The sequence below is a fragment of the Mustela lutreola genome, chromosome 18 (genome assembly GCF_030435805.1).
Source record: "Mustela lutreola isolate mMusLut2 chromosome 18, mMusLut2.pri, whole genome shotgun sequence".
NCBI lineage: Eukaryota > Metazoa > Chordata > Mammalia > Carnivora > Mustelidae > Mustela > Mustela lutreola.
This window is the reverse complement of record NC_081307.1, coordinates 27,481,777-27,606,162: the sequence shown is the minus strand read 5'-3', so window position 1 is coordinate 27,606,162 and position 124,386 is coordinate 27,481,777. Positions and strand designations below refer to the sequence as shown.

At 45.9% G+C, this 124,386-nt stretch overlaps 1 protein-coding gene and 1 pseudogene across 6 annotated transcripts; both read right to left on the bottom strand.

Annotated features, from left to right (window-relative positions):
- Positions 1-7,448: 7,448 nt before the first annotated feature.
- On the bottom strand, positions 7,449-77,049 carry ACSL1 (acyl-CoA synthetase long chain family member 1). 6 transcript variants are annotated; one of them, XM_059156408.1, is made up of 22 exons: positions 76,675-77,049; positions 50,919-51,145; positions 37,258-37,372; positions 32,681-32,745; positions 29,992-30,093; positions 27,273-27,372; positions 26,651-26,829; positions 23,643-23,675; positions 23,411-23,462; positions 22,825-22,898; positions 20,208-20,285; positions 20,057-20,134; positions 18,376-18,510; positions 16,908-17,042; positions 15,866-15,961; positions 15,129-15,201; positions 13,394-13,482; positions 12,339-12,455; positions 11,062-11,205; positions 9,657-9,758; positions 9,478-9,549; positions 7,449-9,116 (listed from the first exon to the last, which is right to left on the bottom strand). In XM_059156408.1, the coding sequence occupies exons 2-22, from the start codon at positions 51,111-51,113 to the stop codon at positions 8,976-8,978; spliced, it is 2,175 nt and encodes a 724-aa protein (XP_059012391.1). In that variant the 5' UTR covers positions 51,114-51,145; positions 76,675-77,049; the 3' UTR covers positions 7,449-8,975. The 6 variants fall into 6 exon arrangements, with proteins under 6 accessions (XP_059012391.1, XP_059012390.1, XP_059012393.1 ...); XM_059156407.1 differs by lacking the exon at positions 76,675-77,049 and adding an exon at positions 72,480-72,631; XM_059156410.1 differs by lacking the exon at positions 76,675-77,049 and adding an exon at positions 56,303-56,452.
- Positions 77,050-80,232: 3,183 nt separating this feature from the next.
- LOC131820688 (voltage-dependent anion-selective channel protein 3-like) lies at positions 80,233-123,918 on the bottom strand (annotated as a pseudogene).
- Positions 123,919-124,386: the final 468 nt, after the last annotated feature.

The following is a 124,386-nucleotide window of genomic DNA, read 5'->3' as shown; positions in this document are numbered from 1 at the left end:
CTGAGATCACATGGCTAGTAGTTCTGACCCCTGCATCAGGACCTGCCATGTCACATGTTTTGGATTCCATTCCCGGCTCCCTGCAGGCTTGGGTCTGGGGCAGGAGCATTCTGGCAAAATCCAGGGTTTCTCCAGCCCAGCGATCACTGATTCCGACCTGCAGAGGAATTCATTTTATAACTCAGACTTGTAAGAGGGACCCATGAGCACCTAAGCAGAGAAAGAGAAAAAAAGCACTCCCGCCAGGAAGAGATTTTTGTAAGAAAATAAGAGACATAAAATTTCTACAGTAGAGATTTGTCTCCATGATTCGCTCTCAAGCTGTGGTCCAAAAAAAAGTTTCTAAAAACAGTTTTCATCTTTGTAATGACCTTGCTCACTGCCATGACTTTTGGGCAGCCTGACAGCACTCAGAGTGGTGTGGCTGACTTTGTCCCCGGAGGTCAAGGAGGCAGCTGGTGCCCTTACCTCAGGGGTCCTTTTCTGCTCAGCTGAGAACAAAATAGCAAAAGAATCAAGGTGCCATCAGCCAGACCACCTCTGGTCAGGTCGACAGGCTTCCCTCTCAAGCCCCCAGGTGACACAAAAACCTTCTTTTTGGAACCTTCTGTAGGAGTAAACAGATCCCCCCCAGCACACTCCCTTTGGCTGCCGCCCTATGTCTCACAAGCCAACTTATTCACCTCTTTATTTAACCTTGTCACTTAGCATAAAGAAAATCATTACCAGCTACCCTACTCCTCCACGTCACACCACTGCCAGGACACAGACATGCCTGACTCTTTATTTCCTGGGCTTGGAGAATAGGAGAAGACTTCCTAGAGGAAGTGGCATTGACACTCTAATTGGAATAAAGGTATAGGAGTCTATGAGGCCAGGGTAAGAGAGTGCACTAGGGAGAGGGCATGTGCAAAGGCCCAGTGGTGAGCAAGAGTGGGATGCATTCTGGGAGTTAGAATACATTCAGTGTGGCTGGCACAGAGTTGGGGAGGTGGCAAAAGATGAAGCTAGAGATCCAAGCAGGGGTCCCCCAGTTCTTTGCTCTTCAAGGTGTCGTGCACAGACCAACAGCAGGGGCATCTCCCGAGAAACCTATTCAAAATGTACAATTTCAGGTCCAATGCCAAATGTATTGAATCCAAATCCAGATCGACATTTTAAGCTCCCCAGGGGACCTGATGCACAACTGAGAAGTGCTCCTCTAAGTGTAGGAAGCTGTGCTCCACTTGGGAGCAAGTGGAGCTTTCTGAAGGTGAACACAGGGGCACCACATGATGGGCTGGGGGTTTAGAAACGTCATCCTGGCTGCGGAGTGGAGGAACAGAGGGTGAGTCAGTAGAGACCCACAGAGACATAGGGAGGTCAGTTCAGAGGCTGGTGCCAGTTGTCCCAGCAGGAGACGGGTGCCACCCTGACCAGGCACGAGGGACAGAAGAAAGGGGGGGGGGGGGTTGGACGCCGCTGAGAGGCTGTGGAAGAACACAACCAAAGACTGCGTGGTGGGCGGAATTCCCGCCGGGTGCAGGGCCCACTGCCCGCCAGCCCGGCTGGGTGTGGCGGGGGAGCTGGCCCGAGCTCAGCGGGGTGGGGCCCGTATCAGTGGGTGTGGGAAAGCACAGGGCTCTTAAGGGAGAGTCCCTCTGCATCTGCCCCTGTTGCTTAATGCAGAATGTGAGCAAACCGGTTTCACGCATGCTTCACACGTGTCCCATTCAGTGCCTGATGCTTAGGCCCTCTGTGGCAGCCCCCCACCCCCGCCCCTTCCCCACTGCCCCGCACCCCTGCCAGCTGTCACTCTCATGACTCACCCTCCCATTTTAACATGCAAAGCAGGAAGTCTGCCTAGAGTTGCTGGTGGGGCTGGGGGCGGGGGGGCGGGAATCCAGTAGCCTCAGTAGTTAGCAAGGACAATTTCTGTAAGGGAAATTTGACAGTCAAAACCATTCTCCGTTCCCTCATTAAAAATCTCAGCAAAAGTGAGTGGCTAAGAACTTACGTTCAGCACGTGTTTGTGGAAAACCCCTGCTTCTGGCTAAGATCGGTCCATCTCTGTGCCTTTGGAAACAAGTAGAATTCATCCAGCAAGACTTCTACCATTTGAGCAAGTCAACAGGGCAAAGGAATTAAAAGTCAAAAAGGTAAAATGTGGCTTTCCTTTTGTGCCAAAAATAGGGCTAACAATTCCGGAGTCCACAGCATTTAGCACCTCCACCTTGTGACATAGCTGCAAACAGGTGCATTTACAGTGGAGAGACTGGGGACGCCTGGGGACTGGCTAAGGAAGGAAGCTTGTCCGACACGGTGATGACATCACACTGTGGAGGCGAAGGGACAACAAAAAAGGTGACCCAGGCCCCAGAAGTCGTGCAGCGGCAAAATTCAGGACTCGTTCGCTCATGCTCCTGACTTTCCAGGAGCCCATGCCCACGCTCGCTCCCGGCAGGCTTCTGTCCTCGCTGCTCTGCTGGAACGCTTCTGTCCAGGGTTGTCACCGTGGCAGAATCCAGTGGATGGTCCTCTGTCCCCACCATACTGTACCTTTCAACAGCATGTGACGTCACCGATCCCCGGAACGTTCCCCGGAACGTTTCTCTCTCGGCTTCCGGGACACCACGTGCTTGGCTTCCCACCTTCCTCCGTGGCAGGTGATTCCCCGTCCCCATGGCCGGCTCCTTAATGCCCTTTCCGACGTGCAAGGCTGGTTCTGGCTTGGGAAGTCTCTATTTCCCATCCAGATTTTCTGGTTCCCCGGGGTTACCTGGCGAAGTCTCTGACACCTTCTTTTTGCTGCTGACTTGCCAGTATGTTATCGCCAGCCCGATGGTCTTCAGAGTCCACGACCCCCATCCATCTTCACCGGCTTGTCTTGTAGGCCCCTCAATAGAAACTGTCCATATTCAACCTCTGGATTCCCTCCCCCAAAGCCCATCGAGTCTTCCCAGTTCAGAGAGTGCAGATGCGCGTCTCCCCAACTGTGCTCACACCCCGACATCCAACCCCTTTCCTATCTCTGCGGCCACCAACCTGGCTCAAGCGCCATCATGCCCCACGCCGTCCTTGGGTGGTCTCTCTGCTTCTTCTCTGATCCCTCTGTGGCAGCCAGGAGCAGCCTTTGAAAAGGGTAATTCGGGGAATGTTACTCCTTGCCTTGAAACCCCTCAGTGGTCTCCTCCTGAACCCAAAGTCACTTCCAGATTCCTTTCTGGTAACCTGAGCCGCCTTCTGTAACTGTTTCCAATGCGACACTTGCCCTCACTTACGATGCTCTGGCCTCCCTTTCTTTCAGATCCTAGGATACACCCCATGCTTTCTCACTTTTGCACTCACGAGTCTGCTTTGGGCACTCTTTCCCCAAACCCTGCAAGGGCAGTTCCCCTTCCTCATTCTTCATGTCATGACCGTAAGTGTCACCTTCTCAAAGGGACCTACTTTGACCCAACACTTAAACCAGGCCCTGTGGTCCCCTCCCCAATACACTCTCAGTTCTTCTCCGAGCGCCCATCACAATCTGAACTCATTCGATTGCTTTTTTGTGGAGGGTCTGTCCCTCTCTCTGTGTTACAAGGTGAGCCTTTCCAGGCAAGGGTCTAGTCTGCTGCTCTCGTTGCTGTGATCCTACTGCACAGAACCATGCCTGGTGCGCAGCTGGTGGCTAATTGTGGACTCACCCCTAACGGGTCCCTAGAGTCCTCTACGGAGACATAAGTTAGGAACGAAACAGCATCGTACAGGAGTGTAGCACACAGTACTTCCTAGTACAACCCGCAGCTGCTATGACCCCATCAGTGAGGATTTCTAGAACTTCTGAGGGATCTCATGAACCAGCGATATGCCTGTGACACAGCCTCACACACATTCTCCTCTAAAACAGAGCGGCTGGCTCTACCAGACTTGGAGTCCTTGACAGATCTGGGGTGACCAACATCGAAAAGAGCAACCAGATTTAATTTGGGATTAGCCATAAAACCAGAACAAAACTCTAGGGAGTGGTATCAGGCCTTGCTACGACAAAGAGCAATAGTAGGATAGGAATCAAAGCCATTCGTACTGACGCTTGGACGCAGAACGGGCAGGGCCGAGAATGACCTACCGACGTGTTTGGTCAGAAGTTCACGGCCGAAGGTGAACAAGAAGAAACATCCACAGCGTGAGGTTGGAAGCTCAGCTCCAGCTTCCATTCTGCTTGGTGTGTGACACTGATCACGTCCCCCGTGTGCCTAGATTTCCCCGTTGTAAAACGGGGACAGCGGCAGCATTTGGCTCCAAGGGTTGTAACGTAAAGTGGGTCATCTGGGTAAAATGCTAAGAATAGCGTCTGGTGTGTGGCAACATCGGATGCATTTTAGTTTTTCCTTTTTCCAAGGAATCAAAGAAATGAGAGGCAAAAATATTTACCAAATGCTAAATATACTTGACAACAAACAGCCTTTCTGAGTTTAGATCTAGAATGGGGGTGTGTCACCGGGGTGGGGGGAGCGCTGCAGGGAGGGGCAGGAGGTGCTCTGAGGGCAGAGAGACCCCTGGGGTTTTAGCGCTACCCTGCTCACCACGCCTCCTCACCCCTTGTCAGTGGGGAGACACCTGCTCCCTGGCTGTCCCTAAGACAAGCTTAACGCACAGGAGTTCTGGACAGAAGAGAAGATTGTCTCATTCCAAGGCAGCCATGGTCTTCTGTTCCAGCTGGGTTTGAGACACAGACCACTGGGCTCTGATTAGTGGGAAGAGTGCCACTGGTTCTCTCTTGCTGTTGAACAGGGCTCGGACCCCTGTGCACCATGGAAGTTAAGAATTGAAAGACAGTGTTTGGGGATTAGTATCCAGAATATATAAAGAACTCCTAGAGCTCCATAAAATGCACAATCCACCCAATTTGTAAAAATAGGCAAAGGGCTTGAAGAGACACTTCTCTAAAGAAGATATACAGATGACCAGTAAGGCCAGGAAAAGATGTTCGCCCTTACTAATCATTACAGAAATGCCGAGCAAAACCACCCTGCAATAGCACTTCACGCCCATTAGGATTTATACTACCACAAACACAGAAACCAACCGGAGAGGACGTTTATAGACAGGATGTGGAGGAATAGGAACCCTGGTACTCTGCTCGTGAGGATATCCAATGGTGCAGCCACTGGGGCCAACAGGATGGCGACTCCTCAACAAATGAAGCATGGAATTACCATATATATGACCCAGCAATTCCATTTCCAGGTACACACCCAAAAGAATTGAAAGCAGGGACTAAAACAGGTATCTGTATGCCCATGCTCAGTTATTCTCAATAGCTATTATTAATCTCGATAGTATTAATAGTAATTAGTATTAATGGTATTATTAATGGTACTAATACTAATTACTATTAATTAGTATTTATTAGTATTAGTAATTAGTATTATTAGTATTAGTAATTAGTAATTAGTCTTTTAGTATTATCAGTAATTAGTGATTTCTAATAGTATTAACAGTATTAATCTCAATAGCATTATTATTTTTTTAAGATTTTATTTATTTATTTGACAGACAGAGATTACAAGTAGACAGAGAGGCAGTCAGAGAGAGGAGGAAGCTGACTCCCTGCTGAGCAGAGAGCCCGATGTGGGGGGCTCGATCCCAGAACCCTGGGATCATCACCTGAGCTGAAGGCGGAGGCTTTAACCCACTGAGCCACCCAGGCACCCCAATAGTATTATTCTCAATAGCTAAAGGGTATGAACCACTTGAGTGCCCATCCCCATAAGAACAGATAAAGAGAATGCGGGCTGTGCCTACCACGGACTACTACTGAGCCTTAAAAAGGAAGGAAATCAGGTGACGGTCATGACAGAGGACAGGTATTGTGATGAGCACTGGGTGTTACATGCAGCTAATGAATCGTTGAACACTACCTCAAACACTAAGGATGTACTGCATAGTGGCTAACTGAACATAATAAAAGATCAAAGGGAATTAGTAAGAGTGTAACAAAGAGTATCTATGGTCCTTCAAAGAGGCCAGAGGTTACTGCTTTCAATTTATCATGAAGGAAATATGCTCTTGGCACAATAAATTGCCCTGGCACTAAATAAAATTTACTATCATAATAAAAAATAAACAAAAATGAAACAAAATAAAAAGGAAGGAAAATTCTGACCCGTGCTAAGCCATGGATGGACACGGTAAGGGAGATAACCAGTCCGAAAGACAGACACACTGTAGGATTTACCTGCAAGGGAATTCACAGAGACAGTGAGGATAACAGTGGTTGCCAGGGGCTGGGGGGGTGGGGGGGTGGGGCAGGGAATGGAAGTTAGTGGTTAATGAGCAGAGTTTTCCATTCACAGGATAAAGTGTTCTGTGGACAGAAGGGGCTGATGGTTGGACATCAACATGCATGCACTTAATGCCTCCAAACTGGGTTCTTAAAAAATAATTAAGATGAGGGGCGCCTGGGTGTCTCCGTCAATTAAGCATCTGCCCTTGGCTTGGGTCATGATATCAAGGTCCTGCGATCGGGTCCCGCGTGGGGCTCCCTGCTCAGCGGGGACTCTGCTTCTTCCCCTCCCTCTGCCCCCCGCCCCTCACTCATGCTCTCTCTCTCTCACATCAACAAATAAAATCTTAAAAAAAAGTAATTAAGATGATACCTGTTATGTGTGTTTTACCACTTTTTTTTAAAAAAAGGATAAAACCCAGCATGAACCTCAACCACATCCCAGGAGAAGCTTTGTTCAAAATTGCAAGCATTTGTTCACAGGAGATTAAATGAACGCCTACTGGGTTGCAGGCTGTGTTGGGCACTAAGGGAGGGAAAAGAAAGGTCGTGCCCAGTGGGAAGACGTCACACTTCCCTCAGCTCAGGGGAAGAGAGAGAGAAGAGGAGACAATTATTAACTCAAATGAAAGGCAGAATGGCTCACCAGAGATATGTGAACAGGCCTTAAGTTTTAGAGGAAAAAAACCGAACATCTCCACACCAAACAGGAGATTTAGGGGAGGGAGGCAGATTTCAACACCGCAGACTACCTAAGAAACCGGGACTGACTGGCGAACACCTACAGGAGAGGAAATCTTGACGATGATAGCGTAGCGTGGAGACCAGAGGAAAAGGAGAGAGAACAGGTTGGCTGCTGCAATTGAGACATCTTCTAGAACAGTGCTTAGTAAGAGAACTACTAAAATACACAGAATTAAATCCCCCACAGAACCACCAACTACAGCCAATGTCTCTGGAAACAGAGCTTCCCGGCAAAGAATTTGCATTTCCAAGAATATTCGTATTATGCACACCATGGTTTTCTTCCGTGCAACGTAGCAGGGCAGTTGCCAGAGAACCCTGAGGTTCCGGGTCACCCTATGGGGGTGTCAGGGAAGCCGCGGGAGGACGGGTCTGTGGCCCAGGGTCCTTCCCGCTCTGTGCCTGCGCGCACCCAAGCCCGCGCCCTGACAGGAAAAGAGAAGCCTTCACTCCCTTGAAATGCAGAAATATTTATTTTGGTTTCCTTCATTGTTTTTTGGAAATTCTGTTTTGGTTTATAAAACATAGAAATAGCCAACACTTAAAAGCAAACATTCAAAACCCCAAGGTGACAAATTATTGACTTTCTGTGCAATGAAGAACACACGGATGAAGTTAGGCTACCCAATAGTGTTACTACGGTGACAACCCTTCAGTGCCAACCCTGTCGTGCTCAGGTAAGACACACTCTCACAAACCCCAAACCAGCTGCTTTCAGTGTGTACAGGACAAACCTCATTCGGTCACACGTGGCAAAGACTTGCAGCAAAGTGAAATGCAGCTAACTTCCAAATTAACTTTTAAAAGAACAAAACAAAAAAAATCCCTTGAGAAGTGAATCCCAGAAAATGAGTTTTCCAGATTTCTACACGCTAGAATTTTGGCTTGTCGAACACATTTCATAAAAATCAGGTAGCACTGTAAGAGCCTTCATTCTCACTGTCCATTTCGGTAAGTGCCCAAGCGTACCTACTCCCTTAATAGGCTTAAAGACATGCCCTGCCTGAGAATTGATCCGGGGGTGGGGAAAACCACTTAATCACAACACAATCTTTTGATATGAAAACCACATTAAAAATCCGTCGGCCATCACAAAGAATGACTGTTTCGGCGGAGATCAAGGGGGACAGTTCACTAGGAGTCACAGTTGAGCATGGTCGATCCAGGTAATTATTTCCTTCTTGAAATGCTTGTCTTCACTGCAGAGTCTGAGGCAGATTTTTTAATAACCCCTGGGAAGCGATCGGTGAGCGGGGAGGGAATCGGGTCTGGAGAAGAGGGTCTGAGAACATTCTGCGCTTGTGGGCACCGGAAGCCGTTCGCTCAGGTGAGCAGCCGTTCATCGGAGACCCGGCGCCTGTGCTGGTCTGAGCGGGATCTGTTCTCTCCTTCGCCGGGAACCTTCTGCTCCTCCGGGATCAGAGGGACAGTGGAGAAGCACGGCCGCTCTGAGACCGGGTCGGGGCGCGTGTGAGGCAGGGGTTAAGAAAGAATCTCTGGTCCACTTGTGACGTCCTCCAGCTGGGACAGTCCTTGCTTTTAAGGGACAGCTTCCCTCCAGTGCACTGTACTTTGCAGAGCAGCAGAACACCTGCAGGATTTACAGCAAGTAGCAGACATCTCGGAAATAGCAAAGTCCTAACCCCTTAGTTAGAAAAACAGGGAGACAAAAGTTTTCACCCGTCTTTTTTTTTTTTTTTTTTTAATACCGAGGAAGTCTCAAATAACTTAGCCCATGGATAGTTTCCCCTTGACAATTTTAAGGCTCATTTAGGAAATTGTGTATCACCATAAACACGGTCTGCAACAGGAGGTGACTGTAAGGCAGTGTTCCGTTTCCTCTAATGTTCCTATGACAAGAACCCCGAATGCACAAGTCAAACATGGGCGCTCCCTTTCCTATGCGCGCTCTAGTCAAGATGACTGCCGTGAAGGCCCGCAGCTCCAGGAGACGGCGGAGGTGGGCGGCTTCGTCCTCGCATTAAACTTTGATGGTGGAATAAAGTTCATCTATCTGTGACCTAAAATAATTCCGAAGTTCGGGCCGTTTTGCCTTCATCGTTGGGGTCAGGAGGCCGTTGTCGATGGAAAACAGTTCAGGGTGAAGACTAATGCCTTTGACCTGCAAATAAATGAGGCCATTAAAGCAAACCTAGGGCCGACGGAACCCAGGCCTTAAAGCACGTTGGTCGGAAAGGATGGACACCCTGTGGCCGTCCAGTCCCTCCTGGGCCTCAGGCCAGCGGCTCGCTCAACACGGGGCAGGAGCTGCTCCCAGGACAGGCCCCAGGCTTGGATCCTGACCTCCGGGGAAAGAGCATGCCTGCCCTTGGTTATAGAAATCCCTCCCTGGGCCAAAGCTTGCCCTTTGTCATTCCTCGTGGGTTTCTTGAGGTCCTCTTGTGCTCCATACTTATTCATACAAAATCCTCAGGTCAGAGATGGGTTTTGTAGGGGTGCAGGCTCCATGACGCCAATCTTACCTGTTCAAATGGCTTCAGGCCAGAATCCTTCCCAAGCCTCACCATGTCCTCCAGGATGGCTTTTTTGACATCCTAGGAAGGTGAGAAAACGACAAGCTTGCTGTGTTGGCATCTCTGAAGGCACGCCCTGTGCCAAGCCAAGGTCCGAGGAAGCCGACCACCCAACTCCCGAGCCTTACCTTGTTCCTGCACAGTTCTTCAAAGGAACCTGCGAATCCTTTCTTTTGGGCCCAGGGACGTAATGTCTCAACATCTGGTACCACAATTGCTATGAGAAATGCCTTTAACACAGACAAGTGAGTTATTAGGTGGCTTGATCCAGATGTTCTGAAATAACAATTCTTTGTCATTCTGCATGAAACCTGGGACGATCTGACGGAAGTTACAGACCCTCCCTTCAGAACATATTATCAGCCCCAGGAGTCTACTGCGCCCAGGTTAAGAGCTCCCAGCTCTAAAATACAGATGGCATCCGAAATTTTTCAATTAAATATCTTAAAAAGGACCCCTGGGAATCAAAATCTAACGAAACCCTAATTTTTTACTTTTGTGCGCAAGCGCGTGCGCGCGTGTGTGTGTGCATGTATACAGTTTAATAAAACAGGGTCAAATAAGCAGTGAGACCATAGACATCAAGTAACTTAAAAAAGAGAGAAAAAAATTTATATAGATTCATTTTTTTAGATCTCCAACACCGCATTTTTTACAATTTAGTAACAATAAAAGCAAATAAAAGTCGACGGTATGTTAAGATTATAGGTCAAAGGGAGATGCCTGGGTGGTTCAGTGGGTTAAGCCTCTGCCTTCAGCTCAGGTCATGGTCCCAGGGTCCTGGGATCGAGTCCCGCATCGGGCTCCCTGCTCAGTGGGGAATCTGCTTCTCTCTCTCCCTCTGCCTGCTGCTCCCCCTTCTTGCACTCTCTCTCTGTCAAATGAATAAAATCTTAAAAAAAAAAAAAAGATTCTAGGGCAAAGAAAAACAGGTATATTCTCAAAGAAAAACAGGTGCATTCCTTACAAGATAATATTCTTCAACAACTATTTAAAAGTCTCAAGATTCATAAAAAGATTAGCTTTCAGGGGACCAGGCCCTTTTCTTTTCCCTGACACCATCTACTTGATGTTTTGGCAATGAGACGTTCCGTTACGATATTGACCTTGGTTTTCAACTATACGTATTTACTGGCTCACAACCCCCACTGCTCACACACACGATTTTGGAGACACAGCACAAATACGATGGGTTTAATATGTTGAAAATTCTAAACTTTCTTATAATCAACCCATCAATATTTCCTTTCATAGTTTAAATTTAGAAGCATATTTTACGCACCCCCTAGTATCCTTATCCAGCTGCCCTTGGTATGCCAGAACACTCTAGGTGAAATAAAAATATGGGATTTAAAGAGAAAAATTTTTTTGGATGAGAAATGCCAAGCAGCAAACCCCGATAATGTTCTAGCACATCACACGAGAAAGGCAATTCAGTCCTCACTACAGACCTTCCACTGCCCTGCAAATGCCCGGAGTTTGAGGTCCCGGCTACGCCCGTGCGACTCGGCTCACAGCCCCGAACGCGCGTACCTGCAAGCTTTCTCCATGGACAAACACCTGAGCGACAGGCTCACTCCGCACGTAGATGTTCTCGATCTTCTCAGGTGCTATGTATTCTCCCTGTGCCAGTTTGAATATGTGCTTTTTCCTGTCGATGATCTTCAAGGTACCGTTCTGTATACGAGAGGGTGGGGAGGGGGGTGCTGTCAGGGGGTGGGTGGGAGGGGCGGGGGGGGCTCACTCCTGGGCCCTGGGGCAGGTCCATCAGGCCCACGCTGGGACTGTGGGAAGGATACAACCCCTGCACCGGACATGCCAAATGCCACCGTGTCCCCTCTGGTTGTCAAAACCCACCCCCGGAGGCCTTCCTGTGGTTCCAAAAGTCGGCTGCAGGGAAGTTTCTCTGGTTCTGGCACATTGGTCCCGCACCACGTCCCCAAGAAGCAGACTGAGGTCAAGGTGATGATGAAATGTGTTCCCAAGAGCCCAAGCCAGAACTGGACTGACGCTTAATCCCTCTTGAACTTGAAAGAAGGGACTTAATGTATTTCGGAGCACCTTGGTATTCTGAAGTCTGAATTAGCTGGGTGGGGAGGGGGAGCATTTTTCAAATCCGTAAAAATTTCCGGGAGTCTCATGCACCTTAAATCTACAAGAATGGGACAATGCAATGATAAAATCATGCAATGATAAAACTGGCCTACGCCACTTCTGTAATAGCAGTTCAACACGGGGACAACTTAGAAGAAGCAATTCCGAACTGGTCCCGGCCAGCCAAACTGGTCAAACCCACGGTTGTGGTTTCTTAAAGCTCTTTTCCTTCCTCTGATGGACCCCGGCATTTGTCTACAGTAATAATTCTGAGACTACATTCAAAGACGTTGGCCTAACCTGTGGGACACTTACCCTCTTTTTAAGGGGAGGGCAAGCCTAAGAAACACACACACTCGCAACTTCTTGCCCACCACACCTCCTTCCTGGCCATTGACCACAATGTACCCTGTACCTTCTGGAACTAAGGCCTTCACGTGGAGGCCCAGCACTGATACAGAAAAAGCCATACACCGTTCTCTCTGGATTTCGAATGGGAAGCAGCCATCAGAATTGATGTCACGCATCAAAACCAAACATACTCGCTACATTTCAAGTGAAAACCCACCCAGGCATGCTAGGAGTATAAAGTTGTTCCCTGCAGGAGATGGAAGAGCCTCCCTGCTACCCGCCTCTGCAGGGAAGGGGAACGTGAGGTTGCACAACAGCCATGGGCAGAAGAAAAGTATCTGCGCACGGGGGAGGGGAGAGCTTACCGGAAGCCACTTTCCAATGTCCCCCGTGTGTAACCAGCCGTCTTTGTCCAGTACTTCCGCTGTTTTTGCTGGGTCCTTCAGGTAGCCTTTAAATACATTTGGCCCTTTCACACACACCTGAAGAGAGAAAGATCGGGAGCGAGGGTGGTTGGGCGGAAGTGGAGGGCGGGGGCCGAAAGTTCCGGTTAGGACTCAGGTAGGCATCGGAGACTGAATGTACAGCCCAGTGCCCTCCGCCCACACAGACTTGTGACTGTATTTAACAGCTAAGAGATGAGATCTTCAGAGTTCTCAACACAAGGGGAAAAAAAAATGATTTTCCTTGTATCTCTGTGAGATGATGGACTATGAAGGAGACTTATTGTGGGGAGTAATCACTCCACCACTGATGGACGTAAATCATTATGACGTTTACTCTCAACGCATACAGCGTGTATGTCAGTGACATCTTGAGAGAACTGTGGGGGACAAAGGTGATCTGTTAAGAGCATTTACGGGGGGGGGGGGTATTCTATGGAGAAAATGTGTGTGTTACGTATCTCAACCTTTAGTGAGAAGCCCCGAATTCCATGATCCAGAGGGAGCTAGCAGGGAACCACACTGGGACCCTGGAGGTTCATCCAATGCCTCTGGTCCCCTTACCCTAACGACATCAGTCACAGTCAAGCTATAGGGCTGATGACTGCCTGAGGTTCCGGCTCAAAGCCCCCAAGAGGAGGAAATCACTCTGAAGTCATCAGGCTTTCCTTCCACTAGCCAGTGGCTCACTAATAGGCCTCCAGGGCCATGAGTTGTCAGAAACTATGCTCCAGGCCTTCGGGCACAGGAGCCTTTGCGCGGTCTCGAGCCCAAGTCCCTGCGGTGTCTGGCGGAAGAGACATGCATGGTACCCTCCCACATAAGGGTACCTTCAAAGAGAAGCCTATTTGATCCAGGATCACCAAGAACATCAAGCTCGGTGGCCTTACGTGACACTGCCGGCAAGCGGCCGAACTATCGGGGGAATGGCAGTGTGGGTGAATGACTTGCGAGGGGTGGGCGGGGGGGCCACTCACCTCGCCCTCGCCCTTGGAAGCCAAGTAGTTCATCTCTTCCACGTCCACGAGTTTTATAAGGTTGCAAGGCATTGGGGCGCCAACATGGCCTGCGTGGTAAATAAAAGAATGATCATTCCCAGGAGGACTCCTACTATCTTTAAGCCAAATGACTTTTCTGGCCAACAGGCCCGCTCAGGAGGAGAACAGCTGGTGTAAATGTCTGTCTGCAGCGACGACAATCCGTCTCCCCGGTAAATGAGCACAGACAGTGTATTTCCAGAATAGAGACAAACATTCATAAGTCTCTTAGGACCTTTCCCCAGTTTGAGGCCCCAAGTTATTTTTTCAGAGTAGAAGTACTCAGGCTGTGGACTGTGAGGGCTTCTACAAATTCCTGGAAGCAAGCGTTCCGAAACCTTTACCAGGTTCCTATGATCTGACGGCCTGTGCTCACTGACTGCCCCGTCTCCCTCCCTCAGACTTCTCTACTCCCTACTTCCTCTGAGAGGAGAAAACACACAGCTTTGGCGACTGGATTACTCTCTCGACGTCACCTGGTTCTGACCAAGATGGTCTTCACTTCCTTAAGTACAGGGGAACACGTTTTAGATTTAAGTTTATTAAGACAGGATGGCGGGGAGGCTGGGGGGCTCAGTCGGTTGGGCATCTGCCCTCGGCTCAGGCCATGATCCTGGGGTCCTGGGATGGAGCCCCGCATCCGGCTCCCTGCTCCTCCCTCGCTCATGCTCTCTCCATCTCTTTCTCTCTCTCAAATAAATAAGTAAAACCTTAAAAAATAAAAATCTCATTCTCACAGTTAACTCAACTCTCCTGCCAGAAGTTGCTAGGACTGGGTTGACTTTTTCCAAACAAACAATAGAAATGAGACGGGCTTTAAGAGCAACACAAATAATTCCTTCTATGTTTTAATAATGTCTGTGTAAAGAGATCGCTGTTCCAGATTCTCTAGTCTGGTAAGGAACCAGTGGTTAAGAATTAAAACCACGAAGAAGGTTCAGAGACCGTCAGTACGAGTCCCAGCAGAATTGTGCTCCTACAGTCTGGACACAAGAGTCCAAGTTCCCAGACGGTGCTCACATTTATGCCACAGCAAACACATCAGCGGCATTGGCCTACCAGAGCGTAGAATGTACCACTGGTCAGCCTTAGGGTGGGATTCTGGCTGGGTAAGTTCCTATACACTGTTTATGTGCTTTTCCACCAACAATCACTTCCTGTCAGAGGGCCCCAAGGACTTGGGCCCCAAGGATGTTCCTGGGATGAAACCACCACCACTGCTCCACTGGGTAATTTCTGTATCTGCCTCTCCTTATGCCTTTCGGGAGAAATGACATCTTTCTTTCTCTCTGTGGGCTCAACCCCCAGCCCAGCACCCAGTGTAAACTTGAGTCAAATTTACCAGCAAATAATTTGACCCAAATCCATTCCCGGAAAGCTCTGTGAGGCCAAATGTTCTGAACCTGGTGCAAAGGGCTTTCATCCCTCAGCTGTTGGCTTCAGATTCTAGGTGAATCTCTACCACCACCTGCCTTCCGGCTGGTCCTCCAAGCACATGCGCTCTGTCACAGCAGCCCTTTTCCATGAGGATCCCTGATTTACAAGGCCATTTGCCCCAAGGCTTGATCACCCGAGACACAGAACTTCGTTGGTCAAGGGACCAAGGACAAACCCAATTCCAAGAATTCCCATCGGAATAACGAGATTCCCATAAGGAGTGTCCCACGGCTCGTACCTGCTGTCCAGTCCCCAGGCACAGTCAGGCAGCAGCCGGCGGTGCACTCGGTCTGTCCATAGCCTTCATAAAACTGGACCAGCAAGAGACAAAACGTTAGTAAAGAGAACAGTCACACTGTTCTGCAAAGGCACAAATCAGGACGTTCTTCTCACTCCTGAGTGATGGCTAACTGTGGCAACATGTCTCTTTTAAAAATCTGTTCAGAACTACTACGACGGCACCCAAAAATCTCCCCCCAAATCCGAAACCCTGGCCGCTGTCCACGGTCATCTTCTACTTGCCCTCCTGCAGAGAGGTGAGGGGGACACTGACATGGCCTGACAGGTCACACTGCACATGACCTGCCCAGGAAGGCACTCGCTCTGTCTGCTCATGGCTGTGCCCCACACCTATCCCGTTAGTCACCCGGTCCCTGCTGCCTCCCGGTGCCCTTCAAGGCAGGTTCTCCCCAGGGTTTGCAGGTTAGGTCCTCACTTGCAACCCATCCCCATCCCCTCAGGCCTGATGAAAGGCTAGTTTCCTGGCTGGTACTTCCCCCAGTCTGTGGTGGCCAAAGATACATTACCTCCTGCCCAGGGGACAAGACAGACACACTCCTGTCTCCAAGCAACCTGGGAATAACGTGCTCTTCCAAACCAAAGTAAGACACCCGCTTATAAGAATGCCTTTGTGGAGAAGAGAGACCTGGGCTGGCAAAAGCCGGAGATAAGGAGCAGAAGGGACGCCCACCTCACCTGACAGCCAAGCGCTGCTCTCAGAAACGTCAGCACAGTGGCGGACACCGGCGCAGCTCCTGTGATCATCAGCCTGACTTTTCCTCCCAGGCTCGACTTGCAAGGTAAAGAGAGGGGAGACAGTGAGGGGCCAATGGCTGCACGCGGGTGGGTTCCTCAAAGACCCCTTCTGGAAACCTAGTCCCCGGATCCACCAGCTCCTCTGCAGGCCGCACAGAGAACTCTCGGGTGTTTGAAAGAGGAAGGCCTGGCCGTAGATGGTTGCCCCCTGAGGCTACCCCCTTCTCTATCAACACAAGCCAACACCTCTACCTGCAGGTATTTTGAAGGAATTAGAACAAGACTGTGGTGGGCTTGGAGGTAACCACCACATCTGGGGCATTTTGGGGGACACGGTATCATTATTCCATATTCTTAATCCCACGTGCCTATAAAATGACGTCAATCATAACATACTTGCTGCAGAAAAGGAAAGCAAAATAAAAAATCAGAAAGGCTGAGTGCATCTGGGTGATTCAGCCAGTTAAGTTCCTGACTCTTGATTTCGGCTCAGGTCATGAGCTCGGGGTTGTGAGATGGAGCCCCACGTCGGGCTCTGTGCTCAGCAGGGAGTCTGCTTGAGATTCTCTCTCTCCCTCTGCCCCTGCACGCCTTCTCTCTTTCTCTCAAATAAATAAATCTTTTTTAAAAAAATTACACTGATAAATCACTGAACACTACACCTGAAACTAACGATGTACTCTATATGTTGACTAATTGACTTACAGTAAAAAAAATATAAAAAATAAAAAATAAAAAAATTAGAAAGGCTCCAATACCCTGAATCCTTTTCTGCCTCTCCATGTTACCATGTTGTTCAGGTTTGCATGGGATACTGAGGTTTAAGTACCAGCTTTGTCCTTAATTTTTAGAAATGTGCCTGGTTTACTAAAAACGTGCTCCTCTCTCTCAGCTTCATACTGCGCTTTAAGAAAGAGCCCTTACAGACACTCCAAAGGCCAAGTGAGTTTCCCCCGGCAGACAAGAGCTGTGAATGTGTCACCTGTATCTTGTGAAAGATCAGTCTGTCCCACAGGCTGTTGTTTCTAATGATGCCACTGCGGAGCTCTGCTTCTTTCCTCTTGGAGGCGAAGTCCAGCAGCCACCGTTTCAGCGTGGTGTTTGCCTGCCCAAAAATCTGACGGGTCAAGGAAAAAGAGAGTTACAAAATGATGGGGATGGCTCGAATCGAAAAGTCAGATAATAACAAGTGTTGGTGAAGATGTGGAGAAACTGGAGCCCTCAGCCTCTGCTGGGGGGCAGGGAGTGTAATATGGCACGGTTGCTCTGGAGAACAGACCAGTAGTTCCTTAAATGGTTAAACCCAGAAGTACCATGGGGCCCAGCAATTCTGCTCCTAGGTAAGTGCCCAAGAGAAATGAAAATGTTCATTGCATCATTATGCATAATGGCCAAAAAATGACAACAACCCACATGCCCACCGATGCGTGAAAGGAGAAATAAAATGTGTTGTAGCCACACGGTGGGATATTACTTGGCCATTAAAAGGGATGAAGTAGGGTCACGTGCCACCACATAGATGAACCTGTGAAAGAAACCAATCACGGAAGAACACGTTACATGATTCCATTCATATGAAAGTCCGGAATAGAGAAATCTACAGATTCAACAATCAGATGCATTTGCCTGGGAGTGGAAGGGGGTAGAGATCAGCTCCAGGACAGATGCAGGGTTTCTTTCTGAGGTGATAAAAATGGGCTGTGGTGATGGTTGCAGAACTCTGTGGATATACCCCAAACCTTGGAATTTTATACTTTAAATGGGTGAATTATATGGAATGTGAATTATATATCTCAGTCAAGCTGTTTTTAAAGAACCATTAAGAAAAAACACCAGAGGTTCTCATAGATCACAGAAGCCTTGCCTTACACTAAAGAACATGAAAACTACCTCATCCAAATTGACCTTGAAGACTGCTCGTGCCACACGCTGGTCTCACCCAGGATGGGTGGTCCGTGCCACAGAGACCTCCCTGCCCCAAAGGGCTGGCCGTCTCTCCATCCCTGGCTTGGCTTGTCACTTCTTTCCGTATGGCTAAGTAAGTAATGTTAAGTGCATATGAACGTTACAATTTCTAGAACCATTTCATAGTTATAGTTCTCATGTGATGCAACTGGCAACTTTATGAGCTAGACAGCAGGGGGAGGAGGCAACAGTCCATCGTGCAGATAAGAAAATGGAGGCTCTAAAGTGTTTATGGTACAAATAATATGATCTCCCACCTTCCACCTGTATTGGGCCTTCCGGTTTACAAAGTACGTTCATGTGTTTTCTCTTCTAATCCTCACCAATGGTTCTGTGATATAAACGCATTCTGGTTTAACTGATGGATAAACCACACTTCTGCGAGACCACGTGTACAGAAGGTATCTGGCTGGCCCAATTCGAACCAAAGTCTCGGACTCCCTGTCCAGTGCTCTGTCCCCACTCTGCTGCTCCTTGGAACTTACTCGGTCAAACATCCGGTTCAGCAGTCTAGGGACCACAGGAAAGATTGTGGGTTGAAGAGTCTTGAGGTCGTCCATAAGCAGCCTGATATCTCCTTGGAAAAATCCTATTTTAGCTCCATGACACAGCATTACACACTAGCGTAGGAAAAAAAAATAACACCCATGTCTTCATCAAAGCAGGGACCACACAACACACACAGACACACAAGGCTTCTGTTTTAGCATTTTGGAGCAGTGTCCAGAAACCACGAAGTTCCTACACGTTGGTCACTTTTCAAAAAACATTCTTGACTTCCCTGGTCATTATACAACATCAAAGTGTGGTTTTTCTCTTGATCACCCTGAAGATAAAGGAGCTGGTAAGAGACCAGACGACGTTGTTTTTAGTGATGATCATGGAGTTTCTGCTATTTCAGCTCTAGGATAAACAGCTGGTGAGTGAATGACAGGGTGTTAAGTAATCCCAGTATTTCACTTGCCTAGAAAATTTAGGCCTAATTTGTTCTCCAAACAACAACAGAGCAACTTGCAAACTTGGCTACTTGCCAAGTGTGTTCCAGTCTCATTTTTAAAAATCTGAATCTCACCAAAAAATGTCTGAAAAGCCACTGACTATGTTGCAGCTGGGACACTGGGGTGTCAAAGAGCAGAGTGGCTTAACATTCAGCTATGATCTACTCCATGGGTTTGTTCCCACACGATGCAAACCGCACCGGCAAGCCGTATGCAGTTGACCCACAGTCTGGCTGTTTTAAATTTTAAAGAGAAAGAGAGATTCAAAAGATGATGCCATGGAAGTACAAATGGTCTCAGGCTTGAAAGCAGAAACCACTAGAAAGGTACGCCCAGCCTGGTTCATGGTTTAAAAATTCAAGCTGGGCGAGGAGGGCTTTTGTCCTCGATGGCCTGCCTCCCAGGCACACATCCCAAACTGCAATTAGGCATACATGGGCCATTATCAGCCCGTCTGAGATCGCTTTGGAAACTCACAAGATCTCCTGAGGTGCACAGGAGGAGAGGTAACAGACCCAAGATGGGATCTCATGACCCTTCGTCCTTTAGGGTAAGTGCACCCTACGGGCCAGCAGCCGATCAAAGGGCCACTCGCTCTCAGTCACCTCTCGATTAGTCTCAGTCACTGACACTCAGCACAGTGCCTGGCATACAGCCGGAGCTCAATAAATATTTGTTAAATGAATGGATGGTGCCCACGGTTTTTCCTAAAGTACAGGATCCAAATTGTTGGAGAAGCGAAAGAGATGGTTGTTGTCACACAGTCGTACAAAGGGAGGCGAGGCTAAGGTCAGCTAAAGATCATCCTACTTTTCCAAGGGCACTTGGAATACTGGTGAAAAAAATGAATCGTAAGCGGACTTGTACAGTATGAACAACCCCAAGGAAAACCAGCAGATTTTTACAGAGGCAGAGGCTTCATGAAGCTTTGCAGGATGGCATTCATAAAAATTCTACCTTGACAGTTAATCTTTCTGGAATCATGCCCAGGTGCATCTCCTGCAGAAGCCTGAGCTTCCAATTTTAAAATGAATGATTAAAGTTCACGTATTCAGACCGCTCCCCCTCCTCGCAACATTTATACTCTTTTAAGTAATTAGCGCCATTTCTAAAAGGGGGCCGTGCAAACAATTCTCTCTGGGGGTGACACTCTGCCCTGAAAACTTACCTGCATCAGTTGCTCATACATGTGTGCAAGTGGTAAAAACGAAATGTGTATGTCACTGGCATTCAAGTCAAGAGATTTCTGGAAAACACAACAACTTAGCAGAACACAAACAAACAAGCAAGCGCGCGCAGAAGAACAAAACAAGGCCTACCTCTACAACTCTTTCAAACATATGGGCGAGAGGCAAGAAAGATATCAAAGTATCATCTGGGGAAGGATTGACTGTATTCTGTAAGCAAAGACACCGGCAAGCAGAGAAGCATTAAGATTCCCAGTAATATCCCATTTTTATTTCAGAGCACATGATACCTTAACGCTAAGGAGAAAGCGGATGGAAATGAAAAGGCAAGGCTTTTTATGAGTGGAGGTCATTCCTCATGACAAAGGAAACCCACTCGGGATTTTAGCCCAAACAGGGAAAATTTTGCCCAAATTGGCATATTAAGGGATCATGTGCTTTAATCATTTAGTATTCCAAAGTTACTGTACCCCACTGCCCAGCAAACTCAATTCCACCATAAGTAAGAAATAAAAGGTCCATTCCAACATAACATAGCATATTATGTTGTGGGAATAGATGATCTATTCCAACATAAAATAGCATTTTATGTTATAAAGGGATAGGAGGAGGGATGATAAGAGAAACTGATTCCCAAGCTCTTTTATAGTATAAATGCATTTTGAGTATTTTAGTTTGATCAAGATCTTTACCTGAGTGGCCTGCTTTATACCCCATGAAAACTACATCGATTTGTTTAGTGCAAGAGCTCTCCTCTGGCTCCAACTCCTCTAAAATGCTGATTTGTGGGCGCCTGGGTGGCTCAGTGGGTTAAGCCGCTGCCTTCGGCTCAGGTCATGATCTCAGGGTCCTGGGATCGAGTCCCGCATCAGGCTCTCTGCTCAGCAGGGAGCCTGTTTCCTCCCCTCTCTCTCTCTGCCTGCCTCTCTACCTACTTGTGATCTCTCTCTGTCAAATAAATAAATAAAATCTTTTTTTAAAAAAAATAAATAAATAATAAAATGCTGATTTGTGATAGAGTTCTGCATCGAGGCTAAGCTGGACATCTGGTTTCCATTGCAAGGCTAAGGCTAAGAATGGTCTTTACTTAGGACCAGGCATAGTGAGGGTTTTACGGGGAATATTCATGTTATTCATGTGTAAGGAATTCTGGCCAAAGTAAGAGATGACCTCCAGCAGCTGCCACCATGCCAGTCAGGTGCCTATGCAACTGCCCCCAGGCCATGCCCAACCCCTACCAGTGCGGAGCAAATCCATTGGCTGATCCTGCCACAATCTTAGATTAATTTTATTCCAGTGTGATCTGCATCCCAACTAGTTCATCTCAGGAGGTAACTGTTTATATAATGAGAAATCAGATTCTATAATTTTTATACTTTTCAATTTTTGATCTGGCACTCAAAAGAAAATGTGCATTAGCAAGATTAGAAGTTTTACAAAGTTGAGAATGCCCTTGATCGTATCATTAATTTTAAACCAAGTTTGTAATCATTTGCCTCAGTGAGCCAGGAGTGTATTTTAAGTTTTCTTCAAAGGCTAGTTAGGAAATAAAAATTCTACTTGGGTGAGGTGCTAAATGTTGAATTGTTTATGAAATATATGCCCCCAAAATAGGTATTTGGGACTAAGAAAATGTGGGTGTAGGCAGGAGGGAGCTAGGCCTTCCGTAGCCACCAAAGACATGTACTCCCCAAAACCATTAAGCATGGGGGCTCCGGTCATGAAAATTAGGGCTCACAGAAGAACCCTCTCAGACACTGTTACGAGGGAAAGGCATATTGTTTGAGAAGGACTTTTAAAACTCAAGTTTGAAATATATCCTTGGTGCTTGGACCAAATCGTATCACCCCTCTGCCCAAATTCATGTTTAAGTCCTAATCCCCCATGTGATTGGATTTGGGGATGGAGCCCTTGGGGAGGTAGTTCAGGTAAAATGAGATCATGGGGTGGGGGACCTGATCCAACAGGCATGTGTCCTTGCAAGCAGAGGAAGAAACCGCAGAAACCTCTCCCTCATTCTCCATGTGCACACAGAGGAAAGAGCAGGCGAGGACACAATTCTGGAGGTGGCTACCTACAGGCCAGGAAGAGAGCCCTCACCAGCAACCGAATTTGCTGATACTTTGATCATGGACTTCCAGCCTCCCGCACTGTGAGAAAATAAATATCTGTCGTTCAAGGCCCTCAGCCTGCGGGACTTGGTTATGGCCACCCAGAGGACCAGGACACACTGGGGCGGGGGGGGGAGCAGAGCAAACTTTAAGATGACAGGAAACGCTAAAGGTCAAGGCTTTAATCTTTCTCATAAAATGGAAGTGAAGTCAACTGCAATAAGGACCCATAATTCAAAAACCTTCTGCGTCCCATTAAGATTTCATTTCTCCACTTGAATTATTTCCCCCGCACTGGAATAGTAGGTGGATAAGGGCACAAGAGAGTCAGTTCTTCTTGGTTCTGTCCCGGAGACAGTTATAGGACAGTATCCAAATAAATTTGTACCCTCAACAAGTTGTAATAACTTCTGTCTGTCAACTTAGCTTTACGGTCACACACGGGACTTGGGGGATGAGGTCCACAATGAAAATGATTTGAGGGCGGTGACCTTAGACTATATTAAAGCTCAGCTCTGAACTCTGCCTCCAATACAGCAGGGGCCTGACACAGTGGGGCTGCCTTTCCCGCTCTCATTCTTGAGGCCTCATGCCAACCAAGGAACATGAAGGAAGATGATGATACCCCCGAAGTTTACCTCTGTGACTTTCACAAAAGCTGAACAATCGCTCACTATATTTCCATGAGTGATCAGTGCTCCTTTGGGGTTGCCTGCAGAACACACAGGAGCAAAACAAAGTTAAAGAAAGTCCACCCAAAAGGGCACGAAATTAAGGACGCCCAGAACCCTATGTAATTGGGTTATGTGCCTCTAGCATTAGGTGCACCCGGGAGAGCCAAATACAAAATGACCTTACATTCTGGAAAAATCTGCCATCCTTTACGTGAAACTTCTTATCATGAACAACCTTTACTAACACGGGTGACTTTTAGAGGGCATGTAAGAAAATGTAGGAATTTTATTTCTGGAAATCAAATGTTAGTTTGTCCCAGGAAAGGGGAATCTACCGTCCGCTCCCATAAACATCTGAGGAAGTGCACAGCACACTCAGATTCCGAGGTCAGACACAGTGACGGGGAAGAGTGCTCGAACCCCTATGTCCTCTGCTTTTGGTCCATCTGTAGCTCAACTAAGTCCCACATCACCTGCCATCCAAGAAAGGGGGTGTGGGGGGGACACACCTCCAGACACTGCTCAGAAGCGACTGCATTTCAAAACTTACCTGTCGTCCCGCTGGTGAAACAAATGACTGCAAGGTCTTCAGGTGCCGGAGGCTACAGGACATTTAAAAACAAAAACAAAAACCAAAAAGAAACCACACACAACCAAGGTGGTGTAAGTCAGAACCGAAAAGAAAACTACAAGCCATAAGCTAACCCCCAGGATCTGTACTAGTCTCAGAGACAAGTAGATATTGGAAGAGCTGAAGCAAGGGGCTGACTGGATGAACTTACCTTGGGCCTCTGTCTGTTGGCTCTTCCCAGGTCCTAAAGGAGAAGAGAAAAAAAAGTCCTAAATGGGAACATTTTCTAAAAGTAAAGAAGGTGACATCCAGTCACTCCAAGCCGACCTCACCGTGGGATTCACTTATCACTGGCCCAAAGGCAGTAGACATTTCAAATGAAAGAAATGGGCAATTTTAACCAACCTAAAGTGATATATTTAGGCATCGTCTTCAGACGCCATTTTCCAGTTGTCTTCGCTCATAAATAAAACCGTATAAATGGTATGAGGACTAGTCTTTCAAATAGGATTTACTCAAAAGAGAGGAATTAGAGTCTTTGACCGTGGATTTCTTGCCCCCACTCCCACTCCCCTTTATGGTCTTTAGCAAAGCCTGGCTCTTAACCAACGTCAAACCATAATCTTAACCCAAGAACTGAAGATGTTCTGTACCCTTCCGCGGTCACCCAATTCTGGGTAACTGGCATCTTCTTCAGTCTAGAGAGAATAATCCATCTCTCGTAGACGAAATGCTAGAGGCTCAAATAGCTGTACTCCCCACATGGACTGGATTAAAAAAAATAAAGATTTTGGAACCTCCAATTACAAAACAGTCCTCTCGAATGGTCATAAAGAGTGGCAGGTTTGTTTCCGAAGGGTGCATTTCCCAGCAGCTAGCACCCGTCACTGCCAGGGGTCATTTGGATGTTGTTCAGTTCAGTGCACACAGGTATCTCGGTGGCCACTTTAATTAGTTATTAATTTCTCTAATGAACCATTTATATTCTTTTCCTATTAAAACTGAATGGCCTGAATGAACATATGGAGTGAGCATGCCTAGAATTAAGTGGAAATCTGATGAGTACGCTTAGGGTTCAGGGAGTTTCTGCCCGGCGTATGGTTTTAAACTGTTTTTAATCTTAATTACATTTTAAATTATATCAGAGACAGACCACTAATTCAAAACAGGAACAGTAAAGTCAACCAAGAGCTGAAGCAATGATAATTTCATTTTTTTCCCCAAAGGAATCTTCATCAGACACAAATCTCCATTCATCTGTTCAAAATTCTTACATAACTTCAACAGTTACATGCGATCTGACTTTTAATTTATCAGGAATAAACGTTATCCAAATGAGTGCCCTATGGGACAAGAAAGCCCAGAGCCTCAAACCTGTCTAAAGACATTATGTAGAAGAGAGTACAGCAACCATAAAAATGAAAGAGTTGTTGCCATCTTTAGGTTCCAAATGCCAAAAACAAAAACCAAAAAAACTTAAACCAGAAGAAAATCCAAATTCCAGTTAATGATTAGCATGCTAAAGTATTTAGGGGTGAAACAAGTGTAACTTAAAGAAAATGCATTAAAAAAATAGATGCAGATATGGGGGCTTAAGTGGGTAGGAGAAGAATAAACGAAACAAGATGGGATCGGGAGGGAGACAAACCATAAGTGACTCTTAATCTCACAAAACAAACTGAGGGTTGCTGGGGGGAGGGGGTTTGGGAGAAGGGGGTGGGATTATGGACATTGGGGAGGGTATGTGCTTTGGTGAGTGCTGTGAAGTGTGTAAACCTGGTGATTCACAGACCTGTACCCCCTGGGGATAAAAATACATGTTTATTAAAAAAATTTTTTTTAAAAAATAGATGCAGGAATAAATGGAGGGAGTGATGTGTAGGGGATGAAGCAAATATATTGAAACACTAGCTGTGGGATGCTTGGGGGCTGCGCAGTAGTCTACTGACCAATTCTCCCAACTTGTTTCCATGTTTGAAAATTTTCATAATAAAGTATCAAAACAAGCAAAAATTCCAAATACCAATATTTCTCTTTTTGATCCTATAAAGCTATCTGTTAATATAAACTTGATCACAGGATCAGCCATAAAGCCAGTTTTACAACCACTTCTTGGAAATTAACCTTTGGCTTACCAAATTTTTAAAGACTGAGTATGAATTACATTACACAGGGAAGTATAGAGCGCCTTTGATAAAATGAAGCCTTTGATATAAACTTCATATTACAATCTTCATTTACCTAAATTTTTTCATCTTAAAATTACTAAATCGTAGAGGCATCGAAAAACACACCAAATTCCTGTGTGTGCACGTTTGTGTGGTGGGGTCACGGAGAAAGAGGAAAGCTGGAAACGATAGCATTATTGTGAGCGGCAATCACAAGGGCAGAAGCAAACGCGTGAGAACGCTCGGTAAAGAGCCAGCTTGCCCCATTGAACAGTACGGCATATGCGTTCTTATAGACTCAGCTTCTCTGCTACTGTGTGTGTACGTTTGTGTGTAAATATGTACACGTATAAGGACTCTGTTCGAACAAAGTACAGTTTCCCTATGAAGACTAAGTTCCTCCAGAAAGGTATGACACAGATCCTTGTTTGTAGCCTCCAAGGAGAACCATAAGTAAAATAAAACCCTACTGATAACAATTCCAGGGAAATATTTATAACATTTTCGGAAGGAGAACAACTTACTACTGCATGTAGCCTCCTCCTGCGATATGTCCCTGACAAGATCCTCCTCTTACCAGCTCCTTGGGATTAAACTATAATTCAAATCCTACTGGAGAATCAGCTTTTTACACAATGTGATGTCAAACAACTGATTTAAATATGGGCCCTGCTCATTTTCCTAGCATGGTTACCTTGAAAGTTTTGATTAACGTGAATCTTAAGAAATTCAATATAAAAATAAACCAAATCCGACATCTATGCTGGGAATTCACCAGGATGCTACAAAAGCAACTTGGGAAAAAAATAATGAGGTCAGTAGTCTAGAATAAATGTGTGGGCACTACAACTTGTTTTACAAGAGCACCTTCTGTGTGATGGATTCACAGTGGGGCACGCACGTAGAATTCTTCTTTCCAGTTAAAGAGACAGGAATTTCCACTCTGGGTCTTTTATAGGTTGTTGAGATGACCAAGCAGAGCTAGGATTTTCACATTTGAACCAAAATGGCCCCAGGGACACCTGTCAGAGGAATGGGCAGGATGACTCACCTCCAACGCCTTCATACTGATGATTTCCACGCCACATCTTTTGCCTCGTTCCAACAGATCGATGCCATAGGAGTCCATGAGGACGATGGTTTTAATGCCTGGTGTTAACTTATTTTCTACACCGTCTAATAAGAGGTTGGCCTTCTCTGGCTTGTCAACAAAAACCAGAGAGAGTTCAGCTAGGAAGGAAGAGATATGTGAAGAATGAGCTCTGAGGTATTAAAAACCTGACTGTATCATATCTGACACCAGGTTATTTTAAGGACTACAGTCTTTGAAGAGAAAGAATTGTGTGCATTTAAACAAAATCCTGGGGATGCCTGGGTGGCTCAGTCGGTGAAGCATCTACCTTCGGCTCAGGTCATGACCCAGGGGTCCTGGGATCAAGCCCGATGGTGGCTCCCCGCTCAGAGAGGAGTCGGCTTCTCCCTCTCCCTCTGGCCCTCCCCCCGTTCTTGTGTTTTCTCTCTCTCTCTTCCCCTCTTTCTCTCAAATGAATAAACAAAATCTTTAAAAAAACAAACAAACATAAAGTCCCTATCAAATCAAATATAACCCAACATAAATCCACCAAAGCGAGCTGATAACCAGGCCAATGTCCACCCAAAAACCACAGACCTACCTTTGTTGACTATGTAGGTGATTGCTTCCGTTCCAAGGGTATCATAGAGGGGAACGACCACCATAGAGTAAGCAAAGCATCCTTGTTCAATCATCACCCACTAGAGGACCAGTAAAGGTTAGGGAGAGAAAAACGAGATGTCACCATGGAACTAATTCAAGAACACCACTCTAGAGAGATTCAAAGTGGAAACACTAAACGTGGCAAAATTCACATTTGTGTGTCTGCTACTATGTGCCAGGCACCCGGAGGGACTCATCGTGCGAACAAAACACCTGCTCCCTTCTAAGAAGGAAAGAGCAATTTGCTGGGAGAACTGATGCACATACACGAAAAGATAATTAACAATACAAGAGAGTGACCGACTCGGACACGAGGGAGCCCATGGTGGGCCACCTTCGTGGGGACGATAACTGAGCTCAACCCTTTGCCAGGGCAGCACAGTTTGGATGGAGAGAAAAGCCAGGAGACTCCAGTAGTGGGGACCGCATGACCGAGAGCAGGGAGGTAGGCAAGCACCCTGGCTGGCATGGGTGGCCCAGCAGGCAAGGCTGCGGTGCGACTAGGGAGGGGCCCAGTTCCATTCCCCAGGGAACACAGCCACGGAGGCTTCTCAGCACAGCAGAGGCCCTGGGGGCTGCAGATAAGCCAGGCAGCTGTATGCAGTAGGATCTGGGAACTGAGGAAGGAGGGACACATGCTTGTGTAACAGGAGAAATGTTCTGGCAACATCTCCCCGGAGAAGTGATACAGGAAAGACATGATAAGGTAACTGGTCACCTTGCCTCTAAACTCATCAGTCATGTGGCAACTACTCTGCCTTCCGGGCTAACACAGTGAGGTCAGCCTTTCACTTAAAATCCTTGGCCGCCGCATCACCTCCAGCTGGATCCTCGCATCCCCGGCAGCCCGCCGAAATCCTCGCATCCCCGGCAGCCCGCCGACACATGGCACCGATACAGACAGAGCTGCTGTGCTTAAGGAGCACGGTGCACTTACGTTTACTTGGCCCCGAACTACTTTTCCCCCTTTTCTTTCCCAGCACCAGTTCCAAGCGACAGATGTGGAGGTCAGGTCCGAGCTTCTCAGCAGGGTCGTGTGGTACGTGGTACAGGAGTCTTTCCTGCCCCTCCAAGCTCTACCATAAGAAAATGTCTCCTTCCCCAACACAGACATGCTGCTTGATGCAAACATGTGGTTGTTCCTGACATTTCCTTGGCTCCCCCACCCTCAGATACTTCAACACTCCACTGGGAGGCCACCTCCAGGAAGTCCTCCTTGACTGAGCTCCCATAATCCTTTTTCTCTGTGTCCACCCTTACCACACTTCAGAGAAAGCAGGAGCTTATGGGCCGGTCTTCCAAGTCACTGTTGTGCTTTGGTGCCTCGCAGTGCCTGGCATATAGTAGGTGCTCAGTAAACATTTATTAAACTAGCTGATACATACAGGAAGGGGCTTACTCTGTGAAGTAAGGAATACCTGTCCTCGTGATCGACTCATTATAAAATTCCACTCATGCAAAAATCTGGGTTGTGTTCCCTTGAATGAGTTTTACTTGAAATGAAAGAAACTAAATTTCATGAGCCTGGTCACCATCCAGCTGTGGAAAACGCTGTTTTCCCTTACCAATACATAAAACTGTAGGAAACCATCCTCATTTATACAACAGTCGGTAGCACAGGGATGGAGTCCACAAGTCTTTTGGACACAGGAACCAATCCAACTTCTTCAAGCTTAGTACCTGAATTTTTCCCAGCCAAGTTATGCCATTAATCTGTTCACAAAGGCCATAAGCAACAGCTCCAAAAGGGCTTCTCATGTAAAATGATCTTTAATGCAAGGGTCTGAAGAAGCACCTGACAGTGCCCTTGACAGCCAGTCAGACAGACAGACCACACACCCACACACAAAGGCTGACTCATGGTCAAGGCATGCCCATGATGTTTTTCCCCCCGCTGCTCATGGTATTTTCAACTTTGTAATCTGATCAGAGGGCAAGCTCCTACCTTTCAGAGAGCAAAGAGGAGAGTCTGCAACTGACAAAGATGTGTCATGCTATTCTTCTAATCACAGACATAAGCCTTAAGGTAAGAAGATTCTTTGTGAGCTACTTGTTCTAGCAACTTCTCTGTTAAGTTTTTGTTTGGAACCTGGTTTTAAAAAAACAAAAACCAATAATCCAAAAAGTGATTTTCTTTTCCTCTGCACTTAAGGTCAAGGACACTCTGGCTCGGGTTTTTGTATGAGGCACTTAAAAAAAAAATTTTATTTATTTAAATTCAATTAACATAAAATGTTTGTTAATATAACATATAATAATTGCTAATAATGTTAATGTTTCAGAGGTAGAGGTCAGTGATGCATCAGTCTTCTACAACATCCACTGCTCAGAGCAGTGGATATTGTATCCGTTACTTCATGCCCTCACTATTCTCCCCTCCAGCAACCCTCAGTGTGTTTCCTATGGTTCAGAGTCTCTTATAGTTTGTCTCCCTCTCTGATTTCATCCCCTATGATCCTCTGTCTTGTTTCTTGAATTCCACATATGAGTGTAATCACAAGATAACTATGTCACTTTCTAAGTAATAACACAGAGACATATTCTCGGTAGAGATCAGAACACAAAATCAGGTCCTGAGCAAAAGCAGGTATGAATTCCCAATGGCTCTTCCATTCCAAAACTCTCAACACCACTCAGAATTGTCTCATGGTCAATACCTCGGGTCTGTTCTGAGCGAAGATGCCAATGAATTGATCCGAGGAAGGCTTGAAGCCCTTCTGGAGGAGCGCTGAGCCCACACACTCGGCTATCTCGGCAACCTAGAATGGGAAGGACAGACATCAGGACGGGTCAGGCCCAGCGCAAGGAACAGAGCTCACCGGGTGATGGCCGCGCCCGACACCGGCCAGCGAGCAGGAGCACACGATGAGGAGACCCTTAGCGCTACGTTTATAAAACGCAAGGCATGATTCGCCAGATCTCACTCTTAAGGGAAATGATCAGACGGCCTCCTCCTGGAAAGCAGACGAATCGGATCCCAACAGCTACAGGCCACAGATCGCTGGATGTTAGGCCTTCTGAGACATTTCTATTTCACACTTTACTTTCATAAAATTATAAAACTATAATTTCATAAAATTATAAATAATACAAGGACACAGAACTATTATTATTATTATTATTATTATTATTGTTGTGACCATCTGAAGTTATAAAGAGCAGCAAAGCAGCCCAAACTTGTCACTTGCTATAAAAACAGAAATAACAAGGTTGGGGGACACCCTCCTTCAAAAAACTTGTAAAAAGTTTACATAAAATAAAGAGATAAGAAAATAAATACTCTTATTGCAAGTAAAAATAGGTAGATTCATAAAAATTAGGTAGGACTATAAACTTGCCCCCATCCTCTCCCTATTCCTGTTCCAAAGTAACTAAAAAAAATTTGTTTTAATCTTCAAATTTGGATTATTTTCCTGATTCTCAGGTGGTGGCTTCTCAAGAGCACTTGGGAATCACACCCACGCCCGTGGGATAAAGCCACACCTATTCTGGCCCAGAACTGTTTGTCCTGGCACATGGCACCACCGCACTCTGCCTATGGGGACGAGAGCTGACACAGGTGAGGTGACAGCAAGAATGATATGAATATGCTTATTGTTTTCGTCCCACGGCCTGTTTCACAACCTCTGCTCGCATGTCAGGGACGGGAGCCCGTGAAACGCTGCCGTGGCTGGCAGAGAGTATCAGGATAAACCGCAGGCATTTCTAGCTCTAGATAGAGGCTCCGTACATTTGTTCGGGAAACCTCAAAGGGACTCCTAGCCCCACAAAGGTCAGAGTCACTAGGCTAATGAAAAGGCTTGAAGGTACAAGTCCAGAGTTGGCTTCTCTGGGTCTAGTTTTAGGTCTTCACCAGCCTCTGGCTGAAATGTACCAAACATAGATGAATGTCTTCAGAAACTGCAGCGATTTTTAATCTGCCTCGAGAAAATCCAATCGGCCAAGGACTTGCCTTCTCTGCCTTCTGGCTGGCATACAATAGAAGGAATCAGACAGCACTGGGGGGGATCTGTGAGGCCTGAAGCCCACCATGCAACACTGTGTGTCCAAAGCAATCAACTGTTTACACACCACGTGTGAAAATGAGGAGGCTCGGCAACTGCCTTATCTGGGCTCTGGTAAAGCAAAAGGAAAGAGGCAAACTCTCTCTGGCCCCCAGGGCCACACAGCACATTGCTCCTTCCACAAGGAAGGTACGCCACGCTGTTCTGCTGCTCTGCTCTTCGTCAAGAGCTTTGCAAGCAAAGCCTTTTGCATTTCATTCATCCTCAGAAGAGGGAAGGGGAAGAAAACACGGTGTGTGTCTCCGTGTGGGGAGGGCTGGTGAGCACAAGTCCCAGGCCGGCTTTGGGGTGCTTCGTGACCATCCCCGATCACATACACTCCAGCATGTGTCAGCTGTCAGGGCGCCCTTCCCACAGAACGTGGAAGGAGGAAGCTCATTTGTAGTCCTGAATGCCACAGGATGACCTGTCCCTACAGCAGGGAGACATTTCCTGGACAGCCGTGCTGGAAACACGAGGCAGCAGACTGGACAATTCCCAGGGGCTCCTGTACACTCTTGGGGTCCTACTGCCATGGGGGAGAGAAACAGGTGCTTCGAGATGTCCTGTTATCATGATAAAAATATAAAGCAAAGTCTTCCTGCTCTGCTTTCTGCCGTCAGCAACTATTTAAACAGCAGCAGCTGTGAATCAGCGGGGCCTGCAGAGGGACAAGAATAAATCCACCCCGATCCCAGCTTCCTTTGTGCTGATACAGTAATGCAGGTGTCGCCTCTGAACATCTGTACCACTCACTACAGCTGCCCCGTCACACCAGTCCCCAGTGGGTCAGGTTACCTAGACCAGAAGATGTGGATCTCACTTCCGGTCCCATTTTTGCCGCTGACCAACTGTGACCTTGGGCGAGTCCCATCCTTTCCTAGGGGCTGTTTTCTCATCTTTAAAATGAGAGAGTTGCTCTATATTGGGGCTTCTAAAAGTCTCTAGCACCCCGTAAGGCAGAGGAGAGCTTCTATCCCCTCACGGGCTTTGGGAGAGAGTCACCTGCTTCAAGCACATTTCTAGAATATTATCTCGGAATTATATTCTGCTCTACGGTGTGCCCACTTAAGTTCTACAAGAAAGTGCTTTTGAACCACCAATGAAGTGACTTAACCATTTTTTCCCAAATCTTTGTGTAAAATTTCTCCCTTCAGAGGCTGCACATTAACCCCAGAGCTCTGGGCTAGCCCAGCGCACAGATCCTGGAGTAAGCTTTCCGTCCTCCCAGTCAGTAACTCCAAGAACGGACAGATTTCAGCCCCACAGTGTACGTGAGGACCCACAGAGCCAGAAAACTCACCTGTTTGTATGAAAGCCATTCGTAGGGCTGGTCTGGCTTCCGAGAGCCTAAACAAGGGCCATTATCTAAAAAAAGAAAAAAAGAATGAAAAACAAAAAATGGGTTTAATGTGCATAAATATTCTAATTGGTACCTGACTTCATTCTATAAAGTATCCACAGACTTTGGTCCCCAGATTGGAAATAAGGGAGTTCAGATTAGAAATGTGTTCTCCCAGGGTTCTGGTGTGATTTTTTGTTTGTTTGTTTCTATTTTATTCCTTAAATGGGGCAGGAGAAGAGGAAAAGTAAGAGGATACGAGGCAGGGGTGCCGGATGGCTCAGTCAGTCAAGCGTCTGCCTTTGGCTCAAGGGTCCTGGAATCCAGCCCTGCTCACCAGGGAGCCTGCTTCTCCCTCTGCCCCTGCCACTCCCCATGCCTGTGTTTCGTCTCTCACTCACTCTCTCTCAAATAAATAAAATATATATATATATATTTTAAAAAAGATATGAGGCAAATACAATTTTTAAGGACAATCAATTTGTGAATTCTTCATACCCTATTGGTTTAGAAAGGAGTCAACAGCTGCATGGTAAAAAAAAAAAAAAAAAAAAAAAAAAAAATCCTAGTGTAGGTTTCAGAAGAATTCCTCAAAATTTCTAAAGTATAAAGCATTCTAACTCAAAATGTAAAAAGGAAAATGTGACTCTTAAATGTCCAAATTCTGATGACTTGGAATGTACTTACATGGGTGAAGCCTTACTGGCAGAGAAACAAAATAAGGAAAAGATACAAAATAAAGAGAAAATAAGGTGGGGTATTTGCGAAAGCAAAAAATAAAGAAATATCAGGATGTGTCCTGATTCTAACTTGGGTACTGAATAGGCAGAGAGCAAGAAAACCCGTATTACGTATTGCTGCTAAGGGCTAGTATAGTAAAAAGTACCACTGAGATCATTTATATTTGGAATCACGGGAGTTTCCTTCTGCAGATCGACCCCAAGCTCACTTTACGCTCAAGTTTGTAACTGTTGAAGACAAAGCAATGTCCAGCTAAAGGAAAAAGAAAGAAAGAGAAGAGAAAAAGCTGCCATGTTCAGATGATGAGAGCTGACCACAGAGCTAACGAGAAACATAGGCTCTGTGTTAAGCTGGGCCTCATAGCTCCTGCCACAGGGCGTGTTTTTGTCATCTCCCCTCTGGGACAGGGGACCTGCATTTCTGTTTTGAGACTACAGCGTATACAGCTGCCCCATTCTGCGTTTGAGTGTCTGCTGAGGTGTCCCGATTTGGTCTGGGGGCCTGGAGGATGGCAGGAAGGCTGAGCCTGGCCCCATCGGCAGTGCATGAGGTAGGGCCCATGAGGCAGAGTCATGCCCTGAAGAAAAGGAGGGGGATGGGTGATGGGTCAATCCCGAGGACAGGGAGGACCCAGGCTGGACAGAGTCACTGCTTCACATTGACTTCTGGCTGTCTCTACTGCAGCCTTGAGGCAAACAGAAAAGAGCACTAGGGGCCTCCTTCTCAGATTCTCTGCCATTCACAGGGACTGTGATAAAGGCCAGGCCGGACATCACAAGTTCCACCAGACACACGCCATATGAAATAATATTAGGTTATTCTCCCAGAACAGGGATTGGCGGTGTATGTAAGCTGCGGCCAAATCAAGCCTGCCACCTGTTTTTGTGAAGCCAGTCTTGCCGGAGCACAGCCTCACTCGCTCATTTACATATTATCTAAGACCTTCAGCCGAGCAGGCCTGATAGAGACTTTGTGGTCCCAAGAGTCTACATATTTACTATCTGGCCCTTTCCAGAAAAGGTTTACAGACCCCAGCTCCAGGACAGTTGGAACTTAAAAAAATACCATACCCAGGCCCTACTAACAACAACAAAAAAATTTTAATTCTTTAAAAAAAAAAAAAAAAACTTAAACTCAATTAATTAACATGTAATATATGATTTGTTTCAGGGGTAGAGGTCTGTGATTTGTCAGTCTTTTTTTTTTTTTTTAAGACTTTATTTATTTATTTTTTTATTTTAAAAGATTTTATTTATTTCTTTGACAGACAGAGATCACAAGTAGGCAGGCAGAGAGAGAGGAGGAAGCAGGCTCCCTGCAGAGCAGAGAGCCCAATTCGGGGCTCAATCCCAGGACCCTGGGATCATGACGGGAGCCCAAGGCAGAGGCTTTAACCCACTGAGCCACCCAGGCACCCCTCATCAGTCTTATATAATGTCCAGTGCTCATTATAACACATACCCTCCCCAATGTCCATCACCCAGCCCAATTCTTTATATAATTGGACAGGGATGGGTTCCGGGCAATACTGCTGTGGAGCAGAGACAAGAATCCACAGGTTTGGGGCGCCTGGGTGGCTCAGTGGGTTAAAGCCTCTGCCTTCGGCTCGGGTCATGATCTCAGGGTCCTGGGATCGAGCCCCATATCGGGCTCTCTGCTCAGCAGGGAGCCTGCTTCCTCCTCTCTCTCTGCCTACTTGTGATTTCTATCTGTCAAATAAATAAATAAATAAAGTCTTTAAAAAAAAAAAAAAATAGAATCCACAGGTTTGCAGGCAGAGCCCTCCTCTTACACGCGGCTCCCTGTGTACAGTCTGAAAAGATGAGCTTTTAACAACTCCACGCCGGCTTCTCCTTTCATTCAAGAAACTCCCAAGTACCTTATCTAGATGCTGGTGTTTGCTCTCCTGTAAAGGCTTCGTCATATGGTAGTCTAGGCAAATTAAAGCTTAGAATAAGGATGCCTGGGTGGCTCGCATGGTTAAGCGTCTGCCTTCGGCTCAGGCAGGGTCCTGGGATCAAGCCCCATGTCAGGTTCTCTGCTTAGCAGGGAGTCTGCTTCTCCCTTTCCCTCTGCCTGCTGCTCCCCCTCCCTTAAATAAATAAATAAAATCTTAAAAAAAAAAAAAACAAACTTAAAAAAAAAAGGCTTAGAATAAAAAAAAGCTTCCCTGGTGGGGGTTAGAAGGCAAAAGTGACTTACAAAGCACCTTCCTTCAATCAGTATAGATTAAGAAGCGTGAACTTTGTTTTCTTCAACTTCTCTGTAACAGTCACATAAGATTTTCATTTTCTAAGTAGAGAAAGTGACCAAAAAATTCTTGAAAAGTTACTGTCTTGAGGTCAGAGGAAAGTCAGAAGGATAACGTAAGTCATCATACTAGCAGGATGAATTCATTCTCTGCTCACACTGAGAAAAACGTAAAAAACATTTCTACACATGGCTTTGTGGTAGTGGTAAAGATTCTATACAAATATGTACAAATCTATACATATACGAATATTTAGTATACAAATATTTTGAAGTGGCTGTATGGAATGACCCACCCTGACCCTGACACTATATTTGAACAAGTTCAAAATATAGAAGTAAGTTGGCTTTCCCTTTAGAGTGGGGCTTAATGAATCTTCTATAGGAACACTGGGTCAAAAACGCATTAGAGCCATCCAGTGTTACCAGTAGCCAGTAAAAAACAGGGCACTTCTGAGCGTGTATTATCTGCAATACATTGTGGGGCCAGAGTTGGCAACAGTACACAGTCCCTCACTGTCAGCCAACTCCAGTCTAGCTAATTGTGGCAAAAATAAAAGCTAGCCATCAAAAGATTTAAACAACAAACCATGAATCCCGGAGACCATTTCTACAGAGTAACCTGGAACAAGCCAAAACTAAGAGGTGAAAACACAAAGAGGGATGCGGGCAGCTGAGGAGACATTAATGGAGCACCTACTGTTTGCCAGGCCATGTGCCAATGTCGAGAGAAGAGACAGCTGCCCTGCTCAAGGAGCCCTGGTGAGTGAGACAGAACAGCAGGCGAGTGTCTCCGCTCCCTGGAGGGGCGATTACAGAAATAGGCACAATTTGCTAGGGGGGGAAACACCTCACCTAGAGGCAGGAGATGAAAAGGAAAGACTAGGGCAGTGGCACAAAAAAGGGAGAAATGCAACAGGCCCTGTAGAGGGCCAGTACACAGAGACAAGCGCACGAAGGCGTGGGGTTATGAGAAAGGGGAGAGGGGTGCTGGTTTTGCAAGAGGTTCGGTGTAAACTTGAGGAGACTCTATCCGGGGCCTGACAGGGAGAGAGGCCGGAAAGGCAGGCAGGAGCCGTGGAGCGCGGGCTGGGTTTCTCCGGCGACCGTTAGTGTGGGAGCGTGTCCCGTGAGCCACACTTGCAAAGGCTCTCCTAGAACACTACTTCTTTGGGATGTCAGTGTTTATTTCTCAAAATACGGGTCTCGTGGTCCAGTAAGTTTGAAAATGTTGGATCGGGCCCCATTAAACCTTTTGACCTCAGGAAATGTCAGTGCCCGATAATGAGCTAATCTCTGTGAGACTCTGCATAAAATCCAGGACATGCCGAAAACCTATTTGACCATGAGACCCTCTCTGCCCCAGGAGCAGCCAGAGGTGCTCGTGAGCTTTGGGGTTCACTCTCGAGATGGTATGGGAGGCGGCAGGGGACTTGAACAGGGGGAAGGGGATAGAGATGACAGCAAATACGACGTCCTCGAGAGAGACCGCTTGTTCTCAGTGAAAATCACTGACCATTAGTCACACAAGTGCAGCAAACGCTTACTTGAAATCTGGATGCCTCTCTGGAAGCCTTCGTACAAAGTTCTGACATCTTCGTAGAAATACACCAAGGGCTCATCGCTATCCAGCAGTGGGGATCTCCGAGCGCCATCGCTACCCTGTGCAAAGAGACACAGACGCAGGAGCACATTAGGGGAAAAACATTAAAAATAAAAAGCCTAACGTGCGCGCCCACCAGGCCCTCCACAGGACCCCTGTGGGGTCGCTGCTCAGTATTTGTGGAATGAATGGAAGTGCAGGATTGCTAAGAGAACTCATTTGCCTGTGGTCAAGTGTAGCAGGCTTCAAAGAATCAAGGCTAAGACCAAACAGCCGTCAGAGGGGCCCATCTCTGAGCAGGGGTCTGGCCGGATAAGGGGAAGAGAACAGAAGAACTAGAAATGTGCCGCCACCACCACACAAGCCTCTACTATCCACGGCACGGGGGACGGAGCCTGCATCAGCTCTCATGGAAATGACAGGCTGTTTGCTTTTACTTCCATCCTGTGTATTCCTTTCGAGATGATTTCCACTGTTTGATCCCCATGTCCACAGCAGCATAATCTGGGAGGACCTTCTGATTTTCCAGGGAAATCAGACGACGACACAGGAACTTCTGGTACTATAGGAAAGGACCACTCACAAGTGGGAGAGACTATTTCTAGTGTGAGGTTTGAAGAAAGCAGAGAGGAAAGCCTTCACGAGAAAGGAGCAAAGGGCTGGGTCTCAGACAGCACAGTTGCTGATGGAGACACAAGAAGCATTACAGGGCAAGAACCAACATGGAGAGCCTTCGTAGGTCATGACCGCCAGACAGACTTTGGTGGATCCTTTTTCTTCTTCTTCTGTTGTTGCTTTTTTTTTTTTTTTTTTAAATGTGTGTGTTTTTTAAAAGATTTTATTTATTCATTTAACAGAGAGAGCGAGCGAGCGAGCGAGAGAGGGAACACAAGCAGGGAGAAACAGGCTTCCCACCAAGCAGGAAGCCCCATGTGGGGCTCTATCCCAGGACCCCAGGATCATGACCCAAGCTGAAGGCAGACACTGAACAGACTGAGCCACCCAGGCACCCCTGTTTTTTGTTTGTTTGTTTATTTGTTTTTGTTTTTTTTTTTTTAAGGATTTCGGTAGGATTCTTCATATCTCCTGTAAGCTCTCCCCCCAACAATTTATCATATATGGACTTCAAAAAAAAAAAAAAAGAACAGTACAGAAATATATTAAGAAAAAAAATGACTAGCTCCTATTATCAGTTCGATGAGTTCTTTCCAGACTTTTTTCTTTGCTTTACGTAAGTTTATATAAACTCTTTCATTATCTACTAGATACTAGTATGTGTTTGACACTTGACCTAATGCAGCAAATCGTTTTCTGGGATAAATATCACCCGATGATATATTTGACTCATCAGCATACTCTATCTTGGCAGATGCCTGCTAACACCTGTGGCCATGATTCCAAACGTAATTATTAATTATAACACACTACTTAATAAGGCAGACAAGTTATTCTCTGTTTGTACTATGGTAGGAAAATCTCTGCTCCGTAGAATCATGCGTCATGACGACTTAATCTCTGAGTCTGTTTGCTTGTCTGCAAAACAGGGATCCCATGTGTCCGTGTCCAGGGTTACTCTCAGCTAAACAAAACTGGTCCTATAAAAGAGGAGTATGTAGAATACAATCCAGACACCCTATAACAAGCCTTAACTATGAATGCCAGTCCTGCTTAGCCCGTATCTTTTCTCCAACAAATACTCTGATTAAAATTCAGAAGTAATTTTGTGGCTTTACAGTACGCATTGGAAGCCTTTTCAAGCCGGGAAGGCACCCACCACAAAGAGCCAGGGGGTCACGGCTACGGCAGGAGAAAAAGGAGCAAGGGACGGAGTGAGAGCAAACAGGAAGAACAGAGGTGTGCCTGCTGCAGAGGAGCAAACAGCCACGTGTGACCGCCTCCTGGCCCCTGGCCCGGCCTGGCCCACTGTGCCTATCAAGCACGGCCAGGAGGCACAGACAGCTTGGTGACCCAGGTCCTCATGACCTCAGCTTAGGACAGGGCCTCCTATGCCTCCTATCCTGCCATGGTATCACTCGGGGGTCTCGCTGCAAAAGCAATCCTGCCCTCCCCCAGCATTCCACTGAAAACTCTCACAGCTATCAGTGGGGCAGAGGGGCATCAGGGGAATAAGACACAGAGCTTTCTCCGAAGGACAGCCGCGTCTTATCCTTACCAGGCCCTTCTAAGGAAAGCAAGTTAGCTCACCCTTCCCTAGATCTACTGAATCAGAAACTCTGATCCAGCACAGTGTGATCCAGCAGCTGTAGCAAGCCCTCCAGGGGATTCTGGTGCATGCTGGTAAGAACCACTCACTGGACGCATTAAGGTACGCAGGGGAGTAGTGAAAATCAGAATGATGCGTCAGAAAGAGAGCTACAAGAAGTGAGGCAGCAGCACGAAGAATGAGATGGAGGGCAAGGGACCAGAGAAAAATGCACTCATGTGGGCCTGGGTGAGGGCAGTGCCAAGAGGGAACAGGGTGAAGGGTGCCACCAGAAGTCGGAAGGGTTAATAAACGGGATCTGCCCAGTCACCGGGTCTAAAGGAGGTGGTCTAAAAATAGCAGTTCCATTTAATCAAAAATAGAAGACTGGGCATGGGGGCCAGGTTTGAGAAGAGTCCGTTTAGCTTTGGATATAGGGAGACCATATCCCTTTCAAGATAGTAGGTCAACCTCCCAATCCCTATTTTGAGAATCACTGGTCTGGAGGATAATTTGATGACAAACTTTTGGTTAAATACTTCTTTGGTTAATTTTTTGGTGGTACATAATCCTCAAAACTTTGAGAAACATGGAAGTAACAGAGCCAAATCCAAGTTAAAGAAGTTAATTGAAGACAAGATGTTTATTCTTCTTCTTCTAATTAGCAATCAGAATACTTAGCAAAGGTTTGAAGACGAAGCAATAAATGAGCTCTAGGCCCCAAAGGCACACCATTTAAGGCATAGGTGAAACTAGGTAAAAAGTCACACTGTCACTTACTCGTAATATACTCTGTAATTTCAAAATTTCTGAATGAAAGGGGAGGGGGGCACTAAGCAAGATCTGTGCTTTGCAATGTGCTGCTCTATGAAATGATCACACATTCCCCTGAGGAATCACCATTTTAAAACAAAAATGCTATTTATAAACACTGGGTGTTGGCAACTGCACTCGGGGTGTTGGGAATCAGGGGTGAAACTGAGCTCACATGTCTATATGTGCTACAAACTCAAGCCATTTCAAAGGAGGGCATTCCATTACTGGGTCACGCAAGGACATGTCGCTATTTCTAGGAACATTTACTTAAATGAAACAAAAATACTTCTGGACTTCTGATATAACCTACAGATGGAGGGTAGAGGCTGGGGTTTCAATTATTTCCAAGAAACAGAGAGAGCAGGGGTTCCGAGGTGGCTCAGTTGGTTGGGCATATGCCTTGGGCTCAGAAGTGACCCCAAGGGTCCTGGGATTGAGCCCTGTGTCGGGCTCCCTGCTCAATGGGGGCCTGCTCCCCCCTCTCCCTCTCCCCAGCTTGTGTTCTCTTTCTCTCTCGAATAAATAAATAATTAATAAATAAATGAAAAGAAGGAAGGAAGAAACAGGGAGAGATAAGCAGACAACCCCAACTAAACGTACAGGAAATCAGTCAGTAAGATTGAGTATCAAGGAGAATTATGCTATACACTTCTTTAATGTGGTTTCAGAGTCTTCTAATTTAAAAAAAAATAGAGGAGGTCATGAGTCAAATACACTACGGTCACATCAGTGGTCCTGAGTCCATTCGGCAACATCTCTATAAGCTAAGGTTCCTCTTGAGGTCAGTCTCCTCATGTGGGCTGAATTAAGAAATGAAAGTTCAAGTTCCACTTGGGGCCAGTAAGGGCAGGACCTCAGTGGATGTCTGCGTATCCGTGGTTCCCAAGACCGGAACCTTTGCCTATACGGGCCCTTGCTCCCACTTTCTGAAAGTTCACTTTATGAAACTTGACTTTTATGAAAGACTCGCATGAGTACTACCTGTTTCACCAACTGGACAAAATCCGAAGAGGAGTTTCACGTTTATGCAAAAAGGAGTTTTGTGTTTACATAGATCTTTTTGTAAAAGGGAAGTGGCATAACTGGAACTTCTGGAAAGTGGGGGGCACTCTTGCTTCATGCCCTTTAAAGGGCATACAAACGCTTACAAACGCTTTCAGAGGTGCGCTCTACTTATGGATACTAGGGGAAACCTGTATTTGATGAAAAGGACTCAAGATGATGAGAGTCATTTTGTGCACGCTCATATTTAAATGCAAAAATGGAATTACAGGGGCACCTGGGTGGCTCAGTGGGTTAAAGCCTCTGCCTTTGGCTCTGGTCATGATCCCAGGGTCCTGGGATTGAGCCCCGCGATGATGGGTTCTCTGCTCAGCGGGGAGCCTGCTTCCCTTCCTCTCTCTCTGCCTACTTGTGATCTCTATCTGCCAAATAAATAAATAAAATCTTTTTTAAAAAAATGGAATTACATTGTTGTGGGTTTCTGGAGGATAGAAAGATCCAGACTTTGTAAACTGGTCTCATTCATCTCTGTCTAGAAAATGGGTATCTGCAGGCCATGACAGTCAAGTTCCCTCTGTGTTACTCCTGTTTACTCCTGCTGGGGGGCGGGGGCAGAAAGAGGAAGGGAGACAAGGGGGGGAAGGTGAACTACGTAACTTGTAAGGAAACTGTGGAAGACGTGGCTGAATTTTAATGTTAAATCCATCTCCAGGGGAAAAACAGCGGAATCACAGCCCTAGGGGCATGGGGTTTTTATGGGTTGTTGGATTTTTGTTTATTCATTTATTTATTATTTTGTATTGCCAATATCCTCCATGTGAAACTTTATTCCCAGCACTTACATTTTTACATGCCTCTTACCCTGCCCAGAGCATCACTGTCTTGCTCCACAGGCACAAAAACCACTCTTAAATCCAGTGACCTCTTAGACTCCCTGGCCACCAATTCTCAATCCCACCAACACCAGATTTTTGCTGTATGAAACAGGGCCTTTAAAGGCCAGCCGGTCGGTAACCTTCCCACCTCAATTCCCGAACGCTAACAGACAGGACACGTAAAACACACCTAAACTCCCCGTGATATGCTGAGCTGTCTACATCCCAGCATAGCAGGGAACCGTCAGGCTCTCTGTTCATGCTTACCCTTGAACAAACTGACTTCCTCAGATCCTTTACGCCCAGGGAGGAAAGAAAGGACAGAACCATCACGTCACCATCAGTGCTGGGTTCTGTCATCTGAGTGCAGGAACAATGGAGCTAAGTGACTATTTCCTGAGCACCCGCTACATGCCAGCCGCTCTGCAGGTGAGAAAGCAGCCCCAGGGCAAGGCTTTGGCAGGAAATGTCCTGGACGCAGCTCCGTTGACATCTGGCATGGTAAGAAGATTCTGTGGGTCCTGAGCAGGTTCAAACTCACCCCCACACCACTCATCTCCATCTTCAAGGAGCCAGGCCCAGATCACCGGTGGCCGACTCAGTTTTTTGGATCTTTAACACTTTCCCCTCATCCCAGAAGGGCTTCCATTTCACACCCCCCACCCGGTTTCCTACTTCCTGAGCCCCCACTTTCCCAAGCGAAGGATGTGCTTCCGGGGCGTGGGGTGGGGGGAGATCTGGCACAGCACTTGGAAACGATAGTTCTGTGCCCCAAGGCACATTTCAATGTCATCACGAGGGGACATCAGCCAACCACAGAAGGGAAAATAGCACCCTCCCACCTCCGTGAGAGGGAAGAAAGTCTGGAGCCACCAAACCCCAAACCCACAAACACACATTGTTCCAGCAGGACAAAACTGCCTGTAGCATCTCTACGTGCCCGCCTTTAGACATGCCAACCATTCCGCTCCGCTGTGGGCGAGTCGACAGGGAACCAGTGTCTACTTCTCATCCATGGCCGGCCTTCTAGACATGAAGTATGAGAAGGAGGGAGTTTTGTCGAGGGGCTCGGAAAGTTTTCAGTTGTCATTTTTCATTTGACACGAGTTGCCCTGGCTATTTTTAAACTCAAATAAATATTCCAGCACACACTTCTGTCATTTATGAATACACACGTTCCCTGCTCAAGGAAGCCTGTGAGAGGCGGCATCCCTTGCACAAAATCAAAGCTCGTGGTCAGACCTGTTTGACCATACTCCTATTTAGTGAACAGTCGTAAGCGTTTACTGCCTGGTTAAATGGAACCGAGAAATAGATTTTTCTAAAACAATCATCTTTCTATCTTTGCATTCCTAAAGGCAGCTACTTAATAACCTCCAGGGCCTGGTCTTGACATGGAGTCAGAAGCTCTGCCTTCAGTTCTCTGTCATGCCTGCCCTTGTCCATACGCCCACTCGCCCGCCCACCACGGCCCCATGACCAGCGCCTCCTCATTCAAATGACCGGTCACCTTCAATTAGCGGATGAGCCCAAAAACCTAGAGAAGCCCGGTGAAATGTCCTACGATGTGAGTGTAGCCAAGAAAAAAGTAACTAGCAAGGTTTTTCATACTTTTTTATTAAGAAGGTGGGGAGTCTTAGAAGACGTGCTAAAGTTACGGCAAGGTATGAAAATGCTGATGTTTGCATACCCCCAGGATGCTAGGTCTAAACAAACACACCCCTTCCATCCACTCCCACTGCCCCAACTGCTAGGACCGCTTGCTAAAAATGCCCTCCGATGCCAAATGCCTTAGAAAAACGTGTTTGAAAACACCCTGAGCACCAGAGTAGCCAAGTTGCTAGGGATAAGATTAAAAAGCCAAATCTTTAAAAAAAGAAAAGCAAATCTTTGCATACGTCTTTAACCACACACACAACGATTTTGCAGTTGGACCAGGGAAGCACGGGCGGGGGGGGATGCTGACCGGACACCTGCAATTACAAACGGCAAGTGAATGGAGGCTGGCACCCCCCACACAGGAATTCCCACAAGCACTACTGACCGGTATGACGCCAGCGCATCAAGCCAGGAGATCCTCTGGGAGCCACCCGGACTTCCAGTCGACCATTCCAAGTCTCCTCCAGGATGAGAATTCTGTTTTTACTGAGGTTTCTAGTTACACGTGACTGCAGAAAGAGCTAGACTGTTGCTGCTATCTCTCCCTTCCTCTTCTTGCTCCCCTGCCACCTGCCACCGGGTTCGAATTCGTGAGTCTGACGCCCCCTGTTGCGGGTGCTCGGCCAAGGCCACCAGGCGGGCGGCCATGGGTGCACCGTGTGAATGCATCCGCCCTTCCCACGGCTCTTCCTGCTCTGGCCCGGCAGCGACCCCGCGGACCCTTCCTGCAGCTCTGCCTCACAGCTGTGTTTGCCCCACTCGGAACCAGCCCCAGCCATTCACGTCCCGCGCGTTGCCATTCTTTGCCTTTTGATTTTTTCCAGCTTTACTGAGGTGTCCTCGATAAAGGCCCCTAGAGTGTACCGAGGTCCCGTGAGGCCCCTAGAGTGTACCGAGAGAGAGAGAGGCCTGCACTGTGAAGATTCTCGCAATGGAGTCATTAACATCTCGTCACCTCACAGACGTGCATTTTGTTTTCTTTTTTGCTGAAAACACTGGAGTCCTTCGCTCTTAGCGACTCTCAGTTGTCCCGGGCAGGGTTCTCCGCCACGTCGCCATGTTCTAGGCGAGCGCCTCAGACCTCGCTCATCGGGGAGCTGTAAGTCTGGGCCCTCTTCTCCCTATAGTCCCACCTCCCGCCCCGGGGAACCACCGTTCTCCTCACGGCTTCTCTGAGTCAACTTCTTTGGGTCATTTTCACTCTCTGGATTGCCAATGTCATTACCTCAGAGACAGGCAGTGTGTCTGTGCAGGTCCCATGTGAGTCTTCATCAAAACTTAAGCCCACGCTATCTGCTGAGCGTGGCCTCCAGGCCAGATGTGTTCCCTTTGGTGCGCTCCTTTCAGAGTTCTGATGAACCAGAGCTCTAGCTTGAGGGCACGAGAACCAGCTGCTCATATTACTCTTGGCTTAAGGACGCTCCTTGCCCTCTGCCAGGGAGAGAAGAGGTCCTTGGCTATTCTGCCCTCCACCCTGTAAGCAATGCGAGGCCAACAACCTCTTCTTCCCAGGGACAGGGCGCACATTGCTCGGCCGATGTTCAAGTGCTTCTGAATGGATGCCCGTCAGATAACGTCTCTGTGACTCATGGCAGACTAAATCCAGAGTGTCCCCTCCTCCGTAGGAGACCTTCTAGAGCACAGGACTAACATGCTATGGCAAGCTGCTCACCATATATAGCCCACCATGTGGACGGGCCGATCTCAAGCTTTCCTGCCAAAACGGAGAGCCAGCCAGCATGCGCCCGAATGTCAGGAGATCATCTGGTGTGAAAGTCATCCAACTCAGACAAGAAGCCCGACACCCAAAGAACCGGTTCTGTATTGTGAAAGATACGGAGCCTCCCTGGAACCAAGGGGCCATGGCTAACAAGTTTAAACAGTGAATCTGTTACAGATTGATTGGTTTAGTTGCCAGAGATAAATCTGAAACGAAGTCCTGATATTTTTAAAATGAAGTCTCAAAAAGCCTGGACCTGTTGGTATAAAAAAGTTTTGGGGGGCTGTCTGGGGTGGCTCAGTTGGTTAAGCGTCTGCCTTCAGCTCGGGTCATGATCTCCGGGTCCTGGGATCCAGACCAGCATCAGCTCCTTGCTCAGCAGAGTCTGCTTCTCCCTCCCCCACACCCCATACCCTTCCCCTGCTGTGCACACGCTCACATAAATAAATAAAATCTTAAAAAAAAAAAAAGAAAAAAAGTTTTTTGCATCCTACAATCTACTCCCTTCTTTAATATTTAAAAACAAAGCATATCACTTGGGTTTTCATTTAAGTACACCCTAATCTAGCCGTAGTCACTCAAAATCTTTCCATGTGAATTTGACAAGTAAGCTATCTCAAGGCCTGCAGGACATCTCTCATCTTCTTTCTTCTACCTCCTTCAGCAATTACAATGATTCCCTTTTATGCTTTGGGATGGTTTGTTGCCTCGATCCCTTAAACTCTGGTAGGTGGGCTTACGACCCAATCAGCACCAAGTTTTGCTCTGACCCCATCTACGTCCAACCTGGTGCAGGGGAGGAGGAGGAGGGGAGGCAGCTCACCAGAAATCCACCTTTGCTGCTGGCCCAGGCTCTGGCAGCTCCATGCTCTCGGCCCCAGGCATCCCTCCCACCCCATTCTTGACGGTGTCTGATCCCGCCGCCAGCCTGTGCGGGACATTCAGACTTCATTCTTCTATTACCCGTTCCTTTTCTTCCTTTCATTCCATCACTACTCGCAAACTCATCCGCCTGCAATACCCGTTGTCAGAAGAGGCTGCTCCTGGGTCCAAAGGTCTAGCCACTGGGACATTGAAAGTTAAAAAAGGCTTGCTGGATTCTGTTCCAAACTCCAGCTTCTCTGTCCCATTCCGAAGCCCATGTCCTTCACATTAATCTAGACAGGGATACCTGGGTGGCTCAATCGGTGAAGCATCTGCCTTTGGCTCAGGTCATAATCCCGGGGGTACTGGGATCCAACCCCAAATCAGGCTCCCTGCTCTGTGAGGAGCCTGCTTCTCCCTCTCCTCTGCCTGCCTCCCCCGGCCTACGCTCTCTTTCCCTCTGTCAAATAAATAAATAAAATCTTTAAAAAATTAATCGAGACAGACCCCAACTTGCCTTATTATCCTTATCTTCCTCCTCTCCCGCCCCTGAAAAACCCTAGCTAGAATCCATAACTTCCAAGTACTGCCATGAACTGTAATGAAAGCAGCATAACAGAGCTCTTGATAGCCCACTAACGGTAGGTGCAATTTTGCCTCTTTGGATTCAACTGTTTTCTTATATATAAAACATGATGGTTACGAGGAGGCCTTTACAGAAGAAGAAAACTAACACTGACCGAACACTTAGCATGGGCAAGCAGACACTCTGCAAATAATCTAAGCAGCGCCAATCTAATCTAACCCACCAGGGAGGGCAGATACTGTCACTCCTGTTTTCTAGAAGGCTGAAGGTCGGGAAAGTCAGGGGAACTTGCCCAAAGCTGCCCGGTCTAAGCCAAGGAGCCAGGCCCAGCCTCTGCCACATCCGCAGCCTCCCTGGTCCTCTCCAGCGCCATCATGCTCTCCTCTGTCCCACCAAGGCCTGGGTCTAGGTCCCAAGGGGTCCCTAGTCACTGTGGTGAAGGTCATCTTCACCAGGGGACATGGAGATCTCAGCCGACAGGCAGAGGCAAGCTGAACCTGGAAATGTGCACATCACCTGTGAACGTGATTAAAGGCCGCACAGACACAGAAAACCTCGCTTCCCTCCACAGCTCAGAGTCATGGAGCAGCAGCAGAAAAATTCTGTGGCAGATGGAAGTTCCTCCCCAAACATGCAGGAAGAAGCAGTCCTTGGGGTCCCGCTGCTGCAGGCCGGGTCAGCTGCCACCACGGATGCCGGGGCACAGCCCTCTAAACACAGCCCAGATCAAACCATGCTTGAAAGTTAAAAAAGGCTTGCTGGATTCTGTTCCAAACTCCAGCTTCTCTGTCCCATTCCGCAGCCCATGTCCTCACTGCCTTTCATACATGGGGCTAGGGCTCAATGCTAACATCCCCTTTATCACCGTGACTTTTTTAAAAATTGTTTTTATTCACTTGAGAAAGTGAGAGAGAAGAGGAGAGAGAGAGAGAGAGAGCAAAAGTGGGAGGCGGGCAGAGGGAGAGGGAAAAGCAGGCTCCCCATTAAGCAGGAATCCTGACGTAGGACTCAATGCCAGGACCCTGGGATCATGATCTGAGCCAAAGGCAGACTCTTAACCAACGGAGCCACCCAGGCGCCCTTCCACCCTGACTTTTAAAAGGAAATGTCAGAAGCAGTAACTTATCAAGAACCTCTGTGCCGCTGCTTTAAGAAGGTGTAGCTTGGAGGGGCGCCTGGGTGGCTCAGTCATTAAGAGTCTGCCTTCGGCTCAGATCCCAGGGTCTTGGGATCGAGTCCCACATCAGGCTCCCTGCTCTGTGGGAACCCTGCTTCTCCTCCCACGCCCCCTGCTTGTGTTCCCTCTCTCGCTGTGTCTCTCTGTCAAATAAATAAATAAAATCTTTAAAAAAAAAAAAGAAGGTGTAGCTTGGAATCACGCGGTGGTGGTCATGAGATGCAGCAAAACCAAAAAGTGCAGATTCCTCTCGTTTTAATAACTGGGAAGGTTTATGGGAAGCGGGAGAGGGTAAAAATCTGGATGTGAAATGGACGCGGGGGGGGGGGGGGAGGGGGGATCAGGATGTGGACTGGCAAATGGTGCTTGCTTGTTTTCAAAGTAGGAACCAAACAACAATATTTTATTCCGGCAATCAGTTCCTCTGACCGTGCCAGATAAGCAGGCTTTTCATGAATATGTAATGAAATGAATTAAGGGCTTCTTTCTGCCATAAGCAGTCCATACGGCCATGCTAGCTATATAAACGCATCTATAACTACCAAGCTCTCTTGAATTCGATATTTTAAGGTCTTTTTTTAGAAATGCAAAGCAAAAGGACCTACAAGTTCTGAAAACCAGAACTAAGTCCATTTCTATAAGCCAAGAGAAAAATCAGGAAGCCTCTCTACCAGGGAGTGGAATTACAGATTTTAATTTTCTTTCTGCTTCTCAGTAATTTTTAAACTATTCCACAGAGGACACGCATGCTTATTTTCCCAAGTCTCAGAATGACTTTATGAGAAGCTGGAGCTTAAAGAGCATATTGTAAGTGCTTCCACAATTTCTCATATAATACGAATTAGGCATTTACAGTTACTGCTAAATTATAAATATCTTAAACCTGCGCTTGCCAAATATTCTTTTCACAGCAATGGCAATGCTACTGTGAGACACCAGGTCCTCCTCCAGAAGAAAAGGAATCTCAAAAACCTCACACACATCTATTAGAAAAACTGAATTCTTCTCCTTCACGGTTTGTGATTAGCTGAGGTAAAATATTAAGCCATGTTTACCTTCTAAATAAGGCATAGAACCAACTTTTCTTGGCAATAATTCAGTCATTCTATTTTTACATTTTGGCATGTATTAGACTGACATATCTACTATATATTTAAAAAGCTTCAAATTAATGAATCCAAGCAATTGTCTAAAGGAAAGCAAAGAACTAAAACTATAAATAACAAAACTATAAATAACAAAAAGGTACTCATCAGGCCAAGGTTCATTTGAAAGGTCATCTCTCCTGCTCACGGCCATCAGCCTGGGGAGCAGGGCAGGATGGAGAAAAAGAAATATTCTTTATATGTGCTAAAAGTTAGAAATACTGAAAACGGATTCTGCCCTGGGTAGGGGAAAGCGAGAGACGACAACGCAGAGAATAGGCCAAGAGTCCCAGCACCAGAGAGACCCGGCTGCTTCATCTTTTCAACCCCTCACGTTTTATACTAAAGAGATTCAGGGGCGCCTGGGTGGCTCAGTGGGTTAAGCCACTGCCTTCGGCTCAGGTCATGATCTCAGGGTCCTGGGATCGAGTCCCGCATCGGGCTCTCTGCTCAGCAAGGAGCCTGCTTCCTCCTCTCTCTCTGCCTGCTTGTCATCTCTCTCTGTCAAATAAATAAATAAAATTAAAAAAAAAAAATTTATACTAAAGAGATTCAGAAGGGAAGGAAGGCAGAGCCGAAGCATTAAGAAAGAATCTTTCTGGGACGCCTGGGTGGCTCAGTTGGTTGAGCGGCTGCCTTCGGCTCAGGTCATGATCCCGGCGTCCTGGGATCGAGTCCCACATCGGGCTCCTTGCTCAGCGGGGAGCCTGCTTCTCCCTCTGCCTCTGTCTGCCATTCTGTCTGCCTGTGCTCGCTCTCTCCCTCTCTTTCGCTGATAAATAAATAAAATCTTTAAAAAAAAAAAAAAATAAAAAAAAAAAAAAAAAAAAAGAAAGAATCTTTCTAAAAAGGGTCCTTAACTTTCCCCATGCCATGGCAACCATTCAGCCCTAATGAGGGAAATACATTGCGTTTCACTTTCATGACGACAAGAACATGGCTGATGGTGTGCCCAAGTTCTGCACAACTGTGGTACTCAACCTCTGATACCACCTGAATGCTCTTGGCTTGTTCTTGGCCTACCCAAAACTCTGTGGCCGTGTTATTCTGGCAAGTTCCTAGCATTGCCTTTTCCTAGGTGAAATCTCAGAGTCTCTTTCAAAAGCTTGGGAGGTGTTCTAAGTATCAGGTATACCACAGAGGAAATCCTTCTTTCTGGAATGTTTGTTTGACAACTCTCTTCTCTGCTGGAACACAAGCCCCTTGGGAACAGGGACTCTATGCCTCTCCTTTCCTGCTCACAGAATCTTCTGGGCCGACTGTAGGGCCTAGCAACGGGTCAAAACTGAGTAGGACTCTTGCAGTGAGCCTCTGGGTGACTAGAGGGAGACACCCCGCCAACACCACCCACTTTGTCCCTCTGCCCTGTATTTTGGCCCTTATCCCCATCTATGACCCCACCAGCCAACTTTGTGTGTTGAGCACATTTTGGCTTACAAAGTGCCCTTGTAAGCAAATATCGGCCAGTGACTGATGTTGACCAACATAGCACTCGACGGGGAACCTGGAGAAATGCAGAGAAAATGCACACAGCAGGCAGGCCAGCCCCTCCACTTACCGGCACTTCCACAGACTGCATGGAGAGGTCGCATGGTGGTTTCAGGGCTTTGGGCCTCGTGGCGTACCAGAAGGTGGTGAGGGCGGCAAAAGCTCCAAAGCCCATGAGTGTGTTGGTCGGCAGCGTGCGAACGTACTGTCGGAAGTCAGCCAGCTCTGGCATTCGAAAATACCGGAACAACTCGTGGGCTTGCATCGTCCCGTGATGGTCGCTCCCTAAGCTGAATTCTGTCAAAAGACAAGAATGTCACATTCCTTCCAGGAAGGCAAGACCTGTGTCCAAAACTCCTAAAGGCCAACCATCCAACTTGATTCCTGATCGGTCAAGGCTCTGAACCCACAGTCTAACGGTCCAGCTCTTTCCTTGGCTGTCAAGTTTCAAGTCTCTAAAAACCCTTTAGAAATTCATTGTATGTTTGTACGTGTAGGGGTGCCTGGGTGGCTCAGTGGGTTAAAGCCTCTGCCTTCGGCTCGGGTCATAGTCTCAGGGTCCTGGGATGGAGCCCCGCATTGGGCTCTCTGCTCAGCGGCGAGCCTGCTTCCTCCTGCCTGCCTCTCTACCTGCTTGTGGTCTCTGTCTGTCAAATAAATAAATCAAAAATCTTTTTAAAAAAATAAAAAATAAAAAGAAGTAGTTCATTATATGTGTATCAGTTTGTGTCAAGCTTCCATTCCCCATGTTAAAAGGTTTCGTTCAGGAAGAATTCTTGCCACAACATGCTCCAGGGGCGTAAGTTACCACCTCCTTCCCTGATACCGTCTCTGTTCCCTTCCACCTGATCAGATATACTCAGCTGTCATTAGCACGGCTAATGAGAAGAAAGGGGAAGAGGCACAAATAAGCCCACACCACCTAACGGCCATCCGCTCCCGCTTCTGCCCACGCATCTCAGAACGAGCTCCCGATGGATACAGCACGCCAACCTAAATTTCAACATGCCTCTTGCCTTCCCCATACTCTGTACCACAAAAGCAGCAACACATATGCCAGAGAACCAGAGTTCACTATTTGGATCGAATAATTTCTTTTATATATATATAATATATATAAAATTTCTTCTATATATAATATAGTATTACATTATATTATAATGCTAAAAGGGTGCACATGAAGTTCAAACCAACCACCAAACATCTAGAGAGAGACTGTAGCGTAGTAGCTGAGAAGTAGTAACGAAGGGTATTTAAGACCCCAGATTCAAGAGCCAAATCCTGTCTTCCCAGCTTATTAGCTAGAGGACTGAGGACACATTACTTCACCTCTCTGAGTCTTGTAGCCCTAAGAATAAATGGAGGCTGAAAACAGTAGTGATCTCATGGGGTTTTTATAAGGACTAAATGCACAGGGCACCAGAAACGACTCAATACGTTCTAGGCACTATCATTATTTCACCTACCAAGACTCTGTGATTGGTCCTGTGTGTAGAACAGGAAGGGACAGAGTTAATTAAAAACAAGGCTAGACCACAAAGAGTTCACCAACAAAATTTTAAGAGGCCAAAAACGCACAGAAGAAAACTAGACAAAAAGCCTCACACTGGATATTACAGACAACTCATACATATACCAGTATAAAAAGTGTGCAGTACAGATAATAAGTAAGAGTAACTCTAAGGAGAAAACTATTGATGAGGAAGTACTCTACAGCATGTGTGGCAGTAAAGCGGAGAACATCGTGGTAAATGCGGACGGACGGCTTTTCTCGAACACCGCCTGCCGATTCACAGAGTACGAACATTTTAGCTATCATTCAGGAGGCATCTGTGAGCCACTTACAGTGTGTTCTTTTAAAGAGCTAGGTCACAAAGCTGAAGATAATTTTCTTTTTTCAAATACAGACATGTTTACGTTTCCAATCTATACTACTGTAATTTTTTTTTTTTTTTTTTTTTTTTTTATGGAGTGGCAGGGGACCCATTGTTTTCACCAGCCACCAGTCCTGTCAGTCTGGTCAGCTTGGGCAGACATGTGCTACAACAGCTCTGTGTAGGTGTACACACACACACACACACACACACACAGAGGAAATTTCCAGGTTTTACATAACAATTGAGAAGGAACAGATAAGCAAGATCTCTTTAGGTCACAATGGTGGAGAGAGAGAGCTCTCAGACTTACAAAACCACTCACCATCTGTGCCACCCGGGGCTGACTGCTAGGTGACAAGCCACCACAGAGCAGAAGAGGTGGCGAGGGCTGGGGGTGGGAGGGGGCTGGAGGAGCTCAGCCGCCGCTTACCCGACCTGCCAAGGTCTCTCAGGACATCAGTCACATGCTGACTCGAGCGCTGCTGCCCACTGGGCTAAAGGTAACTAGCAGACAAAATTCATACTTGACTTCCCAGGAGGAAAGAGGGTGGAGGATGGGCCAATGAGCAGCTGAGAGCAGAGTCACCCCACTGCTCCACCCATGGGCAGGGACGGGCATCAGTGTTACTGCCAGTGCCAGATCTGAAAACAGACACTGTTTTCTTTCTGCTCAGTTTCCCCATGAGAAGAGACAATGGACATATTTAAAAAAAAAAAACAAAACAGCAAAATACACAATCAGATGTTGGGTGGTTATGTCGAACCAACATGAGACAGACCAAGAAAGAAACAGATTGTCTGTAGTACACTCCCGGCAGATTTACTCTAGATGAATGCACAGGAACTGAGTTACTCTGGTTGGTGCCCATCGTGGGGCATCCGGCATATGCCAGGCCCGGTGCCCGCAGTGGGGAGAACCCGGTGCAGGTTCTCCATGGGCTCACCTGCTGGTGGGGAAGGTGCAAAATCAAGCCAGCAATGTCTGCACGGTGTGAGAAGCGCTCCCGTCGGTGGAGCTGGAGACGAGGCAACGTCTCTGTGAGGAAGAGACCGCGAGGATAAGCAGACAAAATCAAGTCTGGCCCCTGTGGTCACGTTGCAAAAACAGCACTGCTACCCTAAGGACGCGAAGCAACCGGATGTGTACAACGTGCAAACGTGCCTTTCTCTGCAATCGTTCTGCCTTCCAGCCGCCTTCACACCACGGCGCCCCAGATCTGAACAGGACTTTCCCACCCACCCCCAACACACCCCTCTGCCCTGGTCTCTTCTCTCCCACAGGTCCCGAAGGTGATTTCCATAAAACCTAGACTGCATGAATTCGCCGGGGCTGTTCAACAGAATCCCATCGCTGTGTGAGGACAAAAAATAATTCCCCCGTGAACAAATGGTTATAAGCTGGTGATTTTTCTTTTCTGTTTTAAGCATCAGCAGTAGCCAAACTGTAAACAGCATTAGACTAAGAAAGAAAAAAAAAAGTCTCTTTCTAGAGATAAGAAATAAATTAAGATACTAAGAAAACTAAGAAAGAAAACTTGAAAAAAACAAAAACTTCAGAAAATTACTGATTTAGGGGCACCTGGGTGACTCAGTGGGTTGGGCCTTTGCCTTCGGCTCAGGTCATAATCTCGGGGTCCTGGGACTGAGCCCCGCATGGGGCTCTCTGCTCAGCGGGGAGCCTTTTCCCTCTCTCTCTCTGCCTACCTCTCTGCCTACTTGTGATGTCTGTCAAAAAATAAAATAAAAATCTTAAAAAAAAAAATAAAGAAAATTACTGATTTAGTAGCACCCCGGCTAGACCATTTAATCAGACCTGAGTGTGTAACTTTAAGGGTTTAAATCCAGCTGCATTCTTATCTTTAACTGGTAATGATGAGGTATAGCAATTTAATTCATGTCTCTCAGAGGAGAGCCAGGCGACAAGCCACAAACCAGCTTCACTGAACCCACTGGCTAACGCTGTATATAGGAAAACTATAGTCTTTCCGGTAAAGAACTAAAGCAAATTCTTCTTTTAAATCCACAGGAAGAACAACTCCTGTAAAGCATTATAAATCTCCCCTCTATGGAACTGCTATGAAGGAAAAAGTACTTGGGGTGTTTAAAAATGAAGGCAGACCCACAACCAAAGAAAACTGGCCACAATAAATAGCCTTTTAATGCTGCAGGTGAATATAAACACCACGCTTTAAGACAGTCCCCCAACAGGTCTTGAGGAAGAAGAATCCAACAAATTATTAAAAACCAGACAGATTTTATTCTTATTCCAATGGTGTTCCAGCTGGAATATTTTTAAAATTCTTTCAAAAGCAAATTTCCACATCATCCTCTCCATACGTTTGCAGGCCTGGCAAATAACAATGTTGCTGTTTGCTAAGAATAATGATTCAATCAGCTTAAAGGCTTAGGCAGTCAGTATTTCTCTGTCAAGAACCCACAAGCCTATTGTCAGCTAGCTTCTCCTTCCCTGCAACGCTCTTGAGGCTCCTTCCTCCTCATACCTACGAAAAGGGGGTTTGCTCACTGGGGTCCTGAAGTCTAAAACCACAGAATGGGGGCACCTGGGTGGCTCAGTCAGTTAAGTGTCTGCCTTAGCTCAGGTCATGATCTCAGGGTCCTGGGATAGAGCCCCGCATCGGGCTCTCTGCTCAGCAGGGAGCCTGCTTCCTCCCTCCCCAACCTCTGCCTGCCTCTCTGCCTATTTGTGATCTCTGTCAAATAAATAAAATCTTAAAAACAAACAAACCACAAAATGGACAGTGAACATAAGAACAGCGGTCAGGGAAGTGTGGTGCACTTCCAGGGCAAAGTACCAGAGGGAAGGGTGCCTGGGCTTCCAGAAACAGATGCACGGGGCCAAGTCACAAAAACTGGATTGCATGACCATCAGAAAACAGAAATCCTGGTACTTATCAACCCAAACTGTGGAGAGCCTTGCTAGTGGCCCAGCAAATGCTGATTTAGTGTTTCAGGAAGTAAAGCTTTCACACTCTGTATCACACTGTCTCGCAATACAAAACGATTATAAGGAAGCTGAGGCTGGAGATTTACGGGGCTTCCCCGAGACACTGACCTAGCTCTCAAGTAGTGCTTTTTCCTGTACGTGAACCATTCCTACCCTCTGCCCCTGGTCCTTAGCACAAGGAACATGCACCTACCCCTCTGCGCGGGGCGGGGGGTGGGGGTTGTGTGCAACTTGCAAGTCTCCTGACACCCACCCCGGCTCAGGAACCATGAGAGCGGCTGCTCTCTAAAGGTCCTTCTGGCACTCACTTTCCACAACAGGAGCAGAGCCTAGCATCTGAACTCCATGTGAATGCCCCATGTCTTACATAACTGCCCGCGCTTGCCCCATCATCCTGCACTCGAACATATGGGCCCAAGGCCACCTGCACACAAAGTCTCACTTCTTACCATTTTGTTTACACCAGGAAAAAGGGGTGTGGGGCAAAGGTGACTCACAAGGGCATCATTCTCTAAGGACACAGGGGCACACACGTGTGCGTACACACACACATGCGCGCGCGCACACACACACACACACACAGCTCCTATGATTGTGTAGATTTATACTTACATCAGCATTTTATTTTCTTCCTATCATTTGCAAACCCAAAAAAAAAGGTAATCTGGACGTGTCTCCCCTTCTAAAGTTCCTCAAGCTTTCATTCAGCTGAATAATCACGGTCTGATGGAATACTTCGCTAGGAATGCAGCCTTCAAGCAAACCCACAGAAATAAACTGCACCCTTGTCCTGGCAGCGGCAGATGAAGAAATCCTGACATCTCTCCTTAAAAGCAACAAGCCAAGCTGGCAAGATGCTGCCATTCCTTGCCCCACCTCCTCCCCTGGTACAATAGGCTATTTACAGAAGCTCAAACTCCCCCTTTGTCCTGCGCTGGCTTGGGCAGAGCTTGACCTCCGGGAGGAACAAGAGGGCGGCAGCCAGACCGTGCGCTGTTCTTTCAATGTGCCACTCCAAAACTGTCGGATTCGTGCTCCTTAACCCTGGCTGGCAAATGACCTAAAGCTAGATTTGCTTAAGCCATCCCCTCTTGAACCAGAAGAGGGACCGGGCTCTCCCTGAAGAGGGTTGTATGGGAGTTCCACAGGGACGCCGGAGTCCACCAGTTTGGGAGGAAAAGCAGAAGTCGCTGTCCAAACCCCATTCTATACAGGAGCTCCTGACCACAGACACTGCCCTGGGACCATCGTCCTGTTCTGAGCCTGAGTAGGGCAAAGACCAACCATCCAGGTAACTTCGGGAACCCACACAACAGCACGCAAGTTGTTCCACAGGGAATTAATTACTCCCTTCTACTGCCTTGGAGCGGTTCTTCCCAACTAAGTATAATAAACCTTAAGCAACACATTTGATTTCCATGAAAGTGAGGCTCTGGATCACCAAGTCAATTTCCAACAAGATTGTAAAAGGAGCAATGAAGCAGAGACACTCTCCCTGCCCATATGCCCAAAGTTAGAAAGAGGACATAAAGCATCTAAAGCATCAAGCTCGACTAATTTATAACCAGTGAGACCAGGGTGATGCCTCACCTGTTCATACTGGCCACCAAGACACAACTTCCAGATGTGCCCCCAAGCAGTGAGATTCCAAATATCATGGGTCCAACTTGAACAGATCAACTTTCAGGGATAGAGGACATGGTCCAAGGTCTACTTATAACAACAGTTTCTGTAAGCTACGTACATACTTAGGCCACATGACAAAAAATTACTTGAGAAGTGTGTGCTTTTTCCTATTTACATTTCACTGGTATTTTATTAGAGTTCTTTGAGCATGCTTCTTCAAACAGGATCTTTAAACGTGCTTCTTCAAATAGGATTTTGTGCGGTTACGTTGGTTGCCACCACTGAACAAATTCTCCCATGTCACAGGAACACACCTGTACAATGTTAGGACAGTTTAAAAAATGTGCCCGATGGGTCCATATTATATAACTCAACCTCATACCTGATTGCTTGTTAAACTGACTTTTAAAAGCTTTTGACAGTAATATCCACTATTTGCCTTTATAAGGTCAAACCTCCAGAAAAAACAACCTAATGAGTATTACATTTCTTTTCCTTAGAAAAAATCTGAAGTCAGTGAGGTAGGCTCTGTGAGGACCCAAGACTGGGACTGGCCGAGGGGGCTTCAGGAAAGGGGCCTTTTCTACCTGATGGGTGTTCAAACTGAGGTGACTGACAGAACCCCCCCCCCCCCACAAATGAGAGCCTGGGTAAGAGAGAGGCACCTTGCAAAATGAGGGAACCTGGGTGACATGAGGACATCAAGACTGACAGAGTTTGGGGGAAATCCTCACCCTCTCTCGGGGCATCTACATTATTTACTCTTCACATGTGGACCGCGTTCGTGAAGTTTGGAAGTAAGAAACGTAACACAAATATACACACAACATTCTGAGAAACAAGGTGGCAGTCAGGGCCAAAGAAATGAGAGAAGAGGTCACACACCCTCAAAGAGGAGCCGTGTGCAGAAGCCACAAAGAGGGCTGGTCCTCAAGGGATCGGTGTGGCCTCTGACCGTCAGCTCTGCTTCAGGGTATGGGGACTAAACAGTACGGTTGGAAGCAACTCCCCAGCTCAGCGCTAGGACTTGAACAGATTAATCTGGAATGAGTGACAGGATGAAACTGGGTTCAGGAGAAGGGAAGGAAGACATTCAGGGAAATCAGTGTGAAATGATTTCTTTGAGAGCCGCTGTGCTAAGCAATCACAAACATGACTAAGCACAATTCTCACAACAGCCCCCACGCAGGGAGATGTTATTAGCTTCAGCTCAAAGATAGGAGGCTGTGCCCGGGGAAAGTCCAATGTCGTGCCCCAGCTCCATGCGAGAACGGAACTAGACACCAGGTCTGAAGGCGAAGCCTGGGGACGCTGAAAGGCACAGGCTGCCACCAAGGCATGCGGTGATTCAAATCTAGACAAAGGTGGGAGGCAATGCGCTGGATGGTAAAAGAACCATGACATGGGGCTTTGAAAAGCGGGGATCTGAACCCCAAAGCTCACCGACAGATGGAGGACCCAAATGTGGAACCTGCAGACAACGGAGTATCGTTCAGCCTTTAGAGCAGAAGAAAATTCCGACACGCACCATAATGTGGATGAACCCTGAAACGACGATATGTGTTCCAGGGACTTTGGATGCGGCGAGTTCGTGGAGACAGAAATAGAGGCTACAGGAGTGGAAGGTGGGAGGGGCAGGCAGTGACTGTGGGTCTGTGTTTGGGATGATGAAAAATTCTGGAACTCCACAGCACTAATGGTTACACAATACTGAGAAAGTGCTTAATGACAATGAACTGTATGCTCCAAAGTGGGTTAAAGGGTAAATTTTACATTATGCCTATTTAACAGTAAGAGGCTTTTAATGACTTAAAAAAAAAAACAAACAAACATATTTTGGTATGTGGATATAAAGGGGAAAAAGGAGGAACTGGAGGGCTAGGTTTTCGAGCCCGGAGAATGAACCATAGAATGTGGAAGAAAAAAATGGGGAGGGGGGAGGTTGGAAGGTGGTTTGTGGGCTCCCAGCCAGCTTCCCAAGGTCCTGAAAGCTGCCCTCCACGTGTGAGGAGAAGGGTCCACCTTCTCCCCGTGCGTCTCTGGGCGAGCTCCCCTCCTGGCGCCTCATCTCAGCAGGGCTAGGAAGCAAGTGTCCCAGTCTCCACTCCTCCACGGAGCTCCTGACCTTCCCTGGAAGGCACCAGAAGGTCTTCCCTATGCCTCCACGCCCACTCTGTATCCCCTCCCTTTGCTGTCTCCTTCACCTACAGCCCTTTCCCTGGCACTGTTTTCAGATGTCCAGCCCACCCAAACAGGCCATTTTCTCTCATCAGTTCGTAAGTACATGACCTCCTCGGTCAGAAGCAGTCAGCGCCCCCCCTAAATCCTTGGAGGATGCTCCCCGCAGCCCATGGGTGACCCTTCACGCCTCCTACTTCGCACTTGTGGGGAGCGTCTGCATCTCTCTCTCGGGCCGAGGGTCTCTTCCCATCTGTCTTTATGTGCCCCGATGCCTTGTCCAGGACAGGTGCTTTATTGACCGTCACTTAGTTGTGAATGACCCTCTGGGATTCTGACCAGTTCTCTGCTATGGGCCCTGGGGAGGGTGTATTTATAGAACAATGATTCTCCAAAGGGAAAGGAGGTATTCCAAGTATTTCTAAACTTCAGCATTCTCCCTCTAAACCCCACATCGTGGCGGCGGCGGCAGCTGCTGGGAGCCCGCGTGCAAGAAGGAAGCAAGCACCCCCACCTAGTGATGCGGGGGGGTGGGGGGGAGAAAAGATGGGAGACCACTGAATTAAAGCGATTTTAAAAAAATACTCTCCTGCCCATCTTCCCATGATGTTCTCCAATGCCCAGTCTGTTGCACTTCTGTATAATGTCGCCTCAAGTTCATCCAAGGACAAGGGTCCTCTCCTCTCCTTAGCAGACATGTAGACATATATTCAGACAGGAGACTGTGGATCGCTTTTTGAAAGACCAGGGTTGCCCATAAGGAAGGGAAGAGAGCAGACAAATACCTTTCTTAAGTAGAACTGCAAATGTCAGAAGAAGCGCTTGAGTCCTGACACCAGGCTGGCACCCAGCTTCTGGAGGCGAGTCTTCTAGGGCAGAGAAGAGAAGCCTCGAAACCAGAGAAACCTCCCAGGAGCCGCTGGGAGCAGCGGCGGGACTGCAGGGAGGTGAGCCCGTGGCACCGCCCACGGCCGCGGGTGGGCGGCCATCTGAGAAAGGAATGCCACGCGCAGGACCTGCCCAGCATTCTCTGGAAGGCAGAGGAAAGAAAGCCGAAGAGTGCTCCTTCCATCACCCTTCAACATAGATGCGAAGATCTGTCACGGACAGCCACTTGGGAGAATGGTGACTGCAGTCTGCGCACAAGCGAAGACTTCCAGGTGACATGAGGTGGCTTGGATTTAAGAGGAGACGTTTCCATTAAAAAAAAAAAAAAAAAAAAAAAAAAAAATTCCTAAGGGAAGCAAGGTTTTTCCACTGGTCTTCAAACATTGATTTAATTTTGTTAAGTGAGTCCTCAGAAGCCAAGCCAAGGCAGGGCCATTTCCCGCTGCGAGGTGGAGAAAGGGGCAGGGTGGGCGGAACGGGCCTCGGTCAGTCAGTCGCCTCACTTGAGCTGGTGGACATAAGACCCGCTGGCTAGGCCGACCCAACCCTTCCGTGGGAACAGAGACAGAAGGGGCTTCGGTAGGTCCGGCTTCCCACTCACCCACTGGATCCAACAAGGCACGTGACCTCAGCTGACATTTGGCACAGGAGCCCAAATTATGTCTGGAGGACCACATGTTATGAACATGACACCACGGTCTGGGGGACAGGGCAACACCAGGAGAGCCTATTCTGACAAGAGCTAGGGAAGGAAATACAATTCAGAACGGACTCTCCACCTTCCAGGCCTGCGATGAACCACAGAACAAGCTCTGGGACAGGAGGCTTCACCCCCTGGGAGGGAAAGACCTTACTAGGAAAGAGGACAAATGTCTTTTGATGTTAGCCATGGCTGGACCCCATGAGGCAGGAACTCTACTTAGGGCTCCAGGATGGGAAGGGGGGCCCATTAGTTTGAGAAACTGCACACAGAGAAGGTACCTAAGTCCCGGGTTCCCCTCAGATGTTGTGTCCAGGAAAACAGGAGTCTCAGAGGCAAAAACCTCATTGCTCTAGGGACTGGCTGTGCCCACTGAGCTGCTGCCTGTGTGGGCCTCAGAGGGGATCCAGAAAGGGGGGGAACAGAGGAAATCTGTGCGTCCTTCTGTCACCAACACCAGGGAGCTTCTCCAGGGCGATGCTACAGAGAGCAGAAGGTGGCCACACAGCCTTGTCTTGAGTCAGGGACTTGGTAACAGATTCCACCCCCACCCAGAAACTCCAGATGACAGCATGACACGGAAAGATGACAAGCAACATTACATTAAAAACTGTCACTTCTATGCTACACCACATAGGTATTTGTTTTGTGATTTTATTAGTCTATGTACTTTGCTGTGTTATTACTTTTTTTTTTTTTATTTCTCAAGATGAAGAAGATATCACTAGGTGAAGTCAGTTCATTTCTTCTCACACATACATATTTCCCACCTCTCCAGAAAATGGCCTAGGGCCTTCTAGAAGAGTGACAGATGGGGCAGAAGCCCCATCACTGTCCACCTGGTGTAGGACACTGGTGCAGCCAGTGACCAGCTATGTGGCAACTTCCACCTGAGGGTCTCTCTGAGAAAGGTCCCACTGCGAATGAACAAAATCGCAGGGAAAAAAAACCACTCTCCCTCCTCCCTGGCCGACAGAAGGCCAACAGCATGAGGACGCAGTGCTCGTGGGCTTCCTCTGCCTTTGAAGAGTTTAGGGTATCGGTGAAAACAAACACTCCTGCAGGAAAGATTTAATCCAACTATCCAGACAGAAAGTGAAGAAGTGAGTGGTGGAGGGCTTCGGGAGGGAGAAAGCACTACAGATGGGCTGGTGTGGAGGCAGGGCCTTCCAGAAGGCGGAGGGGAGCAGGCAGAGACCAGTGGGGGGGAGGCAACAGCCCGAGAGCCAGCCCAGGCTGGCACGTGGGGGGCAGGGGCGGCTGGCTGGTCAGGAACCGCAGTGCCACAAACCAGGGTCACTGTCACGCCACCAGTTCGCGCTGAGCCCTGGCTGGCTGCAGAAGCTCGTCCCCCTGCAGTGGGGCGTCGTCTGCCAAGCATCCCGTGTCCCCACCAGGGTGAGGCCTGATGCGGGTGACAGAGAAAAAGGAGGCCCAGTCCTTGCTGCTCACAGAGGTCACGACAATCAAATAGCAATGACCTGGCTAAGAAGGCTGAAGGGACACAACGTTGGGTCGAGTTACTTACACCTCTGAAAATAGACCGTGGCTGCAGGGGGGCGGATAAACTAGACGAGCGGCTTAGCCGGGCGGGTAAGTGGGAGACAGAACACGGGCGGACCTCCACCCACACAGAGGAAGGCCAGCCACCCAGGGACAGGGACGCTTTCGAGTGTCTGCGGATTTCAGCACAGAAATTAATTGTTTAATTGTCTGTGTCCCTAAACAGCAGCGATGAAGGGAACCTCTCATTATTCTTACCCGGTGGGCTTCCTCAAGGTCAAACAGAGCCTTGGAAGAGCGTGGGACCCCCGATGCGACCTCTCCGTGTGGTCAGCTCTGGGGGAGACCTCGGTGGTGGTGGAGGAAGTGACACATGAGACGCACACAGGGTTGAAGGATTAAGCTCATTGTATGTGGAGGGAAGGGTGGGGGCCTGGTGACAACCAGGGACAAGGGCTAGAATAACAGCCAGAGTTCAGGTAACTACCAGAGGAGGTGGCAGGCGGCAGGTAAGCTGCAAACAACACACACCCAACAGCTGAAAAATGACACCATGTTCCAAAGGGAAGGAAGAAGAAGAGATGGCCTCCGCCGGCTATTACCTACTTGCAACAAGTGACACGAATTCGGGGTCTCTATTTTCCCCTTGTGGTTTTTTTTTTTAAATTTTATTAGGAAAATGCCCACATGGATTCAAAGGTAATTAGAATAGTTTAAGAAGGCACAATGTGCCCCTAATCCCAGCTTGAGCTTTATTCAGGACCAACGTTTTGTGACTATTGTCTCATTTTACACCCATTGAAACAAAAAGCTTTCAAAACAAAAAGATTTCAAAGAAATGCCACACCTCCTCTCATTCAGGTGACACTTCGAGAGGAGGTCCGTCCAGCATGATGCTCGGGGGAGCTCTGTGCACGGATCTGCTGGGAGTCAGGCTGGCTGACCCATCCCTGAGTCCTGCCGTCTGACTACAGGTTTCAACAAAGAAAGCCAACATAAATATTGACTTAAGTGCCATATGCAGCATGATTTTTAATTGTCACCCAAGGGAAGGTCCGTATGTTCAATTGAGAATATTTCCTGTGTATGCACTCTATATCAAACATTGCTCTAGCCTCAGGGGAGGGACACAGCATAAAATAAAAAATAAAACCTTAGTCCTAGGGATGCCTGGGTGGCTCAGTCGGTTAAGCATCTGCCTCTGGGACCTGGGATCAAGTCCAATATCAGGCTCCCTGCTCAGTGGGGAGCCTGCTTCTTCCTCTCCCTCTGCCCCTCCCCCTCCTTATGCGCTCTCTCTCTCTCTCTCTCAAAGAAATAAATAAAATATTTAAGAAATAAAAAAATAAAATAAAATCTTTTTCCTAATGAGGCTTCTACATTGTTAAGCTTTGGTCCAAAGTCAAAATATACTCTGGGTTTAACATGACTCTTCTGACATAAGAGGCCAAATTAACATGAGTCACAACCTAGTTTTGCAAAGCAGTTTTGATTCCCCCTTAACTGACAAACTGAGTTCTCTCTCTCTATTTTTTAATGGCATTTATAGGTATCCTGCCATGCTGATGTACAAAGAAGGAGTTATTTTCTGGTTCTCTCAACTTTTTAAAATGCATCCAGAATAATAAAGAAATGGGTACATAATATGGAAATGCAGCCATCTATGAACTCTAGACATCTGCAAATATTTTCTGAACACTGCAATATATATATATATATATATGAATTTAACCTAAAAAGTAAATAGCTGCAGAAGTTCTAATGCCTCCACTCTGCACCCTGGGTGGTCTTCCCACTTCGGGGCACGGGGCACGTGTGCTCCGTTTTGGAAACTACCACTGAGCAGTACCCGCAAATTCTGCGAGCACCTGCCTGACCGGAGTCTCTGTCAGCTCTTGAGTATGGGAGACCAACAAACAAAAGTGCTAACTGGAGCCCCCTGAAAAGTGTGCCACAGCTAGGGGGCAGCGTTACCAGTTGGGGACAAAGCCTACACACAGACGTCCCACTGAAGAGGGAGACAAAGACACTCAACATTGCCCATGAGGGCAAGAAGTGTTCTGGAGAGGACAGGCTTTGCCAGGGATGTCGCCGGGGCAAGCGTGAGGGCCCAAATGGACTGGGCCAGCTAGTCTGGAGGAAGGAGAACCAGTGCCCCAGAGCCACAGGGGATCCACGGCGCTTATCTCTGAACCCTATCAGGAAAACACAGGCTGGCTCTGCCTTCCAAGTCGAGCCTGTGTCTGGGCCCGCAGCCACACCTCTCTGGACCACGGTTCTGGCCTCTGGGAGGTGGCTGGTTGGACTGCTTGACAGGCATGTTCCCTGCCAGCTCCCCATTCTGGGGTACCTCAGAAGCCTGCGTGACGCACAATGTGGGTAATTGTCCCTAGAGAAGGAACAAACAGCTATTTGACCATTTTACTAGTGGCACGGAGACAAGGTATGGTTTTAAGTAGAACTACCAGGTAAATGAAGACTAGGGTACAGTTATGTAAGATTATCTAGAACCTGACACTGATCTGCCTTCTTCCCACTACAAAGCCTATAGCCACCTGCTGTTTGAAAATCTCCGGAAGTACCCTACAAACGATACCTCAGATATACCTCTAGACATTAAGTTCAACCCAATGAAAGTTCAGGCTTTGGTCTAGTGATTTTTGATGCCTTGATCTTACCTACAAGATCTAAGCTTTGCCCAGAACCATAATACACAAACCTGGGGCATCTAAAAGTATATTCTTGTCAGCCAGTGACTCCCTTCTATACCTCACCATCGGAACGTCTCCTGGTCTCAACCAACCATCAGGCGGTATTAAGTGCTTACTCGCAGTAAGGTCCCATGTCAAATGCTGCTGAAAACTCACAGATGACAATGACTAGGTCTGTTAAATGCCCAGAGCCTAGAACGGAGCTGCGGAGCCTATGTGAGGGAATAAGATATGTTCACGTGAAAGACAAATGAAGGACGGAGGGAGTTATTCCAAACCAGGAATAACCAGTACAGCCAGGCATCAACCAACTGGGAGCAAAGTAAGCCACTGGCCCACAACAGGCTCAGGAGATCCCCGGATGAACCAGGCTGGAAGTCTTCCAAATCAGAATTAGGGGTGGGGGCCCTTAGGGTGGCAGCTATTTCTACCCAGTATGGGAGTGTTTCCACATCTGAACCATCATCGTGGCTGCGGGCACACCGCCGCTCGCTGAATGTCAGCCCGGGGTTCCAGTGAGTGATGGGGATTCTCTAAGGAGCAAGGCTCTGAAGAAGGGGGGTACGATAAGGCCTCGCAGACAGGTCATGCTAAATGCACAGGGTCCCTGCGGTCCTTCCAGGACATAGGAAAGCCAGTCAGGCAGAGGAGAGAGCTCACGGAAATGTTCTTGGGAGGCAGAGATCTTGATGCAACACTATGCTTCCAGAGTCTGCCTTTCCAGAAGTCCCAGGATGTGGTAGCTGGGGAGATATAAGGTAAACTGCAAGCTGGAAGCAAACTCTAGAAGCTCATGAGAGCCAGGCTGAAGATGTGGGGCTTTCTAAAGGGAGTCCTGGAAGCCTTCTGGGCAGAAGGGAGGGATTCACTCAGAGTTCTGCATTAGGAAAAGTAATCACCCTCCCTCTCCCTCTCTCTCTCTTTTTTTTTAAGATTTTATTTGTTTATTTGACACAGAGAGATCACAAGTAGGCAGAGAGGCAGGCAAAGAGAGAGTGGGGGAAAGCAGGCTCCCCGCTGAGCAGAGAGCCCGATGTGGGGCTCGATCCCAGGGCCCTGGGATCATGACCTGAGCTGAAGGCAGAGGCTTAACCCACTGAGCCACCCAGGTGCCCCTCTCTCTCTCTCTCTCTCTTTTTTTTTTAAACGAAGGGTCTCTGCTGTCTAAACCAGAGGTGATGGGGCTATGGATTGGGCGGTGATGCCCAGGAGGAAATGGAAGAATGGCTATGTGTTGTGCAACCCTGTACAGAGAGTAAATTAAGAAAAGCAAATTGCAGGGCACAAATCAGAGAGTACATCGAGATCTGGTCATTCCCCGAACAGGCCCAGGAACAAACTCCCCTGTGTGTCATGGCCAGAGGGGAACACAGGTTGTGTAACCTGGGCTCAGTCACCCATCTCCCAAACAACAGGTTTGCCAAGAGAGCAAATTAGTCTATTTCAGTGTGGTGGGGGCCTGGGGTTGCTGGGAAGTCCCTCAGACCAGGGTGACTGAGGAAGCGAAGTGCCTGAGCTGGGGTCCCTACCCTGGCCCCCTTCGACCATGCAGCCCTGCTTTTATTTGCTATCTTGGGGTTCTGCCTAAAACTGTACTAGAAAAAAGGCAGCCCTCCCCACTAGAGGACACCACTGTGCCTTCAAACCCTGAAAATGCACAATTCTGTTCTCTTGTCTAAAACATGCTGAGAAAGTCTGTTTCTGGTAAAAAGTGCCCTAAGATATGCAGCGGAAAGCAAATCTATGTGCCACGGCGAGGCTGAGCACTTCCTTAAGCAGGTGAGGCTTGAGCAGCTCTGCTAAGCCTGGGTCCCTGGCCTCAGCCATGCAGCTCTTCCTTCCACACACCTGATGCAGTAAGCATGCGCCTCGACGGTTCACCAGTCTTAGGAGACCAACTTCCAGGGCAGGGCAGGCACAGCCTTTTACTCTTTAATTCTCTAGAAAGTCAAGCTGCTTAGCCAGTGATCCTGCTACTCACTAAACTGAGCTGAACCCAAATTTGTTGTCCTTTTCGGCACTCTGGTGGTCCGAGACCGAGTGTAAAAATGAGACAGGGAACTAGCAAGGGGCAGTGACATGGAGACTGTTCTCAGTCTCACCACCAGCTGGGTAACCTGGAACTTTCCAGACACTCCCTGGACCAAGAACGTTTCAAGGTCTTCAGAGGCAGAGGAGCCAATTAATTAGGAGCTCTGACCCTGAAGCCTGACTATGCGTGCAGGTTCAAATCCCACTGTGGGCGACTTAATGCCTGCACCTGTTTCTATATCCTTTGTAAAACAGGGATAATAGCAGGACTTACTTTGCAGGGCTGTTGGGAGGCTTAACTGAGTCAACACGTGAGAAGCACTGAGCACAGGGCCTGGCGCGGTTGGCTGTTATCACCACCTCTCCCGTCCCGAGCCTGAGCCTGCCCTTGCCCGGGTTGGGACCACAAGGTTAGTCATCTGACACTGCCCTGCTTTGTAGGGGACAGCTGAGCCTTGAGGCAGAAACTAGTCTCTGTAGCAACTTTCTTTTTATTCTAGTTGTTAAAAGAATAAACGGTATTTGAGGTATTTGGGCCTTAGCTCTACAGACATTTCTCTCTTAACAAACCTGAGGGGGAAAGTACCCATTTCTCTTGCAGCCAAAACTGTGCATACGGACAGATAATACATTTATCAGAAGGCCTTCCAGAATGAGGAAATGGTATAAACAGCAATCCACATTTCCTCCTCTGATGCCCTAATTTTTTCCATTTCTCTTTCCAGACCATGAAATCCTTATTTCGACAGCTTCTGACTAGAACATATGAACCCCAAAGTCCATTAAAACCATTCATGAACAAAAATAATTCTCAAATCACTGTCCATTCCAACAGTTTTAGAGCAGAACATGCCCTAATTTCTTAAAAAGATACATTTAAATATATGAGAAGCTTGGCAAACTGTCCTAAAATAGTTATTCTTAAATATTCAACAATAGGGGCCCCTGGGTGGCTCAGGCAGTTCAGCATCCGACTCTTGATTTTAGCTCAGGTCACGATCTCGATCTCGAAGCCCTGGGATCAAGTCCCATGTTGGGTTTGGTACTCAGCAGGGAGTCTGATTGAGGATTCTCTCCCTCCCCCTCTGCCCTTTCTGCCCCACCCCCACACACATGGTGCCCTCTCTCTCTCTCTCTCTCTAAAATAAGTAAATATTTTTAAAAAATATATACAACGATAGGAAAAGGGTAAATGAATTGGGACATATCCCATATACCACATTATGCAGTTATCCTCAAAAGTCATTTTTTGAGGAGCAGGTAACAACATGGAAAAATGTTCACAATATAACTTACGTGATTAAAATTAAGTTATCAAAATTTTTATATTTGGGGAGCCTCGGTGACTCAGTCATTAAGTGTCTGCCTATGGCTCAGGCCATGATCCCAGAGTCCTGGGATTGAGCCCTGCATCGGGCTCCCAACTCAGCAGGGAGCCTGCTTCCTCCTCTCTCTCACTCCCCCTCCTTGTGTTCCCTCTCTCTCTGTCAAGTAAATAAATAAAATCTTGAAAAAATTTTTTTATCTTCAATTAAAACTATATGCTCAAAGTAAAAAAGGCAATTGTTTAGAAAAACACAAAAAGGAAATGCACAAAAATGTGAACAGCATTTATTCTCTTGAAGACGGTTTTTTAAGAGCTCCCAAATTTCCTATAAGCATAGATTCCTGTTATAATATAAAAAACATATAATATATATTCCTATTTTAATATAATTCTATAACAAAAGCATACATTCCTATTATAAATACTTTCATATTTATATACTATATACACTTTTTTAAATTATAATTTTATATTTTATATTCATACACACACAAACATACACATACATATATAGGTTTTCTAAGGCAAATCATTTTGACTTAGGTATTAATTTTCAAGTTTTCATGTAAAACTTGAAGACTGGCAACTAACTCATGAAGAGAATTTGGCCAGGTACCCACACAGAGCCACCAGTTTTGAAATCTTAGATTTTGCAAACAAGACATTTGCCTCTAGCCACAGGCATTCTCCCAAGCAGGCAGCACAGGGCAACAAAGCGCTCACCTCCACCTCAGCTTTTGTCCAAAGAATGTGCCCTCTGTCCAAGCCAGCCACGTTTCAAGCAAGGCTCGTTCCATATTTCATGGTCCCCTCTTGATTCCAAAAGGTTACAACTCAGTCAAGAACTTCTGAATGTGAGGATATAAAAAAGGCAGGAACAGTAACCTAACACAGACTACACAATAGTTTTCTCTCATCCTTGCCGTCTGGGCAATTTTTTCACAATTCTGTATCACCTTGGGCTTCCACAAACTAGAAATTCCTAGGCGCTGTCTGTCATTCCCCATTTTAGTTAAGGAACTGGAGATAAAATGATCATTTCTGAGTTGCAGCCAGAAACACTGGTAAAACTGCTTCTATTCTAGTTCTTAAGCTTTACAAACTTGGGTTTCTTTAAAAGCTCTCAGAGAGGGGCACCTGGGTGGCTCAGTCAGTTAAGCGTCTGCGTCAGGCTCAGGTCATGATCCCAGGGTCCTGGAATCCAGCCCCAGATCCCTAGGTCCCCAGGTGTCCAGGTGTGGGCTCCCTGCATAGTGGGGAGTCCACCTCTTCCCTGTCTCTCTCCCTACTCATGCTCACTCGCTCTCTCTCTTTCAAATAAATAAATAAAATCTCAAAAAAAAAAAAAAAACAATTTTTTAAAATAAATTTAAAAAAAAAAAAAAAAAAAAAAGCTCTCAGAGCCCCTTTAAGTACGACAGTGTTTAAAACTAAACCCAACCCCTGGCAGCTTCAGATCAGCTCCGTTCAGAGATGCAACCTCTAGGCATGAATGTCAAAGAAAAGTGTCCCTAAGATATTTGTCTGCTCAAGCTGGTGTGACAACCTACACTAAAAACCTCTGGCTCCTTCAGTCTACCTCTGACTGAGCTGCCCGTGAGAGAGCAAGGCTTGAAGACCACGGTTTCAAGTTAGGCTGTAAGATACCAACAGCTTGGAGCTGCCTTAAAGGAAGTTCTTCTGTATTTTTGAACACAAGAGTCTAACCCACTGCATCATCCAAACAAGACTGTTCATAAAACATTGTTAATGGATCCTAACTCAACAGATTTTGTATATAAGAGAAAGTAAGTGCCAAAGAATAATGGACAGATGCTTTATGGGGAAAGTTTGCGCAATAAATTCAGCAGCTGACCTTAAAAATTATATATGCATCTCAGGTTCTTGAGTGTCAACATCTAGAAATTACTAGTATTTCGTAGTCTTGGTCTTTCCACAAAAGTGAAACTTAGAGAGAGAGGAGAAATCCCCAGCTGTAAGGACAAACCAGTCTGATCTTTCCCTGGCCCCTCCTCTGAACAGGTCCATTTTCCACAAAACGGCTACCTCAAAAACAAAAGATGTGGTAAAGCCTGGACAGGAGGCATGACAATGTGGCATGCGAGGAAACTTTGAGTTCTTTCAAGCTCCATTCAGAAGAGAGAGAGCCATGACAACTCTGCCTCTCTGATACAAACAGAAACCAGTCCCTACCTGCATTTGTCCCAAGTAGCTCTCTCTCTCAAATGTCCCAAATCAAAAAGCCCAGAGATCTCTTTCTAGTCAGGCTGCCAGCAATAATAATAAAATTACTGCCAAAATATGCATGACATAGACAGGAAGGAAATAGGTCAAAATGCTTATAATTGCGAGGGAAGGGTGATTTAAAAAAAAAAAAAAAGCTTCTCTGTTTACAGTAAATGCAAAAAACAGAGGTGTATAATATATGGCCTATGATAGGTCTACATCATTTAAGTGAGGAAGGTAAGTATGAAGTTTGCTTTTAAGGACTGTCTTTTTCAAGTCATAGAATCTTAGCTCCTGAAAGGCTTCAAGCCTAATGCGGTCCTTTCACAAATAAGGAGTCAAGTTTCAGACTGGAAGGGATTCTCCCACTTGAGTGAGGACTAGAAAGAAAGCCTCCAAAGACCGGCTCCACCATGTTGGCAAGCAAGATTTCCTCTAATAAAGTTCGACCTCCTCGACCCCACTCATCCGCCAATCTAAGCTGCCGTCTCCACTTGAAAAGTGCGGAATCAACCAGAAATTTTGTTTGTGTTAAGCAAATAACTGCTTACATTGAGGTAACCACAGGGGATATTTGTGTCAGAAATTGTGAGATTTCACGTTTTTCTCATGCTAAGCAATGACAAAAATAGATAGATAGATAGATAGATAGATAAATAAAAGGAAGGGTATTGACAGTCGGGGGCACTTCGGATACTCCTGCACCAAGAAGATGCTTAAAAGTGTTAACTTCAAAAGACAAAGAACACTTTTATCAAGGTTTTAATTAAGCTCCATAACCTTGAAGGTAGGCGGATCGGGGAAGGGGTCTGAGATTTAACACACACACTGATCAGTGTCTGTCTCTAGGTCTGAGTCCACGTGTCCATTCAAGCCGTTTCCCACCACTCTCTGTTCACGCCGCAAGGAGATAAGGCATCATTTCTGCTTCCTAATTTCAAAACACAGGCTTCGTACATGAGTGACTCCAGCACCGCTGTGTGCAGCGGCTATGGGCACTCTGGAGACACCGCGAGAATTTCTACACTTGGCAACCGGCTTTTGGATGCTGCCTTTGACCTTTCCGCAAGCGCCCCGCGCAGGGGCCACTGTCACGCCGCGGCAGCAGGACCGTCCGGCTCCGTGCTTCCAGGCGCGGTCCGAGAGCGCCTCAAAAACCCTGCCACGGGGCCAGGAAGGACGCCCGTGGCCGAGAGACCACCGGTCCCAGCCCCGCGGGATCATCCCTGGCATGTGAAGCTCGGGGTCCGCCTTCCGGGCCGGGCCGGTCCCCGCCGCCACATAAACGAGAGGCCGATCCCGCGGCGCGCGTCCCCCGGACCCCGCCGCGCACCAGCCCCGCTCCCGCGCAGCCCGGGCATCCCCGGCTCAGGCACAGGAAGCGGCCCGAAGGCCTCTGCCACCGCGGAAAGAGGAGCCGAGGGCAGAGGCCGGAAAAGCAGAACGGCCCTGGGAGCCGAGGGGAGGCTCACGCGTCTCCGCGGCGGCCGCCGCCTCCCGGGCTTGGGCCGGCGGGGCAGCCTGAGCCCCCGCGCCTCCACCGAGACCACCGGCGCCGCAGCCGGAAAGGACGCGGCTCCCCTCGGCAAGAGCACTCACCTCCTCGGCTGGCCGGCCGCTGCGCCGCCAGCTGTCAGCACAGCCCACTGCCTGCTCAGCGCCCGCTCGGATGCTATTTAAGGGCGCCGCCGTAGAGCCGCGGCTCCCTGGCTGCGCCCCAGCCTCCTCCGCCGCGGAGCCAAGCCGCTCGCCGGTGCGCCAGCCGCGCCCGCCCCGCTCCGCTCCGCCCCGCCCCGCCCCGCCCCGCCCCCGTCCACAAGCCCCGCCTCCGCCAGCAAGCCCCGCCCCCGACGTGCGCCTGCCTGCCTCCCGGGGGGAGGAACCCAAACCTGGCTGCGTGCCGGCGGGTGCAGGGAGGCAACGAGCCAACTCAGCAGGAGTCGCTTCGCCTGCCTTCCATTTCATAGCGAACCTGTGGAAGGGCGAAGGGTGTATCATAGAGCCTCAGCCTAGAAGCCCGGCCACCTCTGGGGTCCCGTTGCTGCGGGGACCGGAACACGCCCTTTTGCGTGCTCCACTCCCAGTTGCCTGCCTTGCTGACTTTTGGCAACCCGGGTTTCTCTGCAGGCAGAGACCCGGGGCGGGGTGGGGAGCTTCCCTGGCCTATTTTCTTTTTTGACACTCACTTGCGGAGCCCTTTTTACCCGATTTCACCACGGTCCCCACATGGGGTTTTGCCACAGTCCCTGGCAAGGAAGACTCGTCTGGAATTCTGCAATGTCTTGATCGTGAAGCAACTCCGGACCTATCATACTGGTGTAGTTACAGCAGAATGCAGATCCAGCGTTACTCAAGGACAATATCCACCTGCCAAGTTCTTGAGGCCTCTATCTCCAATTCAGCCCTGGCTGGGGTTTTGAGGGGTTCTGCATCTGTGCAATGCCCATTTGACATGAACTTCTTCAGGTCCTATAACAAATGTTATTTTTCCTCCCAGCACCTGAGGTCTGCCAATGTCCTTAACCTCTAATAACGGTGGTTCAGGTTACAGGGGTGCTTGCGCCTGGTATTGGGAGGAGAGCTGCTATCTAGTACTTCTTTAAATTTGCAGCATGAAAAACATCATTGTGATGATAAACCCCTCTGGAAACAACAGCCACAGTGTACTGAAACAGTTCACACACGTTATCTCCTTGAATCTTCATCATAACCCTATGAGGTGGATGCTGACATGATTCTCCTTTCACAGATGAGGGAGAAACTGAGGCACAAAGGTTGAATGCTACTGCAGACAAAACCGCACTTGGAACTCACGCAGTCTGCTTCCAGAGCACGCCATAATAACCACTGGACTGCACTTTGTCCTTAAGTTTTTGCGAGCCGTGCTCACCGGAGGTGGTCTCAAGCATATCAAGTTGACTCAAGCAAGTCATATCCCGGGGACTTTCCTCCCAAAGTGTGCCAGGCACTATAAGACAGTGATGGCGAGGGCAACCCATGCTCCAGTGGCCTCTGCAGCAGCACAGGACTCCACAGACTCTCTGTCTAAGATGAAAAACGGGCTCCACTTTCCTTTCTGTTGGTTTTCACTTGGCTAATCCTTGGTTTGTCTGCTCAGATCTCTTCTTCCTCACCTGTGATTTCATCACTCGTAGCCTCTTCTTTTTTCTCTTGCTTCTCCAACCAGTCCTTCAGCCCCTCCTTATGCACTTCAAAGTTCTCTGCTGTAGTGGTTTGTACAGGGCTGCCATTACAAGTATCACAAACCAGGGAGCTTACACAACATAAATGTATTGTCTCAGAGTCCTAGAGGCTGGAATTTCAAAATGAAGGTGTGGGCTAGGGTTGGTTCCTTCTGAGGGCAGCAAGGGAAGAATCTGCTTCAGGCATCTCTCTTTGGCTTGGAGAAAGCTGTCTTTTCCCTCGGTCTCCTCACCCGGTTTTTCCACTGTGTGCGTTGTGACCACATGTCTCCTTATGAGGACATCAGTCATATTGGATCAGGGTTCACCGTAAGGGCATTAATTTGAGGACCTCTGTGGAGGCCCTATCTACTTGGGAGTTAAGACTTCAACAAATAAATCTGGGGAGAGGAAGAGATGCAATTCAACCCACAACGTGTGACAGCTGTCACGGACTATCTTCCCCGTCGCTTCCCCCTCCAAGACCCTTTTTTCCTCGTCGGTTGGCTCTTCCTTGGTTTCTAGCTCTAATGCAGGTAACTGACCCCTGAGAATGAGAAAGGCACACAATCAGGAATTACATCTCAATTCCTACTCTCTCTGGTAAAGCTGCTGTATGATATAGGGAAGGAAGCAAGTTCAGGTTTCTCCTCTGGAAAAAAAGGTTACTAGACTAAATAATTCCTCAGGTCTCTTTCATAGCTAACACTTAAAAACAAAACAAAACAAAACAAAAAAATTATCTCAAAAAAAGTTTCACAACGTATAGGGTTTCACAACATATAGGGTTGTTCCATGACCATGAAATAAAGACTTTGAAGGCACGCAGAACTGCACAGTGGTTAAAAACATTGGCTAAGCCCCCTCTCTTCCTCTGTAAGACAGGAATAATGGCACCCACCTTAGGAGGGTGTCAGCCCATCGCCTTAGTTTTCTCATTAAATGAACGTTCCAGGCTCCACGGTGGGGGGTTCCATTTTGTGACTTGGAAAGATATAGGAACACAGACTTAAGTCCCTTTTCCATCTTCTTTTTTTCCCCAAACATTTCTGTAGCCACCCGAACAAAAGGCAATTAACTGAGTGTTGCAATGGAGCAAATCTAATGGAAATTTAAGTCTCTGATCAGTTGTTCTCAGTCCCATATTGGCTTGATTAAAATGCTATGGCTAACTCTGGCTAGATCCAGATCTATCGAACACCAGTTGATCCATTTTCTGGAGAAGCTAAACAGAATCAAGGTCCTTTTGGAGACAAACTGAGGGACAGGTTGACAATGATCTTGTCTCAAAAGCTCCCACTTGTGATTGCCAGCAGCAGAATTGTCACTATTATTGATCTTCTGTATCTACCGATTTTGAGCACAGTCATCTGCAGGATAACCACATCCATTAATAGTGGCCGATGTGCTTTTTAATTCCAGGATGGCTAAAGAAAGGGTTGGCATCAGTGGCTGGTGCTTCTCTCTCAGTCTCTTTTGAGGCTACATTTGCACTAGGCATATATCCCTCTCCCCTGTGAAACTGTTAGTGTCTAGAAAGCGGGACTGTATGCCATTAATCTCAGATTTGCTGGGCTTCCAGCAATAGGAAGAAAGGATGTTTCCACCAAACTGACACTGTTCTATAACTACTGGTGATTATCACATAGTCTCCAGTGGCCCTCATTGAAGCCATAGTCTTCCCTTCTCCCACGCCCCTTTTATTGCTGCCATGCACTTGATCCTCTGACTTCATTAACTTTATGAGGAGAGTTAGTCTACAGCTCTCTAGCCAGTAACCTCCATGGGTGTACCCCTCTTCCCACTGGGAGGTTCCCAGAGGTTCTCCGAGGCTCTTGTCCTGCTGGGTGGAAATACCTGCCGATTAAGAGCAAAGCCTTAGAGTCAGACTGCTTGGATTCAAATTCCGCAATTCACTGGTCCCAGACCTTGGGCAAAAAACCCTCTAATCCCTAGTTTGTTTTATTTTTTTTTTTAAGATTTTTATTTATTTATTAAAGAGAGAGAGAGAGCATGAGCAGGGGGAAGGGTTGAGGGAAGATGGGGGAAGCAGACTCCCCCACCAAGCAAGAAGCCTGACACCCATCTCCATGTGGGGCTCCATGGCAGGACCCAGAGATCATGACCTGAGCTGAAGGCAGACACTTAAGCAACTGAACCACCCAGGCACCGCTAATCCCTAGCTTTCTTATCTGCCAAGTGAGTATGATATCCTAGGGCAGCCAATCTAAATCACAATCCGTTGTAAAGTGCACCATTATTGTATGTATCTCTGAGAAAGAAAAAAAATGTTCCACATTATATTTGCAACATCACAGTTGACAGATGAACCCTATATTGCTTGGCTTTTACTGCATAACAAATCACCTTAAACTTTAGCGGCTAAATGTGTCGGTCTTTGGCTCGGTCATTATCCCAGGGTCCTGGAATCAAGTGCCTGCATCCGGCTCCGTGCTCAGTGGGGTTTCTGCTTCTCCCTGACTTCCCCCCATGTTCACTGCTTCTGCTGTCCTCTCACTCTCTCTTTCTTTCACAAATAAATAAATAAATAAATTTTTAAAAAAGAAAAAAAAAACTTAGTGGCTTAAAATAACAACCATTTATTAGCTCACAGTTCTGTGGCTGGGTCCATGGGCTGGGTTCAACCAGGTAGTTTCTCTGCTGGTCTCTCCTGAGCTCGCTCTCTCTCTCTTGCCGCCAGTCAGCCAGTAGATAGATGAGCTGGATGGTTCGAGAATGGCCTCAGTCACTTGGTCGTCAGGCTGTTTGCTGGGGTCCCTTAGTTCTCTTCCAGGTGCCCACTCCAGGGAGCTAGTTCATGTGTGCTAAAATGGTGGGCTCAGGGCTCCAAGCTCAGCAAAGGGGACAAGCCCTGATGTGCAACTGCTTTTCAGATGCCATGTCTGCCGCCATTCCAAGAAAGCCACATGACCAAGTCAAGTATCCATGTGGGAAAGGATTACCCAAGGACATCAATTCAGAGGGGAACTATGGTGACCATGTTGCAAAAAATCTGGAAAAAAAATATGCATTTAAGAATACACAAAATATAGTAGTAGCGATGGATGTTAAAAATTTATTAGGGTGATCATATTATAATATACATATATCCAATCATTACACTATATACCTGAAACTAATATGTTATATGTCAATCAATCTCAACTTGAGAAAGTAGAGAAGAAACATATTAGCTGAAGTGAACATAGAGTTTAAGAATATTTACTTTGTAGCTTTGTTGGTGGAGGGACAGCCCCCCCCCCCATGCTTAAGGAGATGAGAGGCAAATGTTCTGGAAAGCAGACGTCATTAGCTTCTAGCAGAGGCAAGACCTTTCTCTGGGACTGGAGGCAAAGAAGTTCAAGTTGGTACGGATCAAGTTTGAAAATAGTAGAGTTCAAAGAGGAAGGAATCAGGCCCTCCACTCTTGTGACCAAAGTAAATAAAATATTCTTCATTCTAAAGAATATAGAGTCGTGATGCCCTTTCTCCCTCCGCATTCCTCCAGAGATTGCAGTCCTGTGCTCCCTCTGTTTTCACAGAAGAAATAGGGTTTTTACAGGAAAAGCCAGGCGTCTGTGAGTTTAGCCTTGATCAATTTTAAAACATGACTGTCCAGTTCATTGGATAGTGCTGGTATATACTGTTTCCCTAAGAGTTTCTACCTTTGAGCATTCCTGGCGGGTCTAGCCTTCCTTAAACTTCAGTAAGCCAGCACGGTTTATCAAACTAAAGTTCCCAATTCATAACCACTGATGCTCTGATAAAATAAGCATTTCTGCTTTAAAACTTGGAGTATCCCTTTAAACAGTTTAGGTTGACAAGATGAAATATATCACCAAAAGAGCTCCTTTCAGGGTACTTAAATATTAATCACGCCCCTGCCTTCCAAACATTGCGTTCTCTCTTTGTTCAATAATCCCTCCACTGACCAATAGAGGAATACAGAAGCCAACACTGCTGAGTGTGTGTTTTCTGCTTATTAGAAGAACATTTAAAAAAAAAAAGAAGAAGAAGAAGAGGAAAACCATAATTTCTTAAGAAAATAAAATCCTGGGGCACGTTGGTGGCTCAGTAGTTAAGTGTCTGCCTTCGGTGCAGATCCTGATCCCAGAGTCCTGGGATCAAGCCCTACATCAGGCTCCCTGCTTGGCAGGAAGCCTGCTTCACCCCCTCCCCCACTCCCCCTGCTTGAGTTCCCTCTCTTGCTGCATTTCTGTCAAATAATTAAATAAAATCTTTTTAAAAAAATTAAATACAATCCTATGTCTGATTCCTGAATAAACACTGGGATAGATCTGGACAGACGGGCAGATGATGATAGGTAGGTAGATAGATAGATAGATAGATAGAGATAGACAAAGGGATAGATATGATTGGAGTATGATGGGCCTTTGGGGACCAAGGGTCATCTTGGATCCAAGAAAGGATTTTATTTAAGAAAAAAAGCAGGGTGGGGGTGGTTAGTTGCCCTGTGAGATAATGTCTGTGAAGCACTCAGTACCTAGTACCGAGCTCGATAAATACTATTGCTTTTGCTTCTCTTTGGAAAGCCTTTGTAGCTTATGCTTCTTTCTACCTGCAACCCTGTAAAGTCTTATTTATCATCCAAAACCTAACTCAGGCATCCCTTTCTCCAGGACACACACACGGATACACACACACACACATAATGTATTGTCCCCAGAGCCGTGCTAGCCTGCACATGGAATGTGTGGCCTGTTGTAACTAACAGATTGTCCCTTCTGTGCTTCGAGGCCCATGGGCCTGGCTTTGAGCTCCCTGACAGCGGACATTCTGTGTCTAGCCATCTCCTACCCTCCTGTCAACACGACACTGGACACTCGATACCCATTTATTCAACGGAACAGCTCTGCCGCCTCCAATAGAACAGCTTCTCATTCCCCAAGTGTAATTGTTCTTTCCTCTGGAGTTGCTCCCCTGGCTCTTTGTAATGTTTCCATCGTAGGACTTGTCACACTCTGTTGTGATGACCTGTTGGTGTAACACGCACGCGGACAGAATGTGCGTGATTCTCCCTGATATCACACAGATTCCCCCTTTCCCTATGCCTGATAGTAGCCAGGAGTACTCTGCAGATTCCTGTAAATGAATAAAAACTGTTTCAAATGCCCATTCTAGTTATACTCAGAAAGGCCTGTGGCCTAGAGGTCTGGAGGAAACTTAGATTTAGTATTAATTCCTCAGTTATCTCTAGTCCTCCCCTCTCCTCTCAGGTGGCAATGCTGTTCCCTTACCACATACTTGGGAGAGTGGTCAGTGGAGGCCCAGCCCCGGTGCCTGGGGCCTCTCCCACCTCCTACCGCCCCCCAGCCCCCTACCCCCACCTGCCACTGAAAGACTCCTCCCCTAGAAGATAGATAGGATAACTAACCGCTTGTTTGCTTTTCTGTGAACCGCTGGCTTTTAGGCGTAAATTAGGTTATTAATTGCTCTTTTGCCCTTCTGTAACTGCTTGGCTTATAGAAATAATAGAAGACGCCATGATGGCATTCCTACCTTCCCCCTTCTTGTTCCCCCTCCCTGCCTCTCTCCTCCCGCGCGCGGGCCCTCAGAACCAATCAGCTTGTTCCCCCTTCCCGCCTCTCTTTTTGCTCGCGCGGGTCCCCAAAGCCAATCAGCAAACTCCACAGTATGCCTTTTTCAAAAGTTCTAACCGTCAACTAATCAGTTGCGCCCCACCCAAAACTTGTTTGTACCTGTCTATAAAAACCTGGCACCACCCCATCCGGGTGTGCTCAGCTAGCAGGAGCTGCTGACCACCCGCAGGCGCACGCTGACCACCCGCAGGCGCCTGTGTAACAATAAAGAACCTCTTGCTGATTGCATCCAGTGGTGGTGTTGGATTCTTGGGTAAGGGGATCCACGGGTCTTTCATTTGGAGGTCCCACCGAGATCATCGGACTCCTGCCCACGGATCCAACTGACTCCCACCGGGAGGTAAGCTGGCCAGCATTCTTGTCTCCTGTCTCATGTTCTCGTTTGTATCCAGTCTCGTGTTCTCGTTCGTAGGCCTCTGTTTTGCCTATGCTTCGGTAGTATAGGACTGTACGACAGCGCGCGTTGTTGCTCTGTATTCTGTAGGCAGCTTGAGAAGGAGTTGACGAACTCGGACTTCTCCCCTGCCACCCTGGGGGACGCCCCAGGGATCAAGGTTCTGTCCGCCGCGGGGGAGCCTCGTGGTTCCCCTGGGCTGGTTCTGTCCGCCGCAGGGGAGCCTCGTGGTTCCCCTGGGCTGGTTCTGTCCGCCGCAGGGGGGCCTCGTGGTTCCCCTGGGCTGGTTCTGTCCGCCGCAGGGGAGCCTCGTGGTTCCCCTGGGCTGGTTCTGTCCGCCGCAGGGGGGCCTCGTGGTTCCCCTGGGCTGGTTCTGTCCGCCGCAGGGGGGCCTCGTGGTTCCCCTGGGCTGGTTCTGTCCGCCGCAGGGGGGCCTCGTGGTTCCCCTGGGCTGGTTCTGTCCGCCGCAGGGGAGCCTCTTGGTTCCCCTGGGCTGGTTCTGTCCGCCGCAGGGAGACCTCGTGGTTCCCCTGGGCTGGTTCTGTCCGCCGCAGGGAGACCTCGTGGTTCCCCTGGGCCGGTTGGATTTGTACTCTCGGTTCGGTACCGAAATCGCGCAGTGTCCTTCTTGTTAATTGTTTTGTGTGTCTTACTTATTGTCCTTGGTGTTTTCTTTGACTCCGAATGGAGGCCAACAATGTATGTCTTCATGTATGTCTCCATGTTATGTCTTTAAATGTGGATATATGTTCCTTGTACTGGTCATGAAGGTTACATTCTGTTTAAGGGGACTCTGGCTTTATTTCTCTCTGTTTCTCCTAATAGATGTGGGGGGCTTCTCCCTCACTCACTTCCCATGTAAATGGCTATTACTGGAGCCAACTGGGGTTGGTCTAACTCGAGACAGAGACTATAAGGAATATTCCCAAGCAGCTGCCGAAACTCTCTTTGTTTCGGGGAAGTTTCCTTGTGTTCTCTGGCCTGACTTGGACTGCCTAACCCTTCCCCCCTTGCTGGTGGGAAAGCATGGCGTCTGCTCCTCTGTTGGGGCTTATGAGCTCTGAAACCGGGAATCTTTTCTCTGCCTCCTGGCAGCACTTTGTTTCCTCTGTTTTCCCCTTCTGTTTCTGTACCAACGCGCGTGCAACCTGCATGACTAGCCTCTAGATCATGCACCACAGCTCCTTCTCTCTTCACTGTCAAGGAGCAAGAAGAGAACCCCCTGGACCTAACACCCACTCCAGATCTTCCCACACATGTCTCAGGTAAACATTCAAAGCGGAGTGGGCCCAGGTGGAACGCAAATCAGTATTGGAACTAAGTTAAGTTTGTTGGTTTAATTAAGATAGATGCATCTTTGAAGTTAACAGCAGTAAATGTGAAGCTTTATTCTATCGAAGTTTACTAAAGGTCAAATAAGCTTGTGTTACTTGTTAAAATTTGTTAGCAAAGGAATAACTAAACTGATGGTTAATTGTCTGTCTCAAAGTTCTAATGGGTAATTGCTGAAGTAACTTTCAAAGTCTTTGGTAACCTGAAAGTTTTAAAGTTTTGCTTGGATGACAAATGGAATTAAATTGTGGACATCTAGGTCTTAACCAAACAGGATAAAATGCTAAGTCGTTAATTACTGAATGTAGGTTTGTGCTTTTGACTTCTTACTGCAAAGAAACTAAGAGTATTTAAATCTGCTGGTAAACTTGTTTGCCACTTAACTGATTCATAAATTGCCACCTGAAGAATTCTGTTGTAACAGTTCACAATTGGTTAATAACTAAAGGTGTTTCTAAGAATACGAAGTTCTGCTTAGTGTAACTAAGACTGATGGAAATAAAGGGAAACTCTGTATGTAGGAAAGTAGGAGATATGTAAGAAAGATTTAAGGAATGGGAATACATTTTGTTGAAGGTAAAGGAAGGTAATTTTGTCCTAAATGAGATGGTTGTTTAGAAGGAAATGGCTTGGGACAAAACCTGAATGCAAAGGAAAGTTGTAGAAGGTTTGTGAAGGGAAATCTTCAGAAAAGGAATTTTAGCTATGGTCAAGAATGGATTAAGATTGAAATGAATGGGTTTTAAAGGTACATTGGTACAAGACTGAAATTCTCTGTTCAAAAGGACAATGTTTTCTTAGATCAATTGATCTGTTAAGAAAATGTAAATGGTTTTCTCTTTGCCAGCCCAGAAAACCCAGTTTCTATGTTTTGTTTTTTCAGGTGCTTAACATCCCTAATTATATTTAGGCATGTGCTTCAAAACTTTCTAAGATCTTAGCAAATGTTGACAAGATTTAAATCGTAAATCTCTTTAACTCGGGCTTTTCCTTGGTATGTGAAGTTGCTCATGAAGTACTACTGAACCAATGATAAACCTTGGATTACATTTGGGAAAATGCTATAACTATTCTAGAGATTCTACGCACTTCCTAAAGTTTTAACGTTTTGAGAGATCATTGCTTGATACTGTAATTATGGAAATGTTATGTATCACAGAAATAACCTGATTTCCTTGCAGCTAAATTGTAAACCCCCATGTCTCTTTAGCTCTAACCATATCCATTCTGAGTTTTTGTCATTTATAATTGTTTTAATTCTCTTGTAAAATGAGTTTTATCTTCAAGTAGATTCCTATAAAGGACTTTCAGGACAAATAGATATTTGATATACTTGAAAATCCTAAAACTGAAATGGGTAAGAATTTCCAGAACTGACTAAAGCCGCATTCACCAGAATTAGTAACATGGGACTAAATGAACTAAAAGATTATAGTGTTGTGTCTCTTAATGTTTGGTCTTACTTTAAACATTGCTGGTTCTCTTTAATGTTTGCTCTTCCAGACTAGGGATACTCCCTCCTAGTTATCTGTAACTTACAGAGATGTAAAAGTATTGATTTGTAAACAAATCAAAGCATTCAACTTTTCTCTCTATCTGAACCCTCTGAAACCAAAAGGTCTCAGTAAGTATTCATTCTTCCGTGGCAATCAGTCATTTGCATAAGTTCAATAAGAATCTGTTCTCCTTGTAACAGGAAAGAATTGGAAACACGGGTTATTTTACCAAGGCTTTGACTGGGATGTCATATTTGAAAAGACTCAGATATGACCAGACAGTTTAAAGGAACTAAGGTTGACTTTATGAAACCTGGAGCCATAAAGCCCCTTGGGATTGTTGGCCTGATACCTTGCTTACAGAGTTCCCAGAAGCCTCACCAGGTGAGTAAAGAATGTCACTCCTTGGTGGGTGCAGTCTCAGGAAGAGGAACTCGCCCAAATCAACAGGTATTGCAGGCATGCCTGATGGCAAGTACAGGGCTTGGCTTCTGGCCCGGAGAGGCTACTAAAAGTTCAACCTAGAGATTCCTTATACAAAGTTCCAGCAAAGCAGATTCTAAAAGATCTATTGATCACAGTCACTGTTCTTGCTGAGCTTATGTAAATAATTAGGCCAAGTTTGTTAAAACTGGACTTGTTTCACAAGTGAATTAGTCCTGATTTGGCTATCTCTGGAAATGAGGGTTATTTTAGAGAGAAAAATTGTTTTAGTAACACACCTTTATGGATGTTAAATTCTAGATTTGATTGTCTTTAAATGTTTGTTTACCTAAGCTAAACAATTTGAGGTAAACTTCAGAGAAGTTGCACAATAGCTTCTTTAGTCGCTCTTATTATTTTGTGGGGATATTAGCAGACCCCACAGCACATGATTAAACAACTGGAAAATGGGATTGATTCCCCTACAATTGTATAACTTAACTAACATCTTATGTGTGGCTGGGATAATGAAATTGCCTAAAAACCACCATACCACACTCCATAGGATTAACTATGGACTTGTGGAGATAATGGATGACCCCACTTTCTTTATGAATGGATTGGATGATTCATGGGGGACTCCCCTTATCTCTTGACAAGTTTTCTCACTTGCCAGTGATCCTCTGTAATCAGGATATTGTTAAGGCTGGACCACTCAAAGGTCGTCTTATTGGTTTCATCCCTTAGTCATATTTATCCTAGAGGCCACCTCTGTTGAGGTGCAATTGCAAATAGATGCTTTAGCTAAGCATGGAACAGCCCTCCTATAAAAGAGCCTCAAAGCTCACTATGGGACAGTCCTTGACTGTAATGATGTCACATCAGGTCCAGATTTGTCTTAGAAGCCAAAGACCACCAATGGATGATGGAGGCCAACTTATTAAATACTGGGCTACATTAACAGATATGCCAGAAATAAAACTTGTCAAACTTTAAACCTAGTTACCTGTATGCCTGAACCTGACCACTGTACTTCTTTCTCTATAGAGCAAAAATGTTCTTTGTATTTTATTTGATCTTGCTTATTCTATATGGCCAGATTTAAGATACCCCTGTTAAAAATATGAATGACAGTTGGTTTTCTGATGACAGTAGTTTTCATAGAAAAAAAAATAAGAAAAGCTAGGTGTGCCATAGTGCTCACTAGCACTTTGCAATTGCCAAAGTCTAAGAATTAACATTTATACTGACTCCAAATATGCTTTCCTGGTACTACATGCCCATGGAGCTATTTGGAAGGAAAGGGGATTGCTATCAAGCCATAACTCCCCAATCAAATATGGGCCTAAGTTACAAAACCCTCCTTATCGCTATTCTAAGGATGGCATATATCAAATCTGGGATACGTATCTGTGGCTTACACCCACGATTGGACAGCTCAGTCAGAAGGCAGTTTTATGCTGGGAACAAAGGAATCATACGAGTGGTACTTGGGCAAATAACACACGATATCTGGGATGGCTATCACTAGAAGTGTGTTCCCAAGTTATAGTACTCCAGGCTACTGACTGGTTTGCTACTGACTGGGCAAGGCGACCTGGCATTAGATGGCCAGCTCCAAACGGAACCCACTGGATATGTGGAACCAACCTGTGGCCCTGGCTTCCTCCAGGGTGGATAGGTCGCTGTACTTTAGGATTTGCCTGGATTCATGGGCGCATTACTAAAACCATTACAACTCCAGCTAATCTCCCCAACTTGAAACAAAGATGGACACGATCTGTTTTTAAATGGTATGATCACTTAGCATCCATTTTTGTTCCATCTGCGGGACTAGAGGATGTCATGTGGCATGTAGAAGCCCTTAATAAATATACTACAAAGGCACTCAATGATCCACTAAATGGCATCTCCCTGCTTAATACCGAAGTGTCACAGATACGCAAGGCAGTCCTACAAAATAGGATGGCCTTAGATGTCCTGACAGCAGCCCAGGGTGGCACATGTGCAATCATCAAAACAGAATGTTGCGTGTACATCCCAGACTATCGCAAAAATGTCACAGGAATAATAAAGGATATGAACACCCAGATTAAGGCCCTACAAGATCCCTCTCTCTCTTTTAGTGATTGGTTAAGTTCCTGGTTTGAAGGAGGACTATGGCCAAATCTCCTTCTCAGGCTTCTCATTTTTATCACCTCATTAACCTTAATATGTTGCTTTGTTCAATGTTTCTCTACTTGGTGCCGAGACTCCATTGCTGCAATGACTTCACCATGACAGACGATCCTTGTTGCGTGAGAGGACGCCTCTTCGCTGTCAGCGCTGGATTCGGCTGCCTCCGCCTTTCGTAACTCCCCTATACATTCCTCCACTGATCAATATTGACCCCAGTAGGTAGGGACAGCTCTACGCCCCTATTCAGCAGGAAGAAGTTACAGAAGATGAGACCTTCCACCTTCAACCACCTTAAAGATTTAAGAGTCAAAATTGTTCAGGGGGAAATGATGAAGGAGCAGGAGGCTGGCTGAGGATGGAGAAGGGGCTGATGCCTTGCACCCCCTCTTCACCCTTCTCCACCGCGAAAACTGGTTCAACAGATTGCCTTGGCTTACTACTTTGTTGTCATCTATAACGGGCCCTCTCATCATTCTGTTACTAATTCTAACTTTTGGTCCTTGTGTCTTAAACAGGTTAGTACAGTTCATTAAAGATCGCCTGTCTGTTGTTCAGACTATGGTACTGACACAGCGATACCAACTCCTCAAACAAACAGAGCCCCGGACTAGCTCAATGCAAGGGCAGGACATGCAAGAACAAGACGAATGGATAGAAGATTCTATCCATGATAAAGAAAAAGGGGGGAATGAAAGACTCCTCCCCTAGAAGATAGATAGGATAACTAACCGCTTGTTTGCTTTTCTGTGAACCGCTGGCTTTTAGGCGTAAATTAGGTTATTAATTGCTCTTTTGCCCTTCTGTAACTGCTTGGCTTATAGAAATAATAGAAGACGCCATGATGGCATTCCTACCTTCCCCCTTCTTGTTCCCCCTCCCTGCCTCTCTCCTCCCGCGCGCGGGCCCTCAGAACCAATCAGCTTGTTCCCCCTTCCCGCCTCTCTTTTTGCTCGCGCGGGTCCCCAAAGCCAATCAGCAAACTCCACAGTATGCCTTTTTCAAAAGTTCTAACCGTCAACTAATCAGTTGCGCCCCACCCAAAACTTGTTTGTACCTGTCTATAAAAACCTGGCACCACCCCATCCGGGTGTGCTCAGCTAGCAGGAGCTGCTGACCACCCGCAGGCGCACGCTGACCACCCGCAGGCGCCTGTGTAACAATAAAGAACCTCTTGCTGATTGCATCCAGTGGTGGTGTTGGATTCTTGGGTAAGGGGATCCACGGGTCTTTCACCACCACCAACAAGGAAATATTATGTGGCAGGCCCACAACACCCAGCAGTATTTTAAGTTTCTCTCAAGTGAATAGAATGTGGCTGGAAACACCACGGGGAGTGCAGGGGACTTGGACCAGATCGTTGGCCACCCCAGTTCCTGGGGACAGGACACTGGTAACCCCCCGCCCCAGGGTTGGCACATCAGCTCCGAGAGGTGTTGAAACTGGGCGAATGGAGCAACACGCAGCCTCCCTTCGATCCGCTGGGGCTTCTCCTTCATCCCCACTGCACCAGCCCTCCCTCTAAACGCCCCCCCCAAGCCCACGCCTCCGCCTTCTGGAGACTGCCATGGCCCACCTTGAGAATCTGATGAACGCTACACATCCTCACTTCCTAAGTGTTTATCACATGCTGTCTGTGGGTGTCCGAGGATCCCTAGGTTAAGAGCCTCTGATCGAATAGAAAGAGTATTCAGCGGGGGATTATAAAGATCTAAGTTCAAGGCTGGTCTCTGCCCCTTAGCGGTTTAAAAAAAAAATGGTTCAAGAAAACAATTTAAGTGATATTGATGAGGGAGCAGAAAGCAAAGTGAGGGCAAAGCACAGGCTGAGACCCCACAACACCCCCTGGCAACAGGTGGGATCTGTGGGATCTCTGTGACATTCCTCAGTCACTACCAGCTGCCCTGAAACTAAGGAAAGGAGAAATGGTTAACTAACAGCGATCACAGTCCTGCAAGACCTGAGTCTCTATCAGTGATTTAGAAGAAAAAAACATTCTTACGTCTCCGGAAGTTAGGATGTTGATAGACCCCCAAGATTCAATTTCCTGAAGCCCTACCATCAGCCTCCCATCCAAAGTACGGCGGGAAACAAAGGTAGAAGGAAATGTAAATCAAGTAAAACTTCCTTACAATTTGCAGCCCATTGACCAACACTAGCCGCCGGCAGAATAGAACCTTCCTCCAGGAAACTCCCAACAGTCAGAATGTTAATGCTTGGCTGGAGGGAAAAACCACCTCAGCTTGACAATAGCCAGGCCCCCAGGATCCTCCAAGGCTTCTTTAGCATATCAAAGTCCTTTTGGATGCCTCCCTTTCTCCTCACTTCCCCCACCTCCCCAATACAGAATGACCTACCCCTCACCAGCCCAGCTCAGCCAATTTTCCTGCCCCCGCTTCAATAAAATCATCTTTTTCTGCACCGAAGACGTCTCAAGAATTCTTTTCTGCACCTTCAGCTCCAGACCTCACCTACATTCCCAAACTACATCAATAGGAACAAATTATTGAACACTTCATGGAGCCGATAGCTCCCATTCAAGAACCATACAGCAGGGAGGGAAAGCAGGAAGCACTTTAAAGATAAATAATAAAGAATAGGGAAGAGAAAAACAGAAAATCTCTAATTGGCTGGGGCTACCCAGTTAACCTTGACTGCAGTGAGAAGGAACGAAGACATACTAGAGACTGAGCTGGCTTGGCATTTGGGGATTGGTGGACTCAATATATTGCATTTCTGGGCAAGGGGAGCATTTATAGGGACACGAAAGTTATCTGAATTTTGGTTTCCTGATGGTACATCATGGGCAGGAGCAGGAGCAGATCCATCATGGGCTTAGAAATTTGTTTTAAGGCTGGTTACGTGAATCAGCTCTGAGCCTCTACAGGTTGTAAGCGGCTTGCCACCTAACAGGCTCTTGGTTCTAGGTTCCCCAGCGCAAGCTTTCAGCTATAACCGTTTTTAAGTCCGTGGTGCTATCAGTTTGGCACAAGCAGGCAGCGAACGATTGATGGTTTACTCGAAGTTCAGCTCTGCATCCCTTCACTTTAAAGCATTTGCTGGATCCATTGACTAGATGACCTCCAGGAGCCCGGGACTGGAGAGGGCAGGTAAGCGCGGGACCTCATGTGTGTACACCTGCTCATGAAAGGTGTCGAGAGCGGACTAATACACGGGACCGCAGCTCACAGTATGATGGCCTCCTGTCTCTCTATCCCTAGAATAGACTCCCTCTCAAAAATTTCAGCACAAAATATTTTACCTAATTCACGCCCTAAAAGAACCCGTGGTATGGGTGCCTCCAGCCTTGTGGCCAGGTGATCGAAGTCTGACCCTTGTTTGGCGTCCCCCTCTAGAACATTCTCTTTCTTCCCTGACCCTGTTCAAGTCAAAGCCAAGAGTCTCCATCAGGAATATTCTTATATAGTCAGCACTGAGGGAGACGTCTTTGGCCTAAATATGCAGAACACACGGCTTTTTGAAATTAGTTCCATTTGGTAAATAACCAATGTTCTCACTGACTGAATAAAATTGATCATAATATTCACTCTGCCCAGCTAAAGGCTACTAAAATGTGTTTTGCAAAGGACTGGTTTTGCATCACTGTTAAAAATCCTTATACTTTTTTTTTTTTTTAATAGCTGTCCAGATATTCTTCAATTTAAAATGCAGGCAGCTCACATACATATGGGCTTCTGGTCATTTAGATTCACTAAACGTTTAGGGACGACTGGGTGGCTCAGTGAGTTGGGTGGCTGCCTTCAGCTCAGGTCATGATCCCAGTGTCCTAGGATCGAGTCCCACATCGGGAATCCTTGCTCAGCAGGGAGCCTGCTTCTCCCTGTTTGCCACTCCCCCTGCCTGTGCTCTCTCCCACTCTCTCTCTCTGACAAATACATACATACATACATACATAAATACAAAAAAATTTAGACTCCTCTACTTTCATGGGGTCTTCTTCAGGTCAGTCGATTTGCCAAAATTTACAAAGCTCCCGCTTTGCCAAGCACTGGGGTTTTGGATAATAATCTGGAGAGGTCACCTAAGGCATAAATAATTGTAATTTTCTGAACTCTTTCTCCTGGGTGTTGTTCTTACTGAGGTACCCCATGCTATTTAGTTTCTATAACTTTCATGTTAGATGGGGGGAAAAAATAGCACAGTGGTCCAGTCTAAACACTGCATTCATAGGTCTGCTTTAATGGGTCATCTTTTCAGGTTTATTGAAAAACCGTCTCTACCACCCATTCACATTGATGAAGCAAGCACCATCTGGGGCTAGAACTGTTGGGGGTATAAGACATGATTTCTGTTTGCAAAGGTTTTTAAATTAAATTGGGAACTGTGATAAAATAAGGAATATATTTAGTCTTTATCCTTGATTCCTGGCACAGAGTCCCTAAAACCCTTGGAAATTCCCAAGTCATTAGTGTCTTTTATTACTCAAAGTGAGTCCCTTTAGCTTGAGTTTATGCTAATGAGGCTATGTGGGTCTCAGGATAGGATTGGTCTTCCAGGAAGGGGCAGGGGTCTGGAGATTAAGTTTTATAAAACTTCTGAAAAGAAGAAATTGGATGAGCTTCTGGGTGAGTGGTTGCAGTCACCCGCCCGGAGGGAGGGGGCCATAGCCCCACGCCACAGAGAGAGACACTCCTGAACTCAGGAACCCCTGGACCTTACCCTATGTACCTCTTCATCTGGCTGTTTATTCTTATCCATCATAATTTCCTTTAGAGTAAACCAACAAATGTAATGTTTCCCTGAGTTTTATCAGTTGTTCTAGCCAATTATGGAATCTGAGAAGTGGGTCACGGAAACCCCCGATCTGTAGCCAAATCGGACACAAGTGTGGGGTGTCACTACTTGTAACTGGCATTGGAAGCTTGGGGGACAGTCTTTCGGGACTGAGCCCTTAACCTGTAGGGGTCTGTGCCGACTCTGCGTTAGGCACAGAACTGAATTGTGGACATCAGCAGAAAATTGGCTGTTGGTGTTGGAAAACACCCCAGGAACGCAGAATATATTGATTTAAAGATAAATAAGAATGCCAAATAGCACTTGAAAAATGTGAGTGGTGTCTCCGTGAGCTTATGCTAGGTCTTGCTACAGTAACATGACCTCTGAAATGTCGGTGGCTGATAACACAAGTTGATTTTTCATTCTCATGACAGCTGAGCTAGAGATCAGCGGTGAACGCCACAGATCTTCATCTTTCTAGGACCCAAGATGGTGGGACAGCTTCCCTCTAAGGAGAGGTCCCTCACGGCAGAGAAGAAAGTGCAAGTACCACGAAATCGCTCTCAAAGCTCTGCTTGGACGGAGCACGTGTCACTTCCATTCACGTTTTATTGCCCCCATCAAGTTATGAGAGTATCATAATAAGAATCCTTTCATAAGAAGGGACTTCGGATAACAGGGCCCGAGATTCTCATCTATCACAAATAGTGTAGAGAAGGAGCGCTCTGAGAACGAAGTTGGAGGAAGATCTTGGGAACCGTAGCCATGACAGGCCCCTCAGCTGGAGCCACTGAAGGGGTCTTGAAGGAGGGTTAGGATTCAGACAGATGGAGTGGTTCTGGGCCCTTTAAATGCCATGGCAAAGTGCCCAAGACATATTCAGATGTCAAGAAACAGACAATTCAGAAAGAATTAGGGTTGGAGTTGGTAGGTTGTTTAGGAGGAAGGCTGAACTACTTGAATCACTATATATGGAAATGTGAAGTAACTGCTACTATTTATTGAACTTTGCCCTAGGAGTTGAGATAAATATACTCTTCTTTAAATCTACCATGAGATTTCTCCCCATTTTAGAGAAATTATGGCTTTAGAGATCGAGGTCCTGGCCTGAAGCCACAAAGCTGATGCGTGCAGAAGTCAGGATTCAAACCGTGACAGTCTGCTGCAGAAATAGTCTTTGGTCTACTACTGCTGGGAGAGCCTGGAGGGATTAATACACTTGCCCTGTGCCCTAAGCCAAACAGCCGGCTTCTTAGCAGCAAGCAACAGAAGCCCACTTTGACTGATGTGGATCAATCCAGAACACTGGGAAGAACTCACAGGATGTTCAGGATGTTCAGGACATGCACCTGGCATCTAAGTCGAGAAGCAGGTAGGAGCCTACCCATCTCTTAGCAAGATGAGTCTTGTTAGAATGCCACCAGCACAGCCGCGATAACTGCCACAGGTAGACGCCAGCCCTCCCTTTGTGTCTGTTACCCTCACTCAAGAGTCCAAATTGTAGGATGAGCTTCGGCTGCCAGCTTCTGGCCCTGTGCCTGAGCCCTGGCTGCCAGGGGCAGAGAGAGAAAGGAGGAGGATCTCTCTGCTTTGTTGTCTGGAGTTGCCGGCAAGGTAGCATGACCCCCCAGATAGGAGGAGTGTTGAACATTGCAGAGCAAACTGCAATGTCAACCATATGACAAATGTCCACCATATTCTGTACACCCATGGGGGGGGCATGCAATTCGGTTATTGATATCATATATCTCATATGCATATATATGCAAAACATATGCATATATAACATATTCAAGGCGAGAGGCAGGTACTAGGATTGGAATTGATATAGACAAGGTGAGTTAATTATCTCTCAGACACTTGGGGTGATGGAATAACGGAAGGCCTTACGGTGGAGTAGCCCCTCAAAGTTTTGAAGGAGAAATGCATAAGGATCATCAAGCTGATGATAACAAGCCCAGGTACCCATGAGCATGTAGGGAGGTACAGGTGTGTGACACAGCACCGACTGTGAAGTACCGGGAGTTGAAGAGGGACACGGGGCCGCCATGACAGCTGCTCTCGGCCAGCCCAGCTGGTTGCACTGGGTGATGGAGAGGTAATCAACAGTTTCAAAGAGAGGTGGCTCACGGTTGCATTTTATTCATTTACTTATTTATTTTAAGATTTTATTTACTTATTGAACAGACAGAGATCACAAGCAGGCAGAGAGGCAGGCAGAGCAAGAGAGATGGGGAAGCAGGCTCCCTGCCAAACAGAGAGCCCAATGCAGGACTCGATCTCAGGACCCTGGGATCAAGGGGCTTAACTCACTGAGCCACCCAGGTGCCCCACGTGCTTGCATTTTTGAAAGCTCGCTCTGATCCCTGATGGAGGGTGGACAGCAGGAATGGGTGTGGATTGGGGTTAAGCCTGGCCACAGGAGATCAAGTTTCCATTTCGACTCTTTCACCAATTAACTGTGTGATTTGGCCTTCAACTTGGGCTTTCTGTGTTTAGGTCTCATTATTCTCATCTTTAAGAAGATTTAGATGGATAAGATAAATTTTTTTTAAGATCTTTTGTTTATTTTAGATGGAGGGCAGAGAGAGAGAAACTCAAGCGGACTCCCTGATGAGGGTAGAGCCTGAGGCTGTGTTCCATCTCATGACCCTGACTGAGATCATGACCGGAGCAGAAACCAGGAGTCCCACGCCTCAGCTGAGCCACCCAGGTGCCCTGGATGGATAAGATAATCTGGACATGGTCCAGTTCCCTTCAGAAGTTCTAGGTTTAGTCACCCCAAAGGCAGATTGGAGTACAAATATAAAAGAACGTCAGTTCCAGGGTAAGGTATTTGAACTACTTACTGATTTATTCAACAAACATTTATTGTGTTTTCTACGTCCAGCACTGTTCTAGGGACGTAGCAGAGGACAAGAAAATTCTCCAATCCTAACAGGGTGGGAAGTCAACAGTAAAGAGACAACAGACTAATAATATCTAGTGGCAATATGTGCTATCAAGAAAAATAAAGCAAAGCAAAAATAAAAGTTGGGGGGATTGAGAGTGACAGGAGAGAGGCACCCCCTACACGTGCTGGCAAGGAAGGCTTCTCAAGGAAGCAAAAAAGATTTTGAGAAGATATTTAAATGAAGGAGGGATCAAGAGCCTTGAAGACAGGTGGAAAGAATTTCCCCAACAGAGTGAGCAAATAAATGGCAACTGTATTCTTAACAACGTGGATGGAGCTAGAGAGTACTGTGCTAAACGAAGTCAGAGAAAGACAAACTCCATATGATTTTGCTCCTATGTGGAATTTAAGAAACAGAACAGATGAGCATAGGGGAAGGGAAGGAAAAATAAAATAAGATTAAAAACAGGAAGGCAAACTGTAGGGCACTCTAAACTTTGGGTAATAAACTGAGGGTTGTTGGAGGGGAGGTGGGTAGGGGGATGGAGTAACTGGGTGGTGGGCATTAAGGAGGGCACGTGACAATGAGTACTGGGTGTCATTTGCAACTGATGAGTTGCTAAATCTATGTCCAAAACTAAAAAAAAAAAAAAAAAAAATACATGGCAACAGCAAAGGTATCAGACAGGTACATTTAAGGGAGAGCAGGAAGGTCAATGAGGCAGAGCAGGGTAAGGAAAGTTTCAGGTAAAGGGAAGAGCCAAGACAAAGGCTCTGAGTCATGTGTCAGGACGGACAGGGCAATCAATATGGTGAAACGGAGCAAGCCAGGAAAAGACTTGCCGTAGATGAAGTGGCAAGGGGCCAACCTTACTCCATGACTTGTTTTTTATTCCATTATTTCAGTGTGGTAGGCACCGGGCTAAGCTCTGGGAACACACCCATCAACAGGCCATGTCTTCAAGGAGCTTAAAATGCTTCTAAAGCACTCGTAGGTTGTCAAACACATTTTTAGTTATCGACCGTATTTTCCAGCACTGCATATCTTGCCAACTCAGTCAAGATTTTCTAATCCATCAGGCTGTTGCTTAACGTGTCTACTTTGCCCAGCTTTGCCCTTATTATCAACCCACCTATCTAAAGTTTCTTTGTCTTTAGGGTAAGGTCAAATACCAGTTACTTCAGGAAATTTCTTATACCCTAGGTTGGAAGAAATCACACGCATCCACTGATCTGTCCATCCACCCATCCATCCATCCTATTCTTTGATTCTTTTCCTTTCTAGCAGGTCTGTCCTGGACATTGTTGATGCAACAGTGCACAAAACAATTCTGCTTTCAATTATGTCAGAATGTAATGGCAAAGTTGGACAAGAACTTTCCCGTTGAATCACGGGAAACATTACAATCGATTGTTTTTTAAGCAGGCACTTCCTGTTTGCCCAATGCCAACATTAAACACAATGAGTAATAATAAAAAGTTAAGTATCAAATCCTAACTTCAAGTACATCTCCTGTTTTACAAATAGAATCTGTAAACAATTTTTCAGTGTAGAGAAAAGATATTAAATATCTGCTAATTAAAGTCTTCATATAAAATTCAAATAATAGAAATTCAATTGGATAATTTGGTAGGATGACAAAAATAAGTACATTTGACCGTTGAACAATGGAGGGGGCTAGGGGTGCTAACCCTCCCACACACAGTTGAAAATTTTCGTACAGCTTCTGACTCCCAAAAAAGTCAACTACTAATAGCCTACTATTGACCAGAAGCCTTACCAATAATGTAAACAGTTGATTAAACCACATTTTGTATCTCATACATATTATATACTATACTCTTACAATAAAGCAAGCTAGAGAAAAGAAAATATTAAGAAAATCATAAAGAACAGAAAACATAGTTACAGAACTGTACTGTATCAATACTATAACTTTGTATCATGTTTACAAAATGAATCGTAGTACCTCCCTCAATATCATCTTATAGGATACAAACACACTGTAGATGTTAATACATGTTAATAACACTAGACATCAACAAATGAAGATACAATGTAAAAAAAATTCATATTTATTTATAGGTCTAATAATTCACGCATTCACAATGAAAAAGCAGCAAATGATCAATTTATGGTAGCCTAGTGTATCCTGTATGGTTGCTTCACCGGAGCCTAGCGTATACATTAGTGAATGAATGGCTATAAAATTTTTATGGTGCACAGCTTTATAGTCTTATTCATAACACAGTAACACAGTACTGAAAACACAGTTGCATTGTTTAAAAGCACTTACCCATGATTGGCCAATATGTAATTTCTCCACTTATAAGAGAGAGATACATACTGTACAGTGATGTAATTCTTTGAAAGCAAAGTTATAAAAGGGTAAAAAAAAGAACATATCACTAATTTTGTATTAAATACCACTCACGTTATGCCTACATAAGGATAGTCCATCCCTTTCCATAAAAGTCTTGCTCACGGTGTTCTATGCAGTGAATTCTTAATCCACAGTCCATGTTCCCACACGGGAACGTCTCATACGGTTCTTGCCCTACCGATGTTAGATTTCGCAGATCATTCTTAATGGAATGGCTTAATGACGATATACTATTCATGAAGTGGAAATGGATCATCATAAAGTTCTTGATTCCCATCGTCTTCACAGTGAGTAGGCTGAGCAGGGGGACGAGAAGGCATTCGTCTTGTTGTCTCAGGGCGGGCAGAGGAGGAAGAGATAGAGGAAGTAGAAAGAGAGGTAGGAGAGGCAGGCACACTGGGTGTAAATTTATATTAAATAAAATAAAATAAAAATAGTAAATCTTTAAAAAAAAAATATATATATAGTAATTTCTGCCTTACTTTTTTGCTTTTTTCATGTCTCTAAAAATGTTTCTATATGGTACCAATCTTTCTTCCTCTGTTTCAACGTCCGTATTGTAGAAGGGCCTATGTCATTAAAAAAAAGTCAAAAGCAGTCTTGAATAATCAGGTTGATTTCTGCCAGATTGTCCAATGATCATTTTTTGGGCACTGTTCTTCTGTATCTTCTCTCTCACCATCGGGCATCGGTCTGGAAGTATTCATTCATCTCCATCAGGCCACCTCCTATCTCCTCTGGTGTGGTATCCATTAGCTCTTGAATTTCTCTAAGCCCCATATCTCGAAACCCTTCCTCCCCTACCTTTTTTCTGCCATATCCATAATCTCTATCCTCATTTCCTTTTGGCTCTGTCGTAACTTATGTGAAGTCATGCCAGCTCTGAGCAGCTTTCTCCAGCAGGAATCCATTGCTTCGGGCTTGATGGCTTTCATGGCTTTTTCTTTAACAATGATGGCATCTCCAATGGTGTAATTCTTCCAGATCTTTTTGATTTCTCCTTCCCAGGGTTCTTTCCTATAACTTTGGGAATACTTTCCATAGAGTAATGTGTGTAATGAGTCTTAAAAGTCCTTATGGCCCCTGATCTAGAGGCTGAATTAGAGATGTTGTGTTTGGGGGCGAGTAGACCATTCCGACGCCTTTGGTGTTGAACTCATGGGGTTATGGAGAGGGGCACTGTCCACTATCAAAGGAACTTTATTTTAAAAAATTTTTTTTTCAGACGAACTTTATTTTTTTAAAGATTTTATTTATTTATTTGACAGAGAGAAATCACAAGTAGATGGAGAGGCAGGCAGAGAGAGAGAGGGAAGCAGGCTCCCTGCTGAGCAGAGAGCCCAATGTGGGACTCGATCCCAGGACCCTGAGATCATGACCCCAGCCGAAGGCAGCGGCTTAACCCACTGAGCCACCCAGGCGCCCTGAACTTTATTTTATTTTATTTTTTAAATATTTTATTTGTTTATTCATTTGTCAGAGAGAGAGACAGACAGAGTGCACAAGCAGGCAGAGGCAGAGAGAGAAGCAGGCTCTCCACCGAGGAGCCCGATGTGGGACTCGATCCCAGGACCCCAGGATCATGACCTGAGCCAAAGGCAATGGCTTAACCAACTGAGCCACCCAGGCGTCCCTCAGACAAAATTTAAAAGGCAGTCACTTATTACTAAGGTACTTCCTGACTTCAGGGACAAAGTATTGATGGAACTAAGCCAGAAAAAAAGGGTTCTTCTTGTACAACCAAAAGACCGACACAGCTGGTGTTTATCTTTTCCCTTCAAGGCTAGGGGTCCACAGCTTCATAGATGAGGGCAGTCCTCATATTAAACCCAACTGCATTTGCACAAAACAAGAACATTAGCCTTAAATTCCGGTCCTTACTTCTCTTCCTTACTAATATATACCTTTGTGGCATTTCTGCCTTTCATCTGCATTAAAAACCCATTCAGGGTATGCCTGGGTGGTTCAGTCGGTGAAGCATCTGCTTTCAGCTCAGGTCATCATCTCGGGATTGAGTCCTGCATCGGGCTCCTTTCTCAGCAGGGAGACTGCTTCTCCCTCTGCCTGCCGCTCCCCCTGCTTGTGCTCTCTCCACCACCCCCCAACAAACAAACAAATAAATAAATAAATAAAATCTTCAAAAAATTATATTAAGGGGCGCCTGAGGGGCGGGGGCCTCAGTGGGTTAAGCCTCTGCCTTCTGTTCAGTTCATGATCTCAGAGTCCTGAGATAGAGCCCCGCATCAGGCTCCCTGCTCAGCAGAGAGACTGCTTCCCCCTCTCTCTGCCTGGATCTCTGCCTACTTTTGATCTCTGTCGATAAAATAAAATCTTTTTTTAAAATTATATTTTAAAAAACCCATTCAGGAAGATCTTTCTCCTCAATGATTTTCTTAATGTGTCTGGGAACTTATCTGGTGCCTCTTGGTTGGCAGAAGATACTTCTCCTGTTAACTTGAGATTATTTAAGACAAACTTCTTTCTAAAATCAAACCATCCTTTTCTGGCATTAAATTCTTCAGCTTTGGGGCGCCTGGGGTGGCTCAGTTGGTTAAGCGACTGCCTTCGGCTCAGGTCATGATCTCGGAGTCCCCAGATGGAGTCCCAGGATTAAGTCCCGAATCGGGCTCCCAGCTCCATGGGGAATCCGCTTCTCCCTCTGACCGTCTCAGCCCTCGTGCTCTCTCTCAATCTCTCTCAAACAAATAAATGAAATCTTTAAAAGTATATATATTCAAAAAAATTATTTAGCTTTGGATCACTTGCCTTCCTTTTGCTTCAAGTTGTCGTAGCAGGACTCGATTTATCTTAAATGAAGTTAGAGGTGGTCGGTATGCCTTTTTTTTTTTAAAGATTTTATTTATTTATTTGACACAGAAAGAGAGCGATCACAAGTAGGCAGAGAGAGAGGGAGGGAAGCAGGCTCCCTGCTGAGTGGGGAGCCCAATGAAGGGCTTGATCCCAGAACCCTGAGATCATGACCTGAGCCGAAGGCAGAGGCTTAACCACTGAGCCACTTGGGCACCCTCGGTATGCTTTTCTTACAACAATCCTGCACCCAGATAAAAGCTGCATTCTTGGGGGGCCTAGGAGTTGAAGTCTGTTAAGAGTCTGACTCTTGATTTTAGCTCAGGTCATGATCTCAGGGGCATGGGATCAAGTCTCAGCGTGGACCCTGCTTGAGCTTCTCCCTCTCCTTCTGCCCTTCCCCCTCCCTGCTCCCCCTCCACTCACCACGCAGTTTGCACATTCTCAATAGGAGAGAAAAGATATTTTAGCAAGGAGTGCAAGGTTTCCATGCCTGCTGGTGTAGCTGTGGCAATGGCGTCACAATTTTTTTTTTTAACCATGGTCCTTTGCTGGATTCGTTTACTTGAAACCACTCACAACCATAGATCTAAAGATCACCATCTCCAGGACATATCAAGCAATTCAACTTTTTTCTTGTAAGGTCAGGACCTCTTGGGAGCACTTCCCACATTGCCAGTGGTCCTTCTTATGGATTCCATGGCATTATCTAAAGTATTGCCCTAAACATGGGGCACCTGGGTGGCTCAGTGGGTTAAGCCTCTGCCTTCGGCTTGGGTCATGATCCCAGGGTCCTGGGATCGAGCCCCACATCGGGCTCTCTGCTCCGTAGGGAGCCTGCTTCCTCCTCTCTCTCTGCCTCGCCTCTCTGCCTACTTGTGATCTCTGTCAAATGAATAAATAAAATTTTTAAAAAAAATCTTATAAAGTATTGCCCTAAACATTATGAAAAACATGCAAGACCTGTGAGTGATCGCTTTTTACTGCAACACACGGTTTCCTGGCGAGATGAGCTGCCCACATGGAGATAATTGGCATTACAGGGCTTTTCAGAGGATACTTGCGACACTTGAGCTCCCTGCAAGAGCAGCAGGAGGCGGCTACAAAATGATCAGTGTGATGTAATATGCACTACAGTTAGTTTCAAGCAGTTATGATTTAATACTACCTCTCTGTGTAGTATGAAACTGAGTGAAGGTGGAACTCCCATTGGGGAGTGAAGGCCCATTTGAGAGATGGTGAAGTATTAGAAATCCTAGGGAAGAGTATGGAGCTCCTTCGGACGGAGGGACTTAGAGCTGCTCATCATCATCCCCAGACACGGCCTGACAGAAACATATGTTGGATGGATGAATTTTTTAAAAAGGAATGATTGAACCATAGGAGCTACTTCAAATTCTTATTCAGGAAAATGACTTAAAGAAAGTGGTGCTTCTAGAACATTCGCCTGGCACAGCAGAGTAGGAGAGAGTGAAGAGAGGGCCCCCCTTGGGAAGTGTGGTGACACATGGAAAAGCCAAAAATCACCCCCAGAAAGAGCCAAAGATGACGCCAGGGACCAGAGGGATGGCGGGGTGTTTGTGAGAGAGGAGGGTGTTTGAGGACCGTCGTCTTAGGAGAAGGTGAAATCCGGGGTGGGGGAAGGGAGAGCATGAGGACGGAGAGGCAGGCCCCGGTCCATTCACAGAAGAGTGCATCAAAGCCGCCTGCTCTCCTGTGTGGAAGACAGTAGGCAGAATCCCGCGTGAAACGTTCCCACTCAGCTTGCCGTCCTCTTTTAAGCTAATTTCCCCTGCAATTCTGAAGCAATACCAACTCTTTAAACAACCAAATCAGCAAAGTGTGTCCGTGACTTATTTCCATAAGTGTCTGGTGTCCCCACCTTCTCTGTGATCCAGCTGACGAAAGCTACTGTTTTATGTTTTGTGCGTGTTAAGGGGGCAAGGGTGAACCTCGCCTGCTTCTGAGCTGGGGGGTATGATACTCTTGATGAGGTCCCGAAAAGGCAGCAGGAAGCTGTGCTAGGAGGAGGAATGATGTTTGCTCTGAGATTGTATCCACCACCACCCCGGGAAAGCTGGGGTGATGCAGCCAATAAATGAAAGGGTTAAACCCTCCGTTGGCCTGTCTCTGGATCCCCCATCCATGGAGAGTTTTAGAAATAGAGCAGAGTTTTGTCTGGAAAACCTTAGGACCTGTCCGAAGGCTGGCATATATTCAGATGACTCTGTTGAAACACGGCTGTTACATACAAATAAAAGTCACATTATCATAGAGTTTGTGGGGCATCCAACTCTCTTTGTCAGAAGGATAATAAGGGTTCACAGAATTTCTGAGGGCGGTGGCAGCAGCATGTGGATCAATTGGGAACATCCAGGCCAGTGATGGATGATGGTGGCTTCTACCAACATGGCAGCCCGGATGGTGGAGAAATCGGGGTATTTCTGGAATATATTTTGCAGTAGAACCAATAAATCTTATTTCTTGGTTGGATGGGATTGGGCAGTGGTATTAACAGAGCAAACAGAAAACTCCAGAATGACTGGTTTCTGTTTTGTTTGTTTTTTGCCCTGAAAGACAGGTAGATGAGGGTATCTCTGAGATGGCAATGACTGGGGCAGGAACCAGTTTGGGAAGAATATAATAATTGTGGGGCGCCTGGGTGGCTCAGTGGGTTAAGGCCTCTGCCTTCGGCTTAGGTCATGATCCCAGGTCGTGGGATCGAGCCCCACATCAGACTCTCTGCTCGGCAGGGAGCCTGCTTCCTCCTCTCTCTCTCTCTGCCTGCCTCTCTGCCTACTTGTGATCTCTGTCTGTCAAATAAATAAATAAAATATTTAAAAAAAAAAGAATATAAATAATTCTTCTCTGGAGATGTTAGGTTTGAGATGTCTGTTACTGACCTCAGAGAAGTTTCTGAGCAGGCAACCAGACATACACTCAGGGGAATTCAGGGCTGGAGACTCAAATTTGGGAGATGAAGTTTTGCAAATCTCCTGGCTCTTCCTCAGACATTAGAAGAGGCGAGAGGGGGTAGAAATGCTTCTTGCTTCAGAGAAATGAGTAACTGGGATGCCTGGATGGCTGAGACAGTTAAGCGTCTGCCTTTGACTCAGGTCATGATCCCAGTGTCCTGGGATCACCCTAAGTCGGGCTCCCTGCTCGGCAGGGAGTCTGCTTCTCCCTCTCCTTCTACTGCTCCCCCTGCTTGAGCTCTTTCACTCTCTGTCAAATAAATAAGTAAAATCTTTAAAAAAGAGAGAGAGAAAGGAAGAACTGAAGTCCATTTGCTCATTCACATTGTCATTCATTCTTCAAATTATTTATTCAGTTCTTTTCAGTGCTAGATAATGTTAAAGTCTGTGAGTACAGTGTGATTCGATGAGCACAGACAGAGGCAATCCTCACCCTCATTGAGTCTGACACCTAGACAGCACTGCGAATGTAATCTGAGCCTCCAACGTAAGTTCAAATTTTCTAATAGCCACGTTAAGAAAGCAAAAAGAAATAGATGAAGTTGGGATGCCTGGGTGGCTCAGTGGGCTAAGCTTCTGCCTTCAGCTCAGGTCGTGACCCCAGGGTCCTGGGATTGAGCCCCGCATTGAGCCCCGCATCTGGCTCTCTGCTCGGCAGGGGGCCTGCTTCCTCCTCTCTCTCTGCCTGCTTCTCTGCCTACTTGTGATCTCTGTCAAAATAAATAAATAAAATCTTTAAAAAAAAAATAGATGAAGTTCATTTTAAGAATGAATGTTACTTAACTCAAGATGTCCCAAATAATGTCATTCCAACATGTAATCAATATAAAAATGATTAATAAAATATCATACATTCTTTTTTTTAAATTTGGTTTTCAAAATCCACTGCATATTTTATACCTAGAGCGTGTACCAATTAAGAGGAACCCCACGCTCCGAAGACTCAGTAGCCACTTACAGCCCAGATCTAGAAGGTACTGTGCAACTTTGCTCCTTGATGTTTAAAGCCCTCCCTTCTGCCTACTGGCCTTCTCTGGATGCCAGGGACCATCTGAAGCTCCAGGATGCCATCAAATAGTGAGGCTGAAACTGGGGATCACAATACCAGAGCGTGTCCCCCAAAGGGCCAGCAATGGCAGCCTGATGGTACAGGTACCATCGAGACAGAGATCAGTATCCAGCGAACTCCAGCCACACCTGGATTAATTGTTGACGCACTGGATGGAGGATAATTGCTGTGTGCTTTTAAAATGAGACCATCGCCACCAGGGTAAATATGTGTAATAGCTGGGTTTAAAAAAAAAAAAAAAAAAAAAAGAGTTGATTTTCAGTAAAAGTAAATCAAGCTGTTTAAATCCCAGGGTCTCCCCCAGACAGCTCCCTTTGTCTTGTTTCCCTGCCATGTGGTAGTGACTCTACTAAGGCAGGCTGGGACAGTCTGGGGTCCCTGAGAAGCAGCAGCCAAAGATTTGCTTTGGGAGCTGGGGAAGGGTGGGTTGGCCATCAGACGGCACTGCAAGTGTGACCTCGAGTGGAGGAGGGGAGGGAAGGTGGACTGGACACTTCCTCGGTTTCCGTGCACTCAGGAAAGAGCCTCATTGTGGCAATGTGGTCATTGGTGGGGTGCAGCCTGTCGGAAGGGTGGCCTCAGCAAGGCAGAGATGGATTGTAGAGCAGAGCGCAGCCAGCAGGCGCCCTGGGCCAGTCATGCCCCCGAGGAGCTGGAGGTCTGCAACCTCAGGGCCCCTGTAGGCCCACATTCAGGCTCTCTCTTGAATGAGCGGTGCAGGCCCAGCTTGGCTCATACAGGGGGCAAGTCCATGTGACATGGTGGAATGTGCTCGAGAGCTGGCATTTCGGTTCTGGGCGGTTGAGCCCCAAGTCCCTGACTGTCACTAGCCTTGTGACCTTAGGTGAGTCACCTAACCTCTCAGAGCCTTGGTTTCTTGATTTTAAAGTAACACCTATCTTGGGGCACCAGGGTGGCTCAGTCATTAGGTGTCTGCCTTTGGCTCAGGTCATGGTCCTGGGGTTCCATGAGCCCGCATCAGGCTCCCTGCTCGGCAGGAAGCCTGTTTCTCCCTCTTCTACCTCCCCTGCTTGTGTTCCCTCTCTTGCTGTGTCTCTCTCTGTCAAATAAATAAATAAAATCTTTAAAAAATAATAATAAATAAAGTAAAACCTATCTCACAGCATGGTGAGGAATGAAATGAGCACACATGGTATAAAGTGCTTTGTACGATATTACAAATGTGTGTGTTTGTAGCAAAATCAACAAAGCGCAGTTATTAAAGACCAATTACAGAAAATCTGGAATTTTGCCATCAGAAAGTCTGGCAATAATGAGCATTTGCTCATCTTTGTGGTCATGTTTGTGCAACACTGTGTCCTCTTCCAGGATTCAGATTCTAAAGGGCCTTATCACTTACTAGATGTCAGTTTCTAGATTATGTGCTCTATGCAGATATTTATAAAAAATTTAAAAAGGCACAAGAATCAGGAGAGATAAAGAGGATTTTCAGAAAGACTTAACATTTCATAAAAGAGGGCTATTCTGCTCCCAAATAATTCATGGTTGATGATAATTTATGTTAAATCAATGGTAGCAGCTCACTGTTTCCCTGTTATCCTTTTCTGCCTTCGAGGATCAGAAGCATTTTCCTGTGAATGCAAAGCTGTTTTAGTTAAAGGATGTCCCTCAGTTTATATTTTTGGCAAATACTGAGGTTTGAAAGGCAGGACAGACGCCTCTGAGATACTGTAGGGCATAAAATGACGGGTCCAAGCAGTAGCTCAGACCCCTCCTCCAGAGACTCAGACTCTGGATCACTCGTTTTGTGCAGGATTCTAGTAGATGGAGTATGGAAAGCTGGAAGAACAAAGCTGGAAAGACTCCATGGATTAATTTCTAAGTAGTTAAAGGATCTAGAAGGTGTAGATTTCATTCTGAAAAAAAGAAGGGGGTGGGTGGTGGGGGTTGGAAGTAGCTAATCTGATGTTAGACCCAGGGTTCTAATGTTAGCTCTGGGGTTGTGGGTAAGTGAAATGAGGTGTTGGACTGGTAGGAACCGGGTAGCCAAGGGTGGAGGCTGAACTATACCAAGTGATTCAGCCCAGTAACAATGTACTTGACTATGAAGAAACAGGTCACTCCACCCAAGGACACCTCCAGACAGAAGACACCCCAACCAGGCTGCTTGTCTCCCTGCTGATCTCAGTGAAGTGCTTTGTTTCATCTTGCCACCACCCAAAGATTAAAGGTGGTGATTTCTCCTTCAAAGGCAACCCTAAAGTTATAGCTTTCCCAACTTCTCCTTCCTTCTGACCTTCTTCTATTTCACCGCAGTCCTGCTTCCATGGGTAGTTCAAAGAGCACCTGACTACAGCAAGAGGGAACAAACTAGACCCAGACAGAGGGGGTCTAACTAAGCCAGGGCTTTTGAAAGTGAGGTCCACCAACCCCACCCTGCATCAGGGTCACCTGAGGAGCTCATGAAAGAGGCTTTGTCACACTGGGTGTTGTTGTACGTAAGTGATAAGTCACTAAATTGTGCTCCTGAAACCAATATTACACTACAGGTGAACTAACTAGAATTTAAATAAAAATTTGGAAGTGGGGGGACAGAAAGCTTCCTAGGATTTGCAAATAAGAAGCAAGATGAAAGAAAATATCAGTCAACCAGCATCAAAGTTACTAGCTAACAATAGTAAAAATAAAAATAACATTACTTCTATTATCATTAAAAAATGCAAATCATATATCTGATAAGGGGTTAATATCCAAAATACATGAAGAATTCATACAACTCACTTGCAAAACAACAAATAATCAATTAAAAACCAGGCAGAGGATCTGAATAGACATTTTTCTAAAGAAGCCATTCGGATGGCCAACAGGCACATGAAAAGTTGCTCCACATCCCTCATCATCAGGAAAATGCAAATCTGACTCTTAAATACAGTGAACAAACTGACGGTTGCCAGAGGGAATGCAGGTGGAAAAAAGGGTAAGATAGGTGAAGGAGATGAAGTACCAACTTCCAGTTATGAAATAAATAAGTCACAGAAATGACAAGCACAATGTGGGGAATATAGTCAATAATATTGTGATTCTGCTATACAGTAACAGATGGTAACTACACTTATCCTCGTGAGCATTGAGTAATTATAGAATTTTTGAATTGATATGTTGTACGCCTGACACTAATACAATATTTTATGTTAATTTTATGTCAATAAAAAAAATGAAAAAATAAAAAGAAGAAGAAAGGAGGAGGAGGCTTCACCAGTCCCACCCAGACCTACTTCTTCGGAATGCCTGGGTATGGAATGCAGACCTGTATTGTTCCACACATAGACTAATTTGGACCCACACCTACACTAATTTTACCCCAAGTGATTCTTTGCACACGCAAGTGTGAGTACCAATTAGATGATGTCTAAGCTCTCAGATCACAAAATCCTGTGGCTTCATGACCCTGGTTTGAGAGAATTTATCTTGTTTTTCAGTTATTTACAGTTTTAAAGTTTTAAGCTCCTTTTTCCCTTGGGTATTTTCTCTGTACCTTCTCTTTGATTAGTCAGAGATCTGTTTTTTAAGGCTTAGCAAATTATTTTAAAATAATGTACATAGCACATTACATGCAAGACTCTCTGTGTTGCATGGCGGACGGGATACTTGCAAAAACATACGAGGTCCCTGCCCTGAAGGAGGCCAGAGGAGGAACTAAGATCACGTGGAACCAACTTTGCTGCACAGCTGAGGTCAATCCCAGGGCCGACAATTCATGAGGCCCCCCTTTTGATTGGTCAGTACTTGGTCATGCCAGTTGATAAATATTCTGAATATCCATTCTGGCAATAAACAAACTTCTTCAAGATTTGAGAGGAGGATGATATTACAACCAGCTTGGGCAATGAGGGGAGCTCCACAGAGAAAGAGGCAATTGAAGAAGACCTTCAAGGATGGATAAGATTTCAATGGGAAGACGACATTCCAGTAGAAGAAACAGTATGAGAAAAGGCATAGGTGTAGGGAATTGTAAGGTGTGATCATGAGATTGAATTTGGAGTGAGCAGAGAGAGGCTTAAAAGGAAACAGGAAACATGGATGGTGTATCAGTTATCTAGTGTGGCATGACCAACCACTCCAAAACCCAAAGGTTTAAAACAACGACAATCTCTTTATCTTGTTCAGGATTCTCCAACACGGCTTTGTCCCATCAGTGTCAGCTTCACTGGGGCTGGGGGATGCACTTTCAAGATGGCTCCCTCACATGGCCGGAAAGTTGGAGGTGGCTATCTGTTCTTCTTTATGTGGGCTTCTCTATAGCTTGGGCTCCCTCACAGTAGTTGGGTTGTAAAAGCAAACATTCCAAGAGAGCTGGGTGGAAGATATCTCACCTTTTATGACCTTTTTTGGGGGAGTCATAGTATCACTTCTGCTGTGGTCACAAGCCCACCCAAATTCAAAGAGTAGGAACAAAGACCACAACGCTCAACCGCAGGAGTGCCGAAGTCTTTGTAAGAAGAGAATTCGGGAAGGGAGTTGTTGTTGCTGTAGCCAATGTTAGAAAATCAGAGTGAACAGAAACTCCAATAAGGCATTAAATAGTAATATCAAGTGCTTTTTAAAAATATAGATGATTTCATTGCATATATCACAACAACTTTCCAAGTAAGCAAAGCAAATAGTATGCTTTTTTGCAGATGAAAAAAGAAATTCAGAAGTTGTGGGAAAGTGGATGTGCCAGGAGTTTAATGAAGCTTTAACTTCAGAGCCCCTACTTGGCACTGATACCTTCTTCCAAAGTCCTAGGAGGGGCCCAGAATTGTGGCCTCATAGTCATACATTTGATAAATGTTCAGAGGTAAGATATACTAACTGCAATTGGTTAAATCTGCCCAACTTCTCACTTCAACCTCCCCTCCATCACATTGTTCCTTGTGTCAGGTGTCAACAGAGTGGATATCGGCATTTGGAGATCTAATTAAGGAGAAATAAAATTGTGGATAGATTTGTTTTTGTTGGAGTAGGATAGATTGATGTATTTTTCAGGAACTTCAACATATGGTTATGGTATTACTGGGAATCCCAAAGTAGAATGACCTTCAGGGTTACTCCTAGAGCTTACTGGCGAAACTGAAGTCCAGGATGTGAGGTTATACGGTGATATGACTATGCCCTCTGGTATCTGGGATCAGAATGAAAATACATGGGTAGTGGCAGAAAACGTTAAAATGTACATAACCAGAAGCTTGTCTGTGGAGAATGTTTCTGACCAGGACATCATTGCTATACCTTTCCAAAGGCAGAAGACAATGCAAGGAAACCAGAAAACATTATAATATAAGTATTAATTAAGAGAGAGGGTCTGGGGGTGCCTAGGTGTCTCAGCTGTTCAGCGTCTGCCTTCAGTTCAGGTCATGATCCCATGGTCCTGGGATTGAGCCCTGCATCGGTCTCCCTGCAGGAAGCCTGCTTCTTCCTCTCCCACTCCCTCTGCTTGTGTTCCCTCTCTCGCTGTTTCTTTCTCCGTGTCAAATAAATAAATAAAATCTTGGGGGGAAAAAAAAAAGGAAGGAAGGAAGGATGGATGGATGGATGGATGGATGGATGGAAGGAAGGAAGAAAGGAAAAAGAAAGAAATAAAGTTTGTCCTGCAAGTCTTTGAAAGGAACACTGGCTCTCAGAGCTGCTGACAGGTAAGAAGTGATGCCTGGAATTGGTTTGCAGGAGGTGGAAGAGAAATAAGGCCACCTAGTTGTCATCATAAAGAGGAACCTATGGAGAAGAGGAATGGGGTCACCATCATTATCAACCAGTAACAAAAAGCACTCATGATTTTTTTAAAAAAAAAGCTTTATTTATTTGAGAAAGAATGAGAGTGAACATGAGAGGGGTAAGGGTCAGAGGGAGAAACAGACTCCCTGCTGAGCAGGGAGCTGGATGTGGAACTTGATCCCAGAAATCCAGGATCTTGACCTGAGCCGAAGGCAGTTGCTTAACCAACTGAGCCACCCAGGAGCACTACAAAGTAGCATCTTTTACATGACACGGTGGGGATACTGGAGTACAGAAGGTGACCACTAGGCAGACACACTAAATTGGACCCAGTTTCTGACATGTATGATACAAGGTAATATCAAATGAAGCTAACTCAGGCTAGCCTATTGGGTGAAACCAACAACAGAAGGAAAAGTAAACTTACACGATGTGGCAACTGTGCCTACATTACTCATTGCCACATAATACTTGTCACTTGAGATGGACTATAGGTGTCACCAGGGCAGGAATTCGAGAGGAAATATGATCCTAAGAATCACGTCCAAAGCGGGCTGGGGTAGGGAGGTTATTCCCACACCGTGCTCCAAATAGTATTCGGGGGGGGGGGGGGAGTTCGGCTCATGATGGAATTCCAGTGTATGAGGGGAAGGAACTTTGAGTGTGTTTGAGGAGTGATCTGAAACCCATAATGATAACAGTTGCTATCACATTTTTAGACACCAGTGTCAAACCAGAAAAAAAGAGATTAGGTAAAATAACTTTGAATCCTGAGGATGCTTTGAAAGAGAAACAATCTTTGATGTGGCTGTTAAAGGTCACAGGACCCAAGATATTATCAGACATGGTGGGGTTGGGATCAGATGGGTCAGGTTGAAGAGTGGTGAAACCTGAAGGAGAATATAAGAGTTCATACATGTCAGATGAAGACTGCGGATCTAGTACTAGGCAAAGGGGACATGTCCACAAAGAGATAGGCGGTGGGAAGGGGTTGGGAGGAACTGAAACATACTCTGAGCATTACTGGTGGTACTGACCTCCTCAGAAAACAAAAAATAACCTCCTGTGTTTCCTTTGCTACTACCTCTGGCAACAGCCTAGTTCCCAGCACATTTATGTCTCCAATGAATGGATGAATGGGCAGTACCCACTGACTTTTTTGCTACCTGCTTCCTCCCAGCCTGGGTTCCAGCGGTCACTACACCAAGTGCAGAGTTTCTTCCGAGTTCCCTCAGTCTTTTCCCTCCTCAGCAACCCTGAGCACAGTAGACCTCTCCCTCCTTGGGAAAAATCCCTTCTCTATTTTGTGACTTCTGTGATCTGTGTTATTGTCTTTTGTTGTTGTTGTTATCTCTCCCTCAGCTCCTTTGTTTGGTCTTTCAACAGCTTCTCTCCCATCTCATGTTACCCAGATGGAGGCACCTCCAGGTATCAATCTGGGTCCTCTGGTCTTCTCTCTTTATATTGGGCTCTAGATATTTTTTTTTCTCAAATAAATACAATTATTATAGCAGTCTCCAAATCTGCATATCCAGAGTCAACCTTTCTGTCCAAGTTTCTAGTAACTAGTCCTCAATGCATTACCATCATTTCAAACTCAAAAATCCAAAACTTAACTCATCATCTAGCTCCTAAAACTAACTCCCTCCCTCGCTTCCTAATTTCTGGTCATCATACTTCTCCAATGCTTCCAAATATGTGTCTTCGGCCTTATCTTTTCCTTTGTTTCCTACATCAGCCACCACATCCCATGGACTCATCTTTGCCATGTTTGTAAATTCATCCTCACCTGTCTCTCCTTTTCCCAAAAATCCCAGGGGCCCTCATCACATGTCTCCAAGGATATAGCCCACAAGCTGTTTTTCTCTCAATTATCATCTGGAATCATTTGGCAGCAGGGACAGTAGCAGGAATACCATGTGTCAAACACTTGCTGTACATTAAGTACTTCAGCAGAAGCTTTAAATACATGACCCCTCCTTCTGCGCCTGGGTGGTTCAGTCAGTTGGGCGTCCGCCTGAGGCTCAGGTCATGATCCTGGAGTTCCAGGATCAAGTCCTGCATCAGGCTCCCTGCTCATCAGGGAGTCTGCTTCTCTCTCTGACCCTCTCTCTTCTTGTGCGCTCTCTCTCTCTTCCTCAAATAAGTAAAATCTTAAAAAAAAAACAAAAAAACAAAACACTAAAATACATGACCTCCCTTAAGAATGGGTGCTACTGCCAAACACATTTTACAAATGATAGACTGAGCCTCAGCAAGTTCACCTGTCTCCCAGAGTCCTTCAGCTAACATGGAGTATGACCTTGAACTCATATCTTGTTTAATTCCAAAGTCGCCATGCTATGTATGCGCTAAAATATCTCCAGCTGTCTCCTGTTACTTCCTGGGTCAAGTCCCACACCTCTGTTCAATATCCAGTGTCTCCACAACTGGACTTCACCAAGCTGTCTAGTTGACTGCGTTCTGCTCTCCAGGGTGGTACCCTTCTTCTTAACTACCCCCACCTTCCTATGTAGTGGGTGGAGCACAGACATTGAATCACAATTCTGACATTTAGTACTCTTACTTATAAAATACCCATCTCATAATCCCAGATTGCTGTGAGGATTAGATATAATGAACATACAGGGCATGGCATGGTGCAAGGAATGTAACAGGTACATAATAGATAAGACCCACTGTTGACGGGTGGTATCCCTTCTGCCTCTGTGCCTTTGTTCATGATCCTACCCATATATAATGCTTGTCCTTCCTATTGGTCTAACCCAACAGTTCTTAAAGACCAAATCCCACCTTTATAAAACTCTGCTCTACTCCAGCAAACACTGATCTCTCCCCTCTACATTTGTGAATACACTTTTTGTACACACGAGATGACTAGTATTATATACAATCTTATTCTCCAGTGGTTTCCTGCAAATGACACTCACATGTGACTTGTGCACTCCCTTGTATTTCTTCTGTTCTCATCTTCTTTCTGTTCCCATCACAAAGGTCCTGGAGTGTACCTGGAGTGTACAAAGGCCTTGGCAAAGTGTACTGGAGTGATTCATTTATCGATTGATGGAGAAATTTAAACTTTAGGAGAAGCGTGAGAGAAAAGACAGCAAATTGGGTATTATCTTGTTTGATTTGATTTAGCGCTCGGTTTATCCTGTAAGATAAGGCCTGGACCAGGAGAAGTGGTTCAGAAAAACAGCTGATAACATCTATGGTCTAGGGAAAGAGAAACAGTAGATCTCTATATTACTGAGCTCTTACTTTGAAGAAATGACTTGAGATAGATTTTCAGGGAATGGTAGTGAAAGAGACACAGTTGAGAGTGAGAATCAGTAGCCTGGTAATAGTGAAAGGAGGATCTAAGACATTCTTTTTTCTTTTCTTTTTTTTAAGTAACATAAAAAAACAGGAAATACATTTCAACAGAAAATCCAGAGGTTACATTACAGAAGTAAGACTGTGACTGACCTCAAGAGTAAGAGGAGAAGCCTTAAATGAGCTCAGGGACCCAGTAAATTGGGTCGTGGGAAGCCAGAAGCTTTGCCTAACTAGCTACTAATGAAGGAAATTAGATAACCATGTTATTTTGAAAGAAACCAGATTATGTTTATTGAGTGATCTGAAAGAAATGAAGGGGTTAGATACGGATGCTTTGTGTTGGTTTCTGAGGCTCTGACCCACCAGAGAGTCATTTTGCCTTATTCATGGAATTGCCAAGATGGGCGGCCATCTTGACAAGCTTATGAGGTTTGATGGGTGGGAATGGCCAGCAGCAAAAATAAGTTAAAAGGAGAGAATGTGCTGATGACTTTGAACCCCTTCTAATTCTGTTGAGATGTAACTACATTAGTTAGAGTGAAGACAGAGTAAGCAGCAGGAGTGTCGTTAAGTCACATGGAAAGCACCATCTTTGACTGTGCCAAGCAGCAAGGCTGTTTACTCCAAAGACTGCAGCATGTAAGTTCTTCAAGGTAAAGGAGAAGAGGGATATGTCAGCCAGGTTGGCTAACTGTATCCAACCGTCCCAGAATTCCAGTGATTCGCCTCACATCCAGTCGGGTGGTAGGCATATGGCATTTCCCATGATGATTCACGGACATGGCTTCTTTCATGCAGTTCTACCATCAACACAGGATTTCAAAATCACCTTGGTATCATCTAGTCGGCAGATGGGGGAGTGGGGCAGAATTTCCTTAGCCCCTCAGGGCCAGTATAACCTCCATTATATTCCATTTATGAGTGCGGATTATATGTTTTCACACAGATGTTACAGTGATTGGGAAATTAATTCCACTGTGTTCTCAGGAGGATGAAAGAGGCTGGGTGAAAGAGTCAACCTCTTTAGAGAAAAAATATAGTATTGGGCTGGGTAAAAAGTAAACCAGGTAATAATTCATATTTTTCTGTCCATCAGCATACCTTTAAATGTGGGATGATTTAACTTTCTATTTCAAACAGCTGTTTTGGACTGTGAATACTCAAAAAGCATAGGGGTTCCATATGCTTTTTGGTAAAACATATGAGTAAATGAAGAGGGCAAGAATAAATTTTTGAATGCACGTGTTATTAAATCAGTGACGCTTCTACAGCAATATGGCGGAAGCTAATTTTGCCTCACCAAGAAACAAAGAAAACGTAAAACTCTATGAAGCAGAAATGAGAACGGAACTATGAAAATTGATCAGAGACAAAAATTATACAGCATTGAAATAGTTGAAATCCAGTGACCTTAATGTTCCATAATCGCATTGGTGGGGGGCCTTTCATTTTAAAGGTTATTTTTCTAGTTTTAGGTCTCCTAAACACTTTCGGACTGAAGGAAATTATTATGACTTGCATGCAAGTAACTTAATTTACAAAGCTCAGGGAATTTTCCAGAAGCATCAAAGGTAGATTTGAAGGTAAACACACCTGACCAGTATGATACAGCTTATAGAGATAGGGAAGGTCATTCTGAAGCAACAGCATGAGGGATAGGAGTTGGAAATAGACTAGAACTTTTTATCTGTGGGATGATTCTCAGACTCTCCTGGAAGACACATAGATCTACTTAAAGTTAGTCCAAGAACCATGCTTTCTCCTTACAGAGTCCTTGGGTAACAGAAAAGATGTCTCCATTCTAATTTCAGCTCTACAGCAGACAGAGGTCGTCTAGTTTAACGCCCATTTTAACTTGAGGGAAATTCCTCAGAGAGGGAAAATGATTTGCTTAAGGTCACAGATGAAGTAGATAGTCTAATTTCACTCCAAAAGGACACAGGAGCAAACCCATGGATGTGTTGAAACCGAGGCTGTTTGGATGCAAAATATCACAGGTGCTTTGACAGAATGTGGGATGGGCAGTAAGAAAGAAGGAGGCCCCTCATTCCTGAAGCAGTGGGTGAAGAAAGAGTCTATAGTCAGGTGGGTGAGGCCTGGAGCTGGGGGTTGCAAGCAGCCTTCAAGTGCTCAGAAAAGAAGAGGGCGAAGAACTGCTTTCTGGAATCTGTCTGTTTCATTATAGGAGGAAAAGACATTATAGGAGGAAATGACACTATGGGTCAGTTCAAGCCCCAGAGATGGGGCCAGGCTGGGTGCCAAGGCCACCAAAAACCGAACTGGAATTCAGAATAAGGCTGGCCTCCCTCCCTGTGGCCTAGAGACTAGAGCAGGCAATAGATCTGGGCCCGAGGAGGGAGTGGGCCCGAGGGAATACCCAGCTAGAGATGAAGGCAGGAAGAGAGGGCTGGGACTATGGCAAGTGCTTCTGGATGCTGCCAGGTGTGACAGACAGCAAAGTCCCTCAGGAGTCACCTGAGCCCAGATATTGTGACCAGGCCACCGGACTCGTTTGGGCTGGTGGTTTCTTTTCAAGCCCCACTAGGTATGCAGGAGGGTAGAGACACTTCTGTGTTGGGTCTGTGGCATTCAGGGCTGGCTCTGGGGCTGGGGGTATGAGAGGGTCAGGAGGCTGGAAGTGGATTAGGAAGCAAGGACCCCAGAAGCAGGGAAAATTAAGTAGAAATGAGGACCAGACCCAGCAACTCTGTGTCCCCGAGGTCTCAGATGGGTCTTCTAAAGACCTTAGGATCGCCACTCAGTGTTGTCACTTAGTAGTTTGCTTGACCCTGGGCAAATTTCCTGTCCTTGCTAGCTTGTAGCTTCTTCCTTTCATTTAAAAAAAAAATATTTATTTATTTATTAGACAGAGATCACAAGTAGGCAGAGAGGCAGGCAGAGAGAGAGGAGGAAGCAGGCTCCCTGCTGAGCAGAGAGCCCAATGTGGGGGTTTGATCCCAGGACCCTGGAATCATGACCTGAACCAAAGACAGAGGCTTTAACCCACTGAGCCACCCCAGGCTCCCCAAGCTTCTTCCTTTCAAAGGGTCAAATAACACAGCTGGTAAGTAGGGACATGGAATCTCAGCCAGCTGGTGATGGTCCGAAATTCACTCTGTGCCTAAGGCCCAGCTGCTAGAGCATCACAGGGGCTGCGTGAGGCTTGGGGAAGGGCGCTGGGTGGTGGGAGCTGTATCCTTCCCAGTCACCTTTCCTCTGGGGCAAAAACCCATTCTCCCAGATTTTCCCTCACAGGTCCATGATCCATTTCCTCCTCATCTGATCAAGTCTGGGGGGTGGACAAAGGCCGTGAAGAAAGAACCGCCTACCTAAATAATGTGACAGCCTATACCATTCAGGTAACATCACTCACAGTGAGATGTACTAAATCCTTCCATGGCCTTCCATTGCCGGCTTCCGTGTGAGATACAAGTATCACCACTGCTACCAACCCTGTCACCTTGCTTCTATTATTAGCCCCGATTGATGGATGATGTCACTGAGGTGCACCCAGAATCACCCAAAGTTCTGGAATCAGAATTTGAACTCAGGAAGCCTGTGCTTTTGAACCACCAGACCACACAGTCCTTCTCTCCTGGATTAAGCTACTAGATTATGAACAAGTAGCAAGAGAGGGAAGAGAAGGAATTTTTCATGGGAAGAACTGATAGCTGGAGTTTTGGGGGAGAGGGAGATGAAAAGAATTGAACTGGAGAAAAAAAAAAACAGTTTTTGTGGGGACAAGAGAGAGTAAAAGTTGTCTGTGGAATAAGATGAAGTCTTCAAAGCTGGTTTTATTCATGTGTCGTCATATACCGATAAACTAGGCCTTCATCGAGAAGCAGGAAGGAAACACGGTATCAGGCTCCAGGAGACTCAGGCTAAAACCAGATGTTTGGACACCTCTAAAGTCTAGTTTGGTGACAAGAGAGGTTTCTGACAGAGTGTGGAAATCACTGCCTAAAATAGATCCTTGGACCAAAGGTCACAGAATTACAGGAGGGCTTCAGCAAAGACACGGGGGTGGGGGTCTCTCTCTCTCTCACTCTCCTAGGATGCCTCCTGTCTCTGCACAGAGCAGGGATGGAGGGGGGTTTCTGAGTCATGATGAAGAAACTCAAACTCCACTCATCCAGGTCAGGCTCCTTCCCTTAATTCTAGCCAAGATCAGACAAGAACAACAAAAAAACCTAGGGTCAGTGACTAGGGGCAGAGAGGGCATGTAGAAATGAGGCCCCTGGGGACTTTTTTACATTGCAAAGCCCTGAAATTATTCTTAGTTTTGCTCTGTTGTAAGAGGAGCCACAAGTTAGCAACCATCTCTTGGTGGAGAGGTGCGAGCCCAGAAGTCTACTAACCTCTGCCCAATATTTTCAGATCAGCTTTGTGAGTCTCTAGAAGACATTCCATATCCTATGGAAGTAGGCAGAGGGACAAGATAATTATTCAAAAGTTATTGCAGGACTGTTTTTATTTTTAAAAAAAATTTTTTAAAGATTTTATTTATTCAACAGAGAGAGAGAGACAGCAAGAGAGCAAACACAAGCAGGGGGAGTGGGAGAGGGAGAAGCAGGCTTCCCGCCAAGCAGAGAGTCTGGTGTGGGGCTTCAATCCCAGGACCCTGGGAGCATGACCTGAGCCCAAGGCAGATGCTTAACCAACTGACAAACCAGGTGCCCCCAGGACTGTTTTTAAAGGAAGAAAATCCAGGTACCAGAAAAGCAGAGCTCTTAGTCTTTTGAACACTGATGTAAACTATGATTGTGATGGACAAGAGTGACCAGGATTAACAGGGTAACTGAGGTCCACAGGCTTCTAGAAGCCAGAAAGAACAACACATAACAAGGAAAAGAGAAGAATGGCTGACTGAGCAGGAATAACAGGTCTCATTTCTTCAGTTTTGCCCTCTACCCCACCTCCTAGCTCAGCACGGCTAGACCTGCTCCTCTCTATGATGACCACGGATGAGTTTACACCAAGGGAGAAAGCCTCAGCCTGAGCTAGTATTGCGTTTCATAATCGCTTCCCTTCTTCCACTTATGTTTTTTCCCAAATCTAGAAATAGCATACTTGGGACGCCTGGGTGGCTCGGTTGGTTAAGCAATCTGCCTTCGGCTCAAGTCATGATCCCAGGGTCCTGGGATCAAGTCCCACATCAGGCTCCTTGCTCACCGGGGAGCCTGCTTCTTCCTCTGCTCTGCCCCCGCCCCCCTCCCTGCTCTCTCTCTCTCAAATAAAAACATCAACTCTTTAAAAAAAAAAATAGCATACTCATTGAAAAAGATTCAGAAAATACAGAAAGGGTCAAAACAGAAAATCCCTTGGAATCTCAGTATGTGTTATCCTTTGCCCTAAGAGTAAGGGGTCATTTGTCTTGTTCATCAAGCTCTATTCCCCAGATCCAGAGTAAGCGGCACATAGTTGGTGTCCAATACAACACCTTTTTTTGGTGTGACTCAACCTATGTTTTAAAATTGAATCAATCCATATACAGAGATGACATCTTAATATCTAATTACACATTATCCACTATTTCAAAGCATACTTTTTCAGGTAAACATGTACATATAATTTTCTCCTGTGCATTCTTATTGTGGTAAAACACACATAACATAAAATTTATGATTTTAACCATTTTCAAGTATACATTTCAGTGGCAGGAAGTTCATTCACAATTTGTACAACCATGGCCACTGTCCATTTCCAGAATTTTTTTCTCATCTCAAACAGAAACTCTGTCTCCATTAAACTAATGGAGACTAACACTAACTCCCTAATCTTTCCTCACCCAGTACCTGATAACCTCTTTTAGCTTTATCTTTTGGCATTTACACATTCTAGGTACCTCATATAAATGAAATATTTTTTTTTTTTTAAGATTTTTAAAAATTATTTATTTATTTGACACAGAGAAAGAGATAGCAAGAGCAGGAACACAAGCAGGGGGAGTGGGAGAGGGAAAGCAGGCTTCCTGCTGAGCAGGGAGCCTGATGTGGAGCTCGATCCCAGGACCCTGGAATCATGACCCAAGCCGAAGGCAGACGCCCAATGACTGAGTCACCCCAGCACCTCACATATAAATGAAATCTTACAGTATTTGACACTTTGCTTCTGGTTTATTTCATTTAGCATAACATTTTCAGTGTTCTTTCACGCTGGAGCATGTTAAGTCTGAATACTATTCCATTGTATGTATATTCTGCATTTTGTTTATCCATTCATCTATTGATGGACATTTGGGTTTTCCCAGTATTTATTGTTTTGCAACTCCTTTTTTCACTTTATAATTTCTCACTCATGGCAATCTCTTTTTGTGTTATATATTTCTATATATATGTTATATATTATATGTACTCAATATGTTATATATTCTCACAAATATAAGAATATAACAAATAGTGATAATTATCACATATATTTATCCATTTTATGATTTTATTTGACAATTTCCCTATGAGTGCACAAGAGATGACCTAATCATTCTCCTGTATTTGAACATTAGGTTACCTCAGACTTTTGCCATGGCAAGTAAGGCAGAAACCTCCTTGGACATGAAGGTCTGTCCAAGTGTGTGATGAACATTACTGTTTCTCAGTAATAGATCTCTGGAAGGCAAATTACCATGACAGTTATGTTATCTAAACTTCTCGATGTTTTCTTTCCAATTTGCTTCTCATATGGTTTTCTGGAAAGGTGCATGGGTCTTCTAGTTGTGAATGAGAAAGTTAATTGTCCCCTGTCTACACGGAGTGTTATCACATCAAATGTCTTTGCTAATGTTATTGATGAGAAAATTGTAATCTTATTGACTGAAGTTGCATTTAGTGGGTTACGGGACCTCGCTCGGGCAATCTAATATGTCCGTGTCCCTCAGAGCAGCTCTTGTGACTTGGGCGGTGGAGAAGTCTGTAACAGTGGGGGTGGGGGCAGGAAAGGGGAAATGTGAGGGCACAAGTGGAGAGTGGGGGAGTGGGGACCAGTTAGCTGGAAGTAGGAGGATGGGGGGCTCTGATAAGTTAGACTCTACCTGCATTTATAATGTACTGAGTCCTAGCTCAGCTCTCTGCTACAACCTCGGTCACCACAAGCAGAATCTTCTCGGTTTCTCAGGCTAACAGGCCGGCTGCACTAATCTGCAGTCCCAAATGATTTCTACACAGTTCCTTTGGCTTGCCATGAAAAGGTGTTATTATTTGCATTTTTTTTTTTTTACGATTTTATTTATTTACTTGACAGACAGAGATCACAAGTAGGCAGAGAGGCAGGCAGAGACAAAGAGGAAGGGAAGCAGGCTCCCTGCTGAGCAGAGAGCCGCAATGTGGGGGCCTCGATCCCAGGACCCCGAGGCCATGACCTGAGCCGAAGGCAGAGGCTTAACCCACTGAGCCACCCAGGTGACCCTTATTATTTCCTTTTTGCAGATGAAAAAAATCCAGCCTCTAGTAACTTAAGGAACTTTTCAAGGAAACACAAGTGTTAAGTAGCCCGTCTGGGATTTGATGTACCTCACTATAAACCTACGCTTTTCCTTCTACATTCATTTTTTTTTTAAAGATTTTTTTTTTTTAAAGATTTTTATTTATTTGAGACAGAAAGCGAAAGAGAGAACACGAGAAGGGTGAGGGGCAGAGGAAGAAGCAGACTCCCTGCTGAGCAGGGAGCCTGATGCAGGGCTCGATCCTGGGACTCTGAGATCATGACCTGAGCCAAAACTCAACTGACTGAACTACCTGGGGGCCCACCCCACCCCCAGCCCCGGCCACCAACATTCACTTTTTTTTTTTTTTTTAAAGATTTTATTTATTTATTTGACAGACAGAGATCACAAGTAGGCAGAAAGGCAGGTCGAGAGAGAGGAGGAAGCAGGCTCCCCGCTGAGCAGAGAGCCCGATGCGGGGCTCGATCCCAGGACTCTGGGATCATGACCTGAGCCGAAGGCAGAGGCTTTAACCCACTGAGCCACCCAGGCATCCCCCAACATTCACTTTTAAAAAGCTTCACAAACTTGACAAGTGCTGTAAATTTATACCAGGAACATAGAAAAGAATGTTTATTTTACTCGGATGTACCTTTTTAACAGCATTTTTATATAGATCAAAGAGGTTCCCAAGTGAATTGATAAGTAGAATTTTCTATTTTTAATGTTCAGATTTTAATAGCACAGTAGAATGCAGCAAACACACCAGAACCTAATCTCTGCTCTGCTGCTTGCTGTTTATTAGCTGTTCGACTTCGATAGATCCCTTCCTCGCTCCCAGCTTCAGTGGCTATGATATCCAATCCCCAGAGTGGTCGTGAAGTTAAATGTGACAATATATGTAACTGAATCTAGCAACGTAGGGGCATGCATTTTAGGTGGCCAATAAGAAATTCTACAGGTCATGGTGAGATGGCAGTTGGCAAAAGGGAACAAACTGGGGACAATTCATGAACAAAGGAACTAATGCATTTATTGCTAGTCTATATCTCTAAGGGAAAGGAAGATACATTTCTTTAACTTTTTATTGAAGTCTAACACAAATACAGAAAAGCGAGCAAATCGCCGGAAGTCTCAGTGAACTACCCCAAGTAATCCCACTCATGTGATCACCTCCAGGACAAGAAATGGAACATAACCAGCGACTCGGAGCCCTCTTGGTTTCCCCTCCTCATCATTTCCCTTTCAGTCTTTCCCAGTGGTAACCAACTGAGTGTTGTTTAAACCAATGGGCAGAGTTTTGCCCATTTTCTATGAATGAAACTTGGCCCCTATCTCAGACCATATATAAACATAAAGCATCTAAAAAGTATGATGACTCTCATAGGCATAATTTTCAGTGGTGGGGGGGAAGAGCCATTCAGGAAAGAATATCATTTACATAAAGTTGAGTCTTTTGAGTAACAAATTCTTAAGGTAGCCATATTGGTCAATCTTTTCCCTTACAGTAATACTTTGTGACTTAAGACTTCCCGTCAATTAATCTCTGATAAAGAAGAGGAGAAAACATCACAGGGGAAAAAAGAGTGTATTCAATAAATGGTGCTGGGAAAATTGGACAGCTACATGCAAAAGACTGAAACTGGACCCCCATCTTACACTATCTACAAAAATAAATTCAAAATGGATGAAAGACTTGAATGGAAGACCTGAAACCACAGAACTCCTTAAAGAAAACACAGGCAGTAAACTCTTTTACAACTCTCTCAGTGATGATTTGTTTTTAATTTCCAAAATAAAAAATCAACAAGAGGGACTATGTCAAACTAAAAAGCCTCTGCACAGCAAAGGAAACCATCAACAAAATGAAAAGGCGTCCTACTGAATGGGAGAAGATATTTGCTAATCATATCTGATAAGGGATTAATATTCCAAATATATAAAGAACTCTTAAAACCCAATTCATTCCACTAAAGTAGCAAACCAACAATGTGATTAAAAAATGGACAGGGGCGCCTGGGTGGCTCAGTGGGTTAAGCCGCTGCCTTCGGCTCAGGTCATGATCTCAGGGTCCTGGGATCGAGTCCCACATCGGGCTCTCTGCTCAGCAGGGAGCCTGCTTCCCTCTCTCTCTCTCTGCCTGCCTCTCCGACTACTTGTGATTTCTCTCTGTCAAATAAATAAATAAAATCTTTAAAAAAAAAAAAATGGACAGAAGAACTAAATAGATATTTTTCCAAAGAAGACATCCAGATGGCCAAGAGACACGAGAAAAGATGTTCAACATACCTAATTGTCAGGGAAATGCCAATCAAAACCACAATGAGATATCTCCTCACACCTGTTAGAAGGGCTAACATCAAAAAGGCAAGAAATGACCGGAGTTGGCGAACATGTGGAGGAAAGGGAAAGACATTGTGCACTGGTGGTGGGAACGTTAACTGGTGCAGCCACTATGGACCCAGTATGGAGGTTCCTCAAAAAGTCAAGAGGAGAACTACCACATGACCCAGGAATTTCACTTCTGGATATTTACCCAAAGAAAACAAAAACCCTAATTCAAAAAGATATCTACGCCCCCATGTTCACTGCAACATTATTTACAATAGCCAAGATAAGGAGACAAGGTAAGTGCTTATTGACAGATGAATAAAGAAGAAAGATGGGGGAGATATATGTAGAATGGAATATCACTCAGCCATAAATAAGAACGAGATCTTGCCACTTGCAACATTGTAGATGGGCCTTGAAGGCATTTATGCTAAGAAATAAGTCAGAAAAGACAAATAACATATAATTTCACTTACATGCAGAATCTAAAATAAACAAATCAAAACAAAACAAAATAAAATCAGAAAAAGCCAAGCTCATAAGTACAGAGAAGACTGGTTGCCAGAAATTTAAATTTAATCAAATCTAACAGTTTATTTGTAGATTCTTTCGGATAGTCTATGTACATCACCAAATTATCAGTAGGAGTGGTTTTTATCCTTGTGTTCATATTCTTATACTTGTTTTCTTTATCTTGCTTATCAAATTGGCTGGAAATTTTTGTCTCACTCTCAATTCCAGAGGGAATGTTTTAAACATTTAATCATGCTTGTGTAAGATTATTTATAGGTGCATTTTATTAGATTCAGGCAGTTTTATTTATATTCGCTAGAGGTTCTAAACACAAATATACATTGGATTTTGGCAAGTTCTTTTTCAGCATTTATCTAGAAGGTAGTATGATGTTTTCCCCTTCATTCTGTTAATGTGACAAATTTCATAAATCTTAAACCATTCTCTCTTTGTTCCAAGCATGATGGGTTTATTTTTTTAAAATATTTAATTTATTTATTTCAAAGAGAGGGGGACAGGGAGCACGAGCAGGGGCAGGGGCAGAGGGAGAGGCAGACTCTCCGCTGAGCAGGGAGCCTGATGTGAGGCTCAATCCTGGGATCATGACCGGAGACAAAGACAAACCGGCTGAGCCACCCAGGTGCCCCCGTGATGGATTTACTTCATTTTACTCTACTATAAAACCAAAGATTCCATTACAGCACAGAGACCATTATATCTCTAAAGGTCTTGAGGAAGTGGCAGGGCACATGCAAGACATGAAGTACAAACTGGAGGATTGGGTCAGTTCCTTCACCACATGTCACTGCACTGTCACTGAGGCATGCCTGTAAACACACCAGACTGAAACGTCCCACAGACTTGACAACTTCCAGGCATGCCTTCAAGTGCCGACCTTCCGGTCTGTAGACTTCAGTGTGGGGAAGATAACCATTCTTTGGAAGAATAAAAAGTTCACGCTTCTGAAATGTCACAGAAGAATTTTAAGGTCAAAACACAGCAGGTTCATTTCTCTTCATCTCCAGGGATGTTTTTACTCAAAACCACATTAACTCACAAAACAAACTGAGGGTTGCTGGGGGGAGGGGGGTCAGGAGAGGGTGGTGGGGTTATGGACATTGGGGAGAGTATGTGCTATGGTGAGTACTGTGAAGTGTGTAAACTTGGCGATTCACAGACCTGTACCCCTGGGGATAAAAATATATGTTTATAAAAAATAAAAAATAAAAATAAAAAACCCACATTAAGCTTTCCAGTTTGACTCTCACCCCAACATTTTGACCTCCTGCATTGATGTTCTTTCCATCAATTAAAGCTGATGGGGTCAGTTTGACTTGTGGTTGGCAGTTGGGGTATCACCCAGTCCAATCACTCTGGGATTATTTGCTTTAGCAGATAAAGGAGTTCTACAAGCCAGTGTGTAATTAGCAGCAACATCAAAACAGGTATTGGTGTCAGCTATGTGAGCAAGGCTCATTGGTGATCCGATCTTCTCATTTTAAGCTCCCGGTAGATACAACCTCCAAGTTCAGTGCCATCATTTACTTGAGGGTGTAAATGGAGGTCTGCAGCCTGGTAACCCATGGTAAAAATATTCTGTGACTGTTTAGACTTAGCTCTGTGAAAACTCATCTGAGAGCCAGGAAGCCAACTTTCAAAGGCTAACACAGCTCAACCATAAATGTTTGATCCAGAAAAATCTATATCAACATTACTGTCAAGATGGAAACAATCTTATTTATAGGGGACTTCAATTTCCCACTATTCTTTCCTGTATTCAGTACAAATATGGTATCAAGAGTCAGTTTCAACCCTTCAACCAACTTATTCTATAAAGACATTTCTGGCCCAAGGGTGCCATCTCTTTCATTTTTGGTTGAAAAGAAGTCCCTAGTTACAGATCTTACATTTGGTCTCTAGGTTGTCTGATGCTTTGCCTCTATCTGTGGAAGCATTACCGGAAGTAGAACATTCTACCCCACTACAAGATTGGGTTCTTAGATCTACTTACTATACCAAACCCAAATCCTCTGTTGAAGACATCCTTTGCCACCATTTCTAGCTCACAGTAAGTCAATGTGTTATGTGTATCTCCAGCCAGAGGACCTGTTTCCATTCTTCCAGGGCAACCCAAATTTTAAACCATCCTTGCCTTTCTGGAATACCCCACTTTGGTCACAATGTATTCACCAGACATTGTTGGACTTGTTTTGCTAATAGTTGATTTGATTTTTTTTTTTAACATTTATGTTGTATTGGCCTATTATTTTCTTTTTTTTATAATGTTCTTGTCAGGTTTTGGTATCAAGGTAACACTGGCCTTGGGAGACAAAATGTCAAGTGTCTCACTTTTTCTCTCCTCTGGAAAAGTTAATGTACAATTGGCATTATTTCTTTCTCAAATATTTGATAAATCTCACCAGCGAATTCATCTGGATTTGGGTTTATTTTTAGTGGAAAGTTTAAATTATGCATTCCATTTCTTTCATTATTACAGGACTATAGAGATTTTCTTGTGTCCATTTAGGTAAACCGTGCTTTTCTAGAAAATTGTCAACTGATAAAAAAAATTCTAGGTATTCACATTGGTTTTAATATCCTTACAACATTTCAAATATTTGTAGGATCTGTAACAGTGTCCCCTCTTCCATTTTTTTTTTAAAGATTTTATTTATGCACTTGACAGAGAGAGAGAGAGGGAGAGAGAGCGCGCACGAGAGCAC

Excerpts from the sequence above, each read along its gene's own strand:
- ACSL1 (XM_059156408.1), bottom strand. The coding sequence starts at position 51,113 with ATGCAAGCCCACGAGTTGTTCCGGTATTTTCGAATGCCAGAGCTGGCT. Across the intron at positions 20,135-20,207 it reads TGTTTGAAAGAGTTGTAGAG|AAATCTCTTGACTTGAATGC; the intron begins GTAGGCCTTGTT and ends TGTGTTTTCCAG. Across the intron at positions 9,550-9,656 it reads AAGAACTGTGCAGGAACAAG|GATGTCAAAAAAGCCATCCT; the intron begins GTAAGGCTCGGG and ends TCACCTTCCTAG.